The sequence below is a fragment of the Aegilops tauschii genome, chromosome 7 (assembly GCF_002575655.3).
Source record: "Aegilops tauschii subsp. strangulata cultivar AL8/78 chromosome 7, Aet v6.0, whole genome shotgun sequence".
Classification (NCBI taxonomy): Eukaryota; Viridiplantae; Streptophyta; class Magnoliopsida; order Poales; family Poaceae; genus Aegilops; species Aegilops tauschii.
Window position 1 is genome coordinate 357,954,298 of NC_053041.3, and position 144,179 is coordinate 358,098,476.

Genomic DNA, 144,179 nt, shown 5'->3' on the forward strand with positions numbered 1-144,179 from the left:
TACAAAAACAAAATAAGAATTGGTTTGATACAGCACTTATAGTAGTGATTTATTTTTCTTACACTAACGGGTCTCACGAAGGTTTTGTTGAGTTTTGTGTGATTGAAGTTTTCAAGTTTTCGGTTATCTTACGATGGATGAAGGAAGGATAGAAGAGCCTAAGCTTGGGGATGCCACGGAATCCCAAGCTATTATCCAAAAATGAGCAACCAACTAAGCTTGGGGATGCCCCCGAGTGGCATCCCCGCTTTCTTGCAACCACTATCGGTATTTCACTCGAAGCTATATTTTTATTCGTCACATGATATGTGTTTTGCTTGGAGCGTCTTGTATGATATGAGTCTTTTCTTGTTTTATTTTGTGTTTTAAGTCATCAATCCTTGCTGGACACACTTATTTGGGAGAGCCAAAATTATGTCATGACTTGTTAGAATTGCTCTCTATGCTTCACTTAAATTTTTTATGAGCTATGGACTTGCTCTAGTGCTTCACTTATATCTTTTTTAGCACGGTGTGCTTAGTATTTTTGAAGAAATGCTTCTTGCTTCACTTAGATTTATTTGAGAGTTAGTAAAATTTTCAAGAAATTCTCTCTTGCTTCACTTAAATTATTTTGAGAGAAAGAAGAAAAATTATGCTCATGATCTTCACTTATATTTGTTTGAGCTTATGAAAAGCAACACATGAAAATTAGTCCCAAAGTGATAGATATCCAAGAAGGATATAATAAAAACTTTCATGAAGATCATTGGACAGAATAAACTTGATTCTTAGTAATAGTTTTGAGATATGATGATGTGATATGTGAGTTATGTTGATGAGTAATTATGCTTTAGTAAGAATATTGGTGTTAAGGTTTGTGATTCCCTATGCAAGTACCAAAGTCAATAGTCATGCAATGAAATTATATCCTACTTGTGGTGCATTATTCGGTGTTATTTATGATTAATGCTTGCTTATGAGATTATCCGTTTCTTGGTTGGTCGCTTCCCAATCTTTTGCTAGCCTTCGTTTCGCACTAAGTATGATCTCTACTTGTGCATCCAAATCCTTTAAACCAGTTTTTCCATATGAGTCCACTATACCTACCTATATGCGATATTCTTTTGCCGTTCTAAGCAAATTTGCATGTGCCATCTCTAATTTTCAAAATAAACTTCTCTTTTGTGTGCTTGTTTCGCTCGCGGAGCGGTGAGGGGTGGCTAATATTTTCCATGTTGGATGTGTTATTCTCACGATGAGTGTTTATTCACTTGTCATTGCATGAGAGTAAGGCAAAGGTTTTAGGGATGCCCAGTCCCGAAATGCAAAAATGAATTTACTTTATGTTGTCAAATAATAAATTCCTTGGAAAGTTTTGGTATGGAGGGCACCCGTGGATACGGTTAGCCATGGAAAGTGAAAGTATGGTGGAAAAAGGAATAAACTTTATTTTCTGTTTGGGAACCGCCTATGGCATATTTAGCATGGAAAGTGTTGGGAACTCTAAGTCATTTTCATTGGTGGGATGGATACACCTCCCAAAATGTTTTTATCTCTAATTTTTCGTTTTGAGCTCTGGCACCTCTACAAATCCATACTTCCCTCTGCGAAGGGCCTTTCTTTTACTTTATGCAATTTTTATTTTTGAATTTGAGTCACCATCTTCTCTTACAAAAGCACCAACTAGGAGGTAATATGATCGTACTTAAGTATTGGGTGTAGCTAATATGCGAGTGTGTTTCATGAATGGATCAATGATTGAGCATGATGGGCTAGGGATAACTTATTTTAGCGTTGATATTTTGAAAGACATGGTTGCTTGTTGATATGCTTGAGTATTTAAATTATCATGTCAAAACTAGACTATTTCTTTGAATCACATAAAAGTCCAAATGTCCATGCTATAAAGAAAAGAATATGATATGACATGATAGGCAACATTTCACATCAAAAATTCTGTTTTTATCACTTACCTACTCGAGGACGAGTAGGAGTTAAGCTTGGGGATGCCGATACATCTCCAACGTATCTATAATTTTTGATTGTTCCATGTTGTTATATTATCAATCTTGGATGTTTTATAATCATTTTATAGTCATTTTATATCATTTTTTGGTACTAACCTATTGACATAGTGCCAAGTGCCAGTTGCTGTTTTTTCCATGTTTTTTACATCGCAGAAAATCAATATCAGACGGAGTCCAAATGCCACGAAACTCCACGGAGAATTTTTATGGGCCAGAAGGAACACAATGGGCCCTGGCTGCGCCTGGTGGGTTGTGCCCACCTCGGGTGCCCCCCGGACCGCCTCTTTCCTCTATAAATACCCCAATATTCCAGAAACCCTAAAGGCATCGACAAAATATTCATCCATCCGCCGCAGAGTCCAGAACCACCATATCCAATCTAGACACCATCTCGGATGGGGTTCACCACCTCCATTGGTGGCTCTCCGTTGATGCGTGAGTAGTTCTTCGTAGACGTTCGGGTCCGTAGTTAGTAGCTAGATGGCTTCCTCTCTCTCGCTGAATTCTCAATACAATGGTCTCTCGGAGATCCATATGATGTAACTCTTTTGCGGTGTGTTTGTTGGGATCGATGAACTTTGATTTTATGATCAGATCTATTTTTTTATATCCATTAAAGTTATTTGAGTTTCTTTGATCTCTTATATGCATGATTGCTTATAGCCTCGTATTTCTTCTCCGATATTTGGGTTTTGTTTGGCCAACTTGATCTATTTATCTTGCAATGGGAAGAGGTGCTTTGTAGTGGGTTTGATCTTACAGGCTTCATCCCAGTGACAGAAAGGGAAACGACACATATTTATCGTTGCTACTAAGGATAAAACGATGGGGTATATCTCTACATAGATAGATCTTGTCTACATCATTGTCATCGTTCTTGTTGCATTACTCCGTTTTTCCATGAACTTAATACACTAGATGCATGCTGGATAGCGGTCGATGTGTGGAATAATAGTAGTAGATGCAGGCAGGAGTCGGTCTACTAATCTTGGACGTGATGCCTATATAATGGTCATTGCCTGGATATCGTCATAATTATTTGAAGTTCTATCAATTGCGCAACAGTAATTTGTTTACCCATCGTTTGCTATTTTTCTCGAGAGAAGCCACTAGTGAAACCGACGTCCCCCGGGTCTTCTTTCTCATATATTTGCCTTTGCGATCTACTTTTTTCTTGCATTTATTTTCAGATATATTAAACCAAAAATACAAAAATACCTTGCTGCGTTTTATTTCTATTTATTTTATTTGCGATCTATCTTTCAAACTACTACAAATTTACCTCACGTCTGTTTGCCTATCTTGAGGCGTCGTACCCGGGAAGGGATTGACAACCCCTTTAACACGTCGGGTTGCGAGGATTTGTTATCTGTGTGCAGGGGCTGTTTACGTTGTGATGAGGACATCAATACCATTGTTACACCCACAGTCCCTGCTACTATACATACTGGACCAATTACTAGAGCTCGCGCATGTCAATTAAATTACCAGGTACTTCCGTTTCTTGGTAATGATTCTAATGTTCATGAGAATATGATGCTGCCTAAATTGGATACATTTGTTTTGCTTACAAATGAAGGGCCTAGCTTGGAGAAGGATGAACATTGGAGCAAGAACAAGCATGGAGTTGATGGCATGCGCAAGGGAAACAAGAACGGAGTTCCGGTAATGATTTCAGGACTTTGAAGCCACCATAATGAGTGCATGAAGCCTTGGATGAAATATACAAGATGCCACTTCATAAATTTCGTCCAGAGACTATTCTAGGTGCTGCGTCACCTTATTATTGGGCCAGGCCCATGTAATTTCGAAATACTTGAATATAGGCTGTTTTTAGAGTCCGTATGTGTGGGGAAACAAGAGTTAGGGTTGGTTTCGGACCCCTCCTCCAGGGCCACGAAATCCCCCCCCCCTCTTCCTCCATATATACAGCCTTTAGGGCATCGTTTAGACTTCGGGTTTTGTTTAGATTAAAAGTTCGCCATAGCTGCAACTTCGCGTACTTCGTTTGTGTTCAATGACCAGACCAAGACGTCACAGAACCCCACCTTGATCAATAAAGCTTTCCTCTTATATTCGCAATATCCAGATTGCAATCTTAGTTTCTTGCTTGTTCTTCGTTTGCCTGCAGGAAACAGACCTTCGTGGTCAGGTTGATCGTGCTCCGGCGTGGTCAATAACCTCTCGGAGTTGGTTTAGCAATTGCTAAGGCGCAACGTCCTCGCACGTACGTAGTCGGATCGTCAAAGTCGACTTCCTCCAAAACGATAACCACCATCTCATCGAAAGACGGGACACCTTTGCCTCTATCAAGTGGTATCAGATTTCCAGGTTGCTCGGTGAGATTTTACAGTTTTTCGTAGTTTAGATCGAGTCTGTTCTTCATACCTATAGTCCACGAAAAAGCCAAAAAAAAATTTTAGGGTTAGTTCATCATATCCGAACCAATCTGAGCCTTTGCATAATCTTTTCTCTATTTGCTTTGTCGAATCTATGGTTGCATCGTCGTGTCAAGTTGTTGGTCTTAGCGTCTAGTCCTTTAGAGTTTCGAGTTTTGTTCAGAGGTTGACACGTCGCCGCTGCCATATATCACCACCGCATCATCATCATCGCTGCTGCCATATACCACCACCACACCAACTTCATCGCCGCTGCCATATACCACCACCACATATTCACCGCCAATCCAAGTCCATATACGCCACCACATATCCGCCCCATCACGCCAATCTGAGTCCACCTGCAACATATATCCGCCACCAGTCCGAGTTCCACCAGATTCATCTCCGCCACCAGTCTGAGTTCCACCAGATTCATCTCCACCACCAGTTCGAGTCCAGTATTTTGTTACTCTGTTTTGGATTTCCATATCACGCCATACTCCGAGTCATGACAGAGTAGGACTCCCGAACTTTCGTGCTACCCGTACAATAAAAAATAGTTCCAGTTTAAAAAAACAAGTCTAAAAAATTCTGGCTAGGCAGTTTTTAGGCCATTTATAGACTTAAAAAAATTGTTGCGGAGCAAAAAAAAAGAGGGCAAAAAAGTGCCGAAAAAAGTGAAAAAAAGAGATTTCTTTTTCAGAGTGTGCTCCTCCCTTGTTTACGTGCAGCGCTGTGATTTTGTTAGTGTTCTAGGCTCGTGTCTCTAGCACGGTCTAGCCTAGGACTAGCACGGTACCATCGTTGAGCGTTTATTCAACTTTGCCTCTCTGAATTGATTATTGCTGACCTTTTTTGCTACCATATTATAAGCCTTACCAGCTCCACATACATCTACGCCGCGCGTTTGACTCTCCCTGGTAATCGCTCTATCCAAGCTTTGAGAGTTTTGACCTCAACGGTTGCCGATCACCACCTGCTGCTTGGTAAGAACTGGTAAGAATTTGAGATTCGCTTGACGGATTTGTGACTGTCCACCACACCACTGCCACAGCTTCCTAGTAGTCTGTAGGATCATATTCTTGTGTGTTTCTATTGCTGCTAACCATGACATGATCACAAGCCGACGAGACTGACTGGGAGAACATGACGAACAAAGAGTTACATGATAAGTTTCAGCAAATGATGAGTGGACAGGTGGAAGATGTGCTAAACAGATTTGAAGAGGCCATGGAGAAGATAGATGGCATTGAGAAGGCGTTCGAAACAAAGCTCGATAACAAGTTTAATGAATTGCTCGCGCGTCTTCCACAACCACCGCCCGCTGCACCTATCGCACCTCTACAACAACAACAACATCGCCTTCCAAATCAAGTGGGACGAGCATAGCGAGTTCCCCTTGAGCCTGGTCAAACTTTTGGTGCCGCTGTACATACTGTTGATGCTTCTGTAGCTCCTGCTGCTACTTTAGAGGTGGAGGACCATTACGAGGATGAGGTTGATCAAAATCAGAACTACGTGCAACCACCAGCACCACCACCACCAGGTCGTCCTCATGCATATCATCGCAACGGTAGGGCTGCACCACCTGAGGTACAGGCTCATGACCATCTTCCTAAACTAAAATTGAATATTCCATCATTTGAGGGTAGATATGTTCCTGATATATATCTTACTTGGGAGTTAGAAACTGAACAACGTTTTACATGTTTACAATATCCTGAGGAGAGACGTGTTCCTGCTGCTTTTACTAGTTTTGCATGTGTTTGGTGGTCTGAACATTGTAGATTATATCCTATTCCAGCTACTTGGGCTGCTTTGAAAACTGCTATGCGTACTCGTTGGGTTCCACCATATTATCAACGTGAATTGCTTCAAAAATTGCAGCGTTTAAGACAAGGAAAAAATTCTGTAGAAGAATATTATCAGGAATTACAAACTGGCATGATTAGATGTGGTATTGTTGAGGAGAATGAAGCTATGCTTGCACGTTTTATGGGTGGATTAAATAGAGACATTCAGACCATTCTCGAGTATAAGGAGTATAATAATATCACTCGTTTATTCCATCTTGCTTGTAAAGCTGAACGTGAAGTGCAGGATCGACATGCATTGGCGCAAACTAACTTTTCTGCAGGTCGACTTTCATCATGGACACCACGTGCATCCTCTACTTCCACTGCACCAGCACCTCCATCAGGTGCCACCTCCAACCATGATACAAGAAAGCAGGCACAACCACCACTAGCTTCCAAGAGCACACCTACCGGGCCTGTACAGAGCTCTTCTTCTTCCATGGCATCAACAGGGCACACAAGTGATATTATTTGTCGTCGTTGTAAGGGAAGAGGTCATTATGCGAGAGAACGCTAATCTCAGCGTGTGATGATTGCTACTGAGGTTGATGGTTATGAGTCCGCTAGTGACTATGATGAGGAGACTTTAGCTCTTATTACACGTGAAAAACACGATGGAGATGATTCTGAAAATGAGACGCAATACATGGCTCCTGAAGACGCTGACAGGTATGAATGTTTAGTTTCTCAATGTGTTTTGAGTGTGCAGGTCACATAAGCAGAGCAAAATCAGAGGCATAATTTGTTCCATACAAAGGGAGTTGTGAAGGAACGTTCTATTCGCGTCATCATAGATGGAGGGAGCTGTAACAACTTGGCTAGCATGGAGATGGTGGAGAAGCTATCTCTCACCACAAGACCACATCCACATCCTTACTACATCCAATGGTTTAACAACAGCGGCAAGGTTAAGGTAACACGTACTGTTCGTGTGCATTTTAGTATCTCTATATATGTTGATTATGTTGATTGTGATGTGGTACCCATGCAAGCATGTTCCTTATTACTTGGTAGACCATGGCAATTTGATAAAAATTCTGTACACCATGGTAGAAACAATCAGTATACTCTTGTTCATAAGGATAAAACTATTACTTTGCTTCCTATGACTCCTGATTCCATTTTGAAAGATGATATTAATAGAGCTAATAAAGCAGAACAGGAGAAAAATAAGAGTGAAAATCAGATTGTGGCAAAAGAATTTGAGCAACAAATGAAACCTAATAATAAAGCATATAGTGTTGCTTCTGAAATTAAATTGAAAAGTGCATGTTTACTTGCCACAAAATCTGATATTGATGAGCTAGATTTTAGCAAATCTGTTTGCTATGCTTTTGTGTGCAAAGAGGCATTATTTTCATTCGAGGACGTGCCTTCCTCTTTGCCCCTTACTGTCACTAACATTTTGCAGGAGTTCGCCGACGTCTTTCCACAAGACGTGCCACCGGGATTACCACCTATTCGAGGGATTGAGCATCAAATTGACTTAATTCCCAGTGCATCGCTACCCAACCGTGCACCATACCGTACCAATCCAGAGGAGACGAAGGAGATTATGCGTCAAGTACAGGAGCTGCTCGACAAAGGTTATATACGAGAATCTCTTAGTCCTTGTGCTGTTCCTATTATAGTTGTGCCTAAAAAGGATGGTACATCGCGTATGTGTGTTAATTGTAGAGGCATTAATAACATTACTATTCGTTATCGTCATCCTATTCCTAGGCTAGATGATATGCTTGATGAATTGAGTGGCTCTACAATTTTTTCCAAAGTTGATTTGCGTAGTGGATACCATCAAATTCGTATGAAACTGGGAGATGGATGGAAAACATCATTTAAAACTAAGTTTGGTTTATATGAGTGGTTATAAGTCATGCCTTTTGGGTTAACTAATGCACCTAGTACTTTCGAGACTAATGAACGAAGTTTTACGTGCTTTCATTGGACGATTTGTGGTAGTCTATTTTGATGATATACTGATTTATAGCAAATCTTTGGAAGAACATTTGGAACATTTACGTGTTGTTTTTATTGCTCTACGTGATGCACGTTTGTTTGGTAACCTTGGGAAGTGCACCTTTTGCACCGACCGAGTATCTTTTCTTGGCTATGTTGTTACTCCATAGGGAATTGAAGTTGATAAAGCCAAGATTGAAGCTATTGAGAGTTGGCCGCAGCACAAAACGGTCACACAAGTGAGGAGTTTCCTTGGCCTCGCTGTTTTCTATAGGCGTTTTGTGAGAGATTTCAGCACCATTGCTGCACCTCTCAACGAGCTTACAAAGAAGGATGTGCCTTTTGTTTGGGGTACCGCACAGGAAGAAGCCTTCACGGTATTGAAAGATAAGTTGACACATGCTCCTTTACTCCAACTTCCTGATTTTAATAGGACTTTTGAGCTTGAATGTGATGCTGGTGGAATTGGATTAGGAGGTGTGTTATTACAAGATGGCAAACATGTTGCATACTTTTCTGAAAAATTGAGTGGGCCTAGTCTGAACTATTCTACTTATGATAAATAATTATATGCTCTTGTTCGGACCTTAGAAACATGGCAACATTATTTATGGCCCAAGGAATTATATGCTCTTGTTCGGACATCAATACCATTGTTACACCCACAGCCCCTGCTACTATACATACTGGACCAATTACTAGAGCTCGCGCACGCCAATTAAATTAGTAGGTACTTTCGTTTCTTGGTAATGATTCTAATGTTCATGAGAATATGATGCTGCCTAAATTGGATACATTTGTTTTACTTACAAATGAAGGGCCTAGCTTGGAGAAGGATGAACATTGGAGCAAGAATAAGCATGGAGTTGATGGCATGCGCAAGGGAAACAAGAACGGAGTTCCGGTGATGATTTCAGGACTTTGAAGCCACCATAATGAGTGCATGAAGCCTTGGATGAAATATACAAGATGCCACTTCATAAATTTCGCCCAGAGGCTATTCTAGGTGCTGCGTCACCTTATTACTGGGCCAGGCCCATGTAATTTCGAAATACTTGAATATAGGTTGCTTTTAGAGTCCGTATGTGTGGGGAAACAAGAGTTAGGGTTGGTTTCGGACCCCTCCTCCAAGGGCCACGAAATCCCCCCCTCTTCCTCCATATATACAGCCCTTAGGGCATCGTTTAGACTTCGGGTTTTGTTTAGATTAAAAGTTCGCCATAGCTGCAACTTCGCGTACTTCGTTTGTGTTCAACGACCAGACCAAGACGTCACAGAACCCCACCTTGATCAATAAAGCTTTCCTCTTATATTCGCAATATCCAGATTGCAATCTTAGTTTCTTGCTTGTTCTTTGTTTGCCTGCAGGAAACAGACCTTCATGGTCAGGTTGATCGTGCTCCGGCGTGGTCAATAACCTCTCGGAGTTGGTTTAGCAATTGCTAAGGCGCAACGTCCTCGCACGTTCGTAGTCGGATCGTCAAAGTCGACTTCCTCCAAAACGATAACCACCATCTCATCGAAAGACGGGACACCTTTGCCTCTATCACGTTGTGTTGCTTGGTTCTCCTACTGGTTCGATAACCTTGGTTTTATATCTGAGGGGAATACCTACCGCCGCTGTGCTGCATCATCCCTTCCTCTTTGGGGAAATACCGATGTAGCTTCAAGCGACATCAGTGTCCTACCTTCGATGGGACGGACTACCCCTACTGGAAGAATAAGATGCGCATGCATCTTGAGGCAATTGACAACGATCTCTGGTACGTTGTGGAAAATGGCGTTCCCTCCATCACTCCTTCCGTGAACGCTGCTGATGTGAAGAGATTCAAGCAACTCGACTCTCAAGCGAAGAATATCATATGTGGCAATCTGAGCAAAGGATAGTATGGCAGAGTGAGTGCTTTGGACACAGCAAAACTTATCTGGGATAGGCTGTCCAAAGTTAACGAAGGAGTCTCAACTCAACGTGACTCTCGAGTTGACGTTCTTCGCAATCTCTTCAACTGCTTGAATCGACAATGAAAATATTTAACAAACCTTCGATCGCCTCACTGACATCTCAAATGAGCTTCAAGCACTTGGTGCCACTGACATCACCGACCATGAGGTGGTGAAGAAGCTGAGATCACTTGATTCCTCATTCGACAAACTTGCACTAATGATTTAAGAACGTGGAGACTACAAGTCATTAGATCCTGCTCATATCCTCGAGAGGCTAAATACTCATGAGTTCCAACAAGCTGAGAAGAGATCTACGGGCCAAGATATGGAAGATCATGCGCTCTGAAGGCCAAGGTAGTTTCCTCATCTGAACGAGAAGATTCTGATAGCAGTCTTGGTGATCCTGAAGAACCAAGCCAGGAGCTAGCAATGCTTGTGGGAAAATTCCAGAAGTTCTCAAGACGTGGTCGCTTTGGAAAATCTTCTAGAGGTGATGACATGAGATCAGATTCCTCATCCCGCGATTACAAGAAGAGGACTTGCCGCAAATGCAAGAAACCTGGTCACTATATAACTGATTGTCCTCAGTGGGCAAAGGAATCAAAGAAGAAGAAGAAGTACAAGGATGATAGTTCAGATGACTCGGAGAAGAAGAAGAAATCTTCAGAGTCCTCATCATCAAAATCTTCATAGTCTTCATATTACAAGAAGAGTAGTTCCAAAAAGGCTCAGGCATTCATTGGCAAGGAAATGAATTCTGAACCTGAATCTGAGGAAAATGAGGAAGAGGAGGTATCTAAGGAGTCATACTCTGGTGTGGCGAGTCTAGCTCTCGCTACTGCTTTCGTCAGCAAGTCCATCTTCAACTATGAAGAAAATGTCGACTCCAACACTGCTGACGATGGCGACGATGACTACGCTCCCACCTATTGCTTCATGGCAAAAAGTGCCAAGGTACTCAAATATCCCTCCTCTGAATCAAGTGAGGATGAATCTGATGAAAATCTCAAACTTAGCTATTCCAAACTTGCTAAGATTGCCGCTAAATAACAAAAGGTTTTTGAAAAGGTTCAAAATCTACTAGACAAAAGCGATGACCTGTTGGGCGAGGAATTGGATCGAACTCAAACTCTGACTGATAATCTTCAGCGACTACAGTCTAAGTTTGATAACCTTCAAAGTCATCATAACACTCTCTTAGCCGATCATTAGAAACTTTCTTATGAATTTCTTTAAAGAAAGCAAGATCTTGAGAAGCTAAGGGTGAGTCATGAAGATCTTCAGAAGGAAAACGATTCATTTCTTGCTCAACAGACCAGTTTCGCTCAGGAAGAATTCATACCACCATGTCTGAAATGCATTGAACGTGAATCTGCTAATTTTTCACCTGAAAGTTCAAATGCTTTTGTTGCTGCAAATTCTTCAACTGTCTTTGTGGTCACAAATTCCTCATCTGAGAATAACACAAGTATCACTAACGATAATGCAGGGTTGAAGGAATTGTATGTGACAGGCATGTACAAAAGCCTCAAAGGGCATCAAGCTCTTTGTGATGTGCTTAAAAAGCAGATCCTCAACAAAAACCCTAGGAAAGAGGATATTGCCTTTGAGAGGAAACTCAATGCTGATGGGACGTACGGGAAACCTGAGCAGTATCCCAAAACCTCATGGGTGGCTGCAAAAGGACCTCCCGTAGATCCATCCACTTTGTCTGGCTTTACATGTGAATCTTCATATTCATCTGATGAGTCATTTGACTCCAACTATAAACTGTTCAAAAATCGGAATGGTGAAGTATTTGCTAGATATGTTGGTACTAACTGCAGAACGATCCCCTATGAAGAAAATCTGGGTTCCCAAAAGATGCCTTGAAAGTCTTCAGCTGAACGTCCTCATGACACTACCTGTGAAGAATAGGAACCCCAGATCAAATTCTTCATATGGATCAAATTCATCATATGGATCAAATTCCTCATATGGATCCAAATCCTCATATGGATCAAGTTCCTCACGTGGATCCAGATCCTCATATGAACATCATTGTGCTAACGCTTCTGTTTCGCAGGGAAAATCTAAGAGCTATGAATATGTGCATTATTCTTCAAATAATTATGTTCATAAGTCCTCGAAGAATTTCTCTGCTTATTCATATGCATACTCTAACCCCTCTTCTGTGGAACGAAGTGCACTGGCTTCAATGCCACCATTCTCTTATGGAGCTTGCAGAATGATGAACTATTTGTCATCCCTCCAGATGTGGGTGGTGAAGAAAAAGAACTAATCTCTTATGCAGGGTTAGGTCTCCAGACGAATTTGAACGTTTGAAGAATTTGCTGGAGACCTGAATTTGCTTGAAAGGATGCAACCTAATCATGAAGAAATGAATATTCATTTCTCATGTCGTTATACTGCTATATCTCTTGTACTGCTTGTGTGACGCCCGGATAGTTAAGCTACAGCAATGATACGTCTCCAACGTATCTATAATTTATAAAGTATTCATATATTATATTATCTATCTTGAATGTTTGATATGCATTTATATGTTATTTTATATGAATTTTATGATTAACCTATCCTATATACCTAAGAGATTCATCCCCACTATCATATTTATCTCTACAAGCTATCCACGTCACCAACCCGGCCATATCAACAAATTTTAACGTGGAATCGATTGAAGACGAGCAATCCCTTCGTTTATCATGGGTTCCGTTACCAGTGTAGGTATAAAATCGATGGAAGACGAGATGTCCCTCCCTTCCCAGCCGCATCACGCGGACCCTCTCTCTCAATTGGCAATAAAAAGCTACCGCTTCCGATCCCTCAAGCCTCAACAGATTGACCCCTCTCTCTCCCAAACGAAAAGGAACGCCAATTTTCTCCCCGGTGGCTGAGGGCCAATCTGGGCGCTCATCCGGCACGGCGGCTCGTCCGACTCAGCTCCGCAACTCCCCGGGATTCTCTCGGGATATGCCCCCTGGCCTGTGTGGTACTCTGGATCGTCGAGCCTCGAGACGGCGGCTGCAGTGCCCTGTTACTGCGTACTAGTAAAACGCCCGTGCGTTGCCACGGGCTTTTGGAAAAATTTAAGATGCTACTCACGGAGCTAAAATAACCAAGAATAATGCCATCTCAAGTGACTCACATCTTTTTCTTGACAATCAGCTAACACACATCATACTATCATACTATCGAAGCCTTCCCCACCTTCGACTATCAGTTGGCCATTCACAAGAGGGCGGCGGGCGCGGGTGCTAGACTTGGTCATGTACGGTGTTGCGGCAGCCGAAGATCGAGTTGGACATGGGGGTGTAAGGAGGGAAACAAGCACGCAAGGAGCAGCGGCATTGCGACGGGCAGTCGTGCCACGACCTTTACCTTTTCCCGGGCAACAGCCAGAGGCCACCATGCTCCTCGGCTCTCCCTCCTCTCTTCCATGCCTGGCAACAAGATGGGTGAGATAGAGAGGAGGCAACCAAGATGTTTTTCTATATGGCGACCAAGATGCTTTTGTTTACTCGTGCCACGGATTCCTTACAACCCCACCCTCGAGCGAAAAATTATCTCTTCTTTCCAAATTTATCTTCTTTTGCTGCTTGGTTTTTCATTATTCTCGTCAAACAAGAATTGCCTTGCTATATAACCTTGTCAAACTAATATCATACACTTTTATGGATCCACTAATATGAGTTCATCATTATTTCATTACTAAAAAGGATGGAACTCTAAAATGTTAAACAGCATGCTACACCAAATAATGTGAACTGATTGTATAATCAAACAATTTAATTCAAAATTATAAGATCTTAGGCATTTAATTACAAAACCAATGTGTTTGTGTTGAATGTTATGTTTGATCACTTTTGCAACCAAGTTCTTCTTGATATATGTACACCAATTTTAAAGCAAATGTAGAGTAGCAGAAACAACCATTTCTCCCCTTTTCCTTCTTCTAGAAATCCAGTAATAGACTAATGATATAGACTGCTCTGTTTCCTTTAGATGTAGGGTCCTCCTTAATTATGATGTAGGGTCTCGTCGGGCCATCGAAGCCCCTCTGTCGTCACTCCCTCCCCCATAACTACATCCTCCTCCTTGAGTCACCGCGCCAACCCCATCCCGCGTCAGTCTGAGCGCCCGACAGTTCCCGAGCGTTACTCACCCGGCCTCATGATGCGCGACTCCGTCACCAGCATATCACCAGCATGCCCTTGCACCACCTCATGCATGCCTCCTTCACCGACCAACAGCAGCCACGGACGAGGTCAACAGGCACAAGCCCTTGACCACCGTTGCGTGCGCTGCTTTCCCTGCAACAGTGTATCAATCTTCAAAATGGTGTATCAATTAGCTCTGGTGTTCTACTTATGGCTGAAAAAAATTGTCTTTGATTTTTTATTTTGACCCGATTGAAATTAAGTGGTTGCAATGAAAAAGGAAATTGAATTAGATTACTTCACTATCATACTACTAATCTATTCTAAGTAGATTCAAAGATAATATAATAGAAAGACTCTAAAGTATCAAATTCTTCAAAAACACACATATGAGAAACTTAGATAACTGTGAGCTCCAAATGCCTGAACAACGAATCAAAATTATAGAATATGCACAAGCATGAGCACAAAAACACAATTCATGGAGCCCAGGAAAGGTTTCATGGAGCAAAAATATTCTATTCTACATAATGATCTTTGCTCCTTGGGACTCATTTATACGGGTTTTTGCTTTGCTCTGACCTAGCATGCTAACCAGTCCCCCATATTTTTGTTTTAGCTCTTTATCTAGTTGTCCCCCCCCAGTTATTGTTCAACAAAAATGGCTTTATTATTTCTTCTCCAAAAAAAATCGTTGACAACAACAACCAACAGTCATGGATACATTTCCACTTCAAACATGTCGTTACTTGCCCGAGGTTGATGTAGAGGTCCTTGACGTCGCTCTTGAGCTCCTGGTTGCCATTCTCGAGGTCAAAGAACACCTACAGAGATATTAACCACCACAACCATTTCAAATCTTGACAAACCAAAACGAAAGAGCAATCCTATATATAGGGAAAAAACACATGAATGGCACAAAACCGGCGACGATCCTTGTTATAGAAACTAATATGCGCTCTATTTGGATCATATTTTGTTGAACAAATTGTTGCTTCAGTTCAGTACCAGTGCCACATCGATCTGTTTCACCTGATCAGTACTACAGGGTCTATCTTTGTGCAAAAAACTATAACGATGCTACGAACTTGTCGCTCTGCACCGGCTCAAAGGGCAACACGTTCCTGTCGAGGTCTGGTCCCCGGCCAGCCATTGCATGTGGAGCTGTCCCAGCCGACGCCGTCCAGGTGGAGCGTTGGTGACTCCCAGCCGAGGCCGGCCGCTTGATTTAGATGAGTTGATCCAGGTCCAACGCCGCTCCGACCTCCTCTTTGATGGGCTCCATGCCCTTATTGATGTGCCCATGCCAGTCTTAGGAGGCTGGGAGCTCAGCTATTGCCTGAATTACATGCCTGCTCACAAATTTAAAAACAGCTTGGCTAAAATCTCATATCACTTTCAGAATAAAACTTGATGAAACAGAGTTATGATAACAAAACCATGCAATGAACCAGGATTTTTGATAAATAAAATCAAAAGTACATGTTTTACTCCAACAAGCTATACTGCAATATTTCCGGTGACTCGGTTCTATCAGCACACTGATGACATAATAGATGCATTGTTCTAAGAAATAGGTACTCAGAACTGGAAATATTACCTATTTGGTAAGTGCAAGCTTCTGCCTATGGAAGTATGGATGCTTTCTATCCATCACCACAAATGAACAGAGAAACAGGGAGCAGAAGAACCCAAAATCGAGACGCTAAATGAGAGGGATAGGGCTCACAGAAAGGGTCTTCTCATTGCAGCAGCATCGACATTTGCTCAAGCCAAATCTCTCCGGAGTTGCCCACGCCTTACTCTTCGACCGACCAGACCTCCTCCAATGGTTGCCGTCAGCTCTCGCCTCCTCATGCACCCCCTTGTATTTTGTGCTTCAGCACTGAACACGAACAGAAGATTCAGCTAGTGATACTATAGATCTAACAATTGGGGAATCATATAAGTGAACTTACATCCATGCTTGACAGATCAAACCATTTCGTACCTCCTGGCAACAGTACCGAGCATCCCAAGAACCTTGCATATCATGTATGGAAGAAGAGTGAAACAGACAAAGATTTCATGACTGTGTAGCATTGGCAAGTCCCTTTTCCATGACTTCATCAATAACCGCTTCATATGTGTGCAATCCTTTGAAGTAAAGTGTACTTCCATCCTACATCGTCACCAAGAAAACATCACTTCAAGCAACAGAACGTCAACGCACCCGGATTCAGAATACACATACACTTTGTTCTAGCTGTAGAAATCTAATAGCACACTGATCAAAATTAGTGCAAGGACATATCAAACAGGTAAAAAAGATATGAAAGACTAACTTTATCCAAACAAACAGGAAGAGGAGCAATATAAAATGATGGGCCAGATCAAAGGGAGTTGGCTGTGGGAGAGAAGTGTCGATGATTACCACGATTCAGTTGCTAATCACCATCGAGGATCCCAACATCGACAAACCATATCGATTCAGGAAGAGCTGGAACAATTCGTGATAGTGCTGCATCAGCCTCCCCGCTGGATGTTTTTAGTGGGAAAATACAGTATAATATGTATATCTAGTCCAGCCTAATTCTCTAGTTAATGACCTCCTTTGTTTTGTTTTATCAGATTCTATTTTAATTTAGACAATTTTATTTTACATTCAGACTGTAGTTAATTGCCTCCTTTCTCCCTCTGTCCACACCATAGACAAGGATGCACTACCAGCTTTAGCGGCCAAAATCTGGATCTATTGAGTCAGCTTCATCACCCAGATTTTCTGAAAAAGAGCACGAAATCATAATACCATTATACAGCAGTTGAAAAAATTGTACTGGGCATGGGTCGTCTATTAGCTTGGCTAAGTATGGTGCCGTCCATTAGGCTAGCTTGATTAAGAAACTTTATACATACTACTATATATTAGTAGATGAGTTACATCTCGTAAGAAAACTAAGTTACAGGAATTGAAATCCACCACCGTAACTGTACATGTATATGATAGATGAGGCTTAGACATAAAACAACATTAATTTTATGTCAACAGGGAGGTTCACAGGTCATCTGGATTTCTTTCATTTTTGTGAATTGGCATGTCAAGTGGTCGGACCGTTCCCCGGACCCTGCGCAAGCGGGAGCGATGTGCACCGGGCTGCCCTTTGTGAATTGGCATGTCAAGCAGGAGTGACGTGACAAACTAATAAACATGTTCAGTGACGTATCACAAATGCAAGGTAAGAAAACAAAAAATATTACTAACCAAGTTTACTAACTATCATTTGAGTTTGCCTGCACTGGAGGAAATGTTGCAGTATGATTCCTTGAGTTAGAAGCAGATAAAGATAATTGATTATCCACTACAAAATCTCTAACCACTGCACACATGCAATGATGGTTAGTAGGAATACACAATTTTATGACCTGTAACATTACTACAAGGTTCGTTGGTCAATGTCCTTCCAGAATATGAACTTGAATTGTGTGGGTGCATATTATGACCTGTAAAAGAATGACACGGATCATCCACCATATAGATATCCATACATCTACCTGGATCCATTTATGACTGACTACGAAAGTAAATGTCACATAAAGGACAAGGAGCAGTACACAAAAACCTTTCAACAAGTATATGTATTTAACATAGGTGTATATTAAGTTATTAACTGCAGAGCAACTTGATAGCTAAGCAGCTATGCAAACTTGCTAACTTAAGTTTCTGTTAGCAAATGTTCGTACAGTTTCAGAAAACCTTGGGAGTAGTTGATAGGAGTTCATCTTGCTAATTACAAATATTCCAGACTACACTGCGAAAGGTGAAACTTGAATTACTAATACACTGGCAATCCTTTCAGTAATAAGATATGAACGAATAATCAGAAAACTAATATTTCCTTATTTCCTTGTATCAAGACAGCAGACTCATGACTTACCATGGTACAGAACATGAAACTTGTCAGCGTTAATTTTAAGTTAATAGGCAAAGCTCACAAGTCATCAAGATTTTATTTCTTTTGTATGTTCACCTTATAAGTATGTTCGCCTTATAAGTATCAAGAAACTTGTTTGCTAACCTGAATATAATTCTCAACTGATGGCTAAAATGGCAGGCAGAGAAAGAGCATATCTGAACAAAATACCTGGTAGAGCACCCTACAACAAACCTCCAAAATGATTAGCGGCATTCGATCATTTCATAGTGCCTACAGAAATAAAATCGAAATAGTAATCAGGACAAAATCTTTTTTGCAGAAGTGCACTCTAAATTCAGATATAACGTTTTCAAAAATCCAGTGATGCTAAAGAGGACATATCTTGCACATATTTGAAGAAGCCACCATCATCCCGTATTGGTCATGGCAGTGAGAAACAATCAGAAGTCCTAAAACAGAGTAGGATCTATTAGGGAAAATTTGAAAAGGTGTGTTAGTATGTGACCATAAAATAAGGTTGTAGACAGACCAGGAATACTCGTTTAGATCATCATAATTACACCATGTTGAATATGGTGTTTTTCCATGCTGGATTTTTTCTGACTCCTACCAAATATAAGAGAACCATCTCCATTACCAAGAAGCTTCTTGCTTTCTTTCAAGAGTATGTGTTCGACCCAAAGGAATTTTTTTTCGCATCATTATCGGAATCCACTCCCCTAATCGCCTTTCTCTGTATCTATCTTTAACATATTTGCTAGCCCTGAAATCTGTAGGGAAATTAGGCGCAAACTATGACAGAGAAGTGTGAAACACAGTGACAACAGAATTAGCTCACCCCTTCATACTGCTGTAGAGTAGAGTATTTATATATGATATCTGGTTAGTGTAGTAAGCTGATCTTTAATTCCAAAGGCAAGTGCACCATCGGCATGTGGTTCTGCAAAAATCATCACTGAAGCAATCATATCAGAAATCCATGAACTGTCATCTATACAACAAGAACAAGGAAAAAAGGACCACAAATGGGTATCCAACTCGGCCAGCAGTGGCGACCTTATACATTGTTCAAATCAACCTGCATATATAATAAACAAGAATATAATTTATTATAAACAAAATTATTAGCAGCCAACAGACACTTAATCTTTTTAGAAACTGGAAAGTTTGATTTCATAACATAAGTGTGTTCTTTCATGAGGCACAATATCTGAAGCATTTCAATCTATACTTCAAATAACAATAGCCAACACCGTGACTAATAGTATATCAGGGAAGAACATTAGGTTCATTTTTTTATGAGGCAACAAAAATATATGATAAATATCTTCCTGCGTATTAGCAACAGGAGGGATATAAATAAGCATACAAGTTGTACTCCAGCTTAGATTGCACCATACACCTCCATTAGTCATAAAATTTAGGAAAGTGCAGCCTGTTTTGACGATGGAAAATACAAAATCTTTGTAGTCAATAAAATCAATATATAGAGTGAAAAACGAGGCAAACTCATTCTGTAACTTCTTAAGCTTCAGCTCCCCGGATTTGTACTAAATCCCACCTCAACAGCCCAAAATTACGACCGCGTTGAACTGTTCCATCTCAACAGCCCAAAAATACTAAATCCCATCAAAAACTACATGTTGAACTGTTCCAAAGCACCATTAATCAGAACATGTACAAAGAAACAAAGGAGTGATCAACAGCCAAAAATAGGCTAAATTACGAACCTGAGAATCAGGTCATGGGGTTCAAGGGGAAACTCCTTCGCGCCCTGCTGGCGGGAGTTGAGCACGACCGTGGACTCACCAGGGTCGTCAGCTGCAGAACCTGCTGCTGCTGCTGCTGCTGCTTGACATCGCGCTCCTGTCCCTTGCAAAGTATTATTTTGAACACTCTGCGAAACGCCCGTCTGAATTTCCATGATGGCACGAAACTAAATGTAAGTAATATTGCTATAGGAAATACAGGAGTACTCGAAGAGTGCTCTGTTCATCTGATGGATTGTGCGTGTGCCAAGAGCCAGGCCAAGATGCACATTTAGTATGCATAGGAATAAAAAAAGAAACATTCTTTCAATTTCAATGGGATCCCTCGGGAAGTTCCTTTGTAGTAGAACATACATTTACTCGAAGATTTCCCTTTTACTTTTCGAACCAGGATGTAAAATCATTTTCAGCGTATTAGTTGTCTTTATCTTCTCCATCAGATCCAGCCACATATACATGAATGAACAAGTGCCGTAGTGAATTCTATAAATTACAAACTATTTGAAGGTTGAAGCGCATAAATCAAGTGATTGTTATGCGTGCAATTAGACACTGGAGCAGATGATGTACTACCCAAAGCCAAGCCTCACATCATTTGTAGAAACTGCAAGCCAAATCAAACAACAACAAAATTGAAGAGCACCATTTACCTCTGAATGGCAAGCATCCCCTCTTGAAAAAGCTGATCCAAGTTGTGGTAGCCCAAGAATCCACATGCGCTGTGGTGAAGAGGAGGTAGGTTGGCAGCCCCATCGCCTTGTCCACGTGCACCGCAGATCCTATGACACCGTCAGCGACAACACGGATCACCGGTAGAACTCTGTTCGTCCTTCCGTGCCTCCCGACAAGCTCCGACGCGTGGTGTCATGCTCGGAATGAGGGAGCTGGGCAAGCGGCCTATGCGTTGATACGGACGGCGGCAGCAGCGGCCCTGAGAAATTGCAAACATAACATATTACAAAATGGAAGGCAATATAGTAACACCCATATTAGCATCCTGACACATGGAACTGGGAAATTGAGGGACATGTACAGTAGCTACAATACCATACTTACCAGTCAGATTAGCATAACCCACCAGTCAGATTAGCATAACCCACATCTATCTAAATGACAAGAAATTTAGGCTAAAATACTTTAGGATAAACTGGAGACATTAAAAGATAGTTCTGCAAGGCTCACCTTAAATAGCAGTACTTACGAAGCAAGATAGCATGTCTTGAAGATTCATCTTGTATGCACCTAGTAGCAGATATTCCGAACATGTACCGAAAACATACAGAGAGAACTGTGAGTTGCATATTCCTATAGGTAAATGCAATGGCTTACAGTACAAAACATGTGTACTACCGTCAATGCTATCTCCAGAAGGTGTTGCATTGCCAATGTGTTAGTGATAACGCATAGCAATATTAATAAAGGCATACAACAAGAGGAAAACGAGGAGAAGGCCGGGGTACACTCCTCCATGGATCTGGCAGCAACGACTGTGGCTACCTCGCTGGCGTCGTCGGCGGTGGCCGGGAAGCTCCGCCGGTTGTGGCCACGGCCAGATCCGGGGAGCACGGTGACGGGAGGTCGGGGAGGGAGAAGAACGGCGGTGGTGGAGGTCCCCTTCCGTCGATCTAGCGACGTGCAGGATCCATCCGAGAGGAGGTCGATGGAGGTGAGGGCCGGCCGGCTTCGGCGATTGCGGACCTCGGCGGCGACCTGGAGGCGGCGGTGTGTCACAGTCGCAACCTGGAGGCGGCGGCTCCTCTCGGTCCTCAGCCGCAGCGGCTAGTCTCGGATCTCGGTGGCGGCTCCTCTCGGTCCTCAGGCGCGGCGGCTACTCTCGGACGTTGGCGGTGGCGCTGTGACCTGCAGTTGCGTCAGGAAGAGGACGGCGGCGGCGTTTACTCTCGAGGGGTCGAGAGGAGCCGCGTTTGGTGTCGGGTGGGTTTTTCGGGTGCGTGTGTGCGGGGTGGAGATGTGACGAAAAAAACCAATGAAAAAAAACCGGACGAAAATGATGGGACGAAAAATAAACCCGGAACGCGGACTACCAACTGAGACATTAGGAGTAGAGATACTCATCTCCCGTCTATGTCTTTGTTCAGTCCAAGGTAGTAGCTCCAACGTCGGGGAGTTTGGTTCTGGTTGGTTCCACCGGAATCGGATCAACCACTCATGGGATCTGACTTTGGAGCTGGCTTTGTTTTCAGCCTCACTGGTGCGACGCCGGGCAGGGACTCAGATCGGCCGACAACACGATCAACTCACGCGTCAGGAGTGTGCCGCTATCCTGCTGCCTAGGAGCGCCCAACCTCGGCTACCTCCACTACTCCCGTGTCCCAGCCATGTCATGTCCCGAATAACAACAGCTTACAGGAGATGACAATCACAGGAAATTGGCGATGAGTTACAGCGAGAGAAGGAGATGGTGAAAGTTCAGATTTATTTTAGGTTTTTTTCTTTGATGATGATGATAATACAGAGTCCGGTTGCCCCCTTTTTGCAGTACTACACACTCACTTTCAGTGACCTAGAAGAGCACACAATGCAACGCTTGCACAACACAAGTCTATCCAATAGAGTCTCTAAGTGATGCTGTAGTTTCTAATCTTTAATTTATTTTTGTTCACTGTTCATGACACACAGGTGGTGCTTGGACAGGGGCATCAGCTTGACATGGATGTTCTTCCATTTTATGTTCTGTTGAATTTAGTAATCGATGGTTTTGTGCTCTATATTCTTATTTGAAACCGTTGGCTCAAGTTCGCTACATGTCTGATGGTGTGTGTTGCAAAATGCCTACTATCTGCTAAATTTATAAGGTGAGTATGTTTCTCTCTTTTGTACTATTTAGAATATTTGCCAATTAGCTAGCACTATCTTTACTCGGTCTACCCAAACATATTTCTGCAATATTCAAGATTTTTTTTTTGCAATGATTGGCCAAGTTAGTTCCCCCATCGGATTTCATCAACTAGATCAAGTAAAATTACACAAATTCATGACAACAACTCTTTTTTATGATGTTAACTCGAGTATAGCACATGTATTTTTTTCCCAAATATTTACTCATGGCGTTTTTTATATGACATCCATCTGATATTTCCGGCATCATTAAGATTGAATTGGAGGGGAAAACAAATTTGGCACACCAGCATTTTTTTGTCATTTGAGGTCTTTAGGCCATGTGTCTGTCATTCGAGTTTTGAAGGTTTCTGATTAACTTTAGGAAGAACATTTAGTGATTGGAGCGCTTGGCATGAGCGGTCCGCTATCTCAAAAAACAATCAAAATTTAGTGATTGCAAAGTTCTACTTATGCATGCATGGAACATCGACAAATGTAACAATACTCCTTTTATTGTTATTTAATGCAGAAAATCTGTAAATATTGTATCTAAATATGGTCTAGATTGTTACAACTTATGTGAACATCTAATCAAGTGGTTGAGATAATGTTATGAAAATGAAACCTTTCAGCCTAACCTCATGGTTGTACATGAAAAGTCAGTTGTCATCATCATGAAAAAATTAGGTGACTTGTATTTAACAAACATTTTTCTACTATACAAAAAATCCAATTTGTAATATGTATTTTTAGTTTTTTATATATTATTAATCCAAATATTTCATACAACCAAATCTTATTGAAATATATTGCAACATATTCCCGCCGCAACGCGCGGGGTATCATCTAGTTAACCTAGAGCCCAGTGCCAGTTTCTGTTTTTTCCTTGTTTTTGAGTTTCGCAGAAAAGGAATATCAAACGGAGTCCAAATGATCTGAAAATTTACGGTGATTTTTTATGGACCAGAAGAAGCCCCCGAAGCAAAAGAGTTGGGCCAGAAAGGCCTCCACAAGGTCGGGGGGCGCGCCCTACCCCCCGGGAGGGTGCTCCAACCTTGTGGGCGCCTCGTGGACCCCCTGAAACTAACGCCAAAAATTCCTATAAATACAGAAACCCCCGAAAAGGAACCTAGATCGGGAGTTCCGCCACCGTAAGCCTACGTAGCCACAAAAAAACCAATCTAGGCCCTCTCTGTCACCCTGCCGGAGGGGGCCAACATCAACGGAGGCCATGGAGGAAGAAGCCGGAGGGGTCACCATCGCCATGGAGGCTAAGGACCAGAGGAAGAACCTTTCCCCATCTAAGGGGGAGACCATGGAGGAGGAAGCACAAAGGGGAGAATCGCTCCCCCTCTCTCTTGGTGGCACCGGAGTGCCATCGGGGGAACCATCGCCGCGGTGATCGTCTTCATCAACATCACCATCATCATTACCATCCTCATCTCTTTTACGCGGTCCACTCTCCTGCACCCGCTGTAATCCCCTACTTGAACATGGTGCTTTATGCCACATATTATGATTCAATGATGTGTTGCCATCCTGTAATGTTCTGAGTAGTTTTCCTTTGTCTTTTGGGTTGATTGACGATATAGATTGGTTTGAGTTGTATGTTTTATTTTGGTGCTGTCCTATGGTGCTTTCTGTGCCGCGCACACATAAAGGATTCCCGCTGTAGGGTGTTGCAATACGTTCATGATTCGCTTATAGTGGGTTGCTAGAGTGACAGAAGCTTAAACCCGAGTAAGGGGGTTGTTCCGTATGGGATAAAGGGGACTTGATGCTTCAATGCTATGGTTCGGTTTTACCTTAATGGTCTTTAGTAGTTGCGGATGCTTGCTAGAGTTCCAATCATAAGTGCATATGATCCAAGAAGAGAAAGTATGTTAGCTTATACCTCTCCCTCATATGAAATTACAATAATGATTACCGATCATGTTAACAATTGCCTAGGACAATTCTGCACACCGACCCATCATTATTCCACACTCGCTATTTATAATATATAGTAATATATTCTAACTTTATGACAACATCACCTACTTTTATATTTTAGTTCTCCGATATCATGCAAAGTTATCCTCTTCATACCCACAACGTAGTTTTATTTCTCGTTTCTAATTAGAAGCAAATGTTCGGTGTACGTAGAGTCGTATCAGGCAGATAGGACTTCAGAGAATATTGATCTTACCTTTAGCTCCTTGTGGGTTTGACACTCCATACTTATCACTTCCACCTTTGGAAAGTGCTACGATGATTCCTTGCACTTGAAGATTATCAAGCAACCCTCTACTAGTGATGCCACGTCACCACAATTACTGTTGATAAACTCGCGCAAACCCCGTTCAAATTCAAATTCAAAGTCAAGTCAAACGGTAAAAGTTTTCAAACATTCAAACTAAAATGTTCAAAGTGTGGCAAATAATCTCTAGTTATTTGTAATGTTGAAATCCATATTTTAAAAGGTATTTAAATGCCCTTAAATGAATAAAACAGGGGCTTAAACAATTATTAAATGTTTCTAAATACTAAAAAAATATAAAACTATTTAATTGATGTGCCAAATACTAAACAAATATAAAACAGGGGACTCACCCAAGCCGGCCCACCTAAACTCCCCTCCCCCGGTCGTCTTCTTCTGTTCACGACCGCGCCCGAACAGGGGCGCGTCCCCGTCGAACCACCTCGCCGGCGCCGTCCCGAGGGGATAAGGGCGACAGCTGCGCCCCCTCGATCCCCTCTCCTACTCGATCCCAGCTTCCCTCGCCCTCTCCTCCTCCCTCGCGCTCCAGATCCACCCGAGCCCAAGCGCCGCCATGGCTACGCCGCCGCCGTCCGCATAGCCACGGCCGCCTCCTCGCCTCTCCGACCTGTCCTCTCGCTCCACCTCCATCAGCTATGCCTCCCCGTCAAGCCGCGCTGCGCTGGACGCCCCCGAACACCGTCCCCGACGCCGTCTTCCTCCTCTGCACCGCCATCGCCATCGCTGGAATCCGCCATCCCCGAGCCTCCCCCGAGCCCGCTGTGCACCCCTACACGCGCAACATGAGGCCCTCATCCGATTCCCCCACTTCCCTCATCGAATCCATCGCCATATGCCTCCACCACCGCACGCCCGGTTCTCTATGGGGGCTCGTGCTCACCACCACTCCCGCTGTGCTCCCCTGCGCCCCTGCGTGCATCGGTCGCGCCCTCTGGACGCCACCGCCTGCACATGGCTGCGCGTCCCTGGCCCCGCCTCGGCGTGCCGTGGCACGCCCGTAGCCTCCCTTGCCCGCGCTCGCCCGCAGCCGCCGCTGCCCGCTGTTGCTTCGCGCTGCTGCGGCTCATGTGCTGCTACTAATCAAGCTGGTCGCCACTGTTTTTGCTGCTGCTCAGCCGCCGCTACTGCTGAAGCCCGCCATCGCCTACTGATGTTGTTGCATTTGCCCTGCTGCTTTGTTGTTCTGGGGGCGTCGGCCGGGGGAGCTGCGGCCACGGTGCACTCTCCTCGCCAGCCGCCGCGGGCGTCGGCCCGTCATGACGACGCTTGTGATAACATCTCCATAGCGTCGTCCGACCCGCGGACCCTCCGCGACCAGCGCCAGGTTCTTCGGGAACGAGCTCACGAAGACGCTCGGACCACCATCGAGCGCCGGCGTGAAACGCGCCACCAGTCGGACAAGCGGGCGGGACCCGCTATGGACCACCCAGCACCGGGGGGCTCCGGCGGCCTACCTCTATCTTTTCACCCGTCCAACCTCTATCTTGTTCAACCTTCGAGTATTACCCTCTGGTATCTCGAGAATAACACGGAACCACATAACTCATGAGTTCTTCATCAACTATTATTTCTCGCCGATTCCAATTTTTCCACGGGTTCTGAGTTACTAGACATCGAGAACGCCGATAACTGATTCGAGCCTACAGTTTCCTTTCCATTGTTTTGTTTAACCTTTCTTGTAACCTAACATATCTGAGCAGTGATAATTCCCTGCTTATGTAAACACCTCAGTGTACAAACTCTGTCAGTAAGACCTTGTTACTATTGTTGATGACATTCCGGTAGCCACCGATGGACGAGAACTTTGCATATTGGTCCGCCTCGCCTTGCGAGCAGGAAAATGGTTCTCTTCTCCCTCGCCCTTGGTACCAACGTCGTTGCCCACATAACTGACAGGCTATCCTCTGACTTGCCTTGCTATCATGATCGTGCAAATGTTAGCGCCTTCCTGCTTTTAACCCACATGGTGGGCCCATTACCCACAGTTCCACAGGATCAAACCTAACTCTCTTGTACACCCCTGTTCCAAAATTCTTCCTCGCACTTGGCTTCGTATGTAAATCACGAGCCACCTTCCTAGTGATCTATTATGGTATCAGACGCAATACTTATTCCCTTTGCTCTGAACCCCCTTTACCCTTTGTTTCAGGCAACGAACGATTGCCTACCCGCTTTAAGCTTCTTATTGCACCTCCTTACCTTGCTCCCGATGACTTTCTTGAATTTCAACTTGAGAGATGCCTCTATGCCACGTTCACTGAGATAGCCCCCTGGTACCTATCTTGTGTTGAGCTCCGTCCTTCCTGAGTCTTTCCCCCTCACTCCACCCCTTAAATCTCGAGATGAGATTTCTTGTAGTGGAGGAGAATTGTGACGCCCGGATAATTAAGCTACAACAACCCTCTACTAATGATGCCACATCACCACGATTACTGTTGATAAACTCGTGTTGATTCAAAGCCCGTTCAAATTCAAATTCAAAGTCAAGTCAAATGGCAAAAGTTTTCAAACATTCAAACTAAAATGATCAGAGTGTGGAAAATAATCTCTGGTTATTTTTAATGTTGGAATCCATATTTTAAAAGGTATTTAAATGCCCTTAAATGAATAAAATAGGGGCTTAAAACAATTATTAAATGTTTTTAAATACTAAACAAATATAAAACTATTTAATTAATGTGCCAAATTATTTGAGGCGGTGGCATGCTTACTAATGCTAATTTAGGGACTAGTTGTATTTTTACAAAAACTAAAATAAAAGGAAACAGAGAAGATAAAAGAAAAGGAATTTGGAAAATAAGTGAAAAAAGGAAACCCACCCCCATTGGGCCTCACCCAAGCCGGCCCACCTAAACCCCCCTCCCCTGGTCGTCTTCTTCTGTTCACGACCGCACCCGAACAGGGGCGCGTCCCCGTCGAACCACCTCACTGGCGCCGTCCCGAGGGGATAAGGGCGACGGCTGCGCCCCCTCGATCCCCTCTCCCACTCGGTCCACGCTCCCCTCGCCCTCTCCTCCTCCCTCTCGCCCTCGCGCTCCATATCCACCCGAGCCTGAGCGCTGCCATGGCTACGCCGCCGCCGTCCGCCTAGCCACGGCCGCCACCTCGCCTCTCCGACATGTCCTCTCGCTCCACCTCCGTCGGCTATGCCTCCCCGTCAAGCCGCGCGGCGCCGGACGCCCCCGAACGCCGTCCCCGACGCCGTCTTCCTCCTCTGCACCGCCGTCGCCATCGCCGGAATCGCCGTCGCCGAGCCTTCCCCGAGCCTCCCCCGAGCCCGCTGTGCACCCCTACAGGTGCAACGTGAGGCCCTCATCCGATTCCCCCTCTTCCCTCCTCGAATTCATCGCCATATGCTGTAGAAAGATTATGGGATGCAACTCAATTGTATTCCTCGGAGGTGGTCACAATATATACACGAGATGTCTTGCGTCACAAGGAAACTAATCCTATCATATCTCTAGGAGTCAACTATACAAGGCTAGAGATCGTAGGAATAGCAATACAAATATGTCACGTTCAACACCCCCCCACAGTCGAAGCGTCGGTGTCGGGGATGCAAAGACTGGAACGGAACTCCTGGAATGCAGCGGTTGGAAGCCCTTTGTCATAATGTCATCAAACTGTTGGGTGGTCGGTACATGAAGAACTCGAAGCTGACCCAACTGAACCTTCTCGCGGACGAAGTGAACATCAAGTTCAATGTGCTTGGTGCGCTTGTGCTACACCGGATTGGCCGCGAGGTAGGTGGCTGAAACATTATCACAGAAAACCACCGTAGCTTTCGGGATTGAAACCCGAAGTTCGCCAAGTAGTTGACGAAGCCAACATGTCTCGGCAACAATGTTGGCAACGACACGATACTCAGCCTCAGCAGTCAAGCGGGAGACAATGGGCTGCCGCTTAGAGGACCACGAGATGAGAGAGTCACCGAAGAAGACACAATATCCTGACGTGGAACGCTGAGTGTCAGGGCAGCCGGCCCAATCCACATCAGTGTAGGCAAACAGCTCGGTGGAGGCGGAGGCACGAAGACGAAGGCCGAAGGTCGGTGTGCCACGAATGTACCAGAGAATGCGCTTGACTAGAGACTACTGAACATCACGAGGCGAGTGCATGTGCAAGCAAACATGCTGCACGGCAAACTGAATGTCCGGTCTAGTGAGCGTGAGGTACTGAAGAGCACCAACAATACTTCGGTAGAGAGCAACATTAGTGGGCAGGCTGTCCAGCAGTGGCAGAGAGCTTCGGCTTGGCCTCGGCAGGAGTAGCAGCAGGTTTGCAGTCGGTCATGCCAGCACGATCCAAGAGATCAAGAGCATACTGTCCTTGATGAAGAAAAAATCTGGAGGCATCGCGTCGCACATTAATGCTGAGGAAGAAGTGTAGAGCACCCAAATCCTTCAGCCGGAACTTAGAACCAAGGCGCCCAATGATGTCGCGAAGTAAGTCCGCACGAGAGGCGGTGATGACAATATCATCAACATCTAGAAGAAGCATGGCGACATGATCAGCTCGATGAAGCACAAATAGCGACGTGTCGGAGGTGGTGCTGCGAAACCCGAGAGCAGTGAGGAATGCTGCAATGCGTTGATACCACGCACGAGGCGTCTGTTTCAGGCCATAGAGAGACCGTGAGAGCAAGCAAACGTCATCAGGCCGAGTGGGATCAACAAAACCAGCTGGCTGCTGACAAAGAACACGCTCCTGAAGATGACCATAGAGGAAAGCGTTGTTGATGTCGAGCTGATGAACAGGCCAGTGTCGAGAGGCGGCGAGCTGAAGAACAACACGAATCGTGGTGGGTTTAACAACCGGAGAGAAGGTCTCCGAGAAGTCAACACCGGCACATTGTGCAAATCCACGTACGACCCATCGAGCTTTGTACCTGTCCAGGGAGCCATCCGGGAGAAGTTTATGCCGAAACACCCATTTGTCGGTAATGATGTTCGCGCCGGGAGGGCGAGGAACCCGCGTCCAGGTCCTGTTGGCGACAAGAGCATCATACTCTGCGTGCATGGCCGCGAGTCAGTGCGGGTCGCTCAAAGCGGAGCGCACCGAGCGCGGTACCGGAGAGATAGCCGTAACACTGAGGGTGCGGTAGCGAGGGTTCGGCTGTTGGATGCCGTCCTTAGCACGCGTCATCATAGAATGATGAGGTGGCGGAGGCGGGAGCCGAGGCCGTCGGCGCGGTGGAGCCACAGCCGCGGGGCAGAGGTCGACGATGGTGAAGCCGCGGAGGGTACCGCACGCACCGAGGCGGCCGCTGGTGAGGCTGCAGAGGGCAGTGGCGACAAGTCCGCAGACACCGAGGGAATGGGTGAGGCCGCAGATAGCGGTGGCGACGAGTCCGCAGACGGAGCCGCGGGTGGTGATGACGGGTCCGTAGGTGAGACCGCAGGCAGGGACGACGAACCGGCGGGCGAGGCCGCGTTCGGCGTAGAAGGCGCCCCGTGCGACATGTCGACGGGCAAGACCGCAGCCAACGGAGAGGACCCCGCAAGGGGTGACGCCACGGGGGAGGCGACAGCCAAAGGTGATGAAGAGGCCGTCGCGCCTGCATGAGCTGGAGTCGGGGCCAGCAGGGAAGAGGTCAGCTCCTGGACCGACGAAGACGAAGACGAGGCCGTCTGCCATAGTCGGCGAGGAGGGTCCGGCCGGGAAGGCCGGACGGGACACCGAGGAAGCAGGTGGCCGCGGCGTAGCTAGGGCAAGGGCGCCACGCGACCGACGGGGGCCGGTCTCTGGAGGTGTCGCCGCTGTCGAAGTGACCTGCTCAAAAGGAAAAACAGCCTCGTCAAAGTAAACGTGCCGCGAGACGAACACACGACGGGAGACGGGGTCGTAGCAGTGAAAGCCTTTGGTGTTGGGTTGATAACCAAGGAACACACAGGCAAGAGACCGAGGAGCCAGTTTGTGTGGAGCAGTGGTGGTTATGTTGGGGTAGCATAGGCAACCAAAGACGTGAAGATCGTCATAGGATGGAGGAGACCCGAACAAGAGATGATGAGGAGTGTAGTGTCAGCGTGGTTTGCAAGGCCGGATGTTAAGAAGAAGCATGGCAGTAGCGAGAGCATCGGGCCAGAACCTAGCGGGCATGTGTGCATGGAAAAGCAATGCACGAACACTCTCATTAAGGGTGCGAAGTACACGCTCTGCTCGACCGTTTTGTTGGGATGTATATGGACATGTAAGGCGAAAGATGGTGCCATGAGTGGAGAGAAGGTGGCGAATGGCGAGATTACCAAATTCTTTTCCGTTGTCCGTTTGAAGATGAGCAATGGTGTGATGAAAGTGGGTGTGGACGTAGGCGTAAAATGAGTGGAGGGCGGAGGCGACGTTGGATTTACGGCGTAACGAAAAAGTCCAAGTGAAGTGAGAAAAATCATCTAAAATCATAAGATAATATGATAAGCCCGAATTACTCGGCACTAGAGATGTCCAAACATCGCAATGAATAACATCAAAGGGAAAAGTGGCTACTGATGTAGATGAGGGAAACGGTAATCGAACATGTTTTCCGACACGGCAAGCATGACAAGTGTGCGCCGCTGATTTATTACATGAAAAAGAAAAAGTGCTCAAAATTTTGTGAAGAGCGTCCGCGCCGGGATGACCAAGTCGAGCGTGCCAAAGCGAGACATCGGCATGGAGAGCAACCGGACCGCCATTCGTCATAGGACCGCATGGGTAGAGATCATCGGGGGAATCACATCGGTGCAGAACCCTCCGGGAGCGAGCATCCTTGACAGAGAAACCAAGAGCGTCAAACTCAACAATGACAGGATTTTCACGAGTTAGAGTACGAACAGAGCATAGGTTTTTGATTAAGGATGGTGAGACGAGCACATTATAAAGAGTTAAAGATGAAGAGGGAAACGGAAGGGAGGACGAACCGTGATGGGTGATGGGAAGAGAGGACCCATCACCGACCATGATACGAGAATTGAAGGGATAGGGCGAGGCACGGGAGAGGATACCGGGGTTAGAAGCCATGTGAGCGGCGGCGGCGGTGTCCATGTACCAATCGCCACCTCCACCATAGTTGCTCGGTGAAGGAGTGGCATGAAGAGCGGAGAGGAGGGCGGGATCCCAAGCACCGCTGTGTCCCGCCGTATGCGCCGTAGGCCGGAGGACCACCGTAGGGCGCGACACCACCATAGGCCGCGTGGCCACCGTAGGTTGCAGCACCACCATATGCCACGGGACCGGGGGTGGGAGCTGTCAGGAGCGCCTGGTGAGAGGCCGGGCACGCGCCGAGGATGCCTGGAGCAGGAGGGCGGGGGATGGGCATAGAATAAGCATGCACCACCCCCGTCTAGGGGTTGTACCCCGACAGCCAGGGCGGGGTAGGAGTCGTGGCGGGCGCGGGAGGGCGTGGCGCCTGGTTGGAGTTGCGGCCCCGACCCCCGCGACCCTTCTGCTTGCGGCCACCTGTGGGGGCGGGCGCGAGAGGCAGGGTCGGAGCAGGGGCACGCGGTGCTGGCGGGGCGGAAGGCGCGCCGTGGCCTGCGGCGAGGCCGACGTGGAGAGCGGTGTGCGTCACCTGCCGAGCGGAGTGGCTAAGGCGCTTCTCCTCCATGCGAAGATATGTGACCGCCTTGGCGTACGTCGGCATGACGAGGGAGAGGTTGGCGGCGGACTGGCCGAGGTCGGGGTGGAGGCCCGAAGGAGGTTGGTGAGGAGGGCGGAGTCGTCGATGGCCATGCCGACGTCACGCAGCTCGTCGGCAAGAACCTTCAGCCGCGTGCAGTAGTCGTCGATCGAGAGATCGTTCTGCTGCATAGTGAAGAACTCCCCTTGGAGGAAGACACGGCGTTGGAGTTGATTGTCGAGGAAGAGATCGCATAGCCGTGTCCACATGGCGTACGCCGACGGGTCATGGGTGTTCACCATGTTGAAGAGACTTGCAGAGATGGTGAGGAAGAGCCACTTGACGATGCAGGCATGCACGGCAAGCCACTCATCGTCGTCCTTCATGTCGCGGATGTCAACACTCCCGTCAATGTGCTCGATGAGACGGTAGGAGCGGAACAGCAGCGCGAAGTAGGTGCGCCACGCGTTGTAGGATGGCGAGTCGAGGTCAAGGATGACGGGTACGTGGTCCTTGATGTGGAGCTTGTTGAGGCAGTCGGAGGTGAACATGGCGCCGACAAAGGAACCAGCATCGGAGGGGTCAGCCTTGGAGCGGGACATGGTGGCAGAGAGGAGGAGGGGATGGCGACGGGTGGCTAGGGTTGAGGTGGTAGTAGAGGGGCGGGGCGGCGGCGGCGGCGGTAGGGTTTGGGGAGGAGGCGGCGGCGGCTACAGGAGGCAGGAGTAGCGGCGGCGGCTTAGGGCTTTGTGGGAGGAGGAGGCGGCGGCGGCTACGGAGGAGGTAGCGGTGGCGGCGCTAGGGTTTGGACGAGGTGGCAGCGGTGGCTACGGGAAGGAGCAGTGGCTGCGGGGGAGCGGAAGCGAGGAAGATCGCGGGAGAACTGATACCATGTAGAAAGATTAGGACGCCGATAACTGCCACACGTGTGGGCGTTAAGGGATCTGCCCACACGTTCTGTGTGGGGCCTAAGAGGACCAGCCCACACACCTGTGTGTTGGCAAAACAACTAGCGCCCACACGCCTCTTTTTTTCTCTCCCGGTCCCTCTTACACGCGTGCGTGTGGGCGAAATAGATAACGCCCACACGCCCGGTATGTTAGGCCTTGTACCTCGTGGTCCCGCACGCCCCACGTGACACTTTACCGCGCGCCCGCAGTTGCCATGGGCCGGACCCACGTCCATGTTCGTTTAAGTGCAGTTGCCATGTCGCTGAACTACGGTTGCCATGTCGGACAACTACAGTTGCCATGTTTTCTCAACTGCAGTTGCCATCTCAGGTCAAAGTTCCAGATTGCCATTTTTTGGACAACTACAGCTGTTGCCATGTGTGGTCTGGTCTACTGGAGTTGCCATGATTTCAAAACTTTAGGAGTTGCCCCCTACTAACACTAGGCAGTTGCCATGTAGCACTACAAAAAAAGGCATGTCAAAAAAACATGTTCTGGTAAAAGAGAGAGTTGCCATGTGCTCACAAGCACGCTAGGGCAGTTGCCATGTAAAAAGAAAGAGTTGCCATCTGCTTATGTGCACGCTAGGGCAGTTTGCCATGTATTATGCAAAACATATGGCAACTGACATGTTCGGGTAAAAAAAAGAGAGAGTTGCCATCTGCTTGCAATCACACTAGGGCAGTTGCCATGTACACTGCAAAACTCATGGCAACTGGCAGCTTGGGTGTGGGAGAGGAGGCGGGCGTGTGGGCGAGATGGCAAACGCCCACACACCAGCCCTTGTGTGTGACTGAAAACTGGTGTGTGTGCGAACTGCTAAACGCCCACACACCGGCCTCTCCGTGTGGTAAAACGGATGTGTGGGCAACCTCTCTCACACACCACACACGCGAGTTGTCCTACGTGGCATACAAAATCAGCTAATTTGTGCCAAGATTCGTGCAGAAGTTACTGGACGATGATGGAGGCGTGTGAGTGAGTTGGCTAACCCCCACACGTGTGGGCGTTACACTTTTTGAAAGATTATGGGATGCAACTCAATTGTATTCCTTGAAGATGGTCACAATATACATGAGATGTCTTACGTGACAAGGAAACTAATCTATCGTATCTTTAAGAGTCAACTATACAAGGCCAGAGATCGTAGGAACAACAATACAAATATGTCACTTTCAACATATCCTCCACCACCGCGCGCCCAGATCTCCGTGGGGGCTCGTGCTCACCACCACTCCTGTTGTGCTCCCCTGCGCCCTTGCGTGCATCGGCGGCGCCCTCTGGACGCCACCGCCTGCACATGGCTGCGCGTCCCTGGCCCCGCCTCCGTGTGCCGCGGCGCGCCCGTAGCCTCCCTTGCCCGCGCTCGCCCGCAGCCGCTGCTGCCCGCTGTTGCTTCGCGCTGCTGCCTTGCTGCTGCGGCTCATGCGCTGCTACTGCTCAAGCTGGCCACCGCTGCTTTTGCTGCTGCTCAGGCGCCGCTACTGCTGAAGCCCGCCATCACCTACTGATGTTGTTGCGTTGCCGCTGCTGCTTTGCTGTTCTGCTGCCGCTGCTTGTGACTGTTGCCGCACTGCTGCCGCGACTGGCCGAACTCACCGTTGTTGCCGCGACCAGCCGAACATGTCGCTGCTCGTCGACCCACGGCCTTCTGTGCACGCTCGTCGGGATGCGCTTCGGCCATGGCCGGCCATGCATGCGAGCATGCGAGCACACGAGCATCCAATGCTCACGCACATGCGATGCGTGCTCGTGTGCGTGCCTGAGCCAGCCAACGCTTTTGGATTAGTGCTAGATTTGTTTAGTGTTTGGGTAGGATTAGATTAGGTCTTTTAATTAATTAGTTAGCTAGCTATGCAACTGACACGTGGGGCCCTCCATTTTAACTAAATGTTAAATAAAAATTAAAAGGTGTCGTGTGGATGGCAGGCGGGGCCCACATGCATTGTTCACTGGTTGACTGGTCAAAAATTGGCTTGGTCAACCAAGCCCAGGGGCCCCACATGTCATTGACTGTGGCTGGCTGCCTCTGAGTATACAAATAATTGCACTGTTTAAAATTTGAATTAATATAATTCTAGTAATGTCAGAAATTGTTTTAAACTTAGTAAAACCATATAAAATAATCCGTAACTCGGATGAAAATACTTTGTACATGAAAGTTGCTCAGAAAAGTGAGATAAATACGAATAAGCAGTTCGTTCGTATGTCACATGTCCCTAGCATAGCGAACATGCAACCGCCCCCTCCTATTCGTTTGTCCGAAAATGCCAAACTTCAGGAAAGCATTCCCGGATGTTTTCTCCCTCTACCGGTATCGTGTAGCCCTACGTTAAAACACCCCTAGCTCTGACTGTTGTCTTGTTATGCTTCTGTTTGCTCTGTATTTACTGTTTCTCCCCCTCTTCTCTCCGGTAGACCCTGGGACCGCTGTTGATGCCACTGTGATCGGCTACGTCTCCGACGACCCTTCTTCTCTTCCAGCAGAGCTTCCAGGCAAGCAAACCCCCCTTGATCACTCAGATATTGCCCATTCTATTCTCTCTCATGCTTGCATTAGATTTTGCTACTGTTATTGATTGCTCCTATTCTGATGCATAGCGTGCTTTTGTAACCTGCTATTGTACCTTACCAGCTTATCATAAACTGCTTAGTATAGGTTGGTTTGTGATCCATCAGTGACCCCCACCTTGTCCTTGTTGCCCCTGCTTCATCATCGACGACTCGATCAACATGATCGACGACCAGAGCCCGACACCTCACATCACCTCATGTCCCTTTTGTTGCTCGACTCTGCAGAGCTACTATCGAGTGCCGAGGGTGATACCTCGTAACGCACTCCCGATGATAACTCTATAGTATAGCTATTCGGTCGTGGTCAACGAGGGTGATTCCTCCTTCACCACTCCCGATATGACTCTTCGTGCAACACCTCAAGTGTGCACCTCGAGGGTGATTCCTCCTAAGTTCACCTTGACGATTACATCATGTGGATTCCATCGAGGGTGGTTCCTCGGATTCCCCCTTGATGTTATGGACACACGGTTACCTGAACTTTACTTGATACCGTTGTTGAAGTCGGGTCGGCCCTGAGGGGTACCCGCGAGTTGATGCGAAAGTCGGGCGTGTCCGTAAAGCACCCGCGAGTTTGGGAAAAGTGTGTCCAGCCAGAGTAATCAAGCGTGTTGGGTAATGTGGTGCACCCCTGCAGGGAAGTTATCTATTAGAATACCGTGTCCACGGTAATGGACGTTCAGACTTGTATCCTGATCTATTACAACTAGAACTGGTTACTTGAGACATGTGATGGATATTTTGGCTCCGGGATTGCTTTCTCGCGGGGAGTCGAGGAAGGATCTCTGGGCGTTAATGCTACAACATGCTTGTTAATTAAACTGCTATTCTTTACTCTTCTGAATTTTGCAAGATGCTTGGAGCCGCTTGAAGATGCTAGTCTTCAATAGGCTAGACTTTCCCCTCTCCTCCGGCATTCTGCAGTTCAGTCCATAGATACAGCCCCATTCCTTGATACTGATGCATACTTAGTATAGATCTGATGCTTGTGAGTACTTTGGATGAGTACTCACGGTTGCTTTGCTACCCCTTTTTCCCCCTTCCTTCTTCTTTCCCGTTGTTGCAACCAGATGGTGGATCCCAGGAGCCATATGCCACCCCAGTCGACTACTACTACCCCGATGGTGCCTACTACGTGGAGACCGTCGATGAGCAGGAGTATTTAGGAGGTCCCAGGCAGGAGGCCTTGCCTCTTCGATCGTTGTTGCTTTTGTGTTCGCCTTCTTAAGGCAGTCTTGTTTAACTTATGTTTGTACTCAGATATTGTTGCTTCTGCTGACTCTTGTGTTTTCGAGCTATGTATTCGAGCCCTCGAGGCCCCTGGCTTGTAATATGAAACTTGTATTATTTTAATTTGTGTTTAGAGTTGTGTTGTGATATCTTCTCGTGAGTCCCTGATCTTGATCATACACGTTTACGTGTATGATTAGTGTACAATTGAATCGGGGGCGTCACAGCTTGATGAAATTCAATTTGATGAATTTGTTGTCATATTCTTCACTGATGAAGTACATGAGTTCGTAAGATGCACTAATTCATCTGCAGGATGATACCCCCAAAGCTACTGAGTGGGTCCTCGACAGTGGATGTACAAATCACATGACCGATGACTTTATCTCCGTCGCATCTGAAGCATATCACCTACGGTGACAAAGGCAAAAGCAAGGTATTGGGTCTAGGTAGGGTTGCGATCTGAAGAATCAACACATGGACAATGTCATGGTTGTCGAGTCCCTAGGATTCAACCTCATGTCTGTCTCAATGCTTTGTGATCTTGATATGCTTGCCGCCTTTGGCAAATATCGTTGCATTGTGCTCAAGGAATCTGACAATTCCAAAGTCTTCTAAGGCTTTAGGAGAGGAGACTTGTATATTGTTGATTTCTCTGCAGGACCACAGCCTGCTACATGTCTACTTGCAAAAGCTTCAGAAGGCTGACTATGGCATCAACGACTAGGTCATGCTGGCATGAGGAACTTACATACACTCGCGAAGAAGAGGCATGTCATTGGCATCGAGGGTGTCAAATTCCTCAATGACCATTTGTGCGGGGCTTGTGAGGCTGGAAATATGACCAAATCCAAGCACCCCTCGAAGACTATCATGACTACCACTCGTCCTTCTGAATTGCTTCACATGGATCTTGTCGGGGAATTGTCACGGCAGATGTCCTAGTGAAAGGACTTAGTCATGGAGCCATCGCAACTAGGAAGCAAGAAGGGGTTAATCGGGATAAAGGACATGGGGTTTATACTGGTTCGTCCCCTTACGGTGAAGGTAAAAGCCTACGATCCAGTTTTGAGTGGGATTGCTTATGTCTCGATAACCAGGGAGCGAATCCGCTTGACTAGCTCTTGATTTGATGTTACTTGCCCTGAACCGCCGCCGGGTCATCCCTTTATATACAGAGGTCGACGCCCAGTGGCTCATAGAGTCCCGGCCGGCTAATAAACAGTGTCCGGCTCGGTTTCTCTCTATTCCTGCCTTATAGTACAAGTTACACATATAAGGCAGTTTATCTCTACGGGCCTTAAGTCGCCCTTTGGGCCTTGGGCCCTTAACTAATCCGTCATCTCCAGGAGTGGTCTTGGGCTTCATGAATCGTCTTAAGTATGACCCGGCGCCTCCTGGCGGGTCATACTAATAATTATATCCCCAACAGATCTCTTTGGCCCTACTCATTGTGCCACACTTACAAATGCAGCTTCTCTATATGGTTTTGTTATTGTTGATGAATATTCTCATTACACCTGGGTGCATATCATCACTTACAAAACTGAAGTGCGGGAAGTCTTCGAACGATTTTCCTCAAGGGCCTCGACGAATTTCGGTGTGAAGATCAAGCATATCCGGAGTGACAATGGGACCCCTTGATGACTATCTTGATGAACTTGGTATTACTCACGAGTTATCTGTCCCATACACTCCTCAGTAGAATGGCGTCGTGGAGCGCAAGAACATGACTCTTGTTGAGATGGCTCGCACTATGCTTGATGAATACAAGATGCCTCGTCACTTCTGGCCTAAGGCTATTGATACTGCGTGCCACATCATCAATAGGGTATATCTTCACAAATTCTTCAAGAAGACCTCATATGAACTCCTCACTGACAAGAAACCCAATGTGAGTTATTTCAAAGTCTTCGGTGTTAAATGTTGTATTAGATATCCACATCATAATTCTAAATTTGCACCGAAAGCACATGAGGGTTTTATGCTTGGTTACGGAAAAGACTCGCACACCTACAGAGTCTTCAACACCTATCACCACAAGGTTGTTGAAACTGTAGATGTGCGGTTCAATGAAACTAACGGCTCACAAAGAGAGCACCTACCTCCTGTGCTAGATGAAATGTCTCCTGAGGAATCCACCAAGTTCAACGCTACTAAGGATGTCATACCCACTGAAGAATCTGCTGAAGAAGTTCCAGAACGTGAAGAAAATCATGCTGGTGCATCTCAGAAAAATGGCTCTGAAGAAAATGCTGAGCCCACTCAACGTCGTCAACCTGCTCATCCTCGCGTTGTAAATGAAGTGCAGATTGAGAAAATCATCGATGACATCAACGCACTAGGTCCTCTCACACGCTCAAAAGCTTCACATTTGTCTAACTTTTGTGGGCACTTCGCTTTTGTCTCTATCACAGAGCCCACCAAAGTGGATGAGGCATTTCTGGAGCCTGAGTGGATTCAAGCGATGCAAGAAGAATTACATCAATTCGAGATCAACAATGTATGGGAACTTGTCAAGCGACCAAACCCTCGCAAGCGCAATATCATTGGCATTAAGTGGATCTACCGCAACAAGTAAGACGAAAATGGCCTCGTGGTGAGGAATAAGGCTCGTCTTGTAGCTCAAGGCTACACACATGTTGAAGGAATTGATTTCGATGAAACTTTTGCACTTGTTGCTAGACTTGAGGCTATTCGCATATTGCTTGCTTATGCTAACCATCATAATATCATCTTATATCAAATGGATGTGAAAAGTGCATTCCTCAATGGTAAGCTTGAGAAAGAAGTATATGTTGCTCAACCACCAGGTTTTGAAGATCCTAAGCATCCTGACAAAGTCTTCAGACTCAATAAGGCCCTCTGTGGCCTCAAGCAGGCGCCTCGGGCGTGGTATGATACACTGAAGGAATTCCTCATGTAGAAAGGCTTCAAACCCGGTTCACTTGACCCAACTCTTTTCACCAAAACATATGATGATGAATTATTCGTGTGCCAAATATATGTTGATGATATTATCTTTGGCTGTACTAACCAACATTACAATGACGAATTTGCCTATATGATGAGTGACGAATATCAACTGTCTATGATGGGAGAATTGGAATTCTTCTTAGGTCTTCAAATTCGTCAACAACGCAACAACATCTTCATATCTCAAGAGAAATGCCTCAAGGATGTGTTGAGGAAATTCGGCATGCAAGATTGCAAAGGCGTCAAAATCCCTATGCCCACAAATGGCCATCTATGCACCGATAAAATTGGTAAAGACTTCGATCAAAAGTATACCGCTCCATGATTGGCTCTTTATTGTATCTATGTGCATCTAGGCCAGATATTATGCTTGGTGCTTGCATGTGTGTCCATTTTCAAGCTACACCGAAGGAATCACATCATAAGGCTGTGAAACATATTCTTCGATATTTAGCTCATACTCCAACACTTGGATTATGGTATCCCAAGGGCTCGGCTTTTGATGTCATTGGATATTCTGACTCTGACTATGCTGGTGATCGAGTGGATCGCAAGTCAACATTAGGCACATGCCATTTCCTTGGACGATCCTTAGTATGCCGGTCCTCGAAGAAGCAGAACTGCGTATCACTCTCTACTGCTGAAGGTGAGTACATTTTTGCTGATTCTTGCTGTGCTCAGTTGCTATGAATGAAGCAAACCCTCAAGGACTACGGCATCAATATGAAGAACGTGCCACTCTACTACGACAAAGAGAGTGCCATCAAGATTGCTCATAAACCAGTTCAGCAATCGAAGACTAAGCACATCAAGATTCGTCATCATTTTCTTCGAGATCATGTGTTGAAGGGCAACATCTCCATCGAACACGTGAAGACTGAAGAACAGCTAGCGGATATCTTCACAAAGCCCTTGGATGAGAAGAGATTTAGCAAGTAGCGGTGTGAGCTAAATATCTTTGAATTTTCGAATGTTCTTTGAAAGGACACACATCCTAACACTTATGCAAAATTGATGACTTAGATGTGCAACACATAAAGTAACGTTTTTCTTCAATCAATGAAGTCTAACCCTCTAAGTGTGAAGATATTAATGAAGAATTTGATTCTCAAAGCCCTACGACAATTGTACGCGGTGTCTGAAATCATCATTCTTATACGGTGGTCACACCACCAACAAAAGTTGAAAATCTTCAAAACTGAGTTTTTTTTTCATTTTGCAAATTCTTCAATGTTCAAATCCTTTAACTCTGCAAAGTCTTCATTTTTTGACTGGTGTTCTTCATTGACTATATATATCTCTACTCCTAATGTCTAAGTTAGTGAATAGCCTCCACGGTTTATTTTCGTCTGACTTTTTTTTGTCTGGTTTTTCTTCGTCCCACCCCCCTCTCACCGGTTTTCCTTTTTCTTCTTGCCTGGCCGGCAATACCCAACGTATTTATATGGTAATAAATCACAATTAATCCAAGTATGATAAGGCTATAAACTCAGAAATCTCAAATATGATAATTATAGTAATAAATCAATCCAGATATGGTAAGGCCATAACTCAGGAAATTTCAAATATGATAATTATATTGTCATAAATTTAAATTACTCCAAAGGCTATCTCTACTCCGGAGGGAGGAGTTTCGTTTCCCCTCCCCACCGATTTTTATGTTAACCATCGCGGGTATCGCCCACCGGTTTTTCTAGCGAGCCAGCCTCCCCAACCGATTTTCCTATTCGACACTTTCCTCTAATCAGGATACAATCAGCCACCAAATCAGCCAACAATCAAATATCAGCCAAGCGGACGACTAAAGATCTAAAGTATCCATATGTACAACACCACTTTCCTTGTAATAGCTTGCACGGGGCGATCTAGGATATAATCTTTCTAATGGACGCCTGATTCTTTCCGCGCATCAAACTTTCCATATCGTTAAAAATCTTCTCCTTAGCGGGGCGGCGAGCTTTGATTCTTCGTGTCCCCTGGGCGGTGCTGCAAGCCTTGATTCTCGGCGATGGTTAAAACTCCCCAGCGATCCCTGCCACAAACACTTCGTTTGCAGCAGATTGGGAGGCACAGGTCAGCTGTTTTCTTTTGAATCATTGCCTGTTCATCCAATAGTTTGTTAGTGGTTGTCTATGGTAAGGTTTACCTGAAGGTTTCTTATACTACTCATCAATTTGGTCAATCAGGTTCATCTTTGATCCCTGCGCACGAACGCTTCTTTCCTGCAAGTAAGTAGAAGGTGTTTTCAGCTTGCCTCATTGGTGCGCCCAGGCGGATCTTTGGTCAATCAGCTTCATCTTCATGACACAGATCAGGGGACTCATTTTCCTTTTGGTTGATCATCCTGTGGCAACATAAACTAGATGGTTCAACTTGTAGTTACCGATGTTATTGCTTGTAAAATATAACCTATACTTTTCAGACATAGTACTTACAGAGGGTATAAGCAATCATGAAACTGATATCAATGCAAATGAGATTACAGTTCTAGATGGTTTACAAGCATTTAATCGTTCAGCACCATCAGTGGAATATTGTTCATTTTCAGATTATAGTCCAAGGCACTTCTTCAGATTATAGTACCTGCAAGTACCGTAGTTGGTCGAAATGCTCAATCGGCTAAGATTTTCAATTTCCATAGAATAAAATGATATCTAGGTCACATACATGAATCAGTTAGGTTGTTTCCACAAGATGGCAATAACTATAGGTTTCTTATACTACTTTGAATTCTGACGGTGAAAACTTAGAATCAAATACAGGTTGTGGTGAAAACTCGGATCCACCTAAAAATGCACCCAGAATACAAACCCACCTAAATTTCATGATTAGCTACAGTAGTTCAGTCATGCATGAGAAGATGCCCAATATGTTCCAATAGCATCACTAGAGTATGTTTGTGCAGCATTGAACGTATCGAAGTACCTTACTAATTCAAACACTGGACTAACAAAAAAGGTTAATAATTAGACGTGGGACGTTTTTCAGAATACAGCAAGGGTAATAAGACCTCACACATTTGCTTCTGAGGTGGAGCAGTAGCCACTACCTCCGCTTGACCGACAAGATGCAAGATGACGACGGTCATGGCATATGGGTGCCGTGTACGGTTTGGACCATGACTGTAAGGATGTGCATCACCTCTGGCTTGACCTGCCACCAGTAAGACATATCATTTAGACATTTAGATGATAAAAACAGAATTGGAGGCAATATCATGTTCACCAGTGCACAATTACTAGCTTTCAATACAAAAAACTGACCTACCACAATATGATATGATGTGCCGATGTATCCATGTGCATAGGAAGAACACAGCAAAAATGACAATAGGGCACAGTGCTTGACATTACACTTGAATGCAACAATATGCCACGCTGTACTAAACAAGACTTGTTTCATCTGCATGATTGTTAATGACCACATGATGACTTCATACACAGGAAATGTCAGGTTAAATGCCGCTAAAACTCAAAAACAATTGAGTCAAGTTTTTAGGAAACATGATAGCTTGAAGGGATTATGCACAATTTCTGCATTTTTATAACCTCGTGCACACAAGAAACATATTCCAGGTGACTGCATACACACGCACACAAGCAACAAATTCCAACCTCTTCCCTGCCAACCCAACAAGACATCCATCGCAGCACTGTCAATGAACATGCCCTTCTGCACGTGCATGCACCCGAGCACAAGCAGCGCCTTCACCGCTGCTGCATCGCCTCCGACTGAAGTAGATAGTAAAGATAAATTTTTGGTTCTCAACTGAAGCAAATAGCAGAACTAATGAGTTGATAAATGGCAAAATGAAAGATATATTATCTCTATTATTAAAGGTTCATACTTCTAGATTCCACAAACATACAAAGCATCCGAAGAAGTTGGACAAATAAAACTGATGAATACCTTACTCCTAGAAATCCTAATTGTGTAACAATCTTAACAGGGTTAGTTATGATTCTACCCCATTAGCTTCACAATATAAGCATGTGTGAGTTCTAATCGATCTCAAATCAGATATGACATGTTTCCTTCGTGATGTCGGAGTTGAACAGGTTTTACAAAAACTAGCAAGTCTTCCTTCGTTGCCACGCAAGTACTTCTCTTACATTCCCTGAGATATAGAGTATATACTATATCTACGGAGAATGCATTCAGCTCTCGGGTGCCACACACCCCTATATGAAGATATCATTGAAAAAAATATCAGGAAATTTTGAAAAATTCTGAAATTTTGGGATAAGAAACCTAAGTGCCCGTTGTACACCCGTGTTCATTTTCGTGGGGAATGGGTGCCCATGGTATCCACGGCATAGGAATTACGGTCTGACATACGTTACATTCAGTTTTTTTCTACACATACGAATATTTTTGTCTTTTTACTGGCATTACCCCAGGCACCCATTCTCCACGAAACTTAACACGTGTGTACAATGGGCACCCAAGTTCATATCCCAAAATTTCAGAATTTTTTGAATTTTCCTAATATGTTTTTTAATGCTATTTTCATATAGGGGTGTGTGACACCCGAGAGCCACAAATCCTCATCCCTATATCTTCTTCCTAATCAATTTAAAAGATTAATTCAAAGTGTATAATTACAAGTAAGCATGCTCATGAGAAGGAGAAGTTCTTTATTATCTTGCATGTACTTTCACCAGAATGATTATTTTCGTTATACCTCACTCACCAATGATAAAATATATTAAACATTGCAATATTGTATTTTCCTTCTCCCTTTTATTAGGTTATAATATGTTCATGGACATAATATGACCAAAGTGAATGTCTGATCGATCGTGATCGTGTTTTGCATCATATACTTCTTCGTATCGTACAACTCCATCCTAGAAATGATATTTACAGTACATCAAACGACAAGATTAGCTGCTTCAGAATTCCAAATTGAAGCTTTCTGTATCTTCACCTGAAATTTTGATTAATGTTTCGACGCTTATAGTAGTTGTATAGGTGGCCAGAACATACCAATTTTGTGCTAACTTCTTATATGCTACTAGATTATTGTCTTTGTACCATCTACATTACCTGCGTAGGTGCTCAAAGGCGTTGTCTTCATTTTATATATTTGAAGATGCTGGATAAAATCATGGTCATGTTGCTGCCTAAAGGAGCTAATAGAATAAAAGGATATGTAAGAAGCCCATTCTACAAATGCACTGTGGTGTTCATGCATGTGGATTTGGTTGCACCTTGATGTGACTCATGTATTGTATGGTTAACATGGTTTGTCCATACCGTGATAACCTTATAACCTTTTTTTCATTCCACGATGCAGATATTTTTTCTTGTACATCCCACAATCGCACAACAATCCATTTGTGCATCAAGGTAATTTATCAGGGCAACATGTTCAATTAAGAGGAGATCTGTTAGATTATTTTATGAACTTAATAGGTTCTGAAATAGTTTAGTATTTTTGATGTGCCTAAAATGTGCTTTGAACTAATATGCAATACACTTGCTCGCTTCTACAGGCAGAACTAATATGCTTTGAAGCCAGGAAGAATGTTATTCGGTCTCTAGATAATATGTGATACACTTGTTAGCTGCTAAGGGCAGAACCACTATGCTTTGCACGTCGAAGATCTTCCGTGTATACAGCAAGATTGTTATTGATAACAAATTATGGCATATGGCTAAATAATAAATATGTTTGATACAAAAGCAACTAAAATGTTATGACGATCAGGATGCATGTACTGGACTTTGCCACTTATCCGAAGTGGCAAGGGACGCAGGTAAGATGTTACAGCAAGATACACACACATAGGGAAGCTTCGTCTAGACACACACTTAAATATCTAGCGTGCTGATCCACTGATCGATCTGCTATATTAGATGACACCGGAATTGATTTGTGGTGACCTGCTTATTATCTTTCTTCGTTTATTTCTTTTTTATAATAAAACAAGCCAGGGGTATGATAAGGTTTTTGGCGGCGAAGTGGAGCATACACATGTGTACGTATATGTGTAAAGCTAGCTGTCCTACTTTATGATCACTTTCATTCCTATTCGAAATGCTCGTGTAGCACATGCAGATCATCTAACACGATGGATTTCAGTTTCAGTTAAAAACCAATCAAGCTAAAATCAGTACAGAGGTTGATTTCCCAGTTCAAAGCAATAGTTGGTTGATGTCCAGTTAAATTATACTCCCTGATTGGCAAACTGAAACTATGATTATCCTAAATCCTACTTCTAGAGTTGTTGCAGATCAACAGCTGCTCTGAGTACAAGAGCTCTCCCCCTATCCGCAAGATCAGCAGTACATTTTCCGAGTATATTTTCAGAGTACTTCAAGCAAGATTACTGAAGTTACTAAATTTTACTAAAACTGTGCCTACGACTACATCTCCTACTCATAATCTGTACCAATACTCATACAAATAAGCTGTATCGTACTCCTAATCTGTACCCAAGTAGTACTCCAAATCTGAACCAAATCCTGCAACCAGGGGTAAAGGGAGGAGATAGGGGAAGCTCACCATGCGTTGGAGATGCTAGCGAAGAGGAGCATCGCCGACCAGGATGTCCTCGAGCCGATGTTCATCATCGAGCATCACCTCGTTCGCCTCCCGGTCCTGGTCGTAGTAGGCGTAGGCGGGGACGCCAGCGTAGGCGCGCGCGAAGGGCTCGGCGCCGGCGGGGTCGAGCATGGCCTTGTGGAGCTGCGGCCACGCCAGCACAAGCGTGTACCGACTCCGGCCTCCGTCCTCCGTCGACTGTGTGCTCGGAGAAGACGCCGCGGGAGGCGAGCAGGCGACAGACGGGTCCGGGTGGCCCGGCGGGAGCAGCTCCGCGGCCGAGAGAAGCGCGTTGACGCCGCCCGCCCACACCACGGTTGTTGCTGGATCTGCCACGAGGGGAGGGGATGAGAGGGGGGTGGCGGTGAGAGGCGACGTCGCCGGTTGTGGCGCCTGTGGGGGTGAGGCCGGCGGCGATGTGGGGGAGAGGAGGATGGGATCGACGCGGGGGAGAGCAGTGGACTGGATGTAGTGAGGGAGAGTAGTGGACTGGACGTAGTGATAAGGTTAGGTACAAATCTTCCCAAAAAAAAGTTATGTTTTTTACATATTAAAGCAGTTGGGTTAGTTTCACTTTCATTTTTATTACATATGTTTATATATGATGCAGTATAAAATCTCTCCCTAATAATAAAGCACGGACTCCATGGGTTCACCGTCACAATACGCTTTTTCTTGTGAATTTACGCTTCAATTTTTTTTCAACACGTCCATATTTTTTTCAAAATCCAAGTCCAAGGTGGTACTAATTCACCGTCACTTTCCTTCTTCCGCACAACCAACACCATAAAAACTGCCCGAGGCCGATCGTGACCGTATCAAACAAGAGACTGATCCAAATATCACGAGTCCCGACCAGATCCGAGTCGGCTCTTTTAGCCTTCCCCTTGCCTATAAATATGGAAAACGTTTACTTTAGACCGGCTGATATTTTCCTCTCGTAAACCTCCTCCTTCGCTCGACGCGTGTCCCTGTGGGGCTTGCCCACGTTTTCCCCCAACCTTATCTTCTTCTCTAGCCGCACATTCTTGTTCTATTTTGTCTTCGCCCCTTTCCTCACGCGCGGCTAGCCATGGGGACGAGCTGCCAACACGAACCACCATACATCCCACGCACTACCGTCTGTGCTGTGATGGAATTTCAACCCGCGACTGCCAACGCTGCGGCGAAGCACTGGGTGCTGCCGCGCGCCGCTGTGGTGAAGCATCGAGCCGGAGTTGGAGGAGACGCTGTCGTGCTGCGTGAAGAGCGCCGTCTCCGGTGTCTCGATGGTGGAGCTGCAATGCAATACAACCCGCGGATGTCGAGGCGGCGGAAGCTGCAACGCAGCATCCATGGTGCTGCTCTCGCCGGTGACGAAGCTTCAACGCAGCATCCATGGCGTTGCTCGCTGGCGACGAAGCTTCGACGCAGCATCGATGAAGCTTCAACTCTGCATCGATGGTGCTTCAACGCAGCATCCATGGTGCTGCTCACCGGCGAGTAAGCTTCAACGCAGCATCCATGGCATTGCCTGCCGGCGACGAAGCTTCAATGTAGCATCTACGGTGCTTCAATGCATCATCAATGGTGCTGCTCGCCGGCGATGAAGCTTCACCGCAGCATACATGGCGCTGCTCGCCGGAGAGAGAGCTGCAACGCAGCATCGATTTGTCATTCAATTCAGCATCCATGGTGCTGCTCGCCGGCGACAAAGCTTCAACGTAGCATTGATGGTGCTTCAGCGCAGTATCCATGGCGCTACTCGCCAGCCACATAGCTACAATGGATGCTGCTCGTCGGCGAATAGAGCTGCAACGCGTGATGCTGTCCACGGATCTCACGGGGTGAAGTTAGGAAAGCTGGGAGGAGATGGAAGCGTTGATTGAAGGAAGAATCAGGCGGCTCTAATCAATCCATGCGGGCAAATCGGACGGTTTGCTAGGCGGCTGATCTTATCAGCCGGTTGATTTGTAGCAGCTGCCTATAAATATTGTAGGAATCGATTGCCTTGCATCAAATCGATCCAAACGTCCAATCGAAATCGAGTGTTCCAAGGTATCAAGTATGGAAGAGAATCATGGTCGCGAACGCCATGGACGGAAGCAAAGTCGATGGATCACATTGGTCAGCTCCTACGGCGAGCGCTTCGAGATCACGCAATAGGCGGCAGCGCTGTCACATCCACCACATGATTGAGGACAAGTGCGTCCAGAACGGCGTCCCGCTCCGCCGCCGCAACATGCACCAAGGACATGGAGTGCTGCAACATGCACGCCGCCGCCGGAGGTACCAGCTCCACGTCCGGCCAGCAGGACCTGAAGAGCTAACAAGCTGTCCCATGATCCTTAATTCGCGTATACTACATCAGGCCCTCGAGCGGCAAGACCTCGCAACGGCTTGACGAGTTAACTGATTTCCGCCGCCATGGCACTTCCATGAGCCATCGCCCACAAGTGGCTGCTACTTGCCATCCCGTGCCTAAACTTCGGCACTCAGCGATCCCGCGACTGACGGCGTCGCTGACCGGCGGTGCCGCCTGCTGCTCATCCGTAGCTAATCTGCAGATTGGATGTACTTTCGATTGGATGCACATGCACATAAGATAATCTGTCCCTAGAAAATAAGGAACAAATTATTTGTCAGCGTATCATCACGGCTAATCCGTCCTGTTCTGGTAATGCCTAATGCATTGCCTTTCTAGCAGTACATTGATCCCTGCTCAAGGTAGCTCTGTGTATCTGATTATTTCTCTCCGTGTGATGGAATTAATCACCATATGTCTGATGCCCATGTAATGTAATGGAAATTTCTCACTATTGTGTACATAGACATGTATCATAATTTACTGCCAATTGTACGTAGCCCACTTATGTTCTGTTTCTCTCCCTGAATATGTTCTCTAGCTAATTATCAGAGTAGGCACCTAGCTAATTATACATTATCTTTTGCATTGCGTGTTGATACAAACATGATTGCACTTCCGATTGGATGCACTTAAAAGCTAAGCTATTTGTTGGTTGCAACTGTGTTGCCTTGAATTAACTGCTTCTTTTTATACATATTTTTTCTCTCTGTATTCCTGACCAGCTATCTATACAAATTTATATAGAGAAGAAAATCATTTACCTCTGTTTTATAACTCTTAACTTCTAAGCAGGAGATGCCTATGGCAATTTTGGGATTCAGCTCAAGGTCAACATTTCTTGGTACATGTCACTACTGCGTGCTAAGGATTGGTCAAATTTTGACAACTTGATCCACTAAATTTAGTGGGAAGGTTGGCTGAGAATAAATTTGAAAGGAGAAATCATCTGATAAAGTTCTAGACTTCTTTCATCAGGACAAAAGGAAAAACATTCTGCTATATTCTAATTGTATGATCTGCATACAACCTTGGTATCCAGGTCAAGTGTGAGCCGAGATATAACGCTGTCAATTTGGGGGAAAAAGCACAGTCTTAAGAAGCATGCTCTCTTAATTAGAATTGTTTTTACTAGAAAACTGACCCTAGGATGTTAAAGACTTGTGTCATATCATTCTTCTTGAACCATGTGTTGCTCATGGTCTTTATCTGATGCGATGTACTTATACTGTCTGCCGCTATTTATTAGCTTGGTTTTCCCAAGTGAAAGCAAGTCTTCATGCAGTTGCAGTCCTTTTGACATGAAAGAGTAGTGTTACAAATCCTTCATGCTTTGAATACTCCTACTGTCACACATGTTTATCAGCTGCATGTTTCTATTTGTAAAATTCCATGTTGAAAAGGAGTTCTATTGTAGGTATGCCTTGCTTATTTTGTGGGATTTTAATTTATATAAGGACAACCCAAAAAAGATATAAAGGGGAAGAGAGAAGACAGTATGACACACATCTTCAGGAGGCAGAGCAGGCTCAGCCAATATTAGTGTATCTGAACATCAGTTTGAAAGTTTTGGACACACTGAAAAACCTGACAAAGGACACACATGAGGTCTATTTGAACATTAATAATTTGAACTTAGTGATGGTATTTCTGGATAGGCATAGCTATTGCACTCAATGCCATACAACGAGCTGCCGCCACGCCAACGGGAATTTCCTATATGCATCACCGTGACATCGATTTTTTTTCTCCCGTTGCAACGCACGGGCATGTTTCCTAGTATCATTTATATTTTAATTCTTCCACTTTCATTATACGATGCGGTATAAAATGGGTTCTGATGTACGAGAAGAGGTGCATATAGCTAAGTATGTTATACTGTACATGATAATAAAAAAGTGCATTTTTATTTTTTTCTCTTTCAGAATATAGCGACATAGATATGGATTTTGGAGATGTTCAAAAGGAACCCATCAACAAGGGTTCTGAATCGACGTCGCTGAAAGGGCCGAATATTCACCGAGTTTTTTACAATATAATGATGTGGAACCGATGACATCTCATAAAAAACAAAAAAGGATGCTAATTTAAATGTTGTCGCACAAGGTATTTTTTTCAATGTTACTAGTACAAATGCCCGTGCGTTGCACCGGGCAAAAAAAACTTAAAAACTACTCTGCGTCCTACTACATGCCACTTCGAGTGTGCTCATCGTCAGTGAAGGGCGTGTGGATCTTTTTCCCCGGCGGGTCTTCCGGATCAATTATGTTTAGGTTTCCAGGGGATCTGTCCAAATTCAACCGGTTCTTGTGGTCTTCGGAGTTTCTACATGTCCTCTCATGGTCTACATCAACAACTTCGCAACCCCTTCTTCTACGTTTGTAAGGACTCGTGTTACTTAATATTTGGCCTTAGCCCTTTTTGCAAAAAAACAACAATATAACGGATGTCCTTTGAGATCCGTATCAATTGTTACACATTATTCCAAAGTTTAATAATTCATGTAAAGTTGTACTAAACCAGCGACAAGTGATATAGATCGGAGAGAGTAACTAAATTACCGTGAATTCAAATTAGTAAGACCTATATGTTTCATACAAAATTTATTAGTTACTTTTATTTTGAGAAATATAACTAAAATTTTAATAGTAACAAAAATAGGTAAAAAAAATACATATCTGAACAGAAAAGTCTGCAACGTTTGTGGTTGCAAGGCTGCCTACTTGATATACTATAGCGGACAATAAATAGTCCGTGAGTTTCAGCTAGTTAAGTAAAGATGATTTTATATATCATGTTGACTTAAGATGACCTTTTTAAAAATAGAACACTTGTATTCCATTATGACACGGCTTGGTCGCCGGTCACAGCACTGATTACATCATTGGGGTAATTGGTGAACCATTCGCGGTACCCACCATCAGCTAAACTTGCACCTAAGTGTTGGAATATTAGGCAAGTTCATGATTAATTCCAGTAAATAATTCATGACTAGAAGAGATACTAGCATGCAATAATCTAGCAAACTAGAAGAACAGCAAGACATGCATAACAGCAGCAAACACATAACAATAGCTGTAGAAACAGACATGAACAGAGGATGTTGGACGTACTGATCGTTAGCTCTTATGGGTGCGACAGTGTTGATGACGATGTTGGCGACGATCTGCTGCTGACGGCGATGAATACGACGATGAGTAGCACCGCCCGACTTGGACGGAAGACGACCCGTGATGACGAATTTGAGCAGTCGCGCACAGCGCTTCCCAAAAACCTAATTCGTCCTCTCCCGGTGCAGGATCGCAAAGACGAACGGTTCCGGCAAAAGGAAGCTGCGCTCCTGCAAGGAGACGGACCGGATTTCGGCGGACCATTCACGCGCATGTCGCATGTACGCCCCGCCCCGCCCCGGCCCGGCCCGGCCTGGCGGCCAGGCCCGGCAAGGCGAGCGAGTGTGGTTTTCCCTTTCTCTTCTCACACACCACTTAGAGTGATGGAGAGAACCCACTATATAAAGAGGTCCAACTCTTCTTCAACTTCCAAGGTGGGACTAAACTTAGCACCACCACTTGCCATTTTACACATGGGCTTTGAGATTTCAGAAATTGCTATGGGCCTAGCCCATTAATTCTAACACTAAGGACGCTAGCACATGTGCTGGTCCTTGATCCATTACACTATCTCGGCACATACACCACATGAGCCTCAATGAAATGGGTCCTAAGTCTGAACCTGATATCACTAAACAAAACACCCAGTTGCGCCAACTCATAGTCGTTTGAGTTCATTGCTTGCTTAAGGACCATACAGTCAGTTTCAAAAATGACGCGCCCAACTCCTAACCTATCCGCCAGAGTCACTGCCTTGGAAAGAGCAACAGCTTCAGCTTGTAGGGCGCTTTGCAGATCATGCTGGGCTCCAGCCGCTGCAAAACGAATGTCTTGAGCGTCATCTCTGCAGATTAGGCCCCAGCCTCCAACTCCTCTTTGTTCAGCAAACGCAGCATCGACGTTTATTTTCACCATATTGCTTGGAGGCTTATCCCACTTATGCTACCGCACGATCGGTTCAGTAGGCTTAGCGCTCAAAAACTCTTTCCAATCATCAGCGTGGTGACGGACAATGTATCGAAAAGCTTCAACTTCCAGCCGTTGCTCCCCATGATTGCCCCTGTTCTGTTCCGTCCACCAACACCAGAGCAAAGCGATGGATAACAGCTTCCTCTCCTCTGGCAGGTCAAGGATTATAGACAGAATTTCTTTGGGAGATGTACACTGGAGCAGTCTAAGTCTGATATCCTCAAGCAGCAGTGCTCGCCATCGTTGCTTGATCAGTTTACAGTTAAGAAATAGGTGGCCACCATCCTCAAAGTTGGAGAACTACAGGTAGAAAGCGTGTCCTGCCACCGTCGGCGCTGTATTCGGTTAAGGAAGTTATGTGATCCTTGTAGCATCTTACGGAAGACACCTATGCGGCAAATTAACTGCATGAAGAAAAAAACGATACTAAAATCAAACCAGAAAGAAATATATTAAGATAACTTAAAGAATTCCTGATCCTAGCATATATGCATTTTTCTTTCTTTCAGGCATAAAAACTTCTAGCAAACTAAAATCATTACCAAGCAACCATAAGTCTAATCAATTTTAGGCCAGGCTGGATCATTAATAACTTTGAAAAGGAGGAAATCACACATCACATAAAAAAGTGCTAGGAGGCAAATAAGGTAAGTGAAAGAACTTGGATTGTATGGAAGAGAGCCTTGTTCCAAGGCACACACATCCTCAGGCAACCTTGACAAAAATCGTATCTCCTCAAGCAACAATCGACCATGGCACTTCTCTGCTTCTGAAATGTGACACAAACCTTGCAAATGTTGTCTGGAGAGGACGCCATCGATCGGTTCAGTAGGCTTTGCTTTTCTGGTGGTGTCTACAAATTTTGGTCTACCTATGTGCTCCTCGATTCAGTGCATTTCTCCCCCTTTTCGCTGCTATCAGTTTCGTCTTACTGATGATGATGGCAGCGAAAAGGGGGAGGAATCCCCTGACAGAATTAGGCACAGGGGCCGGATGGGCACATACCTCCATCAAGAGTGGAGGCTTCGGAGACCTCACATTACTGGCGCTCATAGCCCTCAAATACCTCGCTCGTGACTGCTTCCCTTGATCGCCTCCGTCCCCGTGCACAAATCTTTCCACCGAGAAAATATTGCACTTCATTTAAGCATGAATCTATGAATTTTGCACAATATACCGAGAAAATATATGCAGTTAGTTTAATTACATATAGTTTGTCATAATTGCATTGTGTTGCAAACACAGAAACAAGTTCCTAATCCATTTAATCATACTTACAAAGCATGCAAGCCATCTCCCAGCTTACACGTCCTCTGAATCTAAAAAACATGCACCTGCCCTGAACTTTTTCACATTTGCTCTGCCGCTCCCAATTTGCATTTGATTTCAGGCAATCGAGAATGGGGTGGAGGGAAGTAGATTTGTCACAGAAATACGACTGCTAGAACAGAATTATCTCTCCCTCTCTCACGGTATACATGCATATATACACAAGCAAGCAAATCAAACCACAAAACTGAAACTGAGCGTACTAATATCACGTTCATACGTGAAACTAAGGAACCTCAGAGGCCCAGAACAAACTAAAAGACCATAAGATTCTGATAAATTACCTTCTTTACAATTGATAGGGGTCCAAGGAGCAAGGATTCCCAGTTAAGAACAGAGCAGAGAGCTATTAACATGATATGAATAATAAAGAATAATTCAAACAACGTCTACTTCTCTGGTAATAATGATACCACTCTTCTTGCAGCAAGCAACCATTTATGTCAAGTTCTCAACAGCTGCATTCTTACTCTTGACAAAAGATGTTTGGGAGTTAGACATAAAACTTCTGAAAAAAGATACGCTGAGTTACGAATAGAATACCTGACCGAGAGCTTACATGCTATGAGATTTGAGATTTCCATTGGCCAGGTCTACTGGAAGTTGTCTCCTGAGGTTCATACATAGAAAAGGAGTTTCAATAGAAGATTTGAAGTTCAAGGTTATTATTTTCATGTGGAGAAAAATCCTTAAAAGTAATCTAGCGAGCTGCTTAATTAAGAATAACCTTAGTTCTGATGGTATCTGTAGGAGTACTTGTTGATTTGCACAACCCAAGTAGCTAGTTGCCTTAAAAAAACATTTATAGAGGCATGTCTTGATTCTGTATACAGAACATCAAATTTCAGCAATTAGTCACCTTGTTTCACCAATCCAAGAATAAGTGGCAAGTAGCTTTCCAACGCTTGCAAGAGATTAACAGTGCTAGATCATGCACAGAGCAGCAAAAGAGAAAATCAAACCCAGATTCAGTTCAGATGTCAACATCTGCCACGCAAAAGCAGACAACAATTCAGACAAAACCATTCTCAGGGTCCACAACCTCTCCACCACGCTCTTCTCCAAGAGCCCGATGAGCACCTAGGAGAAATCCATGCCCATCCACGTCTGGAGCCCTGGAAGGAACACGGCGATGTGTCGACGACCCATGTGTTGGCGGCCGGTGGCAAACTCCGCGGGGGGCAGAGGATCCGTACTTGATGTCGAGCACGGGAAGCAATTGAACAGGGGTTTCAGTGCAGAAAAAGTTCTATACTTGAGTTTACCTTAACTCTGATGTAATATGAAGCTTCGTAAAAGGTATGCAAATACGTATAACCACTGCTACTGTAAGTAGGCTTGTGCAAAGAAATCAAGACCAGAGCAGTAACTATCAATCAGATTTATACCAAAGTGAATCCCTACTACCCCCTAACTGAAAAAGGTAATGATATTGGCATCTATATTACTGAAAGTACAGTACAGTATATATACTTTCAGTTTTGCTACTCTATGTTCAGTAAGTAACCATGGGTTCAGGAGATAAACTCGTATGTTCAGAATACATCCAACTGCGAAAGGCTAGTTACACTTCAAATATATGTTGAGATATCTATTCATGTGTATGCCACTGCAAAGCTAATAGATGAGTAAGCAATTGAATTTCATTAGTACCACTATAACCGAAGAATAACCAAGCAGATTTCAGTATGCAATTGGATTTCATTAGTACTATATGAGTAAGGCTATCACAAATTATCAAATCCATCAAGCACTATAACTGAGGAATAACCATTTCAAACAGTGACAAGCAAGCAAATCTTTTCAGAAGGACAAACCGATCTTCAAGCATTCAGTTCAGAAGATTCAGAACACACGCGTTTGGTTCACAGCTTCAGAGTGATTTCGGCTAGCTAGACAGGAAACTAACGGAAGGAAAAGGCACGAGCGAGCAGCGGCAGCAGCAGGGACGCGCACGAGCGCGCGAGCAGCAACAGTCGCCGCGCACGGGCTCGCCAGCGCGACAGGGGACAAGAAAATAGATCAAACATGGGTCAAACATACCTCTGGTGTAGCCGCCGCTGGCGACATTGGAGTGCTCGACGGCTGTTCTTGTACCTCCAGCGAACTCGACGTTTCTTCCTCCAGCGAACAAGGCGAAGACATTGGATGTTTCGTCCAAATCAAAAATTGATCTCATGGAGATTCCGGCCGACTACCCTTCCTTCTTATAGCAGAAAACAACAATCTGGGTTGGGCACTCCATTGAATTGTGTTCGACAAGAACACGGTCTGCAATCCGATCCAAATCAGGCACGGGTCTTGTGCGCGAGCACGGCGCCGCTCACGGCCCGCAGCCCCTGAAGCAAGCTATTGACGCTCGCATCGTCAAGCTGCAGCCGCCGTTGCTGGCTCCAGGACAACACCTCCTCCTGGTCGCCCGTGAGACCACCGCCCCGGCCCCGGCGCCATCGGCAACGGCCCGACGTCGTGCTGCCGCGCCCGTGCCCCGGCGAGGCGGCTCCATCCTCCCAAGCGAGCACTCTGGCCGCCGCCAAGCCCTCGCGACCGCTGTCGCCCTCGCCAAGCCCCCGCCGGAGTGCCACTGGCCGGCGTCTCCTGCGCCTCCTCGACCCCGCCTCCTTGCGCCCGCGCACTGCCTCCTTGGCCTCGCCTCGTCGGAGACAAGCCCCCGCCGGAGCTTGCAGAGCTCGCTCGCCTCCTCGCCGGAAGCCGCCGCCGCCGGGAATGGATTCCCCAACGCCAGTTGCGACGCGTCGACCCACTCCGGCAATGGATAAGTGGTGGAGCTGGCCGGTGGTGGCAGTTTTTTTTGCAAAAAACGAAACGTTTTCCATCACTTTAAGTAGGACGGCGGGTTAATTTCTTAGAAACAGAGGGACGTTTTTTGCAAAAAGCCTAACAACGGAACGCTGGCTTATTATTAGGGAAAGATTATTGATCTTTTCTTCGTAATATTGCAATCTGCATTCGACTAATTTGGCTCTTTTTTTATCGTGAAGACGTACTATATTTGTACCTATAGAGATATTACAGTCATCGGATCAATCATATATGCCCCAAAAATACCAAGTTCACGGAATTGGAGATGACTTATTATCAAATGACGACTTTGAATGCCTTATGAAAGATGATAGGCTCTTGCACGATGGTGTAAGACCAATTGCATAAACTTTGTACTTACTAATATAAACCATATGTAATATCTAATAATATAATATATTCTAAACATGGAATTACATGTCATAAATGCTTACATATATTGTATGCTTGCTCAAGATCATCTATGAGACAGAGTGGGTAAAAGGGTACATATTATTAGCATGTTTGTATCTGGCCAGATAAAAGAAGATGGAGAAAAAGACATAGACCCATCAAAATATCATCACATCGTACAACACGATAATACTTATCTACAACAAGATATGGTTAGTCTCGCCTCATTATCCATGATGTTGGATTCAACACGAGATCAAAAGTTTCGCGTTAAGGAAACTATTTAGATGTTGGCAACTTTGTTTGGTAGCTGGGATAGACAACATCTCACCGTGCAACATGGTAAGTAAGGTCTTTTGTCCATTGTTTGTCATGGTTTATTGTTGTTTCTAATAGCTACCACTTGTAGATTTATCTTCCATATTCATTCATCGGCCGATAAATCTTGTACGTCATCGACAAAGATGCACGTCGTGTATCAATTCTGGACCCTATTCATACATCACAGTCGTTAGAGGTTAAACTCTGAGGCATTTATTGAAATTTTAAAAAATGGCGAGGAAATTCAAAAAAGCACTTGAAATAAAGCAACCCGGCTGGAATTCTTATATACCTAAATGGCAACATTTATTTCCGTCTGGTATTCCAACAAGCAAAGATGGGTAATAACTTCATAATACAAACATTTATTTTGTTATCACTATATTGAATATAATAATAATGTAGGAAATTGCAGGGATATGTCTGGCTATTTTATTTTTCATTTTCTAATCTGATGGAACTGTAAAGAATTGATGAAGCCGATTTGTGCGATGAGTATTGCCCATTACACGTTTTAAGACCTTCCACATGAAGTCCTTGTGCTAACTATATATCTTGTTTTTACGGGATGGGTATGAGTTGAGGAAGTAGTTTTTATTATATTTACTCAAACATTGTGCAAATGAAGGTAAAGACAACTTTCCTTGTATTGTGCGAGAATTTCTTAAGCGCATGAAGTAGATCTTAATAATTTGTAATAATTTTTTAATTAATGAACCGCCTGGTACATATACATCATCAAATTGCCTTTTTGTTATCAGTTTACTTTACAATTATGCAATTGTGTCCATGTTATATTATCTTCACCTATGAAATTTAACATGTATTATCTTTATATAATTAACTTCAACAAAATATTTCAAAATCCCGTAGCAATGCACGGGCATTCTACTATTATATATATATATAGGATGGGTCTATTCTAATAACACCCTTAAAACCTTTATTTTGATAACACCGGTGGCTTATTCTGCTAACACTCTCGACGCGAACCCACACAGCCAGCCGAACCATCTGAAAAACTAACCGGCCACCCCCGCTCCTCCCACATCTCCCTCGTGCCCACTTTCTTCGTCTCCCTCCCTCTCCCACCACCACACCAACTCCCTCCCATCCCCTCGCCACCGCACCACCTACGCCTCGCCGCCGTAGCCCACCTCCCCGGCGCCCTCCCACTATGGCCCCCACGACCCCCACCTTCCTCCCGCTCCAGCCTCCACCTCCACTAATTTCTTCCATCCGTGGGTCACGCCACCGTCCGTGGATCTCCACCTCCCCGACCAGCCACCTCCAATCCCGGGCGCAACCAGCGCCGCCGCCCTGTTCATCGTCCCGAGGCGACCATGCTCTCCAACCGCCACAGCCCTACCGCATCCGGCGAGATCCGGCTGCCCCCGCACCTCCCTCCCGCTAACCGCCGGCGGACGCCCCTCCCTCTCCAAGCATGCGGCTCGCGACCAGTGGATCTAGTGCGTGCTGGCGGTGACCACTGGATCCGCTGCCACCGGCCTCCTTCCCCCGACGCGGATCCGGCGGGCACGACCCCAACCACCCCTCTCTGCCGTGGATCCAGCGGGTGCGGATCTTACTCCACCTCACGCCCTGGTTGCGCGCGGCGGCGCTACCTCCCCCCCCCCCCCCCCCCCCCCCCCCCCGTGCAGTCCGATGGGCGTGTGAATGCAGTGCACCCTCGCTGGCATGGCCCCCCTCATTGCTCCAGCCTCGGATCCGGCATCTCCTGCCTCGGGTCCGGCCGCTACAGGGGTCGCCGCTCCTCCTAGTGGAGTTGTCCACTGCCTGCGGTACATGGCGCAGGGACGCATCCCCTCTGGTTGGTGATGGACGCATGTGACCATCGGCAAACGAAGCCACGCCGTGGTCCTGGGCATGGACGACGGCAGGTGGGCAGGCTTCTTCCCTGTCGGATCTGGCCAGAGGTGGTGCTCCAAGGCAGAGCTCGTCCTTGACGAGGAACACCATCGCCCCGAGCTTGTGTAGCATGGCGGCAAGCCTTCACATGGTTGCACCTCCACCTACCATAGACTCCACATCCATGTGCGCGTATGCAACTCACTAGCACTTTGCCTGCAGTCTCTCTGTAGCCTCTCATGGCGTGCACATCCGTTTGCTTCTATTCAGTGTTGCGGTTCACCATGCGATAGAATGCGGCCCAGGTCGCCGATCGGTGTAGTCCACCTCGCCACGCGGTGAGGTCCATCATCGACAAAAGAGCTCAAAGCACCCTGGGAGGGATTGTGTGGTTTAGTCCACTGTTTATGTTACAGATTTTGTTGTGCTGTGTCCGTGGAATGGCGGCTCACAAAGCTCTTATTTGCGTTTTTTGAGGTTTTTGGTATGTGCGGTTTCATTACAGCACAGTTGCGGGTCGCTGCAGTACTGTAGCAGGCATTTCAGTCCGTGGCAGCATGCAGTTTTCATGTGTCATTGCTTTGTTCTAGGACGTTCAGAAAAGAAGTGATGCAGTACGCCAGCGAGCTGCATGCCCGCACCTGCAGAACCACATGCTGCAGGCTAGTAGACTGCACACACCGACTATGCCCTCTTCATCGTTTGTACACCCAGAGACGAGAGACTGAGGCAACTCATGCTCCTCCTGCCCCGCGCATGCAGAACATTTTTTCATGAAAAGTTGGGCGACGCAGTGCACTCAATCCATGTTTTGCATTTTCTCGAGAATTCTTTTTGAAGTTCACTCAATTTGTGTAAAAAACGATATGTTTCATCACCCCTATGTATGAAGTGCACTTTGTTTCGTGTGTTTTAAAAAACAGTTAATTACAACAATACACATGCAGTGCGTTTGGTACTCGGATGTCGTTCACTTTTGAGAATGATGTTGTTCACTTGCGCACAGCGTGGAAGTGTGGAAAAAATTAGCGAAATGAAAAAATAGTAATGCGGTTCACTTTGACGTATGTGGCGGTTCATTTGCCCTCCTCTCTGCGGTCCACTCTCGTTCATAAAAAATGTTGAAAAAAACTCACAAAAACTCGTGTGAGAAAGTTTACTCCCGACAAAAGAAATCATGAAGTTCGATTGACCGTCTAATGCAGTGCGGTTTTCTATCCGAAGCAGTACGCTCATCTGTCTGATGCAGTACATATGATGATTTGGGTGTCGCAAAAAACAGAGTGTCCGCGATTCGGTAAATTCAAGATTGCTCTTAAACCGTAAGGAATTAGAGAACATGTTCCACATGAAAAAGTTGCGCCTCGTCGATATCTTTCCAATGGCGTATCGTTTGAATCATTTCGACCAGCGGTTTGTAAAAATTTCGCGTAAAACGGCCGCTGCCACTCGTCGTCCGCCGCACAATTTTCAAATTAACTTAAAACCGTAAGGAATTTGAAAAACATTTCAACATGTGAAAGTTGCGCCTTATCCATAGCTTTCCAACGACGTATTACACGCCCCGTTTCAACAAACGGTTCAAAAACTAGAGCGAAAACAGTATCGAAAATTGCAAAAATTTCAAAAAAACGTAATTCCGCGATTTAGTAAATTTGAAACTGATCTTAAACCATAACGAATTAGAGAAAATAATAGATATGAAAAAGATGTGCCTCGACGATATCTTTCCTACGGCGTATCATTTACTTTATTCCGATGAGCGGTTTAGAAAAAATCACAAAAATACGCTGCCACTTACTTTATTCCGATGAGCGGTTTAGAAAAAATCACAAAAATACGCTGCCACTCATTGTGGGCCGCACCATTTTCAAAATTGCTCTTAAACCACGAGGAATCTCGAAAAGGAGCGAGCGCGCAGAGTAGCTTAGCCTATGCTCCGGTCCTAATTAGGCGGCTCCGCGGGTGCAGGTCTATCCACCACTAATTAGTTGAGGGTAAAACTATTTGAAGAAAATAGTAACTTGTTTAATTTCTTACCATTGGACTCCCGGTTCTCGTACGCTTTGCACAAGTCACTAATTATTGGTAGTAAAAGGTACATGATAGATGATAATGCATGAAAATATTTTATCAAGCATTGAATTTGTTCCTTCAGCTCTTAAACCTAGTAAAACCATGATATTATCTGGTAACGAATTAGTACATATGCCCTACTCACTACTTGTTGGCAGTAAAATGGATGGTGTAGATGGTAATGAGAGAGTGTGCTTTACCATTGGTAAGCCTAGTAAAACCATGTTAATATCTAGTAACGAATTACTACAAGTGCTCTACTCACTAATTGTTGGCAGTAAAATTGACAAAGAAGATGGTAATGGGACAGAATGCCTTACCACTAGTAAAGATAGTAAAACCATGCTAACGTCTAGTAACGAGTTAATGCTTGTTTTTGCTTTTTATTAAATGGAAAATGTATGATGGTAACTATGTTACTACTGACTCCCTAAGCGCCTGGAGGGTGACACATTTTTTGTTACTATATGTTACTATGAATCATAAGGGCCGTCACTATATCTTTCCATAATTACGATGTATCCTACGCACTATTACTAAGTACCATCTTTTGTAGTTAAAGTTGTGACTATGTATCCTTCTTTATTTACGATGGATTTGGTGCGTGCAGATCGGGTCAGAGATTTGTTTTGTTAACACATTACGATCAGTTATTACGATGATTAAGCGACCCGCACGTAAAGGGGTGGCTGGCTTGCGCTAATTCGATGCGTCGTTCGGTGGCCGGAGCGTACGCTAAGCTTATTCTACGCTCTGGCTCAGTTTAGCAGACCTATATATATGAGTTTTTCATGTCCTCAACAACATTCACTTATTGCTAAACTCAACCTAGTCTGTTCACAAATTCTTCATGTGTGCGTTCTATTTGAAACCCGTTCAAAATCTTCACTGTGTCCTTGACAGCTGAATATTTTGCGAACGAAACAATTAAATTTTCATATCTGAATTTTCGGCTTTTGCCGCTCAAACCATTCCACATCCCACGATAGATTAAACTACTCACCCATGATCTCCACCTCTATGTACGTGGGTGGCACATGTCGCTAGGATGGCAAGGGTCAGGGGCACATTCGTCCAAATTCTTTGGACGGGCAATTTTTCACCGTGGCTATAAATACCTGATACGTCTTCGTCGTATCTACTTTTCCAAACTCGTTTGCCCTTGTTTTAGACTCTAACTTGCATGATTTGAATGGAACTAACCCGGACTAACGCTGTTTTCAGCAGAATTGCTATGGTGTTATTTTTGTGCAGAATAAAAAGTTCTCGGAATGACCTGAAACTTCACGGAAATAAGTTTTGGAATTAATAAAAAATATTGGCGAAAGAATCAAGTGAAGGGGGTCCACACCCTGGCCACAAGGGTGGGGGCGCGCCTACCGATCTTGTGGGCCCCATGGACCTCCATCGACCTCAACTCCAACTCCATATATTCTCTTTCGGGGATAAAAAAAATCAAAGAGAAGGATTCATCGTGTTTTACGATATGGAGCCGCCGCCAAGCCCTGTTCTTCCTCGGGAGGGCAGATCTGGAGTCCGTTCGGGGCTCCGGAGAGGGGAATCCGTCGCCATCGTCATCATCAACCATCCTCCATCACCAATTTCATGATGCTCACCGCCGTGCGTGAGTAATCCCATCGTAGGCTTGCTGGACGGTGATGGGTTGGATGAGATTCACCATGTAATCGAGTTAGTTTTGTTAGGGTTTGATCCCTAGTATCCACTATGTTCTAAGATTGATGTTGCTATGACTTTGATATGCTTAATGCTTGTCACTAGGGCCTGAGTGCCATGATTTTAGATCTAAACCCATTATGTTTTCATGAATATATTTGTGTTCTTGATCCGATATTGCAAGTTATAGTCACCTACTACGTGTTATGATCCGGCAACCCCGGAGTGACAATAGTCGGGACCACTCGTGGTGATGACCGTAGTTTGAGGAGTTCATGTATTCACTAAGTGCTAATGCTTTGGTCCGGTACTCTATTAAAAGGAGGCCTTAATATCCCTTAGTTTCCATTAGGACCCCGCTGCCACGGGAGGGTAGGACAAAAGATGTCATGCAAGTTCTTTTCCATAAGCACGTATGACTATATTCAGAATACATGCCTACATTATATTGATGAACTGGAGCTAGTTCTGTGTCACCCTATGTTATAAAAATTGCATGATGAATGCCATCCGACATAATTATCCATCATTGATCCATTGCCTACGAGCTTTTCACATATTGATCTTTGCTTCATATTTTTCCGTTGCCACTATTACGATTGCTACAAAACTGCTACTGTTACTTTTGCCACCGTTACCGTTACTTCCATACTACTTTGCTACTAAATACTTTGATGCAGATATTAAGTCTTTCAGGTGTGGTTGAATTGACAACTCAGTTGCTAATACTCAAGAATATTCTTTGGCTCCCCTTGTGTCGATTCAATAAATTTGGGTTGAATACTCTACCCTCGAAAACTGTTGCGATCCCCTATACTTGTGGATTATCAAGACTTTTTTCTGGCGCCGTTGCCGGGGAGCATAGCTCTATTCTCTGAGTCACTTGAGATTTATATCTGTTCATCACTATGAGGAATTTGAAAGATCAAAGAACCAAGATTTTTCCCTCAACTACGAGGGGAGGTAAGGAACTGCCATCTAGCTCTGCACTTGATTCTCCTTCTGTTTTGAGTAAACTTGCGACACCTACACCTGCTATTGATTCTGTTATGTCTCGTGTTATTGATGATGCCACTTCTGCTATGCATGATGCTTATGATGATACTACTTCTGTGCTTGATAATACTATGCCACTAGGTGAATTTCTCGATAAACAACCTGCTAGGGTTAGAGAGAATGAAATTACTGAAACTTATGATATTATTGAAATTGAAGATTATTATTCTCCCCCTAGATATGAATTGCCTGTTGTACCTAAGGGTTGTGTTATGGATGAAAAAACTACTAGAGACTTCTTTGCTTGCAATGATAGAGAGGATCTTAAGAAACTGTTAGCTAAGCTGAAAGAAAAATCCTTGGATGCTAGAATGAAATATGATCCCACTTTTGCTACTTCACCTATCTTTGTTACTGATAAGGATTATGAATTCTCTGTCGATCCTGAGTTATTTACTTTGGTTGAATCTGATCCTTTTCATGGTTATGAATCTGAAACTGTTGTGGCACATCTTACTAAATTAAATCATATAGCCACCCTATTTTCTCATGAGGAAAAAATTCGCTATTACTATATTATCAAATTGTTTCCTTTCTCATTAAAGGGTGATGCTAAGTTATGGTTTAATTCTCTTGCTCCTGGTTGTGTGTGTAGTCCCCAGGATATGATTTACTACTTCTCTGAAAAATATTTCCCCGCTCATAAGAAACAAGCTGCTTTAAGGGAAATATTTAATTTTGTGCAAATTGAAGAAGAGAGTCTCCCACAAGCTTGGGGGAGGCTTCTCCGATTACTTAATGCTTTGCCTGATCATCCTCTCAAGAAAAATGAAATACTTGATATCTTTTATAATAGACTAACTGATGCTTCCAGAGACCACCTGGATAGTTGTGCTGGTTGTGTTTTTAGGGAAAGAACTGTTGACCAAGCTGAGTTACTATTGAATAATATATTGAGTAATGATAATGATTGGACACTTCCTGAACCAACTCTGAAGAAAAGGGGTATTCTATTTCTCAGTTCTGAAGATATGCAAGAGGCAAAGAAATCTATGAAAGAAAAAGGTATTAAAGCTGAAGATGTTAAAAAATTACCACCTATTATATAAATACATGGTCTTGATAACCCGACACAGGTAGTAGAGGTAAACTCTCACCGTAGATTTGATGAAGGTGATATTCCTCATAATAAGTCTACTAGACAATGCTTAGATGAGTTTGACAATTTTATTGTTAAACATGAAAATTTCAATGCTTATGTTAGTAGACAACTGAAACGTAATGCTTACATGCTTGACCACTTGGGTGATTATATGAGTAGAACTGTTAATGATCTTAAGCTTATTAGTAAGCATGCTTCCATGGTTACAACTCAAGTAGAACAAGTACTTAAGGCACAAGATGATTTGCTTAATGAGTTGAATAGTAAGAACAATGATAATGTTGTTAGGGTTATGACTAGAGGTGGTAAAATGACCCAGGAACCTTTGTATCCTGAGGGCCACCCTAAGAGAGTTGAGCAAGATTCCCAGAGAACTAAAACTGATTCACCTAGTCCTCGTACTAAAAAGAAAAAGAAAACTGATAGGACTTTGCATGCTAGTGAACCTGCTATAGACACACCTGAGAATCCCAATGATATTTCTATTTCCGATGTTGAGACACAATCTGGTGATGAACATGAACCTAGTGATAATGTTAATAACGATGTTCACGTTGATGCTCAACCTAGTAATGATAATGATGTAGAGATTGAACCTGCCGTTGATCTTGATAACCCATAATCAAAGAATCAACGTTATGATAAGAGAGACTTCGTTGCTAGGAAACATGGTAAAGAAAGAGAACCATGGGTTCAGAAACCCATGCCCTTTCCTCCTAAGCCATCCAAGAAAAAGGATGATGAGGATTTTGAGCGCTTTGCTAAAATGATTAGACCTATCTTTTTGCGTATGCATTTGACTGATATGCTTAAAATACCTCCTTATGCTAAGTATATGAAAGATATTGTTACTAATAAAAGAAAGATACCTGAAGCTGAAATTTCCACCATGCTTGCTAATTATACTTTTAAGGGTGGGATACCAAAGAAACTTGGAGATCCAGGAGTACCAACTATACCATGCTCCATTAAAAGAAACTATGTTAAAACTGCTTTATGTGATCTTGGAGCCGGTGTTAGTGTTATGCCTTTCTCTTTGTATCGTAGACTTGAATTGAATAAGTTAACACCTACTAAAATCTCTTTGCAAATGGCTGATAAATCAACTGCTATACCCATTGGTATTTGTGAGGATGTGCCTGTTGTGGTTGCAAACGTTACTATTTTAACGGACTTTGTTATTCTTGATATTTCCGAGGACGACAGTATGTCAATTATCCTTGGTAGACCCTTTTTGAATACTGCAGGGGCTGTTATTGATTGCAACAAAGGCAATGCCACTTTTCGTGTTAATGGTAACGAGCATACGATACACTTTCCGAAGAAACAACTTCAAGTTCATAGTATCAATTCTATTGGAAAAATTTCAACTTTCGCTATTGGAGGTTTTGAATTTCCTCTTACTACTGTCAAAAAAGAAATATGATATTCTTATTGTTGGGGACGTGTATATCCCCGTTGAGGTAATCTAGTGTCATTCAAAAATTCTCCGGTTTCATGTCATTTGGAAGAAGTTTGTTAATAAGACTTGATCAACCTTGTTAATGGATTCCTTTTGATGAGCACGAGATGGATGAATTTAGAAAGCACAACTCTCTGTACCCATCTTTTACTTTTTATTATTTAGATTAAATAAAGCTAAAATAGTATTTTCTGTTTGTTTTCTGAATTATCCATGCAATAAAAAAATGTCCCAAAAATAAAAGTTCTCCAAATGCCCTGAAAATTTAGTATGATTTTCTATAGAATATTTGAGAATTTCTGGCACTTAGAACACACCAGGGGGCCTCACCAGCTGGCCACAAGGGTGGAGGGTGCGCCCACCCCCCTAGGGCGTGCCCCTGTCCTTATGGGCCCCACGTGGCCCCCCTTCACTTATTCCAGCACCCATCCACTCCTTCTTCCTCCAGAAAAATCACTCCATAGCTCAAACTCGTGTTCTTGCTCATCTTGCTGCCATTTTTGATCTCCTGGCTCAAAGCCCCGTTCACAAAACTGCTTTGGGGGATTGTTCTTCGGTATGTGACTCCTCCAATGGTCCAATTAGTTTTTGTTCTAGTGCTTTGTTCATTGCAAATTTTTGCGGCTTTGGTGACCCTGTTCTTGAGCTTGCATGTCATATTTATTTGGTCCAAAGTAGTTTTAATGCATGATATAGCCTCTAGGCACTTGTAGGAGTAGTTGCTATCAATCTTGTTGAGTTTGGTTCACTTTTATTTTGAGTCACTAAAAATTTCAGAGGAAGAAAAATGTCTAGGAAAATGTACCGAGGTGGTTCTTCAAGGAAGCAAGCACCGAGGCGTGCGATACACGAACTGGACCTTGAACCACCAAGGGAAGCTCAAGTGAAGCCGCGTGAATGGCCGTCAGATGAATTTATGGAGCGTGCAGGTTTCAAGGATGAATTCTATGCGTACGTACAAAATGCCGGCCTCGAGGACTTCTTATCGGACAAGTGCTTACAGTATTATTATCTCACCGATTCCTTCATGCGGAGGTTTGAGTTTTCATCTAAGCGTAATACTCATACTGTCTTGTTTGATCTTTATGATGAATCTTATACCATGGACCTAGAAGACTTTTGTGATGCATGTAAAATTCCGCAATGGGGTAGTCTTAGTGAGCCTCATAAATCTGAATATAATGATTTCCTTGCAAGCATCACTGTTGGAGAAACTAGAAATATCACACAAGCCTCCATGGGTTCATCCATTTTCGTGCCGTACAATATTTTGCTCTCTTTATAGGAAGATGCATTAATGGTAAACATGATCATAGCCACCTTTGTGCTTCAGATCTTAGTGTCCTCAAATGTGCGGTGTTGGATGATAAATGATATAATTTGGGGGCCATTATTGCTAGGAGGTTACATCTTAATGCTAAGGATGGAGATTTATATGGTGGGATTTATGCAACTCGTTTAGCTAATTATTTGGGTGTATCCATAAGAGGGTACGACATGGAGTTGCCACCTGCCTTTCTAGATTATGAGGCTATGGCGCGATACCAGTTTCTTGAGAGGAACGAATAGTTCCTCCAGTATCGACTAATCTAGTGTCATTCAAAAATTCTCCGGTTTCATGTCATTCGGAAGAAGTTTGTTAATAAGACTTGATCAACCTTGTTAATGGATTCCTTTTGATGAGCACGAGATGGATGAATTTAGAAAGCACAACTCTCTGTACCCATCTTTTACTTTTTGTTATTTAGATTAAATAAAGCTAAAATAGTATTTTCTGTTTGTTTTCTGAATTATCCGTGCAATAAAAAAATGTCCCAAAAATAAAAGTTCTCCAAATGCCCTGAAAATTTAGTATGATTTTCTATAGAATATTTGAGAATTTCTGGCACTTAGAACACACCAGGGGGCCTCACCAGCTGGCCACAAGGGTGGAGGGTGCGCCCACCCCCTAGGGTGTGCCCCTGTCCTTATGGGCCCCACGTGGCCCCCCTTCACTTATTCCAGCACCCATCCACTCCTTCTTCCTCCAGAAAAATCACTCCATAGCTCAAACTCGTGTTCTTGCTCATCTTGCTGCCATTTTTGATCTCCTGGCTCAAAGCCCCGTTCACAAAACTGCTTTGGGGGATTGTTCTTCGGTATGTGACTCCTCCAATGGTCCAATTAGTTTTTGTTCTAGTGCTTTGTTCATTGCAAATTTTTGCGGCTTTGGTGACCCTGTTCTTGAGCTTGCATGTCATATTTATTTGGTCCAAAGTAGTTTTAATGCATGATATAGCCTCTAGGCACTTGTAGGAGTAGTTGCTATCAATCTTGTTGAGTTTGGTTCACTTTTATTTTGAGTCACTAAAAATTTCAGAGGAAGAAAAATGTCTAGGAAAATGTACCGAGGTGGTTCTTCAAGGAAGCAAGCACCGAGGCGTGCGATACGCGAACTGGACCTTGAACCACCAAGGGAAGCTCAAGTGAAGCCGCGTGAATGGCCGTCAGATGAATTTATGGAGCGTGCAGGTTTCAAGGATGAATTCTATGCGTACGTACAAAATGCCGGCCTCGAGGACTTCTTATCGGACAAGTGCTTACAGTATTATTATCTCACCGATTCCTTCATGCGGAGGTTTGAGTTTTCATCTAAGCGTAATACTCATACTGTCTTGTTTGATCTTTATGATGAATCTTATACCATGGACCTAGAAGACTTTTGTGATGCATGTAAAATTCCGCAATGGGGTAGTCTTAGTGAGCCTCATAAATCTGAATATAATGATTTCCTTGCAAGCATCACTGTTGGAGAAACTAGAAATATCACACAAGCCTCCATGGGTTCATCCATTTTCGTGCCGTACAATATTTTCCTCTCTTTATAGGAAGATGCATTAATGGTAAACATGATCATAGCCACCTTTGTGCTTCAGATCTTAGTGTCCTCAAATGTGCGGTGTTGGATGATAAATGATATAATTTGGGGGCCATTATTGCTAGGAGGTTACATCTTAATGCTAAGGATGGAGATTTATATGGTGGGATTTATGCAACTCGTTTAGCTAATTATTTGGGTGTATCCATAAGAGGGTACGACATGGAGTTGCCACCTGCCTTTCTAGATTATGAGGCTATGGCGCGATACTAGTTTCTTGAGAGGAACGAATAGTTCCTCCAGTATCGACTAATCTTTGACAGACGGCGTGCCGTCCATGTTACCCTTCTTGCTCCTGCCTTCTTTAACTTTCAGGTAAATGGGAGATGTTTTATAATTAGAGAGGAGGCAAACGAGTATGAGAGAATAGCGGAGGCTGCTCGCCTCCAGGAGGCAGCTCGTCAAGTGGTAGCTGCCGCAGCACAGTATGCCCCCAACTATGATTCCGGATATCATCCAGGCCAGCGGTGGCCTTAGACCAACTTAGGCCAAAAGCCTAAGCTTGGGGGAGTACGTATTTCTCACCAACATTACGTTCATGTTCACACACTCATTCTAGTTGTCGGTGTTCATAATTTTTGATTGTATCATCCATGCTAGTTTATTTCTTTTCCCGCTTTCTTCTTGTGTGTTTGGAAAACCTTAAAAAAACCAAAAAAATGTTGTAGTTTATTTCCTTCCTATGCATGCTTAGTAGTAATATTAAAAGAAAACCCAAAAAGATCTCTCGTTCTTCTTTTGTTTGTTGGGAGCTTTCCCGTGTAAATAGTTTTTCTCGTTCTTGTTTCTCTTCCTTCAGAAAAACAAAAACTCCAAAAATATTTCAGTGTGTTTCTTTGAAATTCTTTTCTTTTCCTTGGGGTCGAGGGGAGAAGACCATGATGAAAATGTTGAGTGGCTCCATATGCATTATTGTTGATCTAACAAAGAGCCCATATTACCTTGTCTTCTCCTTTGAATAAATGTTTGCAGATTCCAGCTTAGTCCAATGCACGTGCACTATTATTATTATCCACACCGTTCGATCGTGCAAGTGAAAGGCAATAATGACGATATATGATGAAATGATTGAGATGAGGAAAAACTGATATGAACTCGACCTATCTTGTTTTTGTAAATATGATTAGTTCATCGTTCCTGATTCATCCTATTATGAATGAAACATGTTTGCAATGACAATTAGAGATTATAGTTACTCATGCCATGCTTAATCAGCTAGGAGTTTATAATGGTTTACCTTGCGTGCCAACATGGAAATTAAAATGGTTGTGATGTAGTATGACAGGATGGTATCCTCCTTTGAATGATTCGAGTGGCTTGACTTGGCACATGTTCACGCATGTAGTTGAAACAAAATCAACATAGCCTCTACGATATTTATGTTCATGGTGATTTATATCCTACTCATGCTTGCATTCAATGTTGGTTAATCTCAATGCATGTTTATGACTGTTGTCGCTCTCTAGTTGGTCGCTTCCTAGTCTTTTTCTAGCCTTCACTTGTACTAAGCGGGAATAGTGCTTGTGCATCCACTTCCATAAACCCCAAAGTATTCCATATGAGTACACCATACCTTCCTATATGCGGTATTTACCTGCTGTTCCAAGTAAATTTGCATGTGCCAAACTCTAAACCTTCAAGTAATAATCTGTTTTGTATGCTCGAATCGCTCATGTACCAACTAGGGCTGTCAATATCTGCCATGCTAGGTGGGTTATTCTCACGATGAGTGGACTCCGCTCATCATTCACGAGAAAATGGCTGGTAACCAGGATGCCCAGTCCCATGCTCAAATCAAATCAAAATAATTGCAAACAAAACTCCCCCGGGAATGTTGTTAGTTGGGCGGTACCCGTTGTTTCGGACCAGCCGTGGAGTGTGCTTGTTGGTGGTGGGGGAGTAGAAACTTTACCATTCTGTTTGGGAACCGCCTATAATGTATGTAGCATGGAAGATACCGAGATCTCTTGGTTGTTATGTTGACAATGAAAGCATGCCGCTCAAAATATTATTTACCTCTATTTCAAAACTCGAGCTCTGGCACCTCCGCAAATCCCTGGTTCCCTCTGCGAAGGGCCTATCTATTTACTTTTATTGCCGAGTCATCATCCTCTTATAAAAATCACCAGTTAGAGAGAACCACTGTCATTTGTATGCGTTATTATTAATTATATTGAGTATGACTGTGACTGGATCTCTTTTACCATGAATTACAATTTCTAGTCAGTCCTTGATCTTTAGTGGTGCTCTGCATTTATGTTTTGCGGTCTCAGAAAGGGCTAGCGAGATACCATCTTGTTATATCATATCATGATTGTTTTGAAAAAGTGTTGTCATCTGCGATTTATTATTATTGCTTGCTAGTTGATTATGCCATTGATATGAGTAAATGTGAGACCTAAAAGTTATTGTGAATATGGTTAGTTCATGATCTTTGCTGAAAACTTGAATGCTGGCTCTACATATTTGCAACAACAAGATCAAACAGAGTTTGTAAAAGTTTTTCTTTATCACTTTCAGTTTGTCAACTGAATTGCTTGAGGACAAGCAATGGGTTAAGCTTGGGGGAGTTGATACGTATCCGTCGTATCTACTTTTCCAAGCTCTTTTGCCCTTGTTTTAGACTCTAACTTGCATGATTTGAATGGAACTAACCCGGACTGACGCTGTTTTCAGCAGAATTGCTATGGTGTTATTTTTGTGCAGAATAAGAAGTTCTCGGAATGACCTGAAACTTCACGGAAATAAGTTTTGGAATTAATAAAAAATATTAGCGGAAGAATCAAGTGAAGGGGCCCACACCCTGGCCATAAGGGTGGGGGCGCGCCCACCCCCCGGGGCGCGCCCTCCGACCTTGTGGGCCCCCTGGACCTCCACCGACCCCAGCTCCAACTCCATATATTCTCTTTCGGGGAGAAAAAAATCAGAGCGAAAGATTCATCACGTTTTACAATACGGAGCCGCCGCCAAGCCCTGTTCTTCCTCGGGAGGGCAGATCTGGAGTCCGTTCGGGGCTCCGGAGAGGGGAATCCGTCGCCATCGTCATCATCAACCATCCTCCATCACCAATTTCATGATGCTCACCGCCGTGCGTGAGTAATCCCATCGTAGGCTTGCTGGACGGTGATGGGTTGGATGAGATTCACCATGTAATCGAGTTAGTTTTGTTAGGGTTTGATCCCTAGTATCCACTATGTTCTAAGATTGATGTTGCTATGACTTTGATATGCTTAATGCTTGTCACTAGGGCCTGAGTGCCATGATTTTAGATCTAAACCCATTATGTTTTCATGAATATATTTGTGTTCTTGATCCGATATTGCAAGTTATAGTCACCTACTACGTGTTATGATCCGGCAACCCCGGAGTGACAATAGTCGGGACCACTCGTGGTGATGACCGTAGTTTGAGGAGTTCATGTATTCACTAAGTGCTAATGCTTTGGTCCGGTACTCTATTAAAAGGAGGCCTTAATATCCCTTAGTTTGCATTAGGACCCCGCTGCCACTGGAGGGTAGGACAAAAGATGTCCTGCAAGTTCTTTTCCATAAGCACATATGAATATATTCGGAATACATGCCTACATTATATTGATGAACTTGAGTTAGTTCTATGTCACCCTATGTTATAACCGTTGCGTGATGAATGCGATCCGACATAATTATCCATCATTGATCCATTGCCTACGAGCTTTTCACATATTGATCTTTGCTTCATATTTTTCCGTTGCCACTGTTACAATTGCTACAAAACTGCTACTGTTACTTTTGCCACCGTTACCGTTACTTCCATACTACTTTGCTACTAAATACTTTGCTACAGATATTAAGTCTTTCAGGTGTGGTTGAATTGACAACTCAGCTGCTAATACTCAAGAATATTCTTTGGCTCCCCTTGTGTCGAATCAATAAATTTGGGTTGAATACTCTACCCTCGAAAACTGTTGCGATCCCCTATACTTGTGGGTTATCAATACCCCCTCCCTTCCTCGTACTTCATTTACTCTGCTCGACCTCAACTCGCTCGAGCTCTCAGACCTAGCCCCGCCGCTACACTCCATCGTCGCCGGTGAGGAAGAGCTTCACTGCCTCGACCTCGTCGCCGTCGTACTCGCGCTGACCGCGGAAATCTTCACTCTGCCGCCAGTGTAGCTGTCTCTCGCCACCGAGTTAGGGCGTGGGAGATCTGAACAGACGAACTTCTCCATCTCCACTCCCAGTTCATAGTGTTCTTCGTCCAAGGTAAACAAAATCTAGTTTTACTGGCCTACTTTGATTCTCATGATTTCCACAAAATCTTCAAAATGTTTTTATTCTTCAACTTCCCTTTCCTTAAACACCCAGTTGCATCAGTACCTTGATTTGTTTCTCTAAGCTGTCTTTTTCTTCAAGATTCCTTAATTGTGTGGATTTACTAATCTATACAACTCTGGGACTTGATTCTTTTGAAAAAATTCTGAGAACGCATATGACCTCTCCAAATTCTTCGCACCTATACTCTATTCACAGGTACAAAATGTCTGCTGCTGAATCACTAGGTTCTCATCAACTTAACTCATTTGCAGTGTTTCTCGAAGATAAGTTGCACACTTCCTCAGAAACATCAATTGTTCAAAATCCTCAATTGAAGAAAATGGCTGACGGGAAAAGACCTCAAAAGGGAGGAAAGAGACCAGAGTCCAAAACTGCTTTTGAGATTCCTGAGGATATATATGCTGGGTACTGTACTCCTGATGAAGCAACTCATGGTAAAGAGAACAAGAATCAACGCAAAGTGCGCATACAGAGGATTGAGAGGAGATGGGCCAAGGAATGGAGGGAGTATCGCTATGTCACTCTCAAGTACATGAAGAAATTCGCTATACACCCTCCATGTCCAAGACCTCCATTGCCTCCAGGCCAAGAAGCTGATCCCTCAAGCATCAGGCGTGGTGAGGAATTTCCCAAAGAATGGGCCAAGCTCCAAGACAAATTGGCTAAAGGAGCAGTGAAGAAATTCAATGAAGACTCTGCTGCTGCTGCTGAGGCCTCTGCCAGCAAGCCTAAGAAGGCTCTGCCAAAGAAAACAGCTGTGAAGCCGAGTTCCTCAATAGCAATGCCCTCACGGCCAACGTCGAACCCTTAAGGCAAATTCCTCAGGCAACTTCTTCAAGGGCAGTGCCAATTACCTCTGTTGCCTCAAAATCCTCAACTACTGCTGCAAAGTCCTCAACACCTGTGCGTCTTGCCACGTGCTAACGGACCGCGGGATTTTCTATTGCTTCAGGAGCATCTGCAAGTTCCTCAGCTCCACCACAGTCCTCAATAGGTCCAACTCTGTTGAAGAAAAAGTTCACTGCTGGACGTGGATCGAGGCCAAGTCCTCATAAGCAACAAGTTGCTTTCCAAGTTTCGTTTGATGATGATGAAGCTCATGAGAACTATCTGAAATCATCAGGGACAGGCAAGAAAGGGCCGCTAAAGCCAAAGGCAGTTCTGTGCCTCTCATGCTGGATCTAAAGAAGATCCTTGACTTTGTTGATCTGTGGCAAAAGAATCCAAATACACCTCTGCCTGACCTAAACCACACTCCTTGTCAAAGTCACATGTTGACCGAATTCATAGGTGAGGAAAATGGAAAATTGAAAAAGGCAGGCATGTCAAGAAGGCTCAGTACAAGAAGGAGCATTTTCTAAAGAACAATGTTGTGAACATGTCTCCTGAAGAACTTGTATCTCTGCAAAAGGAAATCAGAGGCCTCAGTGATGAATTTGACAGATATTATGTCGATTGACTAGGTGCTTGTCGGTTTCAAAACCGGCGGATCTTGGGTAGGGGGTCCCGAACTGTGCGTCTAAGGTCGATGGTAACATGAGACGGGGGACACGATGTTTACCCAGGTTCGGGCCCTCTCGATGGAGGTAATACCCTACTTCCTGCTCGATTGATCTTGATAAATATGAGGATTACAAGAGTTGATCTACCACAAGATCGTAATGGCTAAACCCTAGAAGTCTAGCCTGTTTGATTATGATTGCCTCTACGGACTGAACCCTCTAGTTTATATAGACACCGAAGGGGCCTAGGGTTTGTACAAAGTTGGTTTACAGAGGAAGGAATCTTCATATCCGGACGCCAAGCTTGCCATCCACGCAAAGGAGAGTCCCATCCGGACATAGGAGGAAGTCTTCTATCTTGTATCTCCATGGCCCATCAGTCCGGCCCATGTCACATAGGCCGGACGCCCGAGGTCCCCTTAATCAGGGACTCCCTCAGTAGCCCCTGAACTAGGCTTCAATGACGATGTGTCCAGCGCGCAGATTGTCCTCGACATTGCAAGGCGGGTTCCTCCTTCGAATACTTCAAAGTAGTCCTCGAACATTGAAAATGTGTCCGGCTCTGCAAAACAAGCTCCACATACAGCTGCAAAGAGTTTAATATCAACAAGTCCCATCTACTGACATCTTTCGTAGTGAGACGCCACGTCCCTGCACGGTCATTATTTCGAACCGTTTTTTAGCCTCCTGCTCCACGTTTCGAGATGCGGTTTCCATTGGCACGTCTTGTTGAAGCAGAGATCGTGTCCCCTTATCACGGGATTCTTATCAATACAGGCGTGGGTAATCCCACCGTGCCGTCCGCCCGACCCTTGGGGAATAGGCGAGTTTTAAGGTGAGTGGGGAGGCGCTTGATATTCGCTGCCTTTATAAAGAGATAAGGATTCACCCTTTCACCCATGCCCTCTTTCTCTCTGCCCACCCATTCTCGAGCCCCAGCGCCCAAGCGTCCATCCTTTCCGCCCCAAAAAGCACTCCAACCATGTCCGGATCTGGAGCACAGGGCAAGTGGATGGCCTCCTCCGTCATGGAGAAGGACATCACGAAGCTCCGAGAGGCGGGGTACTTCGCCTAGGAAATTGCCCACCGGCTTCCGGCCAAGGGGCAGATCGTCCCCACCCCGAAGCCCCAGGAGAGAGTGGTGTTCATCCCCCACTTCGTCCGTGGATTGGGATTTCCCCTCCACCCATTCATCCGCGGACTCATGTTCTTATATGGGCTAGATTTCCATGATCTGGCCCCAAGCTCCTTCCTCAACATCTCGGCATTCATTGTCGTGTGCGAGGCCTTCCTCCGCATCCCACCCCACTTCGGATTGTGGCTAAAGACCTTCAATGTGAAGCCGAACATTTTGGTGTATGGAAAGATAAGTATCTTAGCTGCATATAAACGCTGCTCCCCCTCCTCCCCTCTTGCAACGCTCCTGCGAGCGCGGGGGGGGGGGGGGGGGGAACCCTAGCCGCCGGTCCCCTCGTCCCCACCTCTCCCCCTCCTGCCCTGCCGCCGCCGGCTGGTGCTGACGGGCAAAGCCCTGGTGGCGCGGCGGCGGCGGGGCCCCTTCTTCTCCTCTTCTCGAAGTGGCCGGCGCAGGACGACAGCTCCTGGTGGCGGCGCGGGGCTACTGCGGGGCCCTGCGGCGCGCGCGTGGTGCGGCGGTCGGAGGCGGCGCGTCGGTGACGCATCCTGGTGAAGCGCAGCGGCTGTGGTGCTCCGGCTCGGGAGGCGGCGCGCGGGCGAGGCTCTGCCCAGATCCGCTCGATGGCGCAGGGGCTTGGTCGGCGGCGCCGGCGGAGGTTGGCGGCGGTGGCGTGCCCGTCCTTGCGCTGGCGGCGGCGGATGCAGTGGCAGCCACATCTGGCGGGCGGCGCGGGCGGGGTCTCTGTGGGCAGCTTGGGCCGCGGTCGGCCATCTCTGCGGTGGTAGGTGGAGTGGCGGTGCGGTGGTGTAGGTGGTGGTTCGTGCTGGTGGTGGCGCTGGCAGTGGTGTGGGCTTCGGCCGACCTTGCGTGCGGCGGTTGTTGGTGGCGATGGTTCGGGGCTGCCCCTCGGGGTCCCGACGTGGATGTGGGCTGCCATGGCGTGGTGGTGGCCCATGGCGGTGGTCTGGGTCGTTTCACGGCGGCGGCTGGACTTCTTCGGCGTCTGTCTGTCGGTGAGCACCCTTGGCGACCTTTGATTCCTCTCCCCGTCGTTCGGGCGCTACATTCATCGGAGGGTTGGCCCTCTCCCAGCGGCGCCCATCGCCCGTCTCGCGCCTGGCGGCAGGACCGAGCTCGTCTCGCGCCCGGCAGCAGGACCAGACTCGTCTCGTGCCCGGCAGCAGGACCAGACTCGTCTCGCGCCCAACAGCAAGACCTGACTCGTCTCGCGCCCGGCTGCAGGACCGAGCTCGTCTCGCGCCCGGTAGCAGGACAGGTCGATGGTGGCCAGTTTTGGCCGGACTATCGGGTCTCGACGCCGGGGACTGCTTAGGAGTGAGAAAGGCGGTTCCTTTCCATTCGTCTCTTTGGTTGGGGTAGCGGTGGGTGGTGGGTGAGGTGGCGTCAAGGTCCTGGATGCTGGGGCGGCAACCCTGGTGGTGGTGTCGCGGTGCTCCTGGGCAAAGCCCGTGACTTGGTGTTGCTTGGTGGGCATGGCCGTGTGGGCGGCATGGTAGCCAGGGTGTGGCGTTCGGTGGCGATGAATATTGGTCGGGATGAAAACCTGTTCTATCTTCGGATTGACCGGCGACGGCGAAGCTCGTTCCCTTCTTGAAGGCGTCGCCGCGACTCTCGTTGCCCGTCGTGTTGCTCCGGGGGAAACTCTGATCCTTGGGTCGGGTGGTGGCGGCACTTCGGTGTCGTAACCTTCCTGTAGGCACCACCTTGGAGCTCACGGTGCGTCGTATGTAGCTTCTTCTCTTCGTGGTGGCGTGTTCACGGTTGAGGCCCCCGGTGGCTCTTGTAGTGCTAGGGGTGGTGTTGCTGCGTTCAGCGCCTATGTATCCTGCCTTGGGTGTGTGCGTGTGTTTTGGTGGCGTGTGTTGTACTGGGTTGTTGGTGATTTTTGCTTTATATATGAAGCGGGGCGAAAGCCTTTTTCGGTAATGTGAAGCCGAAGGTGGTGGGTGGTTAACACGCAGAGTGCGGAGGTGCTATGGTGAACAATATGTCCAACATCACGTGGCCCAAAGGCACCTTCGTGGAGACTGTCAAAGGGTGGCAGCAGCAGTGGTTCTACGTCACAGAGCTCCGCGACACCACCTGAGCCGCGGATCCCGAATTCAAGTTCGGGGCCCCAATGCGGCTTACCTCCTGGCTAGAGAAGGGCCTGGACTGGGCCTCGTTGGATGAGCTGACGGCGCTGCAGACGCTCATCAAGAGTATGGTGGACAAGAACATCAAGCTTGTCAATGTGATCCAGGTGATGCTTTTTCACCGGATCCTTCCTTGCCAAAGCCGGACTTGCAATCTGTGGGAGTTCGATCCAGCCAAGCACCAGACCTTGCAACAGTTCTTAGGTGCTACGCACGAAGGCATCTGGAAGGTGATTTTTAAGGCCAATGAGACATGCCCGAAGACGACCGAGCACCGTGGGTACAACCTGACCCATCCCGCCAGTCCGGTAAGTTTTTCGTATTTCAAGGTGCATCCTTCACCTGTTCATTCAAGGAAGATGTATAAGCTTCCCTATCTGTCTTTTCAGGGCTAGACAACGAAGGCGGAGCAGATCCAGTGTCCGTCTCCGCTGCCCAAAAACCCAGCAATCCCACTTCTGACGAAGATGCTAGTTCCAGCGCCCTACCAGACGCCGGAGAAGAAGGCCAAGGAGACCAGATGTGGCCTCCGCCGTAAAGGCACTTTGGACGTGACGTCCGAAGACGCCGAAACCCACTCCTCCCCCGCCACCAAGGACGAGGAGGAGGAGGAGGAAAGCAACTCTCCCCCCGAGGGGGGAGGAAGAAAAGGACGGCCTCCACGAATCTGGAGGCAGAGGCGTCCAAGAAGGGGAAGATCTCCCTCGCGGACAACTCCGCATTAGACACTGACAGCAGCTCCGAGTGGCGCCCCAGGGAGAAGCCCCTGGCCGGATCGTAAGTACACAAAGGCACTTATACACACATATATCCAACTTCTTTACTTCGTGGTTTTAATATGTTGAATCGTGCACTGCAGTCCGGCCCACGGCCGCCCCCAGCGATCCTCATCTTCGGGGAATTCGCTGGATCCAAATGTGATGGATAGCGGGTCGCTTCCTGCGGCCTCCTCTCCCAAGGACATGGATGGCGCCGAGATGTTTTCCCAAAGGACCTCCCCAGGCTAGGGAGAGATACAGGAGGCCGTCAGGGCAGCGCCAGAGGGTGATACCTCGGCCGCTGGACACATGGGGGAGCAAATCCCCCCGGAGACTGGCGATGGGGGCCATATCCAATTTGGCCCCCAGTCGAATACTATTCCAGAGGCCCATACGGCTCTGGAATCAGGTAAGCTGCTTCCTTCGAAAGAAGGAGGTGCACCTATTCCGCCGGTAACCTCTGTCGATCCAGAGGCGCTGTATACTCTACTGGAAGCGCTGCAAAGTGCTTCCATTGTTGAGGAACACCGTATCCTTATGGGTACGGTGGTTGAGAGGGTTCAGTCCATTAAGAGCGGACTGACCGAAGCCTGCACCAACCTTCTAAGAGGCTTTGAGGTATGCGACATAATTATGCAAAAAGAATGTCATAGTATAGAAAGTAGCCCCTGAGACTCTGTCCGGTGTTCGAAAAGAAAAGCCGGACTCAAATAATTTTCGCAGGAGACTAACCATACATGTCTATGTGAATAAGCAGGCGTCGATGCTGGCTGCGACCTCCCACTCCACCGAAGTCTCCAAACTGAAGCAGAATCTGGAGCAGGCCGAGGAAGAGCTCGGCCGTGTGAAAAAACAACTAGAGGACAAGCAAGGTATGCAATTGTTGGGGAACGTAGTAATTTCAAAAAAATTCCTACGCACACGCAAGATCATGGTGATGCATAGCAACGAGAGGGGAGAGTGTTGTCCACGTACCCTCGTAGACCGATAGCGGAAGCGTTAACACAACGCGGTTGATGTAGTCGTACGTCTTCACGATCCGACCGATCAAGTACCGAACGTACGGCACCTCCGAGTTCAGCACACGTTCAGCTCGATGACGTCCCTCGAACTCCGATCTAGCCGAGTGTTGAGGGAGAGTTTCGTCAGCACGATGGCGTGGTGACGATGATGATGTTCTACCAACGCAGGGCTTCGCCTAAGCACCGCTACGATATTATCGAGGTGTAATATGATGGAGGGGGGCACCGCACACGGCTAAGAGATCAATAGATCAATTGTTGTCTCTATGGGGTGCCCCCTGCCCCCGTATATAAAGGAGCAAGGGGGAGGCCGCCGGCCAAGGAGGAGGGCGTGCCAAGGGGGGAGTCCTACTCCCACCGGGAGTAGGACTCCTCCTTTCCTTGTTGGAATAGGAGAAGGGAAGGGAGAAGGAGAAAGAAGGAAGGGGACGCCCCCCTCCCTAGTCCAATTCGGACTAGTCCATGGGGAGGGGTGCGGCCACCCTTTGGGGCCTTTCTCTCCTTTCCCGTATGGCCCATTAAGGCCCAATACGAATTCCCGTAACTCTCCGGTACTCCGAAAAATACCCGAATCACTCGGAACCTTTCCGATGTCCGAATATAGTCGTCCAATATATCGATCTTTACGTCTCGACCATTTCGAGACTCCTCGTCAAGTCCCTAATCTCATCCGGGACTCCGAACTCCTTCGGTACATCAAAACATATAAACTCATAATATAACTGTCATCGTAACGTTAAGCGTGCGGACCCTACGGGTTCGAGAACTATGTAGACATGACCGAGACACCTCTCCGGTAAATAACCAATAGCGGAACCTGGATGCTCATATTGGCTCCCACATATTCTATGAACATCTTTATCGGTCAAACCGCATAACAACATACGTTGTTCCCTTTGTCATCGGTATGTTACTTGCCCGAGATTCGATCGTCGGTATCTCAATACCTAGTTCAATCTCATTACCGGCAAGTCTCTTTACTCGTTCCGTAATACATCATCCCACAACTAACTCATTAGTTACAATGCTTGCAAGGCTTATAGTGATGTGCATTACCGAGTGGGCCCAGAGATACCTCTCCGACAATCAGAGTGACAAATCCTAATCTCGAAATGCGCCAACCCAACAAGTACCTTCGGAGACACCTGTAGAGCACCTTTATAATCACCCAGTTACGTTGTGACGTTTGGTAGCACACAAAGTGTTCCTCCGGTAAACGGGAGTTGCATAATCTCATAGTCATAGGAACATGTATAAGTCATGAAGAAAGCATTAGCAACATACTAAACGATCGTGTGATAAGCTAACGGAATGGGTCAAGTCAATCACATCATTCTCCTAATGATGTGACCCCGTTAATCAAATGACAACTCATGTCCATGGCTAGGAAACATAACCATCTTTGATCAACGAGCTAGTCAAGTAGAGGCATACTAGTGACACTCTGTTTGTCTATGTATTCACACAAGTATTATGTTTCCGGTTAATACAATTCTAGCATGAATAATAAACATTTATCATGATATAAGGAAATAAATAATAACTTTATTATTGCCTCTAGGGCATATTTCCTTTAGCAATGACCTATTCAGATCTAGAAAGATATGAATTGCTTGTGTTGATCATGTTACCATGATATTTTGTAGGAGCTGCGACCGAGGTGGAGTCCCTCAAGAACGCGCTGCCGAGGACCAGAAGAGAGCGGCGAAGGAACAAGCCGCCCGTGAAAAACATGAGGCAAGGGTCGGGGAGGTCCAACAGGAGCTCGCCGTAAAGAAATGCGAGTTCTTGGAGCGCAAGTTTGCGGACCAAGAGTCTGAACTTGCTAAGGCCCTCCAAAGCACACAAGAGGCCCGGTTTGAAGCCCAGGGCACCCTCCAGGAAATCCAGGAGGCCAGGAAAATCGCGGCCGGTAAGGCCTTTATTATGCAGAGCAAATTTGTGAAGAAAAGGTACCTCTTACTAACCCGGATTTGGAGTTCTCCAGGAGCATTTGCGGATCTGCCGCGCAGTGTTGCTGATGCTGCGGAGTTCTTCCGAGCCGAAAACGGGAGCTCAACGGAGAAGCTATTTTGGTGCAATACCTTGCGCCAGAGCATCCGGTGCCCTTTAGCGATCAGCTGAAATAGTTGACCGAACTGCATAGGGTGGCCGAATTGGCCATGAAGGATTTGATAATCCGTCTATGGCCTGCCAAAGCCATACCCAGCAGCTACTTTGGGCTCGTGAAGCGGCTGGTCAATGCCTGCCCTCGGCTTGATGCCATCAAGTGGTCGGTCTGCATCGAAGGTACGCGGATGGCCTTCACCCGTGTCAAGGTGCAGTGGGCGAAGATGAACGCCGTCAAGCTCGCGACCGAGGGACCGCCTGCGGGCAAGGAGCACCGTACGCCCGAGCGGTATTTTGATGATGTCCTGGAGGGATCTCGCATTGTAGAGGGCCAATGCGCAAAAGACATTATCTTTGAATGAATACATTCATGTTATCCCATCTTGTATTATGAAACAAAGCTGATATGTAATATAATGCTTGTTGTTTATTAAAATTTCGCCTCCTGTGCAGCCATTTTATTAAATCTGAGAGTTGGCCAGTCGTCGGCTTCAGCCCCCACGTAGGTAGTATGGGGGTGTTCGGGTTGAAACCTAAACACTCTTGATCCAAGAGTTTGGTCCTTGAAGGAGGTGTTTAGCGCAGCGAACCAGGCAATCGGACTATGTGGCTTTATCACCCTCACTTAGCCATAGGAGTTTGACAATAGAAATGTAGGCGCAGCCCCTGGTTAGGATATGTTAATCCGGACTAGGGTGCTGTAGACACCTGATAGGGTGGAGGCCGATCCGTCGCACAGTGCGGAAAAAAATCGCAAGAGATTTTAACCTCCATATAGCTGACCAGCTCTCGCCGCATCATGACAGTCAGTTTTCGGCTTTCTCTACTGAGGTGTTTACTCGGATAAACCAGAAACACAATCGCAGTAGTTCTCCCTTTACTACCCTCCCCGATAGGACAGAACGTAAGGTAGCAAGCACAGGAGCCGGGCAACCCAACTATTGACCAAAGACATGATTCGGAGCCGATGCATATAATGCTAAATTCGGGGTGCCGAACTATACTGTAAAAAGTGTTCGAACTTTGTTGCCGTAGTACGGAGCGCAATGAAGCCCCTGGCGAATTAAAGCATACCAAAGTGTACGGGTGCAATCGATAAGAATATCGAAATAAAATGAAGTAGTAAGCCAGTGCCACATAAGTTGGGCCGCAAACTGTTTCAATTATAATTTGATTAATACGTCAAAGCATATTTGTACAAATAGTGCGATAGGCAACAATGCTATTTAACATGCCGAGACTAAGGGGGAGCTGCGTGCGGGTCCTGAAAACAGGTAGAGTGATCGTCAAGAAGATCAACTAGAGATTCCCTCACACGTCTATGCTGCTTGCCACCTTGGTGTGTCCATCCTTTGAAAGGGTCGATGATCAGGCCATCGTGAGGGGCCTGTGGAAAGAAACATAAAAACGATAAAAAGAAAACAGAAAGTAAGTGTGCCCGAGGAAGGTCGAGCCGTATTATGGACCACAATCAAGTTGTGCCTCCGTCTTTGCCCATGGTATCTTGAGTGCATAGTTATGTACACGCGGTACGTATGCTGCCATTTGGTCGGGACTGAGACGGAGGCCGAATTGCTAGTCGAACTCCTGACGAGCTGGACTGTCAAGATGCAGAGTAGTCCGGACTCGTTTGGCAGTGTCCGGGAGCTTGGCCGCTAAATTAAAATTCTGCTTGATAAGGCTGCTCTGTACTTCCGCTGCCAGGGCCGCGGTGTGCTCCTCGGTACGGAGGGAGCGTTCAGTGTTTCCATTGGCTGTTATGACACCGCGTGGTCCGGGCATCTTGAGTTTGAGATAAGCATAGTGTGGCACCGCATTGAATCGAACAAATGTAGTTCGTCCGAGCAGTGCGTGATAGCCACTGCGAAAGGGGACTATATCAAAGATCAAGTCCTCGCTTTGGAAGTTGTCCAGAGATCCGAAGACGACTTCCAATGTGATTGAACCCATGCAGTGGGCCTCTACACCTGGTATTACTCCTTTAAAGGTAGTTTTTGTGGGCTTGATCCTTGATGGATCGATGCCCATCTTGCGGACTGTATCCTGATAGAGCAGGTTGAGGTTGCTTCCACCGTCCATGAGGACTCGTGTGAGGTGGAATCCATCAATGATTGGGTCGAGGACCAGTCCGGCTGAACCGCCATGACGGATACTGGTCGGATGGTCCCTGCGATCGAAAGTGATTGGGCAGGAGGACCATGGGTTGAATTTTGGGGCGACTGGCTCTATCGCATAGACGTCCCTGAGCGCGCGTTTGCGCTCCCTCTTGGGGATATGGGTAACGTATATCATGCTCACCGTTTTAACTTGGGGGGGGAAACTTCTTCTGTCCCCCTGTGCTCGGCGGACGGGCTCCTCGTCGTCGTCCTCACTTTGCAACCCTTTCCCCTTGTTCTCGGTATTTAACTTACCGACCTGTTTAAAGACCCAATAGATTGGCTGGTTTATCGGGGGTGCCGTGGATCTGACATGGACAATCGAGTATGCGGTCCAAGATGGATGAGCCTGGATTGTTTCTTTTAAATGGCTTCTTCCGCTGGCCGGACTTGGAGCCACTGAATCCGGCGTTGACCGTCGTGTCATCGGTATTATCACCGTTGCTTTGGCGCTTGTGCCTGTTGAGTCTGGGCTTGCCGTTGCTATTTCTGGCTTCAGAGGTGCCAGGTTCGCTTGCATTATTATTGCTACGGGCTAGCCAGCTATCTTCGCCCATGCAAAAGCGGGTCATAAGTGGCGTGAGGGCTGCCATGGACTTCGGCTTTTCCTGGCCGAGGTGTCGGCCGAGCCATTCGTCACGGATGCTATGCTTAAAGGCCGCTAGGGCTTTGACATCCAGACAATCGACGATCTGGTTCTTTTTATTTAGGAACCTAGTCCAGAATTTCCTGGCTGAGTCTCCGGGCTATTGGACTATGTGACTTAAGTCATCGGCATCCGGAGGTCGGATGTATGTACCTTGGAAGTTGTCGCGGAAGGCGTCTTCCAAGTGCTCCCAGCTGCCAATTGAGTTTTCTGGCAGGCTGTTTAACCAGTGCCGAGCTGGTCCCTTGAGTTTTAGCGGGAGGTATTGGATGGCATGAAGATCATCACCGCGGGCCATATGAATGTGGAGAAGAAAGCCCTCAATCCATACCGCGGGATCTGTTGTTCCATCATATGATTCGATATTCATGGGTTTAAACCCTTCTGGGAATTCGTGCTCTATTACTTCATCAGTGAAGCAGAGGGGGTGTGCGGCGCCTCTATATCGGGCCAAATCGCGACGTAGCTCGGATGGAGTCCATCTGCGGTTTTCGGCTCGGACGTGGTTATGTCCGGCTAGATATCCGTCGTCGCGCATCGGGGCACGCCCCCGTGATCCATAGATCGATCTGGTATGACCTGCCCTATTTTCTAGGTCTTGCCGCAGGTCATATGTATATCCCCGAGCTGTTGTGTCTCTACCTTGACGACGAGGTGGTATGGGCTGGTGTTCGGCTTGAGTTGCCGTTTTGCCCCGGCCGTGTGGTGGTAGATTAGCCGCGTTACGTGCTGATGGTATGGGCTCCAGTGCCTCGTCATCAAATTGAGGTAGCAGTTTACACTTCGGGTAACTTTTGGTTGGGCGCTCGAGGCCGTATTCCTCGGCTGCTAGGACATTAGTCCACGTGTCATTGAGTAGGTCTTGATCAGCTTGAAGCTGCTGCTACTTCTTTTTTAGGCTCCTTGCAGTGGCTATTAGCCGGCGCTTAAAGCGCTCCTGCTCGAGAGGTTCCTCAGGCACGATAAAGTCTTCATTGCCGAGGCTCACCTCATCCTCGGAGAGTGGAAGATAATTGTTGTCCTCCAAGTCTTCATTTACGGCTTGCTCATCAGGGCTAACTTGCCTGTCTTCCCGATCGTCCTGTTCGGAGGTTGGCTCGACGGGTTCTTCTTGGTCTTCGGCATCGTCTGGAGTATTGTTGTCTCTCGTGCCGGTATTGCTGTTTTTTTCATGGCGTGATTTAGAGTGGCGCCGCTGACGTCGACGCTTTGGTTATATCTCAGGAGGTTTATCCTCGACTGCATTCTTCTCGTTGTCGCCGTTACCCTCTTTGGGTGTATCCACCATGTACACGTCATACGAAGAGGTGGTCGTCCAGCGTCCGGTAAACATCGGGTTTTGGGCCTGCTCTTCTCCGGCATCGTCGTCCATACCGTTGATGTCTTCGGAGCCATAATCGAGCATGTCAGTTAAGTCCTCGACAGTGGCTATGAAGTGGGTGGTGGGTGGGACGTAAAATTCCCCGCTCTCAGCCCCTAGTTCGGGCTGGGCGTAGTTCAGATGTTGCTCCTCTATAATGACGAGGGATCGCATCAAGTCCAAAGCCTCGCTTAAAGGCGAGGTTTGGCCAGGGAGAAAAGAGTCCGTGGAGTACGGCGGGAAGGAGACTTGGCCGAGATCACACGATGCTGACTCCGAGGATTCGGAGCCAGTGTCCAGAGAAGGGTCCGGCTTCCTGATGGTTGCCAGCGACGCTACTTCCTCCGGCTCTCCCATACTGGGCTTAGTGGCCGCAGATAGTCCGGCGGGCTCAAGATCCCGTCTTCGGACCTGGCGATGCGCTCCGGATCTAAGGCCAGAGCAGAGGTTGGGGTCGTGAACCCTTGGAAGATCAAGTCTCCTCGGATATCAGCGACATAATCCAGATTTCCAAAACTAATCAGGTGATCTGGGGCGTAGCTCTCGATCTGCTCTAGATGGCCAAGCGAGTTGGCCCGCAGTGCGAAACCGCCGAACACAAAGATCTGGCCGGGGAGAAAGACCTCCCACAGGGCAGTATTGTTGTAGATGATGGACGGAGCCACCGAACCTTCTGATGACGACATAGCGGAACTCTCAATGAAAGCACCAATGTCAGTGTCAAAACCGGCGGATCTCGGGTAGGGGGTCCTGAACTGTGCGTCTAAGGTCGATGGTAATAGGAGACGGGGGACACGATGTTTACCCAGGTTCGGGCCCTCTCGATGGAGGTAATACCCTACTTCCTACTCGATTGATCTTGATGAATATGAGGATTACAAGAGTTGATCTACCACGAGATCATAATGGCTAAACCCTAGAAGTCTAGCCTGTCTGATTATGATTACCTCTACGGACTAAACCCTCCAGTTTATATAGACACCGGAGGGGCCTAGGGTTTGTACAGAGTTGGTTTACAGCGGAAGGAATCTTCATATCCGGACGCCAAGCTTGCCATCCACGCAAAGGAGAGTCCCATCCGGACATGGGAGGAAGTCTTCTATCTTGTATCTCCATGGCCCATCAGTCCGGCCCACGTCACATAGGCCGGACGCCCGAGGACCCCTTAATCCAGGACTCCCTCAGTGCCAAAGTCAGATCCGTCAAACTGGACAAGAACCTCAAACCCAATGTTGCAGCTCCATCGCAACAAGAAATTCCTTAGGCTGAAGTATCTGCTCAGCCTACTGAAGAAACTGAAAGCGCAGCTGATGAAAATCAAGCTGCTGAAGAAAATGAGAATACCAGGGCTGATGAAGAAATTCCAGCTCCTGAAGAAATTGACAAGGCAACCTCCAATGTTGCGCCTGAAGATCAACCAAGGCTAGCTGGAGAATCTGCTATGCGTGAAGAAACTAAGAATGCCAGGGGACTGCATCAGTCGTGCCGAAGAAACTGAATCAACTCCATCTGCCTCTCCTGCAAAGTCTTCTAAGATGAAGAATATCAACCTTCCTTCTGCATCAGAGGTGAAGAAAACAAAGGATGCGGAGAAGGCAGCTATGAAGAAAAGGAAAGCATCAACGACTGCAGAGTCTTCAACTCCCAAGAAAGTGAAGACTTTCACAAGTTCCTTCACTAACCCCATTGATGCTGTTCCAATCTCTGTTGTGCCATCAAAGGAAATTGTCCCATTTGGTGAAGACTATGTCATTCCAGATGACATTGATGAGGAAAATGTTGGAAATATACCCTAGAGGCAATAATAAAATGGTTATTATTATATATCCTTCTTCATGATAATCGTTTATTATCCATGCTCTAATTGAATTGATCGAAAACTGAAATACATGTGTGGATACATAGACAACAACGTGTCCCTAGTAAGCCTCTACCGGACTAGCTCGTTGATCACAGATGGCTATGGTTTCCTAGCCATGGACATGAGTTGTCATTTGATAATGGGATCACATCATTAGGAGAATGATGTGATGGACAAGACCCAAACTATAAACATAGCATATGATCGTGTCAAGTTTATTGCTATTGTTTTCTACATGTCAAGTATATGTTCCAATGACCATGAGATCATGCAACTCACTGACACTGGAGGAGTACCTTGTGTGTACCAAACATCACAACGTAACTGGGTGACTATAAAGGTGCTCTACAGGTATCTTCGAGGGTGTATGTTGAGTTGGCATGGATCAAGACTGGGATTTGTCACTCTGTATGACGGAGAGGTATCTCAGGGATCACTCGGCAATACAACATCACAATGAGCTTGCAAGCACTGTGACCAATGAGTTAGTCACAAGATCTTGTATTACGGAATGAGTAAAGAGACTTTTCGGTAACGAGATTGAACTAGGTATGGAGACACCGACGATCGAATCTCGGGCAAGTAACATACCGATAGACAAAGGGAACTACATACGGGATTAGCTGAATCCTTGACAGCGAGGTTTGACCGATAAAGATCTTCGTAGAATATGTAGGAACCAATATGGACATCCAGTTCCTACTATAGGTTATAGACCATAGAGGTGTCTCGGTCATGTCTACATGATTCTTGAACCCGTAGGGTCGCACGCTTAATGCTCAGTAGCGCTAGGGTAGTATTGATATATTAATAGTGAAAAGTACGAAGGTTGTTAGGAGTCCCGGATGGGATCCGGGACATCACAGGAGCTCCGGAATGGTCCGGAGGTAAAGATTTATATATGGGAAGTCATATGTTGGGCTCCGGAAAAAGTTCGGTTTTTCGGTATTGTACCGAGAAGGTTCTAGACGGTTCCGAGGGTTCCACCGTGGGGCCCAATGACCTACGAAGGGCCCACATGGACCGAGGGGTGGGGCTACAGCCCACTTAGGCTGGCTGCCCCATTCCCCAAGGCACATGTTTCTTTAAATCTAGAGATAAGGTCTTATCTCTAAATTTAAAGGGTTGAATCTACAGATAAGATGTTATCTCCAAGTTTAAAGGGATTTCAACCTTGTGGCCGGCCCTAGATGGGTTTTGGATGCCCTCCCCCATCCCCTAGCCTATATATAGATGGGGAGGCGCATGGGGGCAGCCAACCCTTCACCTTGCCCATTGCCTCTCCCAACTCCTCTCATGTTTCACCGGTACGCGCTTGGCGAAGCCCTGCCGGAGTTCCGTTGCCACCACCACACCATCGTGTTGGTTCAGATCTCATATACCTCCTCTCTCTTGCTGGATCAAGAAGGAGAGGACGCCGTCGAGCCGCACGTGTGCTAAACTCGGAGGTGCCATTCGTTCATCACTTGATCGGGAGTTCGCGGGACGGATCGTGATTGGATCGCGAAGACGTTCGACTACATCAACCGCATTTCTTAACGCTTTCGCTTAGCGATCTACAAGGGTATGTAGATGAAATCTCTCCTCTCATAGATGTCCATCTCGTAGATTGATCTTGGTGACCGTAGGAATTTTTCTGTTACCCACGCGACGTTCCCCAACAGTGGCATCATGAGCGAGGTCTATGCGTAGATGCACCATGAGTAGAACACAAAGGAGTTTGTGGGTGTTGATATTCAGATTGCTTCCTTCCTTGGTCTTTTCTTGATTCGGCGGTATTGTAGGATGAAGCGGCCTAGACCAACCTTACATGTCCACACACATGAGACCGGTTCCATCGACAGACATGTGACTTTGTTGCATAAAGATGGTTGGCGAGTGTTTGTCTCTCCCACCTTAGTTGAATCGGATTCGACAAAGGCGGTCCTTGTAGAAGGTTAAATAGCAACTTGCATATCACCTTGTGGCTTTGCGTAGGTAAGAATCGTTCTTGCTAGATTCCCATAGCAGCCACGTAAAACATGCAACAACAAAGTAGAGGACGTCTAACTTGTTTTTGCAGGGTATGTTGTGATATGATATGGCCAAAGACATGATGAAATATATTTTATGTATGAGATGATCATGGTTGTAATAGTTTATATCGACTTGCATGTCAATGCATATGGCAACCTGCAGGAGCCATAGGGTTGTCTTTAATTATTGCATGACCTGTGTGTCAATCATTAAGCGCTATGTAATGCTTTACTTTATCGCTAAGCGGTAGCAGTAGTAGTAGAAGCATAGTTGGCGTGACAAACCCGATGGCGACACGATGATGGAGATCATGGTGTCATGCCGGTGACGATGGAGATCATGCCGGTGCTTTGGAGATGGAGATCAAAAGCACAAGTTGATGGCCATATCATGTCACTTATGATTTGCATGTGATGTTAATCCTTTTATGCATCTTATTTTGCTTAGGACGATGGTAGCATTATAAGGTGACCCCTCACTAAAATTTCAAGATAAAATTGTGCTCTCCCCAAGTGTGCACCGTTGTGAAAGTTCGTCGTTTCGAAGCACCACGTGATGATCGGGTGTGATAGACTCTACGTTCGCATACAACAGGTGCAAGCCAGTTTTGCACATGCGGAACACTTGGGTTAAACTTGACGAGCCTAGCATGTACAGACATGGCCTCGGAACACAAGAGACCAAAGGTCGAACACGAGTCATATAGTAGATATGATCAACATGGAGATGTTCACCATTGAAACCACCTCATCTCACGTGATGATCGAACTTGGGTTGGTGAATTTGGATTATGTGACAGTCGGATGACCGGAGGGATGTCGATTTGAGTGGGAGTTCTTAAGTAATGTGATTAAATGAACTCATTACCATGAACAATAGTCTAAAAGTTGCCTTTGCAAATTTATGTTGTAGATCAATGGCTCGCGTAGTAGCTCCCCTGAATTTCAATGCGTTCCTAGAGAAAGCTAAGCTGAAAGATGATGGAAGTAACTTTGTGGACTGGGCCCGTAATCTGAGGATTATCCTCACGGCTGCCCAAAAGGTTTATGTCCTATATGCACCGCTTGGTGTGCCACCCCCTCCAGCAACTACAGACGCTGTGAACGCCTGGCAGTCGCGGGTTGATGACTACTCAATAGTTCAGTGCGCCATGCTGTATGGCTTAGAGTCAGGACTTCAAAGGCGTTTTGAACGTCATGGAGCATATGAGATGTTCCAGGAATGGAAGTTTATCTTTGAGAAGAATGCCCTGATCGAGAGGTATGAGACCTCTGATAAATTCTATGCCTGCAAGATGGAGGAGAATGGGTCTATCAGTGAGCACATACTCAGAATGTCTGGGTACTACAACAGTCTGGCTGAGTTGGGAATTGAGCTCCCACCAGAGGCTGTCACTGACAGTGTTCTTCAATCGCTACCACCCAACTACAAGAGCTTTGTGTTGAACTATAACATGCAAGGGATGAATAAGTCAGTCTTGGAGCTGTTCGCGATGCTGAAAGTCGCCGAGTCAGACATCCAGAAGGAGCATCAAGTGTTGATGGTGAATAAAACCACTAGTTTCAAGAAGAGGAAGGGAAAGAAGGGAAACTTCAAGAAGGGTGGCAAAGCAGTTGCCCCTCCTCTCGTGAAGAAACCCAAGGCTGGACCCAAGCCAGAAACTGAGTGTTTCTATTGCAAGGGAACTGGCCATTGGAAGCGGAATTGTCCCAAGTATCTGGCTGACAAGAAGGAGCCAGCGTCAACAAAGGTATATATGATATACATGTTATTGATGTGTACCTTACCAACTCTCATTGTAGTGCCTGGGTATTTGATACCGGTTCAGTTGCTCACATTTGCAACTCAAAGCAGGAACTACGGAATAGACGGAGGCTGACGAAGGATGAAGTGATGATGCACATGGGAAATGGTTCCAAGATTGATGTGATCACCATCGGCACGCTCGCTCTTCGATTACCATCGGGATTAGTGATGAACCTAAATAATTGTTATTTAGTGACTGCGTTGAGCATGAACATTCTATCTGGATATTGTTTAATGCGAGACGGTTACTCATTTAAAATCAGAGAATAATGGTTGTTCTATTTATATGGGTAATATCTTTTATGGTCATGCATCCATTGTGAGGGGTTTATACTTATTGAATCTTGATAGTGATGATACACATGTTCATAACATTGATGCCAAAAGATGTAGAGTTGATAATGATAGTACCACTTTCTTGTGGCACTGCCGCTTATGTCATATTGGTGTAAAGCGCATGAAGAAACTCCATGCCGATGGAATTTTGGAGTCGCTTGATTCTGAATCACTTGACACATGCAAACCATGCCTCATGGGAAAGATGACCAAAACCCCGTTTTCTGGAACAATGGAACGGGCAAGTGACTTGTTGGAAATCATACATATTGATGTGTGCGGTCCGATGAGCATTGACGCGCGCGGTGGATATTGTTACTTTCACACCTTCACCGATGACTTGAGTAGATATGGGTATATTTACTTAATGAAGCATAAGTCTGAAACGTTTGAAAAGTTCAAGCAATTTCAGAGTGAAGTTGAGTATCATCGTAACAAGAAGATTAAATTCCTAAGATCTGATCGAGGGGGAGAATACCTGAGTTATGAGTTTGACAATCACTTAAGACAATGTGGAATTGTTTCACAGTTGACGCCACCTGGAACACCACAGCGTAATGGTGTGTCCGAACGTCGTAATCGTACCTTATTGGATATGGTGCATTCTGTGATGTCCGTTTCCGATCTGCCACTCTCATTTTGGAGTTATGCATTACAGACAGCTGCATTCACTTTAAATAGGGCACCATCTAAGTCCGTAGAGATGACACTATATGAATTGTGGTTTGGCAAGAAACCTAAGTTGTCGTTCCTTAAGGTTTGGGGTTGCGATGCTTATGTCAAAAGGCTTCAGCCGGAAAAGCTCGAACCCAAAGCGGACAAATGCATCTTCATAGGATACCCAAAGGAGACAATTGAGTATACCTTCTATCTCATATCTGAGGGCAAAGTGTTTGTCGCTAAGAATGGGTCCTTTCTCGAGAAAGAGTTTCTCTCGAAAGAATTGAGTGGGAGGAAGATAGAGCTTGATGAGGTTGTTGAACCTCTACTTTAACCAGTGAGTAGTACAGCGCAAAAAGATGTTTCTGTGACACCTACGTCAGTTGAAGAGGAAGCTAATGATAGTGATCATGAAGCTTCAGATCAAGTTACTATGGAACCTCGTAGGTCGATAACGGTACGTACAGCTCCTGAGTGGTATAGCAACCCTGTCTTAGAGGTCATGTTGTTGGACAACGATGAACCTACGAGCTATGGAGAAGCGATGGTGGGCCCGGATTCCGACAAATGGTTAGAGGCCATGAAATCCGAGATGGGATCCATGTACGAAAACAAAGTATGGACTTTCGAAGTATTACCTGAAGGGCGAAAGGCCATTCAAAATAAATGGATCTTCAAGAAGAAGACGGACGCGGACGGTAATGTCACCGTCTATAAAGCTCGACTTGTGGCAAAGGGGTTTTCACAAGTTCGAGGAGTTGACTACAATGAGACTTTCTCACGCGTAGCGATGCTTAAGTCTGTCAGAATCATGTTAGCAATAGCTGCATTTTTTGATTATAAAATCTGGCAGATGGATGTCAAAACAACGTTCCTTAATGGTTTCCTTAAGGAAGAGTTGTATATGATGCAACCGGAAGGTTTTCTGATCCAGAGAATGCTGACAAAGTGTGCAAACTCCAGCGATCCATTTATGGACTGGTGCAAGCATCTCGGAGTTGGAATCTTCGCTTTGATGAGGTGATCAAGGCATTTGGGTTTATACAAGTTTTTGGAAAATCTTGTGTTTACAAGAAAGTGAGTGGGAGCTCTATAGCGTTTCTAATATTATATGTGGATGACATATTGCTGATTGGAAACAATATAGAACTTTTGGAAAACATGAAGGAATATTTGAACAAGAGTTTTTCAATGAAGGACCTAGGAGAAGCTGCTTTCATATTAGGCATCAAGATCTATAGAGATAGATCAAGACGCTTGATAGGACTTTCACAAAGCACATACCTTGATAAGATTTTGAAGAAGTTCAAAATGGATCAGTCCAAGAAGGGGTTCTTGCCTGTTTTGCAAGGTGTGAAGTTGAGTAAGACTCAATGCCCAACGACTGCAGAGGATAGAGAAAAGATGAGTGTCGTCCCCTATGCTTCTTCCATAGGCTCTATCATGTATGCGATGTTGTGCACAAGACCAGATGTCTGCCTTGCCATAATTATGGCCAGAAGGTCTCAAAGTGATCCAGGAGTGGAACACTGGACAACGGTGAAGAATATCCTTAAGTACTTGGAAAGGACTAAGGAAATGTTTCTCGTTTATGGAGGTGATCAAGAGCTCGTCGTAAAGGGTTACGTCGATGCATGCTTTGACACTGATCCGGATGACTCTAAGTCTCAAAACGGATACGTATATGTTCTGAATGGGGGGGCGGTAAGCTGGTGCAGTTCCAAGCAGAGCGTGGTAGCTGATTCTACATGCGAAGCAGAGTACATAGCTGCCTCGGAGGCGGCGAAGGAAGGTGTCTGGATGAAGCAGTTCATGACAGATCTTGGAGTTGTGCCCAGTGCACTGGACCCAATTACTCTATTTTGTGACAACACTGGTGCCATTGCTCTAGCCAAGGAACCAAGGTTTCACAAGAGGACCAGACACATAAAGCGACGCTTCAATTCCATCCGCGATTACATCAAGGAGGAAGACATAAACATTTTCAAGATACATACGGATCTGAATGTTGCAAATCCATTGACTAAACCTCTTCCATGGGCAAAGCATGATCAACACGAGAACTCTATGGGTGTTAGATTCATTACCATGTAATGCTAGATTATTGACTCTAGTGCAAGTGGGAGACTGTTGGAAATATGCCCTAGAGGCAATAATAAAATGGTTATTCTTATATTTCCTTGTTCATGATAATCGTTTATTATCCATGCTATAATTGTATTGTCCAGAAACTGAAATACATGTGTGGATACATAGACAACAACGTGTCCCTAGTAAGCCTCTACCGGACTAGCTCGTTGATCACAGATGGCTATGGTTTCCTAGCCATGGACATGAGTTGTCATTTGATAACGAGATCACATCATTAGGAGAATGATGTGATGGACAAGACCCAAACTATAAACGTAGCATATGATCGTGTCAAGTTTATTGCTATTGTTTTCTGCATGTCAAGTATATGTTCCTATGACCATGAGATCATGCAACTCACTGACACCGGAGGAGTACCTTGTGTTTACCAAACGTCGCAACGTAACTGGGTGACTATAAAGGTGCTCTATAGGTATCATTGAGGGTGTATGTTGAGTTGGCGTGGATCAAGACTGGGATTTGTCACTCCGTATGATGGAGAGGTATCTCAGGGCCCACTGATACGTCTCCAACGTATCTATAATTTTTGATTGTTCCATGCTGTTATATTATCAATCTTGGATGTTTTATAATCATTTTATAGTCATTTTTTGGTACTAACCTATTGACATAGTGCCAAGTGCCAGCTGCTGTTTTCTGCATGTTTTTTACATCGCAGGAAATCAATATCAGACGGAGTCCAAACGCAACGAAACTCCAAGGAGATTTTTTTGGACCAGAAGGAACATAATGGGCCCTGGCTGTGCCCCGGGGGGGTGCTCCGAGGAGAGCACAACCCACCAGGGCGCTCCAGGAGGCCCGGGCACGCCCTGGTGGGTTGTGCCCACCTCGGGTGCCCCCCGGACCGCGTCTTTGCTCTATAAATACCCCAATATTCCCAAAACCCTAGGGGAGTCAACGAAATATTCATCTAGCCGCCGCAGAGTCCAGAACCACCAGATCCAATTTAGACACCATCTCGGATGGGGTTCACCACCTCCATTGGTGCCTCTCCGATGATGCATGAGTAGTTGTTTGTAGACCTTCGGGTCCGTAGTTAGTAGCTAGATGGCTTCATCTCTCTCTCTGAATTCTCAATACAACGGTCTCTTGGAGATCCATATGATGTAACTCTTTTGCAGTGTATTTGTTGGAATCGATGAACTTTGAGTTTATGATCAGATCTATCTTTTTATATCCATGAAAGTTATTTGAGTTTCTTTGATCTCTTATATGCATGATCTCTTATAGCCTCACATTTCTCCTCTGATATTTCGGTTTTTTTTGGCCAACTTGATCTATTTATCTTGCAATGGGAAGAGGTGCTTTGTAGTGGGTTCGATCTTACGGTGCTTGATCCCAGTGACAGAAGGGGAACCGACACGTATGCATCGTTGCTACTAAGGATAAAACGATGGGGTCTATCTCTACATAGGTAGATCTTGTCTACATCATGTCATCGTTCTTATTGCATTACTCTGTTTTTCCATGAACTTAATACACTAGATGCATGTTGGATAGCGGTTGATGTGTGGAGTAATAGTAGTAGATGCAGGCAGGAGTCGGTCTACTAATCTTGGACGTGATGCCTATATAATGATCATTGCCTGGATATCGCCATGAGTATTTGAAGTTCTATCAATTGCCCAACAGTAATTTGTTCACCCACCGTTTGCTATATTTCTCGAGAGAAGCCACTAGTGAAACCTATGGCCCTCGGGTCTCTTTCTCATATATTTGCCTTTACGAACTACTTTTCTTTTGCATTTATTTTCAGATCTATTAAACCAAAAATACAAAAATACCTTGCTGCATTTTATTCTTATTTATTTTATTTGGCGTTCGATCTATCAATTTACTACAATTTTATCTCACGTCCGTTTGCCAATTTCTGGCGTCGTTACCCGGAAGGGATTGACAACCCCTTTAACACGTCGGGTCGCGAGGATTAACTATTTGTGTGCAGGGGCTATTTACGTTGTGTTGCTTGGTTCTCCTACTGGTTCGATGACCTTGGTATCATATCTGAGGGAAATACCTACCGCCGCTGTGCTGCATCATCCCTTCCTCTTTGGGGAAATACCGACGTAGCTTCAAGCGACATCACCCACTCGGTAATATAGCATCACAATGAGCTTGCAAGCAATGTGACCAATGAGTTAGTAATGGGATCTTGTATTATGGAACGAATAAAGTGACTTGTCGGTAACGAGATTGAACTAGGTATGGAGATACCGACGATCAAATCTTGGGCAAGTAACATACGCTAAACAAAGGGAACTACATACGAGATTAGCTGAATCCTTGACATCGAGGTTCGACTGATAAAGATATTCGTAGAATATGTAGGAACCAATATGGGCATTCATGTCCCGCTATAGGTTATTGACCGTAGAGGTGTCTCTGTCATGTCTACATGATTCTCGAACCCATAGGGTCGCATGCTTAATGCTCGGTAGCGCTAGGGTAGTATTGAGATATTAATAGTGGAAAGTACGAAGGTTGTTCGGAGTCCCATTGGGATCAGGGGCATCACGAGGAGCTCCGGAATGGTCCGGAGGTAAAGATTTATATATGGGAAGTCATATTTTGGGCTCCGGAAAAAGTTTGGTTTTTTCCGTATTGTACCGGGAAGGTTCTAGAAGGTTCCGGGGGTTCCATTGTGGGGCCCAACGACCTAGGAAGGGCCCACATGGACCGAGGGGTGGGGCTATAGACCACTTAGGCTGGCTGACCCATTCCCCAAGGCACATGTTTTTTAAATCTAGAGATAAGGTCTTATCTCTAAATTTAAAGGGTTGAATCTAGAGATAAGATGTTATCTCCAAGTTTAAAGGGATTTCAACCTTGTGGCCGGCCCTAGATGGGTTTTGGACGCCCTCCCCCACCCCCTAGCCTATATATAGACGGGGGAGGTGCATGGGGGCAGCCAACCCTTCACCCTTGCCCATTGCCTCTCCCAACTCCTCTCACGTTTCACCGGTACGCGCTTGGCAAAGCCCTGCCGAAGTTCCGTTGCCACCACCACCACCGCACCATCGTGTTGGTTCAGATCTCATCTACCCCCTCTCTCTCGCTTGCTGTATCAAGAAGGAGAGGACGCCACCGAGCCGCACGTGTGCTAAACTCGGAGGTGCCGTTCGTTCGGCACTTGATCGGGAGTTCGCGGGACGGATCGTGATTGGATCGCGAAGACGTCCGACTACATCAACCGCGTTTCTTAACGATTCCTCTTAGAGATATACAAGGGTATGTAGATGCAATCTCTCCTCTCATAGATGTCCATCTCCTAGATTGATCTTGGTGAGCGTAGGAAATTTTTTGTTGCCCATGCAATGTTCCCCAACAGAAAATCCTTCTGCTGCTTCTTCAGAGTAGTTGGATGAAGAAATTGATGTGGAAGATGTCATTTCCACACCTCTGGTATCATCGCCCATGCCTCAGTTCACAACTGAAGAGGCAGGCGTTGAAGAAATGGAAGAAGATGTGGACATTGGTTCTACAACTCCTGTGTTGAATGATGACTATTGGGAAAGACTTCATCCCAATTCACCACTGACCACACCTCTGCATCAAATACCTCAGTCCCTCGTGCAAACTGAAGAAATTCAAATGGGACCTGAAGGGTGTCAAACATCTCTTGTTTCCATTCCTGAAGAAGTTCCAGCTACTATTGCTGAAGAAATAGAGACTCAAACTGCTGCGGAAGAACCTGAACCCTCAATTCCTCAGTCAGCAGCTCCAGAGATTCTGACCCAAGAGGCTGTGAAGTCTTCAACTACTAATCTTTAGCCCAAGCAGCAAAACCCTCATGGAAAAAGGCCAAAATTCAAGGCCAATGATTTCTTCACTGAGCATCATTTCTTCACTGACTTCAATCCATATGACTCAGCAAGACTTCGACGCAAGCGGTTCTGGACTGCAAGTTAGATGAACTTCTATTCTTTACTCCTGTTTGACAAGGACAAGGTATTTGAGCACCGTCAAATTCCTCATGTTGACATGGAATCCATCCCTTGCTTCCAACTAGTCTTGAATGTTCTTCATGAAGATGGGCTACTGAATTTCTGCACTGACATCTGTGATTGGAATGAAGAGCTAATTCTTCAATTCTATGCAACTCTGCACCTCACTGGAAATGTGGCTGATGTGAATTCATGTGTGCTTGACTGGATGACTAAAAATACTCACTATAAATCCCCGGCCTCTGAATTACTTCATGCCATACCAGTCAGTCCACCTGTTGAAGGTGCAAGGCTCATATATGAGGAACCTGAGCTTCAAAATCATCTGAAGCAAGCACCGATGAAGCCTTTGAAGGCTGGCCAAGCTCCAAGAACGACCTTCCTAGTGAAGGACTTGCTTTTTGTGCCAAGAACCGTCTACCTCATTCTAACCAAAACCCTCAGTCATATCAAAGGCCACAACTCTGAAGAAGAGGAAGTTGTTGTCATCATGAAGAATCTGCTATTCAACATTATACATGGTATTCCCATTAACTACCACAATTTCTTCATGAGGACTTTGGCGAATGTTGCACTATCACCGTTTGAGTTGCAGCCTTATGCACGATGGATTATGAAATTCATCAGAACAAGGTCTTCAATTCACTACAAGGCAGATTGTCAGAATCACCTCAGCTTCTTGCCTCACATTTAAGTCCTCAAGCGGACCATTTCTCTAGTTGATGAAAAAGGCGAAGTTGGTGTTATTGATGAAGGCACTCGTCCATTGGATGGTCAGTTTCGCAAAGCTTCATGATACGTCTCCAATGTATCTATAATTTTTGATTGTTCCATGATGTTATATTATCATTCTTGGATGTTTTACAATCATTTTATAACAACTTTATATCATTTTTTGGGACTAACCTATTGACATAGTGCCCGGTGCCAGTTGCTGTTTTTTGCTTTTTTTTACTTTGCAGGAAATCAATACCAAACGGAGTCCAAACGCAGCGAAACTTTTTGTGGATTTTTTTGGACCAGAAGACACCAGATGGGCCAGAGAAGCACCTGGGGGGTGCCTGGAGGGGGGCACAACCCACCAGGGCGCGCCTGGGCCAAGCGTGCCCAGGTGGGTTGTGCCCACCTCGGTGGTCTCCCGCACTGCCTCTTTGCTCTATAAATACCACAATATTCCAGAAACCCTAGGGGAGTCGACGAAAATCAATTCCAGCAATCGCAAGTTCCTGAACCACCAGATCCAATCTAGACACCATCACAGAGGGGTTCATCATCCTCATTGGTGCCTCTCCGATGATGCGTGAGTAGTTCATTGTAGACCTACGGGTCCGTAGTTAGTAGCTAGATGGCTTCCTCTCTCTCTTTTGATTCTCAATACAATGATCTCTTGGAGATCTATTTGATGTAACTCTTTTTCACGGTGTGTTTGTTGGGATCCGATGAACTTTGAGTTTATGATCAAATCTATGTTTTTATCCATGAAAGTTATTTGAGTCTTTTGATCTCCTATATGCATGATTACTTATAGCCTCGTATTTCTTCTTTGAATCTTTGGTCCAGTTAGGGCAACTAGATCGATTTTTCTTGCCATGGGAAGAGGTGCTTTGTGATGGGTTCGATCTTACGGTGCATGATCCCAGTGACAGAAGGGGAACCGACACATATGTATCGTTGCTATTAAGGATAACAAGATGGGGTCTATTTCTACATAAATAGATCTTGTCTACATCATGTCATCGTTCTTATTGGATTACTCGGTTTCTCCATGAATTTAATACACTAGATGCATGCTGGATAGCGGTCGATGTGTGGAGTAATAGTAGTAGATGCAGGCAGGAGTCAGTCTACTAATCTTGGACGTGATGCCTATATAATGATCATTGCCTCGATATCGTCATGATTATTTGAAGTTCTATCAATTGCCTAACAGTAATTTGTTTACCCACCGTATGCTATTTTTCTCGAGAGAAGCCACTAGTGAAATCTACGGCCCCCGGGTCTCTTCTTTATTATATTTTCCTTCGTGATCTATTTTTATTTGCTTTTATTTTCAGATCTATTAATCCAAAAATACAAAAATACCTTGCTGCATTATTTATTTATTTATTTTATCTCACGTTCCCGCGAGATCTATTTATCCAATCTACTACAATTTTATCTATCTTTTTACCCGTGAGGGATTGACAACCCCTCTCTTACGCCGGGTTGCAACTATTTGTTCTTTGTGTGCAGGAGCTGTTTACGTGGTGTTGCGTGGTTCTCCTACTGGTTCGATAACCTTGATCTCATCACTGAGGGAAATACCTACCGTAGCTGTGCTGCATCATCCCTTCCTCTTTGGGGAAATACCGACATAGTTCAAGCCACATCAAAAGGAATTTCTGGCGCTGTTGCCGAGGAGACATCACCAACATCTACTAGGTTCCTAATCACAAATCTCATGTCCTTGCAATTTACATTATTTTCCATTTGCCTCTCATTTTCCTCTTCCCCACTTCACAAAAAATTGCCTTTTTATTTGCCTTCTTTTTTCGTTTGCTTTTTTCTCGTTCGATCTTTTGTTTGCTTGTGTTGCCATGCGCCTTCTATTTGCTTGCATATTCGCTTGCTAAAAAATTATTGATATGGATCCTCATCCACTTGCTAATCTTTTTAAGAGATCCAATTATCATGATCCAATTGCTAGTGATTTGAGTGCACTAGATTATCTTTATGAAGTTTTGCTTGAGATTCATGAATCTGAAAATTGTGATGAAGTGTTAAAAGAAGGAATTTATAAACTAATTCATGATAGCTCCTTGGATGAAAAGCATGATTGTAGTGATGTTATTGTACATTCTATTAATCTCACTTGTGCTAATAATATGCAAAACCCCAAGCTTGGGGATGCTAATTTTGATATGTTCACTACGTATTGCAATGATCATGATTGGGGTGATTTTTCTTGTGATCTTGAAATTGTTTTTAAGCCTCATGATGAATATGTTTGTGATAATATTGAAAGTGGGTTTGGAAGAGTGTCAACTCTAGGTAATAATGATCCCACTACTTTGGAGAATGATCAATCTTATGAAATTTTTGATAAATTGGGCTTGGAGAGGTCATGACTTTATTTGATGATAATCCCACTATTTTGGAAGAGTGTCAACTTTGCATGCATGTGGATCATGAAGAGAATATTTTGTGTGATAGTTATATTGTTGAATTTGATTATGATCCTACATGTAATTGTTATGAGAGAGGAAAATATGGTTGTAGAAATTTTCATGTTACTAAATTACCTCTCATTATGTTGAGATCATAAATGTTTTATTCCTCTTCTTTGCCTATGTTTGATGTTTCTTGTCTTGATAATTTGTTTGCTTATAAAATTCCTATGCATAGGAAGTATGTTAGATTTAAATGTTTTTGTCACATGCATTATGATGCTCTCTTTGTGCTTCAACTCTTGTATTTTATGTGAGCATCATTTAAATCTTATGCCTAGGTAGGGGCGTAAAATGATAGCGCCTATTGGGAGGCAACCCAATGAATAAAATTTATTTTTGTCTTTTTCTTTCTGTTCTTAGTGTTTGCACAATTATGCTACTGTTATGATTGTGTTTTTCATGTTTTAATTAGTGTTTGTGCCAGGCAAAGCCTTTGGGATCATGTTGGGTGATAGTTGACTTGATCTTGCTGAAAAACAGAAACTTTTGCACTCACGAAAATATATTTTTAACAGAAGCGCAATAAAATACTGATTCTTTTTGCATAAGATTAATATAAAAAATGCCCTCATTGTCCTAATTTTTCAGAATTTTTGGAGTTACATAAGTATTCGAAATATCCAGATTGCTACAGACTGTTCTGTTTTTGACAGATTCTGTTTCTTTGCGTTGTGTGCTTGTTTTGATGATTCTATGGTTTTCTTTGAAGAATTTTTGCCATAGAAAAGTTGGAATACAATAGGTATAATGAAAAAAATAAAATATGAATGGGTTTGCAACAGTACTTATAGTAGTGATTTGCTTTCTTATACTAACGGATCTCACAAAGGTTTTGTTGAGTTTTGTGTGATTGAAGTTTTCAAGTTTTGGGTGATATTACGATGGATGAAGGAATAAGGAGTAAGAAGAGCCTAAGCTTGGGGATGCCCATGGCACCCCAAGATAATATTCAAGAAGTATCAAGCAACTAGGCTTGGGGATGCCCCCCGAGTGGCATCCCCTCTTTCTTCTAACAACCATCGGTATTTTACTTGAAACTATATTTTTATTCATCACATCTTGTGAGTTTTGCTTGGAGCGTCTTGTATGATATGAGTCTTTGCTTATTTTGCTTTTTATTTTAAGTCATGAATCCTTGCTGGACACACCTATTTCAGAGAACCAAAATTATGCTATGACTTGTTAGAATTGCTCTCTATGCTTCACTTAAATCTTTATGAGCTATGGGATTGCTCTAGTGCTTCACTTATATCTTTTTGAGCACGGTGTGCTTTAGTATTTTTGAAGAAATGCTCTCATGCTTCACTTAGACTTATTTGAGAGTTAGTATTTTTTTAAGAAATTCTCTCTTGCTTCACTTAAATTATTTTGAGAGAAAGAAATATGATGCTCATGTTCTTCACTTAGATTTGTTTGAGCTTATTAAAAGCAACAAATGAAACTAGTCCCAAAGTGATAGATATTGATACGTCTCCATCGTATCTACTTTTCCAAACACTTTTGCCCTTGTTTTGGACTCTATCTTGCATGATTTGAATGGAACTAACCCGGACTGACGCTGTTTTCAGTAGAATTGCCATGGTGTTATTTATGTGCAGAAACAAAAGTTCTCGGAATGACCTGAAACTTCACGGAGATTATTTTTGGAAATAATAAAAAATACTGGCGAAAGAATCAAGGCCAGGGGGCCCACACCCTTTCCACAAGGGTGGGGGCGCGCCCCCTAGAGCTCCACCGACCTCAACTCCAACTCCATATATTCGTGTTAGGGGAGAAAAAAAATCAGAGAGAAAGATTCATCACGTTTTACGATACGGAGCCGCCGCCAAGCCCTAAACTCTCTCGGGAGGGCTGATCTTTAGTCCGTTCGGGGCTCCGGAGAGGGGAATCCGTCGCCATCGTCATCATCAACCATCCTCCATCACCAATTTCATGATGCTCACCGCCGTGCGTGAGTAATTCCATCATAGGCTTGCTTGACGGTGATGGATTGGATGAGATTTACCATGTAATCGAGTTAGTTTTGTTAGGGTTTGATCCATAGTATCCACTATGTTCTGAGATTGATGTTGCTATGACTTTGCTATGCTTAATGCTTGTCACTAGGGCCCGAGTGCCATGATTTCAGATCTGAACCTATTATGTTTTCATGAATATATGTGAGTTCTTGATCCTATCTTGCAAGTCTATAGTCACCTACTATGTGTTATGATCCGGCAACCCCGAAGTGACAATAATCGGGACCACTCCCGGTGATGACCATAGTTTGAGGAGTTCATGTATTCACTATGTGTTAATGCTTTGGTCCGGTACTCTATTAAAAGGAGGCCTTAATATCCCTTAGTTTTCGTTAGGACCCCGCTGCCATGGGACGGTAGGACAAAAGATGTGATGCAAGTTCTTTTCCATAAGCACGTATGTGTATATTCGGAATACATGCCTACATTACATTGATGAATTGGAGCTAGTTCTGTGTCACCCTATGTTATGACTGTTACAGGATGAACAACATCCGGCGTAATTCTCCATCACCGATCCAATGCCTACGAGCTTTTCACATATTGTTCTTTGCTTATTTACTTTACCGTTGCTACTGTTACAATCACTATAAAACCCAAAAATATTACTTTTGCTATCGTTATTGTTACTTCCATACTACTTTGCTGCAGATATTAAGTTATCCAGGTGTGGTTGAATTGACAACTCAACTGCTAATACTTGAGAATATTCTTTGGCTCCCCTTGTGTCGAATCAATAAATTTGGGTTGAATACTCTACCCTCGAAAACTGTTGCGATCCCCTATACTTGTGGGTTATCAAGACTATTTTCTGGCGCCGTTGCCGGGGAGCATAGCTCTATTCTTTGAGTCACTTGGGATTTATATCTGCTGGTCACTATGAAGAACTTGAAAGACGCGAAAACAAAAAATTATCCTCAACTATGAGGGGAGGTAAGGAACTGCCATCTAGCTCTGCACTTGATTCACCTTCTGTTTTGAGTAAGCTTGCGACACCTAAACCTGCTTCTGCTATTAATTCTGATATGTCACATGTTATTGATGATGCCACTTCTGTTATGCATGATACTTATGATGAAACTACTTCTATGCTTGATACTACTGTGCCACTTGGTGAATTTCTTGATGAACAACTTGCTAGGGCTAGAGAGAATGAAATTATTGAAACTGATAATATTGATGAAAGTGATGATGAAGATTCTCCCCCTAAATATGAATTGCCTATTGTGCCTAAGGGCTATGTTATGTATGAAGAAACTGCTAGAGACTTTCTTGCTTGCAATGATAGAAGTGATCTTAAGAAATTATTAGCTAAGTTGAAACAAGAATCTCTGAATGCTAGAATGAAATATGATCCTGCTTATGCTACCTCACCTATCTTTGTTACTGATAAGGATTATGAATTCTCTGTCGACCCTGATATAATTACTTTGGTTGAATCTGATCCTTTTTATGGCTATGAATCTGAAACTATTGTGGCACATCTTACTAAATTAAATGATATAGCCACCCTGTTCACTAATGATGAGAGAACCCGCTACTATTATATCCTTAAAATATTTCCTTCTCATTAAAGGGTGATGCTAAGACATGGTTTAATTGTCTTGATCCTGGTTGTGTGCGTAGTCCCTAGGATATGATTTATTACTTCTCTGCTAAATATTTCCCTGCTCATAAGAAACAAGCTGCTTTAAGGGATATATATAATTTTGTGCAAATTGAAGAAGAGAGTCTCCCACAAGCTTGGGGGAGGCTTCTCCAATTACTTAATGCTTTGCTGATCATCCTCTCAAGAAAAATGAAATACTTGATATCTTTTATAATGGACTAACTGATGCTTCCAGAGACCACCTGGATAGTTGTGTTGGTTCTGTTTTCAGGGAAAGAACACCAGATGAAGCTGAAATTCTATTGAATAATATGTTGACAAATGAAAATAATTGGACACTTCCTGAACCAATTCCTAAGCCAACTCCAAAGAAAAGGGGTGTTCTATTTCTCAGTCCTGAAGATATGCAAGAGGCAAAGAAATCTATGAAAGAAAAAGGTATAAAAGCTGAAGATGTTAAGAATTTACCTCCTGTTGAAGAAATACATGGTCTTAATTTACTGCCTGTTGAAGAAATACATGATTTTAATCCATCACCTATTGAAGTCACTCATGGTCTTGATAACCCGACACAGGTAGTAAAGGCAAATTCTCTCTATAGATATGATAAAGCTTAAATCCCTCCTACTAAGTTTGCTAGCCAATGTTTGGATGAGTTTGATAACTTTATGGTTATGCAAGAAGACTTCAATGCTTATTTTGGTAGAGAATTAAAACACAATGCTTATATGAGTGAGCACTTGAGTGATTACATGTCTAGAGTTAAAGGTGAACTTAAACTCATTAGTAAACATGCTTCTATGGTCACCACTCAAGTAGAACAAGTACTTAAGGCTCAGAATGATTTGCTCAATGAATTGAATAGTAAGAATAATGATTTTGCTGTTAGAGTGGCTACTAGAACTGGTAAAATGACTCAGGAACCTTTGGATCCTAAAGGCCATCCTAAGAGAATTGAGCAGGATTCTCAGAGAAATAATATTGATGCACCTAGTCCTTCTAAAAAGAAGAAAAAGAAAAATGATAGGAATTTATATGCTTCCAGTGAACCTGTTGTAGACACACCTGAGAATCCTAATGATATTTCTATTTCTGATGCAGAAACACAATCTGGTAATGAACATGAACCTAGTGATAATGTTAATGATGATGTTCATGTTGATGCTCAACCTAGTAATGATAATGATGTAGAAATTGAACCTGCTGTTGATCTTGATAACCCACAATCAAAGAATTAAAGTTATGATAAGAGAGACTTTGTTGCTAGGAAACACGGTAAGGAAAGAGAACCATGGGTTCAGAAACCCTTGCCTGTTCCTCCTAAACCATCCAAGAAAAAGGATGATGAGGATTTTGAGCGCTTTGCTGAAATGATTAGACCTATCTTCTTGCATATGCATTTAACTGATATGCTCAAAATGAATCCTTATGCTAAGTATATGAAAGATATTGTTACAAATAAAAGAAAGATACCGGAAGCTGAAATTTCCACTATGCTCGCTAATTATACTTTTAAGGGTGGAATACCAAAGAAACTTGGAGACCCAGGAGTACCCACTATACCATGCTCCATTAAAAGAAACTATGTTAAAACTGCTTTATGTGATCTTGGAGCCGGTGTTAGTGTTATGCCTCTCTCTTTATATCGTAGACTTGACTTGAATAAGTTGACACCTACTGAAATATCTTTGCAAATGGCTGATAAATCAACTGCTATACCTGTCGGTATTTGTGAGGATGTGCCTGTTGTGGTTGCAAACGTTACTATTTTAACAGACTTTGTTATTCTTGATATTCCCGAGGACGATAGTATGTCTATTATTCTTGGAAGACCCTTTTTGAATACTGCAGGGGCTGTTATTGATTGCAACAAAGGCAATGCCACTTTTCATGTTAATGGTAATGAGCATACGGTACACTTTCCGAGGAAACAACCTCAAGTTCATAGTATCAATTCTATTGGAAAAATTCCATCGATTATTATTGGAGGTTTTGAATTTCCTCTTCCTACTGTCAAGAAGAAATATGATATTCTTATTATTGGGGATGTGTATATCCCCGTTGAGGTAACTTAGTGTTATTCGAAATTTCTTCGGTTTCATGCGATTCGGAATGAGTTTGTTAACAAGACCTGGTCAACCTTGTTAGTGGATTCCTTTTGATGAGCATGAGATGGATGAAGTTAGAAAGCACAACCTTCTGTACCCTTCTTTCATTTTCTGTTATTTAGATTAAATAAAGCAAAAATAATGCCTGGCTAGGGGCATTAAACGATAGCGCTTGTTGGGAGGCAACCCAATTTTATTTTTGTTCCTTGCTTTTTGTTCCTATTTAGTAATAAATATTTCATCTAGCCTCTGGTTAGATGTGGTTTTATGTTTTAATTAGTGTTTGTGCCAAGTAAAACCTATAGGGTCTTCTTGGGTGATAATTATTTGATCTTGCTGAAAAAGACAGAAACTTTCTGCTCACGAAAACAATTGTTAAAAATCACCAGAAAGTGATAAAATACTGATTCTAATTGCAGTAGATAAATAACCAAATTATCTAGGTCCTCGTATTTTGGGCGATTTTTCTGAGTTACATAAGTATTCAAATAATAAAGATTACTACAGACTGTTCTGTTTTTGACAGATTCTGTTTTTCGTGTGTTGTTTGCTTATTTTGATGAATCTATGAGTAGTATCGGAGGGTATGAACCATAGAGAAGTTGGAATACAGTAGATTTTACACCAATATGAATTTAGAATGAGTTCACAACAGTACCAAAAGTGGTGATTTATTTTCTTATACTAACGGAGCTCATAAGATGTTCTGTTAAAGTTTTGTGTTGTGAAGTTCTCAAGTCCTTGGGTAAAGATCTGATGGATTTTGGAATAACCAGTGGCAAGCTGAGACTTCATCTCAGTACGACCCCAGTTACAATTTTGGATATCTGCCAGGCCAGCCGTGGCCATAGACCAACTTAGGCCAAAAGCCTAAGCTTGGGGGGTACGTATTTCTCACCGACATTACATTTATGTTCACACACTCATTGCTAGTTGTCGGTGTTCATACTTTTTCACTATAATATCCATGCTAGTTTATTTTCCTTTTTATGCTTTCTTCTTGTGTGTTTGAAAAATCTTAAGAAAACCAAAAAAATTAGTTGTAGCTTTTAGCTAGTTTACTTTCTTGCTGTAGTAGTAATAATTAGAAAACCCAAAAAGATTTCCTGTTCTTCTTTTGCTTGTTGGGAGCTTTCCCGTGTAAATAGTTTTATTTCTTTTCTTTTCTTTGGGGGTCGATAGGAGAAGACCATAATAAAAATGTTGAGGTGGCTCTTATATGCATTATTGTTGATTTAACCGAGAGACCAAATTGCCTTGTCTTCTCCTGTTTATTGAATGCTTGCAGATTCCAGCTTAGTCCAATGCACGTGCACTATTATTATTATTCACATCGTTCGGTCATGCAAGTGAAAGGCAATTATGATGATATATGATGGACTGATTGAGATGGGAGAAGCTGGTATGAACTCGACCTCTTGTTTTTGTAAATATGATTAGTTCATCATTCCTGATTCAGCCTATTATGAATAAACATGTTTGCAATGACAATTAGAGATTATAGTTGCTTATGCCATGCTTAATTAGCTAGGAAGTTTATAATGGGTTACCTTGCGTGCCAACATGTTATTAAAATGGTTGTGATGTGGTATGATGGGGTGGTATTCTCCTTTGAATGATTCAAGTGACTTGACTTGGCACATGTTCACACATGTAGTTGAAACAAATCAACATAGCCTTCACGATATTTATGTTCATGGTGGATTATATCCTACTCATGCTTGCACTCAATGTTCATTAATTTTAATGCATGTTCATGACTATTGTCGCTCTCTAGTTGGTCGCTTCCTAGTCTTTTTCTAGCCTTCACTTGTACTAAGCGGGAATACTGCTTGTGCATCCAATCCCTTAAACCCCAAAGTTATTCCATATGAGTCCACCGTACCTTCCTATATGCAGTATCTACCTGCCGTTCCAAGTAAATTTGTATGTGCCAAACTCTAAACCTTCAAATGAAATTCTGTTTTGTATGCTCGAATAGCTCATGTATCAACTAGGGCTGTCCGTATCTTCCATGTTAGGCGGGTTATTCTAAAGAGGAGTGGACTCCGCTCCACACTCACGAGAAAATGGTTGGTCACCGGGATGCCCAGTCCCATGCTTTATGCAAATCAAATCAAAATAATTGCAAACAAAACACCCCCGGGACTATTGCTAGTTGGAGGCACTCGTTGTTGGATTGATGCTTGTTGGTGGAGGGGGAGTATAAACTTTACCATTCTGTTTGGGAACCGCCTATAATGTGTGTAGCATGGAAGATATCGCCATCTCTTGGTTGTTATGTTGACAATGAAAGTATACCACTCAAAATGTTATTTATCTCTATTTCAAAACCGAGCTCTGGCACCTCTACAAATCCCTGCTTCCCTCTGCGAAGGGCCTATCTATTCACTTTTATGTTGAGTCATCACCCTCTTATTAAAAAGCACCAGTTGGAGAGCACCGCTGTCATTTGCATCAATTACTATTCATTTATATTGGGTATGACTATGACTGGATCTCTTTTACCATGAATTACAATGTTTAGTCAGTCCTTGATCTTTAAAGGTGCTCTGCATTTATGTTTTGCGGTCTCAAAAAGGGCTAGCGAGATACCATCTTGTTATATCATATCATGATTGTTTTGAGAAAGTGTTGTCATCCGAGATTTATTATTATTGCTCGCTAGTTGATTATGCCATTGATATGAGTAAACATGAGACCTAAGAGTTATTGTGAAGGTGGTTAGTTCATAATCTTTGCTGAAAACTTGAATGCTGGCTTTACATATTTACAACAACAAGAGCAAACAGAGTTTGTAAAAGTTTTTCTTTATCACTTTCAGTTTGTCAACTGAATTGCTTGAGGACAAGCAAAGGTTTAAGCTTGGGGGAGTTGATACGTCTCCGTCGTATCTACTTTTCCAAACACTTTTGTCCTTGTTTTGGACTCTAACTTGCATGATTTGAATGGAACTAACCTGAACTGACGCTGTTTTCAGCAGAATCACCATGGTGTTATTTATGTGCAGAAACAAAAGTTCTCGGAATGACCTGAAACTTCACGGAGATTATTTTTGGAAATAATAAAAAATACTGGCGAAAGAATCAAGGCCAGGGGGCCCACACCCTTTCCACGAGGGTGGGGGGCGCGCCCCTGCCTTGTGGGCCCCCTGGAGCTCCACGGACCTCAACTCCAACTCCATATATTCGTGTCCGGGGAGAAAAAATCAAAGAGAAAGATTCATCGCGTTTTACGATACGGAGCCGCCGCCAAGCCCTAAACTCTCTCGGGAGGGCTGATCTCAAGTCCGTTCGGGGCTCCGGAGAGGGGAATCCATCGCCATCGTCATCATCAACCATCCTCCATCACCAATTTCATGATGCTCACCGCCGTGCGTGAGTAATTCCATCGTAGGCTTGCTGGACGGTGATGGGTTGGATGAGATTTATCATGTAATCGAGTTAGTTTTGTTAGGGTTTGATCCCTAGTATCCACTATGTTCTGAGATTGATGTTGCTATGACTTTGCTATGCTTAATGCTTGTCACTAGGGCCCGAGTGCCATGATTTCAGATCTGAACCTATTATGTTTCCATGAATATATGTGAGTTCTTGATCCTATCTTGCAAGTCTATAGTCACCTACTATGTGTTATGATCCGGCAACCCCAAAGTGACAATAATCGGGACCACTCCCGGTGATGACCGTAGTTTGAGGAGTTCATGTATTCACTATGTGTTAATGCTCCGGTCCGGTACTCTATTAAAAGGAGGCCTTAATATCCCTTAGTTTTCGTTAGGACCCCGCTGCCACGGGAGGGTAGGACAAAAGATGTCATGCAAGTTCTTTTCCATAAGCACGTATGACTATATTCGGAATAGATGCCTACATTACATTGATGAATTGGAGCTAGTTCTGTGTCACCCTATGTTATGACTGTTACATGATGAACTGCATCCGTCGTAATTCTCCATCACCGATCCAATGCCTACGAGCTTTTCACATATTGTTCTTTGCTTATTTACTTTACCGTTGCTACTGTTATAATCACTACAAAACCCAAAAATATTACTTTTGCTATCGTTACTGTTACTTCCATACTACTTTGCTACTAAATACTTTGCTGCAGATATTAAGTTATCCAGGTGTGGTTGAATTGACAACTCAACTGCTAATACTTGAGAATGTTCTTTGGCTCCCCTTGTGTCGAATCAATAAATTTGGGTTGAATATTCTACCCTCGAAAACTGTTGCGATCCCCTATACTTGTGGGTTATCAGATATCCAAGGAGGATATTATAAAAACTTTCATGAAGATCATTGCACAAAATAAACTTTATTCTTTGTAATAGTTTTGAGATATGATGATAGTGATATGTGAGTCATGTTGATGACTAATTATGCTTTAGTAAGAATATTGGTTTTAAGGTTTGTGATTCCCTATGCAAGCACGAAAGTCAATAGTTATGCCATGAAATTACATCCTACTTGTGGTTCATTATTCGGTGTTATTTATGCTTAATGCTTGCTTATGAGATTTTTCATTTCTTGGTTGGATGTCTCAATCTTTTGCTAGCCTTCATTTGCACTAAGTATGATCACTACTTGTGCATCCAAAATCCTTTAAACCAGTTTTTGCCACATGAGTCCACTATACCTACCTATATGCGGTATTCTTTTGCCGTTCTAAGCAAATTTGTATGTGCCATCTCTAATTTTCAAAATAAATTTCTCTTTTGTGTGCTCGTATCGCTCATGAAATGGTAGGGGGTGGCTGATATATTTCCATGCTAGATATGTTATTCTCAAGATGAGTGTTTATTCACTTGTCATTGCACGAGAGTACGACAAAGGTATTAGCGATGCCAAGTCCCGAAATGAAAAATGAATTTACTTTATGTTGTCAATTAATAAATTCCTTGGAAAGTGTTGGTATGGAAGGCACCCGTGGATACGGTTAGCCATGGAAAGTGAAAGTATGGTTGAAAAAGGAATAAACTTTAATTTCTGTTTGGGAACCGCCTACGATATATCTAGCATGGAAAGTATTGGGAACTACTCAATCGTTTTCGTTGACAGGAAAAGCATGCCACCCAAAATGTTTTATCTCTATCTTTTTGGCTTTGAGCTTTGGCACCTCTAAAAATCCCTACTTCCCTCTGTGAAGGGCCTTTCTTTTACTTTATGCAATTTTTATTTTTACTTGAGTCTCCATCTTCTCTTATAAAGCACCAACTAAGGGGCACTATGATCGTACTTGAGCATTGGGTTTAGCTAATATGCGACTGTGTTTCATGAATGGATCAATGATTGAGCACAATGGGCTAGGGATAACTTGCTTTAGTATTGATATTTCGAAAGACATGGTTGTTTGTTGATATGCTTGAGTATTGAAATCTTCATGTCAAAACTAGACTATTGCTTTGAACCATATAAAAGTCCAAATGTCCATGCTACAAAGAAAAGAATATGCGATGAACATGTTAGGCAGCATTCCACATCAAAAATTCTGTTTTTATCATTTACCTACTCGAGCACGAGCATGAATTAAGCTTGGGGATGCTGATACGTCTCCAACATATCTATAATTTTTGATTGTTCCATGCTGTTATATTATCATTCTTGGATGTTTTACAATCATTTTATAGCAACTTTATATCATTTTTTGGGACTAACCTATTGACACAGTGCCCAGTGCCAGTTGTTGTTTTTTGCTTGTTTTTTACTTCGGAGGAAATCAATGCCAACAGAGTCCAAACGCAGCGGAACTTTTTGTGGATTTTTTTGGACCAGAAGACACCAGATGGGCCACAGAAGCACCTGGGGGTGCCCCGAGGGGGGCACAACCCACCTGGGCGCGCCTGGAGGTTGTGCCCACCTCGGTGGCCTCCCGCACCGCCTCTTTGCTCTATAAATACCCCGATATTCCAGAAACCCTAGTGGAGTCGACGAAAATCAATTCCAGTCGCCGCAAGTTCCAGAACCACCAGATCCAATCTAGACGCCATCAGGGAGGGGTTCATCATCCTCATTGGTGCCTCTTCGATGATGTGTGAGTAGTTCATTGTAGACCTACGGGTCTGTAGTTAGTAGCTAGATGGCTTCCTCTCTCTCTCTCTCTCTCTCTCTTGATTCTCAATACGATGGTCCCTTGGAGATCTATCTGATGTAACTCTTTTTTGCGGTGTGTTTGTTGGGATCCGATGAACTTTGAGTTTATGATCAGATCTATGTTTTTATCCATGAAAGTTATTTGAGTCTTTTTGATCTCTTATATGCCTGATTACTTATAGCCTCATATTTCTTCTTCGAATCTTTGGTTTAGTTAGGCCAACTAGATCTATTTTTCTTGCCATGGGAAGAGGTGCTTTGTGATGGGTTCGATCTTACGGTGCTTGATCCCAGTGATAGAAGGGGAACCGACACGTATGCATCGTTGCTATTAAGGATAACAAGATGGGGTCGATTTCTACATAAATAGATCTTATCTACATCATGTCATCGTTCTTATTGCATTAATCCATTTCTCCATGAACTTAATACACTAGATGCATGCTGTATAGCGGTCGATGTGTGGAGTAATAGTAGTAGATGCAGGCAGGAGTCGGTCTACTAATCTTGGACGTGATACCTATATAATGATCATTGCGTGGATATCGTCATGATTATTTGAAGTTCTATCAATTTCCCAACAGTAATTTTTTTACCCACCGTATGCTATTTTTCTCGAGAGAAGCCACCAGTGAAATCTACGGCCCCTGGGTCTCTTCTTTATTATATTTTCCTTCGCGATCTATTTTTATTTGCTTTTATTTTCAGATCTATTAACCAAAAATACAAAAATACCTTGCTGCAATTTTTATTTATTTACTTTATCTCGCGTTCCCGCGAGATCTATTTATCCAATCTACTACAATTTTATCTATCTTTTTACCCGTGAGGGATTGACAACCCCTCTCTTACGCCGGGTTGCAAGTATTTGTTCTTTGTGTGCAGGAGCTGTTTACGTGGTGTTTCATGGTTCTCCTACTGGTTCGATAACCTTGATCTCATCACTGAGGGAAATACCTGCCGTAGCTGTGCTGCATCATCCTTTCCTCTTTGGGGAAATACCGATGTAGTTCAAGCCGCATCACTGCATCTTATTCCATCAATGATGACTCTGCAACCCAAGACTCTGCCGCAAAAGCTTCAAAGCCAACTCCTCAAGCCACTGCTCCACGAGTGTTGACTGATCGTGAGCTTCTTCTAAGTCTTCATCAGAAGGTCGATCGCAATCACAAGAGGGTCAAGCATCAGTTTGGCTCAATTCTCCAGAATATGACAGTCACTCAAAACACTGTGAAGAAGAATCACTACTATGCGCATGAAATCTTCGATCGCACTTGGGCTATATTATCTCACCTTCACGGTGATGAAGACCTCAAGCAGATGGGTTTCAACACAACTTTGACTGGTCTCAGCCTCCTTCGAAGAAATTCAAGAAGGTCAAAGTCCCTCAGCTCGTCAAAAGTTCATATTCTTCATCGCGTGAGATGGATGAAGCTGAAGACTTGAAAGACACTGCGGCAGGCCCTACCTCAATGGACGACCCCAACAACGTTGTGGGAGTTACAACTCTTGCTCTTCTGAGGTGTTTGCTCTGATGAGTTGTAAACTTTATCTTATGGTGGTCTGATACTAACTGCTTTCTGCATGCTTATTTCCTCAAGTACCTTAATGCACGCATGTTGAATTTCGTCAGAACCATATTTCGTCATGCATTTCCAGTTCTTCATATCATATGTTAAATGCGTGTATGAATTACAAGATATAGGGGGAGATCTCCATGATATTACTCTACAATGTGCATTTGCAATCCAAAGCAAATTCCTCAAATATGCACATCTTCAGCGAGAGTTCTTCTATATCTTGCAATAAATTCCTCAATATCAGTATTTACACTTCATATATTTACGAAGAAAATCGACCCCTAAAAATGAATGTCTTTAGTTGAAGACTTTGAAAATGAGGAAATTGGTGTGACCTTGAAGACTTCGATATTGATGCGAGGATTATGAAGCGTGAAGGCTTTTGTTTTCGTAGTTTCATTTTCTCTTTCTTGAGTCATAGGAAACACCGTACTGTTAAAGGGGGTCGAGGTAAAACCAAGGAAACACTTTCCAAGTGATGCTCATCTCAAAGCCTACACATACCCAATCCTTTCGAGTGAAGCCATTGGAAATCTCATACAGTTCAGTCAATTTCTTCAGTCACAGAGACGAAGATCTTCTGGTCTCTCAGGAATTTGTTCTGACTGAGGAGTTAGGAATTCGCCAGTGCGGATTGCCTACAAGTGAGGAACATGATAGCCCTGAGGAATTTGAGAGCTCAAATTTCCGACCGTTGCTGTGCTACGCGGCGGCTGTCCAAATATCTTATCTACCTAACGGTCATATCATTGAAGGGCATTTATGTCTTATCATGTTGGGCTGCTCCCCGGCTATAAATAGCCACCCCCTACAACCACTAGTTGGTTGGCTGCTCCGAGAGAAACTGACACTTGTCATTGAGAGCATCCCATCCTCCGAGGACTTTGAGCGAAAATCATTAGTGAGGAAAACCCAAACCCAAACACCTAAAACCCAAAGTGATTGAGCATCACTGAAGAGATTGTTCCTGTGTGGAACCGACGCTTGTTACCTTTGAGGACTGTGCATCCTCCATACGGTTAGGCGCCATGGCCTAGAGCATCCAAGAGGAATTGTGGATCACCGTGACCGAGTCTGTGAAGGTTTGGAAGTCACCTGAAGACTTACTACAAGTGATTGGGTGAGGTCTGTGTGACCTTAGCTCAAGGAGAATACGGTGAGGACTGTGTGTCCTCGGGTTTAAATACCTAGCCACTCCAATCAGACGTACAACTGTCACAGCAGTTGGAACTGGTCTACCAAATCATTGTCTGCACCAAGCCACTGGTTCTATTTCCTCAACCCTTTCATTTCCTCATTCATGTGTTGATGAACTTGATCGTTACTGTTTGAAGACTTTGACTGAAGACTTTATCAATTTCCTCAATCCTAATTCTTCAGTCATCTTATCTTCAGCCTGCTTATCCTGTTTACATGCTACCTGTGCTCCATGCTTGTTTCATGTCATCATGATGATTGTGTTACTGCCATGTTATGCTTGCACCTAGTACTTATTCCGCCGCATGTATTTCGTTGCTTAGCAAATTCCTCAAGTTGAATTTCCTCAGTGACGAATTTGTAAAAATCGCCTATTCACCCCCTCTAGTCGATATAACGCACTTTCACAGCCCCTCAATGGTGATCCCTGTTGTCGGGGTTGAATCCGGTGGATATTGGGTAGGGGGTCCCGAGTTGTGGATCTTGGCTTCATGGTAACAGGACGAACAAGAGACACAGAGTTTACCGAGGTTTGGGCTGTCATGCGTATGACGACCTATGGGGCCGGCAAAGGCCCCTTTGCGGTTTGACTGGGGCGATCAACAAGCACAAATAGCAGAACTACCAGAATGCATGAGGTTTTACCCAGGTTTGGGCCGCTATGAAGCGTAAAACCCTACTTCTGCTTTGATTGTATTGTATGTGTTGAGCTCAAATACAAGGAGCGCGGCTTGCCGCCAAGGCGCGTGATGTCTACTACGCAACTTTATTCTTATAGACTCGTGTTGGGCCTCCATGCGCAGAGTTTTGTAGGATGATACGTCTCCATTGTATCTACTTTTCCAAACTCTTTTGCCCTTGTTTTGGACTCTAATTTGCATGATTTGAATGGAACTAACTCGGACTAACGCTGTTTTCAGCATAATTGCCATGGTGTTTTTGTGTGTGTAGAAATCAAAGTTCTCAGTAGGACCTGGTGGTGCGCTGTTGTTGGGGCCCTTGCGGTGTTTGCGGCCGCGGTTGCCACTCGAGGAGGCTGGCAGCTGGGGCACCGATGGAGTGGGTGCGGGAGCAGGGGCGCTGGAGCCTAGAGTGCATAGCCGGAATAGAGCACCGTGGCCGAGTCGTGCGGTGCGAGATGGGCGAGGAGGTTCTCCTCATGCGGAAGATATGAGCGGGCCTGGATGAAGGACGACAGACTCGTCTCGTTGTACGTGAGGTTGGCGACGGCGTGGTGAAACTTGCGGCAGAGCCGGCGAATCATGTTGGAGATGATGGCCCGATCGAACTTCGGGATCCCGCAATCGACGAGAGTGTCGACGAGGGTCTTGAGTCATGTGCAATACTCCTGGACAGAGGAGTGCCCTTGGAGCAGCCCATGAAACTCCTCGAGCGCTTGGACACCCTGTTGATGCCGGTTGCCGTGGAAGAGGGTGTGGATCGCCTTGAAGAGGACGTAGGCGTTGGGGCGGTCAATGCGGATGGTGCTGACGATGTCCTCCGAGATCGTGTCGTATATCCAACACACGATGCACTAGTTGAGTTGGGTCCTGGTGACATCGGAGAGACGCTGCCCGACGTCAATGTAGCCGTCCAGATGGCCGACAAGGCCATAGGAGTTGATCAGGGCACCGAAGAACGTCAACCAGAGAGTGAAGTTGGGTGGCTAGATCTTGAGGGTGACGGGGATTTGGGAGTGGACGTTAAGATTGAGGATGACAGAGAGAGGAACGGGCAACAGATCGGTGGCGAAGGGATCGGAGCCGCCTCTGGAAACGTTGGAGAAGATGTCCATCGGAGGAGTGGAAATGAGAATCCGGGGACGGTTCTATAGAAAATTGATACCATGTAGAACTAGAAGTGAGGAAAAGATTTTTTTAAAGGAAGATGATCCCCGGCCTCTGCATCTGGGTGATGCATGCAGCTATTTTATTAATTATTCGAAAAGACCTTACAAAGTAATACAATAGTAAGTCTGAAGCCACCATCTTGACAACATCTGTCACTACTCTTAACTGCTCTATAAAGCGGTGCCCTATGTCCAAACTGAATACCAAACAGACCTCACACCAAAGCCTAACATCTAAAGGCAGAGGCCCCAACCAAGCCATTGCCTGGGTCTGGGGCACACACAGGCCAGACACACTCACAGAGGCCGTCGCTGCCTTCCACCGATCCATCTTCAGAGCAGGTACTCGCGCATCGACCTTGCCAGGCCTGCCTTCGACACCCCCACAACACCAGACTACGCCTCCTCCCTACGCGCGTCCATGATCACACATCTGTCGCCGAGACCCCACAGCGCCACGCCACCGAGACTCCACGACGTCGATGCGTCACATGAAGCGCTGCTCAACCGCTGAAATCGTCCACTGGTCCCTCGAGCCAATGCACACTTCCAAGGATGATGCCCCAAAAGGGAACGACACAAGAGCGTCGCCGTCATCCGATCGTATGATCTAGGGTTTCCCCCGGAGATAGCGGAGGGAGTATGGAGCTTCTCCTCGGCGATGTCTTCAAGAAGTAGACGACACAGGAAGTGCCGCCATCGCCGGCTTTAGCAATAGCCGAAAGCACGTTTTCACCCGGATTTGCTCCATGAATCTTCGTCCACTAGCGTGTGCACCGAACGAACCGCCACCTTCACAGCCCCAAGCGCCTCCACGGTTTGGGCTGATGTGCCGGTTAGCCCTGCCATGCCTCACCAGCGCAGCCTGGCCACCGTATCCTGTGAGGGAGTGAAGTCTATTTTAAACCCTAAGGTTGTAGAGGGCGATGCAAATGAACCCCGACCTACAAATCCCTGAAGTCCATACCCTGTACTCGGCGATCCCGGTCAATTGTAACCCTAAACCTAACCATGACTTGTTTGGAAGGACAATCCTGACCGGGATCACTCGTTTCTCTCACTTACCGCATGGACCTACATTTCATACCCTTCTTATTCATCAATCTCTTTCCTTTTTTAAGAATAATCTCTTTCCTTTTCTCTCTTGGCATCCATCTTGTACGCGGCGGCAACCTTCATCGTCAGGGTGCCCAATGGACACCACACACCCCCACTAACTTCTCCATTAGCTCTGCCTCGCTGGTTCGCTCAAACCAACAAAATTAATTGAAGAAAAACCCCTCTAATCATTGTCGCTGTGGTCATCTTCTCCGCCTCTGGTGAAGGCCTCTGCAGCCTCGATTTCCACCTCTAGAGACGGTCGCACCTCTTCCGCACCTACCCCGGATCTCTGCGATTCTCCCGAAGACTCTAGCATCTTCCCGTGAAGGCCCCCGTCCCTGAGCGCTTGTCCCCGCATGACTTTGCCCCGCTTGCCGCAGTCGAGTTCCGTGCCCTAGCTCCCGAGCTACCCTGCCTCGCCCAACTGCGTCTTCTTGACCCCGGTGAGGTCCTCTTCTTTTTTTCGCGAATACGCAACGGCTTGCGTATCATTCATTGATAGGAAGAAGATGGAAGTAGAAGAGTACATGTAGAAGCAAGGAGGAGGCGATGAGGTGAGTCGTACACAGGGATGGGGACCACATCATCGTGAGCAGAGAAGGACGTGGGTTGCTCAGCCCACACTAAGCCCTACGCAGCTACGGCAGGACGTTGGCGAGTCCAACGGCCCCCGCCCTGGCCCAAGTTTTAGCTTCTTCCTTAATGGAGTTGGAGAGGAGAAGTGTGGAAGGCTGCTTCCCGTCAAAGATGCACCCATTGCGGCGGGTCCAAATGGACCAGGAAATGAGGAGTATCATGGATGAGATCCTTTCCTGGACGGCGTAGGGCAGCTAGAGCATGCAGAATGCCACCACCCCAGGAAGTCATCCGTCGGAGATGGAGGAGGGACCGCAAAGGAGCACCACACGAGCAAGTCACACCAAATCTGCCGGGAGAAGGGGCAGCCAATAAGCAAGTGGTGCATTGTTTCATGCTCCTGGTCGCATAAGCGGCAACGTGGATCATGGGGAAGTCCGTGCCTGGCAAGGCGACCAGCCGTCCAACAGCGGTCCTGGAGGGCCAGCCAGGCGAAGAACTTGACACGGAGGGGCGCCCAAGCCTTCCAATGAAGTCTCCAGTGAGGGGCGTGGGTCGAGCCATGGAAGAGCGCAAGGTAGCAAGAACTGGCGGAGTACGCGCCCAAAGTGGTCCAGCGCCATACAAGCCTATCCGGCTCCGAGGTCAGGGTGACCTGTGTTGGGCAACGCAGTAATTTCAAAAATTCCTACGCACACGCAAGATCCATCTAGGTGATGCATAGCAACGAGCAGGAGAGCGTGTCCACGTACCCTCGTAGACCGAAAGCGGAAGCGTTTAGTAACGCGGTTGATGTAGTTGAACGTCTTCGCGATCCAACCGATCCAAGCACCGAACGTACGACACCTCCGCGTTTAGCACACGTTCAGCTCAGTGACGTCCCTCGAACTCTTGATCCAGTTGAGGCCGTGAGAGAGTTCCGTCAGCACGACGGCGTGGTGACGGTGATGATGAAGTTACCGGCACAGGGCTTCGCCTAAGCACTACGATGATATGACCGAGGTGTGTAACAGTGGAGGGGGCACCGCACACGGCTAAGAGATTGTCTGTTGTGCTATTGGGGTGCCCCTGGCCATGTATATAAAGGAGGGAGGAAGAGGAGGCCGGCCTAGGAGGGGCGCGCCTATAGGGGGAGTCCAACTAGGATTCGCAATCCTAGTTGGAGTCCCCTTCCTTTTCCAAGAGGGGAGAGAGGGAAGGAGTAGGAGAGGGAGAAGGAAAGAGAGGGGGGCGCCGCCCCCTCCCTAGCCAATTCGGACTTGCCATGCGGCGGCGCGTGCCCACCCCTTGAGGCCCTTCTCTCCTTTCCCGTATGGCCCATTAAGGCCACTACTTCCCCCGGCGAATTCCCGTAACTCTATGGTACTCCGAAAAATACCTGAATCACTCGGAACCTTTCCGATGTCCAAATATAGCCTTCCAATATATCAATCTTTACATCTCGACCATTTCGAGACTCCTCGTCATGTCCGTGATCTTATCCGGGACTCCGGACAACCTTCGGTACATCAAATCACATAACTCATAATACAAATCGTCATCGAACGTTAAGCGTCCGGACCCTACGGGTTCGAGAACTATGTAGACATGACCGAGACTCATCTCCGGTCAATAACCAATAGCGGAACCTGGATTCTCATATTGGTTCCCACTTATTCTACGAAGATCTTTATCGGTCAAACCGCATAACAACATACGTTGTTCCCTTTGTCATCGGTATGTTAGTTGCCCGAGATTCGATCGTCGGTATCACCATACCTAGTTCAATCTCGTTACCGGCAAGTCTCTTTACTTGTTCCGTAATGCATCATCCCGCAACTAACTCATTAGTCACATTGCTTGCAAGGCTTATAGTGATGTGCATTACCGAGAGGGCCCAGAGATACCTCTCCGATACACGGAGTAACAAATCCTAATCTCGATCTATGCCAACCCAACAAACACCTTCGGAGACACCTGTAGAGAATCTTTATAATCACCCAGTTACGTTGTGACGTTTGATAGCACACAAGGTGTTCCTCCGGTATTCGGGAGTTGCATAATCTCATAGTCTGAGGAACATGTATAAGTCATGAAGAAAGTAGTAGCAATGAGACTGAAACGAATATAATGCTAAGATAACGGATGGGTCTTGTCCATCACATCATTCTCTAATGATGTGATCCCGTTCATCAAATGACAACACATGTCTATGGTCAGGAAACATAACCATCTTTGATTAACGAGCTAGTCAAGTAGAGGCATACTAGGGACACTTTGTTTTGTCTATGTATTCACACATGTACTAAGTTTCCGGTTAATACAATTCTAGCATGAATAATAAACATTTATCATGATAGAAGGAAATATAAATAACAACTTTATTATTGCCTCTAGGGCATATTTCCTTCAACCTGGCCAAGCAAATGCCAGAGGTCGATGTATTCCACCATGGCAGTGGGGGATAGGGCACCCTGGATGTCCCTGACCCAGGAGCGCTGATGCAGGCACTCACAACGGTCCTCGCGTTGTGCCGACAATGAGAGATGAGGGAAGAGAGCGTGGGGGCGACCTCCAGGATGGCTTTGCCATTCAGCAAATGATCCGACCAGAAGCGGCAGGCGCGGCCATCGCCAAGCATCCATGTGGTCGAAGCCCGAAAGATGGCAGTGGTGTCAGCATCGACAGGGATCCGAAGATGACTCCACGGCCGAGCCAGGTCCGTACGCTAAAGCCAACACCAACAAGCGCGCAGGGCAATGCCGAAGCGGCAAAGATCAGGAATGCCAAGCCCACCCAGGGCTAGGGGGCGGCAAACCTTATGCCAGTTGACCAGGAAATGGCCAGCGGAGGCGTCACATCGGCCGTGCCAGAGGAAATCCCAAATGATCTGATTGGTCTGTTTGAGGGTAGGCGCGGACAGAGCAATGGCCATCATAATGTGAGTCGGCATGGCGGAGAGCACATGTCGGGAAAGGGCAAGGCGCTCACCCCTGGACATCATCGAGGCGTGCCAAGTGGACAATTTTGTTGCCATGCGATCGACCGTGAGCTGGAGGGCAGAGGCTGGCACCTTGCGGAGCGACAAGGGAAGGCCCAGGTAAATCAGAGGGAAGGATGTGATGGGACAGTCCAGCTCACTAGCCACGATCTCGATCTCCTCCGGAGAGCACCAGATGGGGGTGGCCGAAGATTTAGCCATGTTGGAGTGAAGATCAGAAGCCTCGCCAAATATCTGCATGAGGGTGCGCACAGCTCGAAGGTCGTTGGCGTCAGGGTGGTAGAAGATGGCGACGTCATCGGCGTACAGGGACACGCTAGAAGCAAGGAGCTGGGCGGTTAGCCTGCGCAAGACACCGGCTCGGAGAGCATGTTGCGGGAAGGAGTTAAGGGCATCAATCACCAGCGTGAAAAGCATGGGGGAAACCGGGTCACCCTGCCGAAGTCCTTTGGCGTGAAGAATCGGTGGCACCGGCGAGCCGTTCATGATGACACGCGTGCTGGCCGTAGACAGCAGGATGGTCACCCACTTGCACCATCTCCGGCCGAAGCCGAGGTGACGAAGGGTCTCGAGCAAGAAGGGCCAGGAGACGGAGTCGAACGCCTGAGAGATATCGAGCTTGAGGAGGACCCGATGGGCACCGGCCTGGTGAAGGTGGCGCGCTGTGTGCTGAACCAGAATGAAATTGTCATGGATGCAGCGCCCGGCGATGAACGCGCTCTGGTTGACCGAAACTAGCTCCCCAAGCCACGGGGTGAGGCTCAGGGCGAGAACTTTGCCTATGAACTTGGCAACGAGATGAATCAGGCTAATCGGCCGGTAGTCAGACAAAGAGGAGGCGTCGGGACGCTTCGCAAGGAGGGTGATGAAGGCTTCATTCAGGCAATGGAAACCGCGACCATTCATATGGTAGAGCTTGTCAAACGCCTCCATGAAGTCGCCCTTGACCGTGTCCCAGCAGTGCCGGATGAACTCCGCCGAGAAACCATCTGGGCCCGGCGCCTTGCCGGTAGGCAACAGTTTAATGGCTCACCAAACCTCATCCTCGGAGAAAGGGCAGTCTAACGCCGAGAGGTCAAAATTCCTGGGATCAATTGAGTCGAGACGGAGGGAGAAGTCGCGCGCGTCGGCGGTCCCCAAGATGGCCGAAAAATGCTCGTACGCGGCCCTAGAGAGGCCGCAGGCCCCGGAAATGACCTCGTCACCGCAGCGAAGCGAGATGATCCTGTTCTTTTGCTTGCGCTGCATGACATGGATGCGCAAAAAGGCAGATGAAGCCTCACCACTGCGGAGCCACGAGAGATGGACGCGCTGACGCAGGAACGAGCGCTCAAGGGACGCAAGGCCGAGATAGGCACACTTGAGGCGGCGACGAAACCACGACTCTGCTGCGGAGAGAGGCTGGGAGTCTTGGGCAGCGTCGAAGCGCGCAATAAGCTCACGGGCGACCTGGAGCTGGAGGGAAATGTTCCCAATGGATCTAGCGCTCCAGCGCTGCAGGTGCCGTGCAGTGGAATGAAGCCGAAGGAAAATGCGCCTGCAGGGGTCCGGCTCCTGGGCCTCTTCCGTCCAGCCATCAGCCACAACTTGTTGGAAGCCCTCCATTTTAGGCCAGAATCTCTCAAAGTGAAACCGGCGCGGCCCGGGAGAACTCGCGGTGCAATCCACCATGAGGGGGCAGTGGTCGGAGGCAGCCGAGGAAAGGCAAAGAAGAAGACAGTGCGGGTTGGCCTCGTTCCACGCGGGGGTGCAAAGCACACGGTCAATCTAGACAAGCGTGGGGTTATCCCGCTCGTTGGACCAAGTATACCGGCGAGAGTGGAGGTAGAGGTCACGCAGCTCCAAATCAGCCAAAAAACGCCGGAATTTCCGTAGCATGCGAAGTTGAGGCGTGGGTTGTTTTTATCGGTGGCGGAAGCGATCATGTTAAAGTCGCCGCCAACGACCCAGGGTCCAGAGCAGTTTGCCCTCTCCTCTTACAGATCGGCCAGGAATTGCATCTTCTCGGGATCGCTTTGAGGCCCATATACTCCGGTGAGCCACTAGTGCCGGTCTCCAGCGAGCGAAGAGATCGCCGCAGTGATGTGGTGGGCGCCATATGAAGGGTTGGTAACGGAAATCACGGAGCTACGCCAAGCCAGAAGAATGCCCCCACGGGTCTCGACCGCGGGGAGAAAGAAGAAGCCATCAAAGGAAGGCCCGAGCGCTTCGACCACAAGTGGCAGCTGATGACCCACAAGTATAGGGGATCTATCGTAGTCCTTTCGATAAGTAAGAGTGTCGAACCCAACGAGGAGCAGAAGGAAATGACAAGCGGTTTTCAGTAAGGTATTCTCTGCAAGCATGGAAATTATCGGTAACAGATAGTTTTGTGATAAGGTAATTTGTAACGGGTAACAAGTAATGAAAGTAAACAAGGTGCAGCAAGATGGCCCAATCCTTTTTGTAGCAAAGGACAAGCCTGGACAAACTCTTATATAGGGAAAAGCGCTCCCGAGGACACATGGGAATTACCGTCAAGCTAAATTTCATCACGCTCATATGATTCACGTTCGTTACTTTGATAACTTGGTATGTGGGTGGACCGGTGCTTGGGTGCTGTCCTTACTTGGACAAGCATCCCACTTATGATTAACTCCTATTGCAAGCATCCGCAACTACAAAATAAGTATTAAGGTAAACCTAACCACAACATGAGACATATGGATCCAAATCAGCCCCTTACGAAGCAACGCATAAACTAGGGTTTAAGCTTCTGTCACTCTAGCAACCCATCATCTACTTATTACTTCCCAATGCCTTCCTCTAGGCCCAAACAATGGTGAAGTGTCATGTAGTCGATGTTCACATAACACCACTAGAGGAAAGACACATACATCTCATCAAAATATCGAACGAATACCAAATTCACATGACTACTTATAGCAAGACTTCTCCCATGTCCCCAGGAACAAACGTAACTACTCACAAATCATATTCATGTTCATAATCAGAGGGGTATTAATATGCATTAAGGATCTGAACATATAATCTTCCACCAAATAAACCAACTAGCATCAACTACAAGGAGTAATCAACACTACTAGCAACCCACAGGTACCAATCTGAGGTTTAGGGACAAAGATTGGATACAAGAGATGAACTAGGGTTTTAGAGAAGACGGTGCTGGTGAAGATGTTGATGGAGATTGACCCCCTCCCGATGAGAGGATCGCTGGTGATGGCGATGGTGATGATTTCCCCTTCCCGGAGGGAAGTTTCCCCGGCAGAACGGCTCCGCCGGAGCACTAGATTGGTTCCGCCAAGGTTCCGCCTCGTGGCGGCGGAGTTTCATCCCGTAAGCTTGCTTATGATTTTTTCTAGGGTAAAAGACTTCATATAGTAGAAGATGGGCACCGGAGGCCTGCCAGGGGGCCCACGAGGCAGGGGGCGCGCCCAGGGGGGTAGGGCGCGCCCCCACCCTCGTGGCCAGGGTGTGGGCCCCCTCTGGTACTTTCTTCGCTCAGTATTTTTTATTAATTCAAAAGATGACTTCCGTGAAGTTTCAGGACTTTTGGATTTGTGCAGAATAGGTCTCTAATATTTGCTCCTTTTCCAGCCCAGAATTCCAGCTGCCGGCATTCTCCCTCTTCATATAAACCTTGTAAAATAAGAGAGAATAGGCATAAGTATTGTGACATAATGTGTAGTAACAGCCCATAATGCAATAAATACCGATATAAAAGCATGATGCAAAATGGACGTATCAACTCCCCCAAGCTTAGACCTCGTTGTCCTCAAGCGGAAGCCAATAACGATAGATATGTCCACATGTTTAGAGATAGAGGTGTCGATAAAATAAAATACGGACATGAGGGCATCATGATCATTCTTATAACATCAACATATATGGATATTGTCATATGATTTCTTATGCTCAAGTAATAATCTATTCACAATGTCAAGTATGAATCAGAAACTTCATTGAGAACTAACAAACTATGATCTCGGTCATTGAAGAAATTGCAATTTATCATAACATCGGAAAGAGTCAATATAAGAGCTTTTCAGCAAGTCCACATACTCAACTATCATTTAGTCTTTCATAATTGCTAACACCCACGTAATACTTGTGGTTATGGAGTTTTAATCGGACATAGAGAAAGATAGGGGCTTATAGTGTTGCCTCCCAACCTTTTACCTCAAGGGTAATGTCAAAAATAATAATTCATGCTAACTTACATCCAATTGGATATATATATATCAGGATCTTTCCAACATAATGTGCTTGCCAAAGGACAAAATGTAAAAAGGAAAGGTGAAGATCACCATGACTCTTGTATAAGGTAAAAGACAAAAGTAAAAGATAGGCCCTTCACAAAGGGAAGCAAAGGTTGTCATGCGCTTTTATGGTTGGATGCACGAAATCTTAATGCAAAAGAATGTCACTTTATATTGCCACTTGTGATATGGACCTTTATTATGCAGTCCGTCGCTTTTATTGCTTCCATATCACAAGATCGTATAAAGTTTATTTTCTCCACACTAATAAATCATACATATTTAGAGAGCAATTTTTATTGCATGCAACATGACAACTTACTTGAAGGATCTTACCCAATCCATAGGTAGATATGGTGGACTCTCATGGAAAAACTTGGTTTTAAGATATTCGGAAGCACAAGTAGTATCTCTACTTGGTGCAAAGAATTTGGCTAGCATGAGGGAGAAAGGCAAGCTCAACATGTTGGATGATCCATGACAATATACTTTATTTTGGATATAAGAAAACATAACTCATTACGTTGTCTTCCTTGTCCAACATCAACTCTTTAGCATGTCATACTTTAATGAGTGCTCACAATCATAAAAGATGTCCAAGATAGTATATTTATATGTGAGAACCTCTCTTTCTTTATTACTTCCTATTAATCGCAACGATGACCAAAACTATGTTTGTCAACTCTCAACAACTTTAAATCATCATACTCTTTATATGTGAAGTCATTACTCTCCATAAGATCAATATGATCTCTTTCTTTCTTTTTATTCTTTCTTTTTTTTATTCCCTCAAGATCAAAGCAAAGTAATCAAGCCCTTGACTCAACACTAATCTTTATTATATATATAGCTCACGGACTCGATTACATAGAAGGATCATAAAGCAAAACTCAAAAGTATATCATACTAAAACTTTATTCTACTAGATCAAGATATTACCAAAAGGATCGAACTAAGAAAAACGGTAAAGATAGGAGTGTGATGGTGATACGATACCGGGGCACCTCCCCCAAGCTTGGAAGTTGCCAAGGGGAGTGCCCATACCCATGTGATTATGTCTCTTTTGCTGGTGAAGAAGATGGTGGAGTTGTTGATGATGACAGTTGTGCCTTTAGCTTCTTCATACTGTAATTGAGAAGAGCAATTTCCTCTTTTAAATCATCGACCTCCGATTCCAGCTTCAAGATCTTGTCACATAAATCTCCTTTGCTTCTCTGTCGAAAACGAGAAGGAATAGATCGGTTGTTAGACAGTTTAGCCCTTTTAAGAAGGCTAGACTTTTTTGAACTTCACGTGCATATCCCCAGGTTGAGGTAGAGGGACATCCTCCTCCTCCGAACTTGAATCATTGATCCTCCTCAAATGAGCATCCTCCTCATCGTCCGTAGTTGGACCACCAGGAGATAGATCCCCATAGGTCTTTGGGTCAGCAACGAGATGGGAGACATAGCTCTCTCCGTCGGAGTCCTGAGATGACATCTTGCTCCAAACCTGCTACAGAGACAACTTGAAACAAAAACAGAGGATATTTGCGTGGTACGATGATCAAAACCTTCGGGAGATTATATAATGAATTTTTACTGACCAAAAGAAGTATCGTGCAAGAAAACGGAGTCCGGAGAGCGCACGAGGTGCCCACGAGGCAGGGGGCACGCCCAGGGGGGTAGGGCGCGCCCTCCACCCTCGTGGATGCCTCGTGTCCTTCCCGGACTGCTTCTTATTTTCCCATTTTCTTAAATATTCCAAAATGGATGAAAATTACCATTAGAACTGTTTTGGAGTCGGTTTACTTACCGCAACACATACCTATTCCTTTTCGTAGTCTGAAACGTTCTGGAAAGTGTCCCTTATGTATTCCTCCGGGGTTACGGTTTCAATAACATTGTTTCAACATTTATGGGATTACCTGAGATATAATGTTTGATCCTTTGACCGTTTACCACCTTCGGATTTGTGCCTTCGAAGTTGTTGATTTTTATGGCACCGGAACGATAGACCTCCTCGATAATGTAAGGACCTTCCCATTTAGAGAGAAGTTTTCCTGCAAAAAATCTTAAACGAGAGTTGAATAGTAATACATAATCACCTATATTAAACTCAAGCTTTTGTATCCTTTTGTCATGCCATCTTTTAACTTTTTCTTTAAATAGTTTGGCATTCTCATAAGCCTGGGTTCTCCATTCATCAAGTGAGCTAATGTCAAATAGCCTCTTCTCACCGGCAAGTTTGAAATCATAATTGAGCTCTTTAATGGCCCAATATGCCTTATGTTCTAGTTCGAGAGGTAAGTGACATGCTTTTCCATAAACCATTTTATACGGAGACATACCCATAGGGTTTTTATATGCAGTTCTATAGGCCCATAATGCATCCTCAAGTTTCTTGGACCAATTCTTTCTAGATCTATTAACAGTCTTTTGCAATATTAATTTGAGCTCTCTATTACTCAATTCTACTTGACCACTAGACTGCGGGTGATAAGCAGATGCAATTCTATGATTAACATCATACTTAGCAAGCATTTTATGGAAGGCACCATGAATAAAATGTGAACCACCATCAGTCATTAAATATCTAGGGACTCCAAACCTCAGAAAAATGACTTCTTTAAGCATCTTAATAGAGGTGTTATGATCAGCACTACTAGTTGGAATAGCCTCTACCCACTTAGTAACGTAATCAACAGCAACTAAAATATGTGTATACCCATTAGAGGAAGGAAACGGTCCCATAAAATATGTGTATACCCATTAGAGGAAGGAAACGGTCCCATATAATCAAAGCCCCAAACATCAAATGGTTCAATAACAAGTGAATAATTCATAGACATTTCTTGACGTCTACTAATATTACCAATTCTTTGACATTCATCACAAGATAAGACAAACTTACGGGCATCCTTGAAGAGAGTAGGCCAATAAAAACCGGATTGCAATACCTTATGTGGAGTTCTATCTCCAGCGTGGTGTCCTCCATAAGCTTCGGAGTGACACTTGCATAGGATCTGTTCCTGTTCATGCTCGGGTATACAACGTCTAATAACACCATCTACTCCTTCTTTATAAAGGTGTGGGTCATCCCAGAAGTAATGTCTTAAATCATAGAAAAACTTTTTCTTTTGCTAGTATGTGAAACTAGGTGGTATGAATTTAGCAACAATATAGTTAGCATAATCAGCATACCATGGAGCAGTGCGAGAAGCATTTATGACAGCTAATTGTTCATCAGGAAAGCTATCATCAATAGGTAGTGGGTCATCAAGAACATTCTCTAACCTAGACAAGTTGTCTGCAATGGGGTTCTCAGCTCCCTTTCTATCAATAATATGCAAATCAAATTCTTGTAGCAAGAGAACCCATCTAATAAGTCTAGGTTTAGTATCTTTCTTTTCCATAAGATATTTAATAGCAGCATGATCAGTGTGAACAGTTACTTTAGAATCAACAATATAAGGTCTAAACTTATCACAAGCAAATACAACTGCTAAAAATTCTTTTTCAGTAATAGCATAATTTCTCTGGGCACTGTCTAGAGTTTTACTAGCATATTGGATAACATTTAATTTCTTATCAACTCTTTGTCCTAGAACAGCACCTACAGCATAATCACTAGCATCACACATGATTTCAAAGGGTAAATTCCAATCTGGTGGCTGAACAATAGGTGCAGAAATCAATGCTTTCTTAAGTATTTCAAATGCTTCCACACAATCATCATAAAAAACAAAAGGAATATCTTTTTGCAAGAGATTAGTCAGAGGCCTGGAGATTTTAGAGAAGTCCTTAATGAACCTCCTATAAAAACCGGCATGACCAAGGAAACTTCTTATACCTTTAATGTCCTTGGGACACAACATCTTTTCAATAGCATCAACTTTAACTTTGTCAACTTCAATACCTATTTCAGAAATTTTATGCCCCAAGACAATACCTTCATTAACCATAAAGTGTCACTTCTCCCAATTCAAGACAAGGTTAGTTTCTTCACATCTCTGCAAACTCGATCAAGGTTGCTCAAGCAATCATCAAAAGAAGTTCCATAAAAAAAGAAATCATCCATGACAACCTCAACAATCTTTTCACAAAAATCAAAGAATATAGCCATCATGCATCTTTGAAAGGTAGCAGGTGCATTACAACCAAAAGGCATACGTCTATTAGCAAAGGTACCGAAAGGGCAAGTAAAAGTGGTCTTTTCTTGATCCTCTTTTGACACAGGTATTTGAGAGAAACCAGAATAACCATCTAGAAAGCAAAAATGAGTATGTTTGGATAATCTTTCTAGCATTTGATCAATAAAAGGTAAAGGGTAATGATCCTTTTAGTAGCTTTATTTAATTTGCGGAAATCAATTACCATCCTATAACCTGTAACAATTCTTTGTGGGATCAATTCATCTTTATCATTAGGAACAACAGTAATACCTCCCTTCTTAGGGACACAATGGACATGACTTACCCACCGACTATCAGCATCGGGATAAATTATACCTGCCTCCAGAAGCTTTAGTATCTCTTTTCTCACCACTTCTTTCATCTTAGGATTTAACCTTCGTTGGTGATCAACAACTGGTTTAGCGTCTTTCTCCAATTTTATTTTGTGCTGGCATAAAGTGGGACTAATGCCCTTAAGATCATCAAGAGTATATCCAATAGCAGCACGATGTGTCTTCAGAGTTTTCAATAATTTCTTTTCTTCATGCTCTGAAAGGTTAGCACTAATAATAACGGGATATATCTTCTTCTCATCAAGATAAGCATATTTAAGAGTATCAGGTAATGGTTTAAGCTCAAAAAGGGATCACCCTTGGGTGAAGGAGGCTCCCCTAGGATTTCAACAGGCAAGTTGTGTTTCAAATTAGGTCCCTGTTTAAAGAATACCTCATCTATTTCCCTTCTTTCATTCATAAACATATCATTTTCATGGTCTAGCAAATATTGTTCTAAAGGATCATTAGGAGGTACAACAATAGAAGCAAGACCAATAATTTCATCTTTACTAGGCAATTCCTCATCACGGGGTTGTCTACGAAATTTAGCAAAATTAAACTCATGAGACATATCACCCAAACCAATAGTAACAACATCCTTTTCGCAGTCTATCCTAGCATTAACATTATTCAAGAAGGGTCTACCAAATATGATGGGACAAAAGCTATCTTGTGGGGAACCAAGAAAAAGCAAACCAACAGGATATTTAACTTTCCCACACAAGACTTCAACATCTCTAACAATCCCAACTGGTGAAATAGTGTCTCTATTGGCAAGCTTAATTGTAACATCAATTTCCCCTAACTCAGTAGGTGCAATATCATGCATAATTTCTTTGTATAAGGAATGAGGTATTGCACTTGCACTAGCACCCATATCACCCTAGAGGCAATAATAAAGTTATTATTTATTTCCTTATATCATGATCAATGTTTATTATTCATGCTAGAATTGTGTTAACCGGAAACATGATACATGTGTGAATACATAGACAAACAGAGTGTCACTAGTATGCCTCTACTTGACTAGCTCGTTGATCAAAGATGGTTATGTTTCCTAGCCATAGACATGAGTTGTCATTTGATTAACAGGATCACATCATTATGAGAATGATGTGATTGACTTGACCCATTCCGTTAGCTTAGCACTTGATCGTTTAGTATTTTGCTATTGCTTTCTTCATGACTTATACATGTTCCTATGACTATGAGGTTATGCAACTCCCATTTAGCGGAGAAACACTTTGTGTGCTACCAAACGTCACAACATAACTGGGTGATTATAAAGGTGCTCTACAGGTGTCTCCAAAGGTACTTGTTGTGTTGGCGTATTTCGAGATTAGGATTTGTCACTCCGATTGTCGGAGAGGTATCTCTGGGCCCACTCGATAGTGCACATCACTATAAGCCTTGCAAGCATTGTAACTAATGAGTTAGTTGCGGGATGATGTATTACAGAACGAGTAAAGAGACTTGCCGGTAACGAGATTGAAGTAGGTATTGACATACCGACGATTGAACCTCGGGCAAGTAACATACCAATGACAAAGGGAACAACGTATGTTGTTATGCGGTTCGACCGATAAAGATCTTCGTAGAATATGTAGGAGCCAATATGGGCATCCAGGTTCCGCTATTGGTTATTGACCAGAGAAGTGTCTCGGTCATGTCTACATAGTTCTCGAACCCGTAGGGTCCGCACGCTTAACGTTTGTTGACGATATAGTATTTATGAGTTATGTATGTTGGTAACCGAATGTTGTTCGGAGTTCTGGATAAGATCACGGACATGACGAGGAACTCTAGAATGGTCCAGAGATAAAGATTGATATGGGATAATAGTGTTTGGACTCCGGAAGGGTTTCGGAATTCAGTGAAAGGGGTTCCGGATGTTTCCCAAAATGTTTGGGTACGAGAACACTTTATTTGGGCCAAAGGGGAAAGCCCAGAAGGTTTTTGGAAAGCGCAAAAGGAAGTTTTGCAGAGTCTAGGGGCCAGACGCCAGGGTCCCTGGCGTCTAGGTCCAGACGCCGGGAATCCTAGCGTCTGGTCTTGGAGTCCTAGAAGGACTCTTGCCTTTCGGGTGAAACCGACTTTGTGGAGGCTTTTACTCCAAGTTTCGACCCCAAGGCTCAACATATAAATAGAGGGGTAGGGCTAGCACCCAAGAGATCAAGCAACACGAAGCCGTGTGTCGGCAACCCCGTCCCCTCTAGTTTATCCTCCGTCATAGTTTTCGTAATGCTTAGGCGAAGCCCTGCGGAGATTTTTCTTCACCAACACCGTCACCATGTCGTCGTGCTGCCGGAACTCATCTACTACTTCGCCCCTCTTGCTGGATCGAGAAGGCGAGGACGTTATCGAGCTGAACGTGTGCTGAACGCGGAGGTGCCGTACGTTCGGTACTTGATCGGGACGGATCGTGAAGGTGTACGACTACATCAACCGCATTGATAAACGCTTCCGCTTATGGTGTATGAGGGTACGTAGACTACACTCCCCCCTCTCGTTGCTATGCATCACCATGATCTTGCGTGTGCGTAGGAAGTTTTTGAAATTACTACGTTCCCCAACAGTGGTATCCGAGCCAGGTTTTATGCATAGATGTTATATGCACGAGTAGAACACAAGTGAGTTGTGGGCGATACAAGTCATACTGCTTACCAGCATGTCACACTTTGGTTCGGCGGTATTGTTGGATGAAGCGGCCCGGACCGACATTACGCGTACGCTTACGCGAGACTGGTTCTACCGACGTGCTTTGCACATAGGTGGCTGGCGGGTGTCAGTCTCTCCAACTTTAGTTGAACCGAGTGTGGCTACGCCCGGTCCTTGAGAAGGTTAAAACATCACTAACTTGACGAACTATCATTGTGGTTTTGATGCATAGGTAAGAACAGTTCTTGCTCAGCCCGTAGCAGCCACGTAAAACTTGCAACAACAAAGTAGAGGACGTCTAACTTGTTTTTGCAGGGCATGTTGTGATGTGATATGGTCAAGACATGATGCTATATGTTATTGTATGAGATGATCATGCTTTGTAACCGAGTTATCGGCAACTGGCAGGAGCCATATGGTTGTCGCTTTATTGTATGCAATGCAATCGCCCTGTAATGCTTTACTTTATCACTAAGCGGCAACGATAGTCATAGAAGCATAAGTTGGCGAGACGACAACGATGCTACGATGGAGATCAAGGTGTCGCGCCGGTGACGATGGTGATCATGACGGTGCTTCAGAGATGGAGATCACAAGCACAAGATGATGATGGCCATATCATATCACTTATATTGATTGCATGTGATGTTTATCTTTTATGCATCTTATCTTGCTTTGTTTGACGGTAGCATTATAAGATGATCTCTCACTAAATTTCAAGATAAAGTGTTCTCCCTGAGTATGCACCGTTGCGAAAGTTCTTCGTGCTGAGACACCACGTGATGATCGGGTGTGGTAGGCTCTACGTTCAAATACAACGGGTGCAAAACAGTTGCACACGCGGAATACTCAGGTTAAACTTGACGAGCCTAGCATATGCAGATATGGTCTCGAAACACTGGAGATCAAAAGGTCGAGCGTGAATCATATACTAGATATGATCAACATAGTGATGTTCACCATTGAAAACTACTCCATCTCACGTGATGATCGGACATGGTTTAGTTGATTTGGATCATGTGATCACTTAGATGATTAGAGGGATGTCTATCTAAGTGGGAGTTCTTAAGTAATATGATTAATTGAACTTTAATTTATCATGAACTTAGTCCTAATAGTATTTTGCAAATAATGTTGTAGATCAATAGCTCGCGTTGTTGCTTCCCTATGTTTTATATATGTTCCTAGAGAAAACTAAGTTGAAAGATGATAGTAGCAATGATGCGGACTGGGTCCGTGATCTGAGGTTTATCCTCATTGCTGCACAGAAGAATTATGTCCTTGATGCACCGCTAGGTGACAGACCTATTGCAGGAGCAGATGCAGACGTTATGAACGTTTGGCTAGCTCAATATGATGACTACTTGATAGTTTAGTGCACCATGCTTAACGGCTTAGAATCGGGACTTCAAAGATGTTTTAAAACGTCAAGGACCATATGAGATGTTCCAGGAGTTGAAGTTAATATTTCAAGCAAATACCCGAGTTGAGAGATATGAAGTCTCCAAGAAGTTCTATAGCTAAAAGATGGAGGAGAATAGCTCAAGCAGTGAGCATGTGCTCAGATTGTCTGGGTACTACAATCGCTTGAATCAAGTGGGAGTTAATCTTCCAGATAAAATAGTGATTGATAGAATTCTCTAGTCACCATCACCAAGTTAGTAGAACTTTGTGATGAACTATAGTATGCAAGGGATGACGAGAAAACGATTCCCGAGCTTTTCATGATGATGAAATCGATGAAGGTAGAAATCAAGAAAAGCATCAAGTGTTGATGGTTGACAAGACCACTAGTTTTAAGAAAAGGGCAAAGGGAAGAAGGGGAACCTCAAAAAGAACGGCAAGGAAGTTGCTTCTCCCGTGAAGAATCCCAAAGCTAGACCCAAGCCTGAAACTGAGTGCTTCTACTGCAAAGGAAATACTCACTGGAAGTGGAACTGCCCTAGATACTTGGCGGATAAGAAGGATGGCAAAGTGAACAAAGGTATATTGGATAAACATGTTATTGATGTGTACTTTACTAGTGTTTATAGCAACCCCTCGGCATTTGATACTTGTTCAGTTGGTAAGAGTAGTAACTCGAAACGGGAGTTGCATAATAAACAGAAACTAGTTAAGGGCGAGGTGATGATGTGTGTTGGAAGTAGTTCCAAGATTGATATCATCATCATCGCACACTCCCTATACTTTCAGGATTAGTGTTGAACCTAAATAAGTGTTATTTGGTGTTTGCGTTGAGCATCAATATGATTTGATCATGTTTATTGCAATACGGTTGTTCATTTAAGTTAGAGAATAATTGTTGTTCTGTTTACATGAACAAAACCTTCTATGGTCATACACCGAATGAAAATGGTTTGTTGGATCTCAATCGTAGTGATACACATATTCATAATATTGAAGCCAAAAGATGCAAAGTTAATAATGATGGTACAACTTATTTGCGGCTCTTCCGTTTAGGTCATATTGGTGTAAAGCGCATGAAGAAACTCCATGCTGATGGGCTTTTGGAATCACTTGATGCTTGTGAACCATGCCTCATGGGCAAGATGACTAAGACTCCATTCTCCGGAACAATGGAGCGAGCAACTGACTTATTGGAAATAATACATACTGATGTATGCGGTCCAATGAGTGTTGAGGCTCACGGCGGGTATCATTATTTTCTAACCTTCACAGATGATTTGAGCAGATATGGGTATATCTACTTGATGAAACATAAGTCTGAAACATTTGAAAAGTTCAAAGAATTTCAGAGTGAAGTGGAAAATCATCGTGACAAGAAAATAAAGTTTCTACGATCTGATCGCAAAGACGAATATTTGAGTTACGAGTTTGGTCTTCAATTAAAACAATGTGGAATAGTTTCACAAATTCGTGCCACCTGGAACACCACAACATAATGGTGTGTCCGAACGTCATAACCATACTTTATTGGATATAGTGCAATCTATGATGTTTCTTACCGATTTACCACTATCGTTTTGGGGTTATGCATTAGAGACAACTGCACAGATTAAAAAAGGGCACCATCTAAATCCGTTGAGATGACACGTGTGAACTGTGGTTTAGCAAGAAACCTAAGCTGTCGTTTCTTAAAGTTTGGGGTTGCGATGCTTATGTGAAAAAGTTTTCATCCTGATAAGCTCAAACCCAAATCAGAGAAATGTGTCTTCATAGGATACCCAAAGGAGACAGTTGGGTACACCTTCTATCACAGATCCGAAGGCAAGATATTAGTTGCTAAGAATGGATCCTTTCTAGAGAAGGAGTTTCTCTCGAAAGAAGTGAGTGGGAGGAAAATAGAACTTCATGAGGTAACTATACCTAGTCCCTTATTGGAAAGTAGTTCATCACAGAAATCTGTTCCTGTGACTACTACACCAATTAGTGAGGAAGCTAATGATGATGATCATGTAACTTCAGATCAAGTTACTACCGAACCTCGTAGGTAAACCAGAGTGAGATCCGCACCAGAGTGGTACGGTAATGCTGTTCTGGAGGTCATGTTACTTGACCATGACGAACCTATGAATTATGAGGAAGCGATGATGAGGCCAGATTCCGCGAAATGGCTTGAGGCCATGAAATCTGAGATGGGATCCATGTATGAGAACAAAGTGTGGACTTTGGTTGACTTGCTCGATGATCGGCAAGCCATAGAAAATAAATGGATCTTCAAGAGGAAGACGGACGCTGATAGTAGTGTTACTATCTACAAAGCTAGACTTGTCGAAAAAAGGTTTTTGACAAAGTTCAAGGTGTTGACTATGATGAGATTTTCTCACTCGTAGCGATGCTTAAAGTCTGTCCGAATCATGTTAGCAAATTGCCACATTTTATGAAATCTGGAAAATGGATGTCAAAACTACATTCCTTAATGGATTTCTTAAAGAAGAGTTGTATATGATGCAACCAGAAGGTTTTGTCGATCCTAAAGGTCTAACAAAATGTGCAAGCTCCAGCGATCCATCTATGGACTGGTGCAAGCATCTCGGAGTTGGAATATACGTTTTGATGGGTTGATCAAAGCATATAGTTTTATACGGACTTGCGGTGAAGCCTGTATTTACAAGAAAGTGAGTGGGAGCACTACAGTATTTCTGATAAGTATATATGAATGACATATTGTTGATCAGAAATAATGTAGAATTTTCTGGAAAGCATAAAGGACTACTTGAAAGGAGTTTTTCAAAGAAAGACCTCGGTTAAGCTACTTACATATTGAGCATCAAGATCTATAGAGATAGATCAATATGCTTGATAAGTTTTTTTCAATGAGTACATACCTTGACAAAATTTTGAAGTGTTCAAAATGGAACAGTCAAAGGAAGAGTTCTTGCATGTGTTACAAGGTGTGAAATTGAGTAAGACTCAAAGCCCGACCACGGCAGAAGATAGAAAGAGAATGAAAGTCATTGCCTATGCCTCAGCCATAGGTTCTATAAAGTATGCCATGCTGTGTACTATATCTATTGTATACCCTACACTAAGTTTAGCAAGGGAGTACAATAGTGATCTAGGAGTAGATCACTGGACAACGGTCAAAATTATCCTTAGTGGAATAAGGATATGTTTCTCGATTATGGAGGTGAAAAAAGGTTCGTCGTAAAGGGTTACGTCGATGCAAGTTTTTGACACTGATCTAGATAACTCTAAGTCTCAATCCGGATACATATTGAAAGTGGGAGCAATTAGCTAGAGTAGCTCCGTGCAGAGCATTGTTAACATAGAAATTTGCAAAATACATACGGATCTGAATGTTGCAGACCCGTTGACTAAATTTCTCTCACAAGCAAAACATGATCACACCTTAGTACTCTTTGGGTGTTAATCACATAGCGATGTGAACTAGATTATTGACTCTAGTAAACCCTTTGGGTGTTAGTCACATGACGATGTGAACTGTGGGTGTTAATCACATGGTGATGTGAACTATTGGTGTTAAATCACATGGCGATGTGAACTAGATTATTGACTCTAGTGCAAGTGGGAGACTGAAGGAAATATGCCCTAGAGGCAATAATAAAGTTATTATTTATTTCCTTATATCATGATAAATGTTTATTATTCATGCTAGAATTTTATTAACCGGAAACATGATACATCTGTGAATACATAGACAAACAGAGTGTCACTAGTATGCCTCTACTTGACTAGCTCGTTGATCAAAGATGGTTATGTTTCCTAGCCATACACATGAGTTGTCATTTGATTAACGGGATCACATCATTAGGAGAATGATGTGATTGACTTGACCCATTCCGTTAGCTTAGCACTTGATCGTTTAGTATTCTGCTATTGCTTTCTTCATGACTTACACATGTTCCTATGACTATGAGATTATGCAACTCCCGTTTACCGGAGGAACACTTTGTGTGCTACCAAACATCACAACGTAAGTGGGTGATTATAAAGGTGCTCTACAGGTGTCTCCAAAGGTACTTGTTGGGTTGGCGTATTTCGAGATTAGGATTTGTCACTCCGATTGTCGGAGAGGTATCTCTGGGCCCACTCGGTAATGCACATCACTATAAGCCTTGCAAGCATTGTAACTAATGAGTTAGTTGCGGGATGATGTATTACAGAACGAGTAAAGAGACTTGCCGGTAACGAGATTGAACTAGGTATTGAGATACCGACGATCGAACCTCGGGCAAGTAACATACCGATGACAAAGGGAACAACGTATGTTGTTATGCGGTTCGACCGATAAAGATCTTCGTAGAATATGTAGGAGCCAATATGGGCATCCAGGTTCCGCTATTGGTTATTGACCAGAGAAGTGTCTCAGTCATGTCTACATAGTTCTCGAACCCGTAGGGTCCGCACGCTTAACGTTCGTTGACGATATAGTATTTATGAGTTATGTATGTTGGTAACCGAATGTTGTTCGGAGTTCTGGATAAGATCACGGACATGACGAGGAACTCCGGAATGGTCCGGAGATAAAGATCGATATATGGGATAATAGTGTTTGGACTCCGGAAGGGTTCCGGAATTCACCGGAAGGGGTTCCGGATGTTTCCCGAAATGTTTGGGTACGAGAACACTTTATTTGGGCCAAAGGGGAAAGCCCACAAGGTTTTTGGAAAGTGCAAAAGGAAGTTTTGTGAAGTCCAGGGGCCAGACGCCAGGGTCCCTGGCGTCTGGGTCCAGACGCCGGGAACCCTGGCATCTGGTCCTGGAGTCCGAGAAGGACTCTTTCTTTTCGGGTGAAACCGACTTTGTGGAGGCTTTTACTCCAAGTTTCGACCCCAAGGCTCAACATATAAATAGAGGGGTAGGCCTAGCACCCAAGAGATCAAGAAACACCAAGCCGTGTGCTGGCAACCCCGTCCCCTCTAGTTTATCCTTCGTCATAGTTTTCGTAGTGCTTAGGCGAAGCCCTGCGGAGATTGTTCTTCACCAACACAGTCACCACGCCGTCGTGCTGCCGGAACTCATCTACTACTTCGCCCCTCTTGCTGGATCGAGAAGACGAGGACGTCATCGAGCTGAACGTGTGCTGAACGCGGAGGTGTCGTACGTTCAGTACTTGATCGGGACGGATCGTGAAGGTGTACGACTACATCAACCGCATTGATAAACGCTTCCGCTTACAGTCCACGAGGGTACGTAGACTACACTCTCCCCTCTCGTTGCTATGCATCACCATGATCTTGCGTGTGCGTAGGATTTTTTTTGAAATTACTACGTTCCCCAACAATCTTGTGGGGAACCAAGAAAAAGAAAATCAGCAGGATATTTAACTTTCCCACATAAGACTTCAACATCTCTAACAATCCCAACTGGTGAAATAGTGTCTCTATTGGCAACTTAATTGTAACATCAATTTCCTCTAACTCAGCAGGTGCAATGTCATGCATAATTTCTTTGTATAAGGAATGAGGTATTGCACTTGCACTAGCACCCATATCACATAAGACATGATAGCAATGATCTCCTACCTTAACAGAAATAACATGCATGCCTACAACAGGTTTATGTTTATTTTTAGTATCGGGTCTAGCAATTCTAGCAGCTTCATTGTAGAAGTAAATAACATGCCCATCAATATTATCGGCCAAGAGATCTTTAAGCATAGCAATACTAGGTTCAACTTTAATTTGCTCAGGAGGTTTCGGTGTCCTAATATTACTTTTGTTTACCACAGTTGAAGCTTTAGCATGATCCTTTATTCTAATAGGGAAAGGTGGTTTCTCAATATAAGCGGTAGGAACAATAGGATCATTATAAGTGATTGTCTTTTCTTCAACTTTAATAGGTGCAACTACTTTTACTTCAATGGGAGGATTATATTTAAACCACTTCTCCTTAGGGAGGTCAACATGAGTAGCAGAGGATTCACAGAAAGAAGCTACTATCTCAGAGTGAAGTCCATATTTAGTGCTAAATTCACGGAAAACATCGGTATCCATAAAAGATTTAACACAATCAAACTTAGGTGTTATACCCGACTCCTTACCTTCGTCGAGATCCCAATCTTCAGAGTTGCGTTTAGTTCTTTCCAATAAATCCCATTTGAATTCAATAGTCTTCATCATAAAAGAGCCAGTACAGAAGTATCAAGCATGGAGCGATTATTGAGAGAAAGACGAGCATAAATTTTTTGAATAATCATTTCTCTTGAGAGCTCATGATCGGGGCATGAATATAACATCGACTTAAGCCTCCCCCAAGCTTGAGCGATGCTTTCTCCTTCGCGAGGCCAAAAATTATATATATAATTACAATCACGATGAACAAGATGCATAGGATAAAACTTCTGATGAAATTCCAATTTCAATCGGTTGTAGTTCCATGATCCCATATCATCACATAGCCTAAACCATGTCAATGCATCTCCCTTCAAAGATAAAGGGAAGACCTTCTTCTTGATAACATCCTCAGGCATACCTGCAAGCTTAAATAATCCACAAACTTCATCCACATAGATTAGGTGCAAATCGGGATGCAATGTTCCATCACCTGTGAAAGGATTAGCTAGCAGTTTCTCTATCATACCCGAAGTAATTTCAAAGTAATTTTTTTAGTAGGTTCAGTAGGTTGAGGAGCAACTCTTTGCTCTACTGGTCAGGGTGAAGATACCCCGGACAAGCCCCTCAAAGG

The 144,179-nt window shown here is 44.7% G+C and overlaps 4 long non-coding RNA genes across 6 annotated transcripts; 1 reads left to right on the forward strand and 3 right to left on the reverse strand.

Moving 5' to 3' along the window:
- Nucleotides 1-12,904: 12,904 nt before the first annotated feature.
- LOC109733317 (uncharacterized) lies at nucleotides 12,905-22,720 on the forward strand. Its single transcript, XR_002225599.4, has 3 exons — nucleotides 12,905-13,190; nucleotides 22,058-22,094; nucleotides 22,194-22,720. It is a non-coding gene; the product is annotated as an uncharacterized lncRNA (long non-coding RNA).
- LOC109733315 (uncharacterized) lies at nucleotides 15,243-21,926 on the reverse strand. Of its 3 annotated transcripts, none has more exons than XR_012188900.1 (14): nucleotides 21,487-21,926; nucleotides 21,172-21,231; nucleotides 20,640-20,920; nucleotides 19,951-20,132; nucleotides 19,059-19,868; nucleotides 18,750-18,990; nucleotides 18,607-18,669; nucleotides 18,428-18,490; nucleotides 17,548-17,786; nucleotides 17,013-17,067; nucleotides 16,720-16,785; nucleotides 16,297-16,467; nucleotides 16,036-16,191; nucleotides 15,243-15,658 (listed from the first exon to the last, which is right to left on the reverse strand). It is a non-coding gene; the product is annotated as an uncharacterized lncRNA (long non-coding RNA). The 3 variants fall into 3 exon arrangements; XR_012188898.1 differs by having other exon boundaries at nucleotides 16,265-16,467; XR_012188899.1 differs by having other exon boundaries at nucleotides 16,265-16,467; nucleotides 17,709-17,786; nucleotides 20,640-20,886; nucleotides 21,191-21,231; nucleotides 21,487-21,900.
- Nucleotides 22,721-41,973: 19,253 nt separating the features above from the next.
- LOC109733318 (uncharacterized) lies at nucleotides 41,974-48,700 on the reverse strand. The gene is made up of 6 exons (XR_006667260.2): nucleotides 48,441-48,700; nucleotides 48,139-48,325; nucleotides 46,926-47,453; nucleotides 43,678-44,145; nucleotides 43,430-43,567; nucleotides 41,974-42,758 (listed from the first exon to the last, which is right to left on the reverse strand). It is a non-coding gene; the product is annotated as an uncharacterized lncRNA (long non-coding RNA).
- Nucleotides 48,701-52,883: 4,183 nt separating this feature from the next.
- Nucleotides 52,884-57,532, reverse strand: LOC109733319 (uncharacterized). Its single transcript, XR_012188901.1, has 5 exons — nucleotides 56,760-57,532; nucleotides 55,444-55,539; nucleotides 54,666-55,326; nucleotides 54,393-54,542; nucleotides 52,884-53,791 (listed from the first exon to the last, which is right to left on the reverse strand). It is a non-coding gene; the product is annotated as an uncharacterized lncRNA (long non-coding RNA).
- Between the last annotated feature and the right edge of the window lie 86,647 nt (nucleotides 57,533-144,179).